The 121,896-nt window shown below is 37.7% G+C and overlaps 1 protein-coding gene across 4 annotated transcripts; it reads left to right on the plus strand.

The window, feature by feature from the left end:
* The first annotated feature begins 33,400 nt into the window (after positions 1 to 33,400).
* Positions 33,401 to 121,205, plus strand: CTTNBP2 (cortactin binding protein 2). 4 transcript variants are annotated; one of them, XM_087766706.1, is made up of 23 exons: positions 33,401 to 33,813; positions 45,771 to 45,878; positions 67,734 to 67,958; positions 75,892 to 77,554; positions 82,993 to 83,196; positions 88,697 to 88,796; positions 92,213 to 92,363; positions 93,500 to 93,754; positions 96,464 to 96,581; positions 99,053 to 99,328; positions 100,187 to 100,282; positions 100,704 to 100,783; positions 101,834 to 101,920; positions 102,004 to 102,103; positions 103,650 to 103,802; positions 104,070 to 104,257; positions 107,205 to 107,383; positions 110,941 to 111,146; positions 111,357 to 111,542; positions 113,363 to 113,423; positions 114,322 to 114,454; positions 116,416 to 116,517; positions 119,603 to 121,205. In XM_087766706.1, the coding sequence occupies exons 1-23, from the start codon at positions 33,745 to 33,747 to the stop codon at positions 119,846 to 119,848; spliced, it is 4,986 nt and encodes a 1,661-aa protein (XP_087622832.1). In that variant the 5' UTR covers positions 33,401 to 33,744; the 3' UTR covers positions 119,849 to 121,205. The 4 variants fall into 4 exon arrangements, with proteins under 4 accessions (XP_087622832.1, XP_087622835.1, XP_087622833.1 ...); XM_087766709.1 differs by lacking the exon at positions 119,603 to 121,205 and adding an exon at positions 117,356 to 119,596; XM_087766708.1 differs by lacking the exon at positions 33,401 to 33,813 and adding an exon at positions 34,655 to 35,217.
* Positions 121,206 to 121,896: the final 691 nt, after the last annotated feature.

Here is a 121,896-nt window from a genome sequence, read left to right on the forward strand (position 1 = left end):
TAAACAAAGCTACGAAATTTTAAATCCTAGCAAAAGTAAGACGAAGAGGGAAAGTGTTTTGGAAGAACCAAGATAACAAACAGAAAACAGTATTACATTTCCAAAACAAGAAACAAGAAGCTCTGGACATTTTCGAAATAGCTAAGCAATAAAGAACATAGCTCATCATTTGCCAGCACCTTTTTGGAGTGCTTTCAAACACTCCTCTTTAACATTGCTCAACCCCTAACATTTACACAAATACAAATGGATAAAAATGTACCACCATGAAACTAGGGGCTGAAATCATGGCTAATCCATGCTACAGCTTTCCAGAGACAAGAGAGACACGGGGCCCTGAGCGAGTGCCTCCAGGTGAAGGAGCATAGGGATTCCTTGTGGCCTCCCTCTTTATGCTGATTCTGTACAGCCCCATTTGCTCCCCAAGAGACTACTGTTCAGGCACCAACCTATGTTCAGGCACTACTGAGGCACCAATGTATGTTACAAGTGATCAGTGGCTACAATATCAACTGTCCAGCATAAAGGAGTGCCAGAGGAGAAAACCTGTATTCAGCAAAGGCACGGATAATCTAGAAGTACAAATTAAGCTATAGAAGCATACGTAGTGTATTTACCTTTGAAAAATGTTTATATAGGTCTCTGAAGACATGAGATGAAGCTTTAAGCAGTAGTGGGCAGACTGGCTGTGTGTGGGCAGCATGTACCCTTCAGTTTTGTCAAAAAGAGGAAGGTGTGGCATTGTCCCTTTTCTGGAGGAGAGAAAGAGGATGACTGAGAAAAGGCACAAAGCATTCAATTAGCAACTGCGTCATCTGCCCACAAGTAATTGAGAACTGGATATATGTATGTTGGTTGCCGCATGATGTTTTTAAAAAGATAAGGCTTTATGTTTAACTTCAAAGACAAAGTTACACTGCCACCTAATCAGTGTATTTCCTGATACTATCCAGCACAATCTCTGTTGAGTATTTCTAGTCGACCAATGCATACCCCTGTGAAAAACACTCATACACTCTAGCCTAATTCAATATACCGGAACAGTGGACTTCTTTCAAACTCTCTAATGCACATTCAGTTAAGAAAATACACAAAATCAGCAGTGACTTGCTACCAACACAGTTCTGTTGCAAAGCAAAATGAGGGGACAAAGCCCCTGCGGACTGATGGGGGGTGTTGGAGGGACACACAGCAGGGAGGAAGTGAGGGAGTCTCACGCTCAGGCTGCTGACTTCCAGATGTCTCAACAGCTGGGCTCTCAAATGGTATGGCTGACCTGAAAGGAAGGTCCGGCACTGGCTGGGACAGGTAGCACTGCTGGAGTTCACTGAAGTATGCTTTCAAAATAAAGACTTCTATTTGTAAGATTTAGACCAATGTTGCAGTGACAAAAGATTAAGGGAAGAAACAAAAGCTCTGAGCTCTGCTGTATGCTACCCTTCTTAATAAGGTGGGTTCTTATGAATTCTTTAACTTGTTTTTGCTGTTCTCTCCCTCTCTCTCCATAAAATGAGGATAAATAATTCAACTATTGTACAGATGCCATGAAGGACTGACAAAAATTGCTATATAAAGGAAGACTACTAATTTCATAAACTGTTGTACAAGGTATGCCAAAGACTTTGGGCTAATCACTGCTCCTATTTTTATGTCATACTTCTGAAGTCTGTAATGTTTCACAAGGGTAACCAAGATCAACATATCTTGCTTCATGCTATGTGAAATGCTCATGCTAGAAAGCTAGCTGTTTATTTCATATATTACAAATATCACAGTGATCCCATGAATACTGCCTTTGACACAAAGGATTTTCCTTAATAAAAGATGATGTGTTCAGTGTGTTAGTTTTGTCACCCAAATTGGTCTCTTGTAAAACATCATGTACCTTCCTAAATGTGCTGAGAAAGTTCGTGCCAGATACTCCATGGCTATTATTCTAGAAAGCAAGTCTCCTTTCTGAAAAGAGCATTTCTTTTTTAGAAGATAAGCAATGGAAGGGTAAAGTTATCCTAAATGTAAAGTAAGGTCAAAGCTGTTCAGAGCCATCAAATAATTTATCCTGGAAAAAGAACACTGGTATGCTGAGCTAATCAAAGAGTTTGGTTGACTGAACATTGGCTAACACACTATAGCACCCTATTGACTTTCCAGAACTTGTCGATTCCTTCAGCATCCCCTGCATTACTGTAACCATGACAGAATGACACGCATCAGGAGCTCTGCTACAGTTCTAACTGCAAACAAGGCAAATATTTCTGAAATGCCGCCCAGTGCCCTTTAAACCTTAGCACTTCCTCAAGCTGACAAAAATATTTCTAAGACTAGTAAACTACTTAGAAAAAAGTCTCTTTTCTTTCCCAAAGAAGCTCTGGAAAGCCATGTGGTCTTGACATGCCTGTGAAACAACATCTGTTGTAAAAAATCCTCTTTTTTTTTTTTTTTTTCTTTCTCTTAATCCTGACAGTTGTGCAGTCTTGGTTATATGTTTGCACAAAAGGGAGCATCTGTAATTTAGGTTATATGCAATCTATACAGATATGTTTTTTCAAAAAGGGAGTGCCTATTATCAGCAATCATTATTGCTATACTCTATCGCTCCCCTGATGGTTTACAATCAAGAATTTCAATCTCAGCTTGTGTTTCACCTTTACTTCCAAAGACCTTCCTTTGCTAGCAGTCCCTGGCTGCCACAAATCTTTGTCCTGTTCTGCTGAATGAAGATCTTGTGGTTTTGCTTCCTTCTCTTCACATGAGCTGCAATCAGTTCAGCCTTTTACATAGCCTCTTCAATTTAATGAAGTAACATCCAGTCAAGTATGGTACAGCTCATGAAGTAATTAAAATTTGTAAGAAAGGGATCATTGTAGTCAATGACAGGAATGGGGAAAGAAATAACTAACCTTATTCAATTAGAGCCAGAAAGAACTCCCTAAAAAGCTCCTGCGCTCTCAGAGAAACCAGATGGCTCAGGACTTACATGGTGTGTATAGCTGTCCTGCTATGCTGAAAACTAGGGAAATTATAGAGCTGCTGGGCCAAATCCTGCACTCATCAGAAATAAATCTACAATAATTCCATTAGCCTTTGTGGATTTATGTCACTGCAAGGGAAATCAGAATCTGACTCTTTGCTTTTCCTGCTTTATGTGATGAATAATGTGCTCGTCATAAATACAGAGTGTCAGGAAAACCCAAGTGTTGCATCACAGGGATTAGCATAGATGTCCTTTAAAGTGGCTGGGCAGCAATTAAGACAAATAGATGTTCCTGATGAATACACACCCTAATGTCTAGCTCCTGCTCTTAACAATTTAGAATGTGGCACTTTTTTCAAACTTGACTTTAATCAGAACAAAAAGAAACCCTGGTCATTTGCCATCCTGCTTTTCTTAAAGGGTTTTTTTGGGCAGTTTTGAAATGACGGCTTAGAGAGTACAGAGAGAAATAAACAATCTAAGATGACATTTTTAATTTCCTTTAGCTAGATTTCAGAATTTTATGGGACTAAATTGTTGTAACCTGAGGATCAAACTTCAGGTGTTTTAAGTTTAAACAAAGGCAAAGACAAAATAAAAAGTGGGACATTATATTGACCCTTGTTCATCCTTGTCACAATTCTGGATACTACGTGATTTTTTTTAAGGTAAAGAAACTAGGTATTTTATATGTGTGAACTCTGGATGCCCTCTGGTACTAAATACAAATTATCTATGTACTGGATGGTCCTTACAGGGGAAGGCCAGGGTTAATCACCTGCAGTTTGGCCATTTGAAGGCTGAACTTTGGTATGAAGATCACTTTGGGTGGTCTCCAAGGAGGGAGCAGCTTGATGCAGCCAAGTTTGGAAGAGGAGCCATGAAAGGATTCAGCAATAGTGGTGGTGGGTGCATCAGGCCTGAGCTCGTATCTGGACTACCTAGGCTCATGGGTCTCCAGTTTCTGCACAATCCTGTCCTGGGAGCAAAGCAGGTCATCCTGAGACTGTATGCGCTGAAAGCAATATTTTGGTTCACAGCCTGAAGCAGGGCACAGACAGTGATATTCAGCGCTCCATCTTGCTGTGCTGTTTCTGGAGCTCTGTGAGCTGTCTCAGGGAGGAGCAGGGAAGTAAGGAGGGATGCACCTACTGCATTTTTTTTTAAATTAAATTAGAACATCACAAAACATGTAAGGGTTGTCGTTACCACCAGATTAGTCTGATCTCTGGCTTTGTGTCTGAATGTGCAGGAGCTATGAATCATTAGAAATCAGTTCATAAGCTGCTGTAACTTCTTGTTTACCTAACAGGCAATTATTCCTATTAATCACTTCTGATAAACACTTTTAGGGCTAATGACATATTTCCATAAATAGTATTCCTAGCAGCCATTATGAGGCCAGCAACTAGTCATGATAATAGGCATCCTAAAATATTGTGGATAATATCTACTATCAGCCAGGCATGGATTTACTGAGCACATGCAGATTTATAGCCCTGTATTAGCACAGCATGATACACCACGTACTCTGTTACACACTGTGGAAGAGGCAGTGACAGACTTGCCATCCATTTTAGAAAACTCAGGAACTGAAAAGGAGATGCACTGCAGGTTGTAACGGTTTACTAAAAGATGAGAGGTTGTGGCATATAGTGTTTTAAAAGCCAGACTTCTGCCATAGCAAAGCTGGGGATGGGAATGTCGCAGCACCTAAAGGAGGAAAAAATGTCTTCAGGTCTCACACTGTGTTGACCTCATGAGAAAGGGGGTAGAGGTTCCCATTCCCTGCCAGGCTAGTCTGCAGGTTCTTGCTGTAGATGACAGGCTCTAAGGGAATTCTTTGGGGTTTCTAATGTAAAGGATATTTCTAAAACCATGTGGCTCATTGCTGTTACAGTCAACCCTTTCTGTTGATGTCAAGTTGGGCACTAGCGTCAAAGGTTCAGATCACCGTTCTATGCTTTTCTGCACTGTAGTATTAAGTGACTAAGTGAGACTGCCTTTATATTCCATATCATGGCTGAAGAAAAATTAGGGTAGTGCTGTTGGTAGCATGCATAAGTTTCCATTTTTTCACAATAAGAGAGCTGGACCTTTCTTTATGAAATAAAAAACGCCTCATATTTTTATGGAATTCAGTAAACATGAGAAAGAAAGCAGTTAGAATCTAGATGGTGCAAAATCCATACCTTGATGAAGTTCAAAAGTGCCATGGACTTCTAGCTTTTACTAAACATATCTGTCTACTTAATGTGTTGATTTATGTTTGAGCTCATCTGCAGCTCCAATGACATAACAGCAAACATGTATTTCAAAGTGCCTGATGTTAATTATTCTAATCCTCTGTCAAAAGACTTTTAAAAATATAACACCTTTACCCAATTGCCAGGAGTTTGTATGGGCATTAGCTGCAGAAAACAGACACAATGACTGGTGTCCCAGCCAGAGACTGCACAGGATTGATATTAGCAGAAATCTCTGTTTATCTGAGACAAAAGTTATGTCTTTGTTTAGCTGAATTTACTTGAAATATTTCCAGACTTGACAGAAATTCAGAATAAGATTGTGAATGAAAAATAGATGTGTTTATGAAGCAAAAACATAACAGAAAGATCTTATTTTCAGATTGATTCTAGCTGTTACCTTATGTATTCAAAATTAGGGCGTTTGCATATCAAAAAGTCCACATGTACTGAATATCTTTTGAGCAGCTATGTTGCCATTTCTGTTGTACTGAATTTCCAAGGGGGAAATCTTCCTTAAGGTGAAGAAACACAGTACAGAGCTGTAAGCGTATGCACAGGAGGATTACAAACCAGATAAACTTATTTTGAACAGGACAAGGATCTCACATTTCACTTACTGCTTTTTTTTTTTCCTTAGCAAGTTATAGAAGTGCATTCTATTTGCTAGATGCATCTTATACAATTCAGAAAACAAACTGTAAAAGAATTGCCTGGATTAAATGTAAGGTCTCAACAAACCTCAACATGCCTTCAAACGTTTCTTTCTTAACTGCTTGGATGTCTCATGCCCATTTATTTAGAGAACTGTCCTTCAGTCACTCTAAGTAATAAGCTGATAGTAAGGTGATCAGCTTGGCTATTGGAGTTACATTCTCAAGCCTTGAAAAACTGATTGCCATTTTGAATCTGTGTATGGAGACCCTGAATTCTCTTCTGCCGCACACTTTTGCAATAAATGGATCTAAAGTGAATTGTGATGATGGCGCTGCAAGCGGGATTCAACTTCTATAGGAACATCTGTCTGAAATGGCAACGTAGGTCAACACATTCATTTCCCTGTGCTAGCAGGTTGCTGAGTCCTGAATGGGCTAAAAAATATCTACTTCCTGCTATAATACTGCCCAAGTTCTTCTTGGGAGCAAACAATATTTACAGGAAAAAAAATAGGTCTATAATGACCTACAGAAAGGAAGCAGGGTAAATAAAAGATATTGCTAATATTGTAGGTTTCAGCATAGCAGGTTTGGTTTTTTTTTACATATTCATGGGGCATCTAGGACAAGGCCTGTGTCCCTCAATGTAGAGGAACGCAACAAAACAAGCAAAAAGAACCCCTAACCATTCTACTCAGATTAGGGGAAAAATTCTTCCTGATCCTAAATCTGGCTACCAGTTTAACTATAAGCTTACTTCGAGTGGCACCAGGAGCAGTGCAGCACTGTGCTTTTACATCCTGTCTAGACATGTGGCCTATTTCCAGTTGGCTGGTCATTAGAGGAGCAGAACAAAAGTCAAACCAAAAAAACTAGGAGCCAGTTTATACATCAAGAGAGAAAAGAATAAAAATAATCCTTCTTGGACAGTGAATGCCCTGAAGCACAGGATTAATACAATATGATATATGTTGTGAGCAAGCAGTGATCCAATTTCCTTTCAAAATTGCTTGGAGACTTGGACCCAAAGATTCATGTCTGTCCAAGGCTGTGTTGGGTACTGGAAGGCATAGCTTTCAAAACAGTTTTCTGCAAGTATAACTTCTCTCTCTGGAAAGAAGAGAAGCTTTTATCCTGCAGAACTAAATACTGATCTAAAGAGACATTTCAAATCTGAAGTCAGCAAAATAAGTACCCTGTGCCCAGAACCTGCTGGTAGCTGGTCATCTGGGAAATGGAGTTGGAGAGCAGAAGTGCAGGCAAAGGAACTGGGAGCAAAGGCTTCACAGCAGTGTTCACAGTGCTCTGTAAAAGCCCTTTACAAAAGGCCCGTGTCCTTCTGTCTCCATATCACATATTAAGATTCATCACTTTGACATGCTATTACTCAGAAGACCAGGACACAAGAAGATGTATGAGTAGGATGGGGCACTTGGCTGGCTTTGTAGGAAGTCTCATTTCATGTTCTAGGCACCACATTTAAATTCTGTGATGAGAGGCATTTTACATCAGCAGAAAGGGATAAAATTGTGGTGGTGGGGATCATAGCAAAATGTGGTCTACATGTATTTGGGGATATGACAGTTTTATTTTATTTCTGTATCATCCTGAGCACTTTTTTCTGATGTGTTTACTTTGCTTTTATGGCTTATTAAGGTATCCTTTCCTATCTGATTACATAGGTGAATCAAATATAGGACCTCTTGAAGATGAATGTATTACCGTCATCTAGGCTAATGTATTTGTGTATGTGTGTTTATCTGTGTATGAGCATTTGTGGGCAGAAAAAAGAAAAAAAGAATGAATTGTTTCTGTTTCTTCTGACTTGGGAAGAAAATATCAATTATTTTTATTGGAGTTAATATTTGTTTCAAAGAATATTGTTTGTGTTGCAGCAGTGCCTACAATTCCAATCGGAGATGAGGGCCCCTACTTGGCATGCACTATACACATCTATAACAAAAAACATGCCCTATCCCAAAACCTTACCATCTGCACAGTTAATGGGAGATAACAGTGGATAAAATAGGCCGGAGCAGAATGAAGAAATGGAGATGCAGTTTAATCAGCGTAATAGGCATCAACCTGAAACGAGCCAAAGACTGATCTTGCAGTGCTTACTCAATGCAAAGGGTTGTGTTATCTTCATACACCCTTGTTTCGCACTGTGTGGAAGGAAATCTCTTCAGAAATGTCATTTCTATTTCTGGATGTCATTTGTTGTCAGTGATGTCAATGACAAAAAGAAGAACTATTACTACTTTAGTATGTATATGTTACAAAGAGAAGAGAAGGGTTTACCCCAATCCATATGATCATTATAATTATTTTTTTAAATGGAGTCTTCCTGTATAAATAGTATTTTATATTTCAAAATATGGTAATGCAAATGGCAGTAGAAAAGCAAAGGAAAGGGGATGTACAGTCAGATTTGCTAGAAAATTAATACATGTTCATTTCCACTAGATAGGACTAGATAGTTGAGGAAAAAAGGTAATTTTCTTTATACATATTTAATACTGTCAACTTGAATGCAGCTTAGATTGGTTATAGCTAAAAGTCTCATTCAGTGCATGAGATGTGTGAGAAATGTTGACTTTATGGTACAGTTTTATTCACTTTCTTTTGATGGCAGATATCGTTGCCTCAAACCAATTTCTAGCAGATGATTTTCACACTACCAAAATCACAATGACTGAGCAGAAGTAGTCCCTTAGGTTGTCTTTTCAGGCAGTTTGGCAGTTGCCAGCCTGTTGGAAGTTGCATAAATGAATATATTTTGTGGTAAAAATTCTTTCTAGACAGGAAAAAATAATTTGCCATAATTCACAAGCTAACATACACCTTTAATTTTGAATGTGTTGCATTCTTGAAAAATTTTAAAAAATTAACTTTTAACTTCTCAAAAAACAGACAACTTTTTTTCAATTTTATAAACCAAAAATAACTTTCTCCAAATATATACCAATAAAAGACAGTTTCCCTGTGCATTTAATACATAGCTAGTGACTCATGAATTATAGCTCTTAAGTACACTCTTGGATAGGCAACATCCCAAAATAGAGAGGCAAGCCACAGAGTGAGAAAATGCCTTCCATCTCCTTCTGGACATCCTTTTCCAAGGGCTTCCTGATAAATGAGAAGAAAAAGGTTTCAGAAAATGTGTTTTTTCCCAGGGGTTAGGGGGTAGAGTTTAATTGAATTAACGATTTCCTGATTTCGCATGCCATAATGAACCGCAGATTTCTCTAGCAGTAGTACCACAGGAGCTGAGGTTGGGTACTTCATGCTCCCCTTGTCCTCTTTAGGCTATTCTGCTGCTCAGCCTGCTTCTCCTGAGGGTCCCCACTCATGGAGTCTCATCAGGAATGGATCTCATGGAAATATACTTGGAGCAATGGTGACAATATAGAAGAATGAACATGCTGTCAAACTCAATATTTCTTTTATTGCATGGAATGTAGGAAAATATAGCTACATACTACAGCTATATAGTACAATAATATATCATCCAGTTCTCAGCTTATATATATGTATGTAGCAAATTCAAAACATCATGTAATCAGTAATTCAATACTTGGAGTGCATAATACCACAGTATGATGCAGGGGCTAATCTAGGTCCAAACGTGGGTGAGGTTTGTCTGAGGACATACACGTGACTGCAGAAAGACACTGCTTTCTGTCTATTTTTTGAAGTTGAAAACAATCCTTTCCAAAATATATAGTTTTGCATATGTATTGAGGAAAAGAAGACATGTGCCATTCATTTGATAAAAAGATGGACTAATTATCAGACAGCCAGATGGCAAAATACAGACTGTAATTCACAGGCGAGCATTCAGCACAGATCAACACCTCCCGTATGGCTCCCACACCCCAACAGCAGTAAAAACACAGAGCTGCAGACATGAAATGCTGCAAGGGTCTTGAGAAACTGTCTAGTCCATCTTCTTGCATTGAGCAAGGAAATTTTAGGTCAGTGCAATACAATTTTATTCCACAGAAAGACTGTATGTGCAAAAGGTTTCAATAATTAAGAATTCCTTCATATGCAGAATGAGCAATGAAACAAAACAAAACAAAACAAAGCAAAACAAAAAAAACAGAGCAAAACCTTGAGAAATTCATTGAAACCCAAACCACAAAAACCTCAGAAGAGAGAATAACCACAACACACATCCTGACTGCTGCAGACACATGTGGCTTTTTAATGTGGTTACAAGTAGAGTGTGCAACGAGAATCTTTTATTGCACATGGGATCATTCACACACATACTGAGCAAACCAAAAAATACATTTCCATAACACGTGCAAAAAACCCAGCATCTGACACGGACTGTAAAATAAGCTTTGCTGTAATGGGCTCGCAGAAAGCAATGTGATGGACAAGTTATGGGAACCTGAACAGAATATGAACAACATTCGCCACAAATCAGTTGCAAGAAAAGGCAACTGATGAATCTGCACAGGCAGGAATGCAGCTGCCATGGGCTGGGTGTATGTGGGGTGATGCAGGTGCTCTTGCCCTGCCACAGCACAGACCATGAGCTGCCCTGGGCACTGGCAGCAAGGAAGGGGTCCCAAACCCTGCCAACACTTGTAAATCTGATCCTCATAGAAATTGATCTGAAACTCCTCTAAAGGACTGTAACTCCTATGCTTGCTCTGGACTCAGACACAAGGGTCTTCCTTGTGTAACTCTTGATTTGCACAGGCACACCTGAGAAACATTGCTGGGGACCAGTTTTGGGTTTGTCTGCCTTCGCACCGCAGTGCTGAGTATACGACACATCACCTTCTGACTGCTGAGGACAAATGGGAGAGGACGGCAGCTTACTGGGCTGTGCGTTTTTTAATTAATTCCATATTTCTGCACTAGGTTCTATAAAACAGAATAGGGTATGGTGGAAGCCTTCTTACGCATTCATAATTGCCAGCAGAGAGTATATTTGGGGTTGTCTGCTCTGTGTTCAGAAAAGAAAATAAGGAGTCAGAATGTATGTACTTAATCTGTGCCATTTCTGAACAAAATTCCAAATTAACATACATGATAATCTGACTTAAAAAACTGCTTTTTCTGTTTCTTACATTTGCTGGTTGTTTTTTTTTTTACTTCCCTGAACAAGAGAAAGCAGGACAGGAATCCTGAGTTTCTTTCCCTTGAAAACGTTACTGGTGAACACTGACCAGAGTCTTTCAAAGAGCGCTGGCCTCTTCAGCAGCTCCCTGAGGATGCCCATCAAGAACGGCACCATTTGCATTCTTAAGGGTTTCGCCCATGCAGCTTTTTGGTGCCCTCCCATGTGAACCGTGGGTGATGAAGTCTGCTCTGAAGTTGCTGAAAGCTTGACATCCATAGGGGATGTGAAGCCAGAATGAGAATGGTGAGCACTGAGACTGCAGACATTGGCTGCCTGGTTCTCCAAGCTGGCTGGTTTTGCCTGTCACCTTCAGACCCAGTGCAGTTACCTGGTCAAATGCCTGCAAAGGGTACACTAGCGGAACATTGCAACTAGATCTTATCCTAGGACAGTTTATGAGGGAAAGGAAAGCTTTTTACCTTTGAAATTTAGCCTTCATGCATTTGCACAATTCCTGTGGCTATCAGGGGGTGTCGAGGGCTTTTCTTCTGGCTGGTACTTTGAAATTTAACTTTCTATATGAACTGGAAATGTAAGAGGCATGTACCTTTTCTTTACATTTACATTTACAAACTGACATGTTTGGAATACTTTGTGACGTAATTATACAATGAAAAAGCAAAGTATATCAATGAACTGAACACATAAAATGTGGGAAATATGTTTGTGCATGCATATATAGCGTGAACAGCAACTTTTAAACTACATTTTCTACAAGAATTACTGAACTGCTGGTAGCAGATTTATTTAAATTAACCTGGCTACATGAGATTTAACATTGGGAAGCACTAAGGATGGAAATGTCATTTTCTCAGCTGATATATAGCTATCTTTCATATTCAGATTCTGCTGGACTGTTAACTGGAAATTTGAATTTCAGGCCCTTGTTTATAGACTAGACTCAGAGGCACCTCCATAACAACACTTTCCCTCCCCATCAGTTCCTTCAGTTGGAGGTGATCTCTGCCTAAGTTCTGCTCTTTCTGCAATACTTCAGATGCACCTGGATGGCCCAGAGAAAGGTTGCAGTAAGTCAAGAACCCAGAGGAATGAAAGTGGCTTTGTTGTATAACGTGAAAACAGTTAGGAAGCCTGTGAAGTGGGTGCTGTGCACTTACTTTCCCTGGAGTTTCATTTTCACAAGATTACAGAACAGTATATTTCAAATGATAGACCAGACAGGCTGTGTTTCAGTGACTGCACAGATTCCCTGCTCAGATGTTCCCAATGGCTCTACTTTCTAAATAGGAAGGATTTTACTGCACCATGAACTGTCACTGCCTACCTCTATACATGCAAAATCTTTTTGAGGATTCATATTTTTTGTCGCAATATTTACATAGTGTTTGACATCTGCAAACTATTTTCATAATCTTAAGAAATGTATTCAGACAACCGTATATTTCTAGGCACTTTCTTCTGCAAGAAGTCCTGTATAAATCAAAGGGTTTTTTTCTTCAGAATGAAGTGCCACACAATGTAGTAACAGCATCAGAACCACGTAGTGCAAATGACCTAAATATTCCAGGATGAGGGTGGTTGTTTCTGGCATTCGATAGTTACCCCAGAAGTCCTTGATTTACATCTGAGGACAACACTACATTTGGAGCACAAATTAAAGATTTTTGCAGTCTTTGTAAATTATTATTGCAGCTATTGCAACTACAGAAGATATATTAAAATACTGAAACAAGAGGCTACTCCTTCTTCTGAGCAAGGTTCTGTCCTTACTGGAACTGTAAGCCAGAAGATGAAGGGTAATATACCCCTTTGCAGCTGACCACTTTGCTGAGAATAAGGTAGAAAATGTATACCATAGCAATGTCTTAATGGCACTCAGGGCCTGGTACTAGTCTCAGACACAGGCATAATTACTGTAAAATCATCTCCTCTGTAGGGGCATAAGCAAGAACTGATTTTGTAAAATCTTTTCTATGTATTTACCCAGGTTTAAACCTGATCCTCACTGTGAAACTATCTTGATAAAGCGAAGGATCCTGAAAGGTTAAGACAAACATGATTTGGAGACAGGATATTTTTTGTCCAGAACACCCATATCCACATGAACTGTCAGCTACAAGGACGTACAGTGTGTGCTACAATCAGAGTCATGACCACAGTGGGGCAAGAGAGGCACCAGATGGTGACAGATGTGAGGGCCACCACCTCGGGGTGCTCTGCAGGTCCAGGGCAGATTCTGGAAGAAGCATCTGGCAGCCGAGAGGAGCACAGAGGGCAGCGAGACCTGCGGGGAGAGAGCTCCAGAGAAAAGAGCATTGGGAGGAATAAAACAAACGTGTCTGGTGTACCAAAATGTCCTGCCCCTGTCTGAATACAATAAACAGCTTTGTGCATGGACCTGCAAGCCCTATGTATAATCAGTGCTTGGTTAGTTTATCTTATTACAATAATTTTATCTGGGGAGAGAGGAAAATCCATGAGCTTTTATTGCATCTGAAATTCACTTGCATGAACAAAACCTCTAGTATTACTTTACACGTGATTTCACTTACCTCTGTTTTATACTATTGTAATTCCAGTTATTTCAGCAGACATTTTACACTGTAACATCTGAGGCCAGAGTGGGTCCCTTACAACAGACTTTAAGTATTGGGATCTTGGAAGGGATCTTTCATCTTGTGGGATGAAAAAAAAAATTTTACTGGGAATAATCAGACCATAGTTTTTGTACACATTTTAAATGTTGTGTATAAGGGGCCATAAACAGCCTCTGTGGAAATGAAAGTTTGAAATTACTATGCTGAACGTTTCAAATATTTGTGAGATTCAGCATTCAGAGATTCATTAGCTGTACAAATCCACTAGCAAAAAGGATTGTTCTCTGCAGATTACCTAGTTTTCCCATTTATGCATACCCCGTGTCACAAAGCATGAATTACATTTAGTCTTTTGTCTAATGTGTAGGTCAGTAATCTATAGTTTTGAGATTTTCCTTTTTAATTTTGCAGTCTACAGTATTTGACATTTGACCAAGATTAGTTTTTGCATAATGCAGTGTGGGTGATGATTTTATCAGAATCTTAATTAAGGGGCTCCAAGATGAAATTTTAACCTCTGTCATGCTCAGCTTGTAGCATTTGTGGACAAACACAGTGTATACTGTGCACCTTTATAAGGGAATTTTTGCATTACCAACACGGTCCCCTGTTAAAACAAAAAGTCTGCCCAGGAAAAGTGAATTGTGTAACTCCACTAGCATCATCTCTCCCTCCCAGTACTGCAGCCTGCTGCTTTTCATTCCACATCCTTAACTGTGTGCTGCAGGGTAGTGGTCATTCCTCTGCTAAGAAATGTCCTCTGTAATGCTCAAATGTTGTTAAAATGTGAGGAACATGTCTAAAACCACTGCAACCAGCTGTAATGAACTGAAGTTCATTACGAACATTTCTCTTACACTACACTCCTCACTGTAGCATGTACATTTATGAGACCCCCCCAGGCACTGCATGACATTGTGAGGACACAGTGACTGAAATAATGAGTAGCCACTGTGCAGTAACATGTCATTTTACAGCAGGGAACCTGTGTATGGTAGGCATGGTGCCACACAAAGATTGATTAGAACCAGATGGTAAAAAATGCATTGCAACTGGCGCCCTGATGAGCTTGCTGGAGTGATTATTAAAATGGTAGACTGGTCCTCCTGCAGCATACACACATTCCCTAAGGCACTTTCTGGTGCGGTCCAAGTTCCAGATGTCGGTATTGGGATGGAAATTGTTGTAGTTGACCACGCTACTATATAAATGTAATTATATGGGTGTCGTACGATATAGTACAGAAGTCACATGCCTACCAAACTCCAATCAAGACAAGTGTTCCTAAGGTCCCTTTTCTGGTCCAGAATTCAGAAAACCTGCATTCAGTTCCTGTCTCTATAATACACTTCTGGGTATACTTACTTGTGGGTAAAGGCCTAATCCAGTTGCTGTCACTGGCAAAATTCCACTGACCTGCACAGAGGGAGATTTTAGTTCTTAATCTTCATGTTCCTCATCTAGCAAATAACGAAGATATTTCATTTCTCCTAGTACATCTGTCTATTGTTTCTTTATTTAGACTATAATCCCTTTGGACAAAGACTCTTGCTAATTTTGGCTCTTTTGTAAAATCAATGTCAGTAATAACCTGTGTCATCCCCAAGTCAAGTAACATCAGCATGTGACAGCCCAAACATCAGTACCGTAGGTTTCTAAAAATCAACTGTGCTCACTAATGGGTAGAAAAATACAGCTAATAATTTGTCAGAGACTTACACGATCGTGCTGTGGCACGCAAGTGGTCCTGTCCTATGGTTAGCCCTCCAGGGCTTTTCCCACACCTTCACAGTCAGCCCTCCTCCGGGTGCCCAGAAAGAATAAAGACGTTTTCCTGCAGTTCTCTGGGAACTTAGAGCAGCTCAGCTGCCCCAAGCATGTAGAACAATTAGATCATTCTCTATAAACCACTCTCACAAAAGTCTGATCATTGCAGCACAGCTGATACTTTGTAAAGTCGCCATTCTCAATTGAGCTAGATTAATGCGGTTAAGAATATTAAACCTACTCTTAGATAAGATCTAGTACAAAGGCCCTCAGTCTCAGCTGAGATCTCTCTGGGTTATAGTGATATAAATAATACTTAAATAATTACTGTGGGAATTAACTGATATTTAGCAATTTCAGTTTTATTACAGCACTTGCCCTTTGAAAGTCGAAGATGAAGTGATAGATTCTATAGGAACATTCGATTCTTGTGGAAACACAACTGTAATTAAAGATAACAGCAAGATCTATTGAGACAAAAATGCAATGAAATCTCATAGAAAGTTTACAATTAAAAAAGAAAAGATCTGCAACATTAGCACATTTTAAAAGCATTTGTTTTGTTTGTTCTACATGTTCAGCAAAAGTTTTAAATATGTAAGTACTGAAAGCATTCTTTTTTTGTCCAGAACTGCTGAATTTTAAATTATATTTGTAGTCCTCCCTTCAGTGAGACAATCCATTCTACTGGTGAGACCATGTATTTCTACAGTCTAGTAATATCTTCTTCCAGTGTGATGGATTTTGTCTTACACTACAGTACAGAGTGAATAATTTTCCATTATAAGTAGGACTGTTTTCTCACTTCAGCAGAAAAAAAGTGCTTAATTTTCATCCCACCAGCATTTAATTCACTTTGGGTCTATTTTTCATTCTAGCTAGTTGTGTAATTCATGCCCATCTGTTTCTCTGCAAGTCAAGTGATCATTTTTATTTTTGAAATGTGTTCTTCTTTTTGTATATTGCAATAAATCTTAGAATAATATTTTGCCGACCAATTGATTATTTCCATTTGTTACAGAAGACATTTAAAAAAGGAGCACTAAAGACTTTCTTTAACATTCATGAGGGCCACACTAAGTGCAAAAATTTTCTTTGGTCATGGCAAAAATGAAAGCAATTATTGTCAGGAGTGCTAGGTTTATGCTATGCATTCACAGTCAAAGGCAAGCTCTAGTTTCTAAATGCAAATGATTTGATATAGTCTCTCAGCTCTAGAAGAATATAGAAGAACAAGGAATGAAAAATCATAGCTAAAATCCACATGGCAGCATTCTGCTCAGATCATGAATAGACAGCGGGAAGCAAAATACACAAAGAAGGAAAAGGAAAACAAAAGGAAAAAGGAGATGCAGTTATTCAGCAGTAAAAATAGTGAAATTATTTTCAGGGGTCACTTATAATGGAAAATTAGATTCTTTAGTTTCAGATGAAAATATGACCGTAACTTGAGATGTTGTAGAACATCTTTATTATCACATATTACACTGTTTTGACTCATCTTGTCCTGGCTGTTGTCCACACCGATGGGAAAAGACTTCTTTCCGGCCTTAGAAGCACTTCCTAGCTTGGGCTCCAGCTGCTGCGAAAGAGTAAGATCTCCTTACTTCATCCCCTTCCCACGTGGGAGAGACCAGAGCAGCTACTAGATACAGATGTTCGCAATAATTTTCTCTGTCCCATATTCAAGGGAAAGAAGGAGAGCACGGTGCGTCAGAGACATACTGCCTCCAAAGGCTGCTCATGGAAGGAGTAGGTTACCCAGCACACTTTGCCCAGAGATACCACTGAAGGCACTGCCTAGTCTTTGGCTTTTTGGCTTCTGTGGCAGTTAGGCTTTCTCTTTTCAAACTTACAGAAAATATCAGCTGCTTTAATGAGACACTTCAAATATTATCACACACTGGTGAATAGCTCTCTTGGCAGCAGGCTACCACTTCACTGTCCTTCCAGAAATACAAAAGATACAGAGGGGGTCTGCTCTCAGCCCTCTCTTTCATTTGGGATTAAGCTATTGGCTCCCTAGATTTGTGTTTTCTACCGCAGGGCTCCTGGAGCATAGGCAAAGAATCATTCCTAAGCAACTCTGAACATACAGTAGACTTAGTTTTATCTGTTTTGAGTCATCCTCACTTCATTTTCTAGCCTATCTTTCCAAGGACATGAAGTTTACAAAATTACACCCTTCTTTTCTTCTTTTAGCTGGCTAGCAGGTAGTTCCCCCCCTCCCCTTCTCCTCATTATTTTTGGTACTCCTTGACCAATTTCAGCCCCATATAGCAGATGGTTAGAGATCTCAAATACAACAAACATCTGCACTGAAATCTAGATGCTGATTAAAGAAGAGAGACCCTACTCGTGCTTTCTCTGAAGTAAAGGCAGAGAGAATTCAATGTGATCTCTTTAGCAGCATCTAGTTGGTCAATCAGCAGGCATGCCCTGGCTGGCCAGTTAGCACGCACATTTTACCAGGCTACACAGCTAAAAGCTGAAAAAACAGCTTGGACTCGTAAGAAGTGTTGGTGAGGGGAGAGCTAGATTAACACCAGCAGACTGGAGGACTACTGCGGTGTGAAGAGAGGGTATGGGGCTTTGGGAGGAGGCTGCATGTACTGCAGGGGAAGCTAGGAGGACAAGAGGTATCATGGCAGCAAGGCAAAGGAACATAAGGGTGACCTGAGTGTATTGTGGTGAGAGTATTTTAAAGGATAAGATGCATAAGAAACCCAGCTTCACCAGGTCACCTGGCTGTGGATTAACTGCTTTGGCATAGTTACCTCAACAGGACTTCAGAGGTGAAAAAGAGTCCGTGGTTTGGAGATCCGGATAGAACCCAGGCAATTGAGTTTGCTGTATGGGCCATCCCGCTGTTAAGAAGGCAGGACCGAGAAAGCCCACTAAACTTCAGGAGCAGCCCCAACCATTCTGATTCAAAGGGATCCCAGAAACCTCAAATAAAACAATCACTTTTTATTTTCCCTGTTCAGACAGGTCAATCTGGGACTAGATTGTGTACCCTTTATGTTGTGTGACTAAATTTTACCTGGCTCATTGCTTTTCCATTTCAATTTCATGGCTTGATTCTGTGCTATCTTAATTTGCGTAACTACATTGCTTCTTAATTTCCATGGATCTGAATTGAGAAGTCAGAACAGCAGAACGGGAAATGACTTCCCTGTTTTGCAGGATCCTCAGCCTTCCCCTGCACCTTATCTGACCAAAATTGAAGTTTTTCAAGAACATCAGAGGTAACAAGACAAAACCTATACGTTCATGCTGGAATAGCCCTGTGATGGGGGCATCCACACAGGATCTGCATCACCACCTGAACGTCCAGAGCAGTTAATTTAGAGGGATTCAGATCCAAGCTTATAACAGTTTATGAATGCTTGATCTTTAATATATAGTGTGTACATATAAACATACAAAATGCACGCATATCTATGGATCACTTATCTGTATGATGTGTAATACAGAAAAATCTGCAAAAACTGTCTTCCCAGCCCTGCCAACAAAAGCAAGCTTTTCAAATTTTCAGATTTTTTATGTATACATATATTACATGCATGTTTGTGTATGTGTATGTGTCTGTACACATATAAATACGGATATGTGCATATACAAAAATGTGAAAACGTTGTTATGCTTGCAAGTGTGATTACGGAACAGCTAAGTCAAAATGAGTGCTTTTGCATACAGCTGCCAGTGCAGTGAGGTTGGACACCTCTTCACCTCAGCCATCGGGGAAGCCACAGGACTGGGATAAGTCTAGCCCCATTCAGTTAAGGTGCTTTATTGTTCATGAACTATTTTATTTTGCCATTGAAGGTAATCTGTCAGGGTAGCTGAATCACAGGATGCGATGACGATTGCCTCTCTGAGCAGGTCCAGTGTCCTAGCAGGCTGTAACAGCCCTTGGTTGGATTCTTCAGCCGAAAGGGAAAGCAGCACAGAACAATTAGAGAGAGTTATATTCCTGCAGAGTTGTACTGATGGGCAGATAAGCTGCTGCATCATACACATGTCCTCTAATAGATTAAATAATTAAGCAATAGGTGGACATCTCTTCCTTAGAGTTTAAGATCATTAAGCAAAATTACTTGGAAGCATTCCTAGACTTGCAATTATTCTTATTAGATTTAATAGTATCACAGGATGATGCGGGCAGTCAGCATCTTTCCTGATGCAGTGCAAGTGATGGGCTACACGCTGTGTAATTTGAAGTCAAGTCATATTACTACTTGTCATTATTTTTTCTCCACATCATTGAAATATTTTGCTCTCAGCACTGTGCAAACATGATATCTTAGTGCTGGGGAGCATTTGTACTATCTGCCTTTCAACAAGTACTCCTTACTTACCAAGAATTCACTTGAAATTAAATAGACCAATAAAGCGGCAAAACAGTTGATCAGAAAAGCGGCCCTTGCACACTTCCTATTCCTTGTTAACGGTCATCAGGCAAATATATAGGTATGACTTTTCTACACAGGAATAAAAAGAAAGCTAATTGTACAGACTACCTATATTAAAGACTACCCTGTCTCCCTTGGAAGACTACTCAGGCTATAATGAAATAATCACACTTTCTCTGCAAAATGACAATATTCTATCCAGTGTCTTAGCAATTTCGTAATATTGTTGTTACATCAAATTAGATGATATAAAGACATTTTTTTCTCTACCAGTACTCACTTCACATTTAGCCAGAACTTGGCTGAGATCCACCGTTATTGCAAGGTGAAGGAAGAGGAGAGCAGTTTAATCTCCTATCGTTTGCTCAAACCTCTATGAAGCTCTGCTGGCCATCTAGAAAACTCCACCACATATGAATGCTACAGGTGCATGTCCCTTTCAAAAGGCCTAACTCTCATTAAATTTGGAACCCAGATGAGCATAGGAGGGGAAGGAAGAATAAGATGAAAGCAGAAGTATGGTTCTATCTCATATACCAGCCTATGTACTAACAAGGCTGTTTGCATAGCAACGGATGATGGTCCCTTCACTGTTTCTGATGCATCTAACCAGGAAAGGGTCTTTGCTGAAGGAGGCTCTTACTTTGTATTTGAATATGTAATTTTACCAGTTATTGAAAGTTGTTATTATTAGAAGGTGGTAAAGATTAGAGTCTCTCAACATACTGGAAGATTTCATTTCAATGGAAATGAATGATGGGTTTCTAGCATTAATTATTAATTTTCTAGCATTCCATTACTTAAGAAGTCAAGGTGCTTACAATGGAAATTTAAGTGGAAAATACCTAGGTATCTCTGAGCAAGTATGGTCCGGCACAGTACCTTTCTTTAGCCTCTCTGAAGCAATGCCTTTGTGTCTGCTAAACCTTCTTATAAAGACATTGTAGTCCACATGCCCTAGGACTCCAAAGCTATGGGTGGCTACCACTGACTACCCAGTTGCTTTCCCTTTCTAAAAGTTTCTTCTGTCAGGACCCTGGTTTACAATTAACCTTCACTTGGCACTTAAAATAAACCAACAAAATACTAGGATGTATTTCTGTTCCTCAGTTTCTTCCTCAGAGTAAGCACTCTCTAAGCTTAGATCAGATTCCTTTTCTGTTTCTAATATATGGCTTCACCGCTAGTCAGTCCATCCACTTCCTTCTATGTTGTCCTGATTAAGCTTCCTCTGAAGCAATCTATTGAAAACCTACCTTGTATATTTGCTAAACCTCTATTTCAGGTGATTTTATGATCAGCCAGATGAAATGATCAGGGTTCTCAGGAAAAAAATCCATTGTTCTCTTCAGATTTGAAAAATCTGTCTTGAGTAGCAACCATTTCTTTCACTCAAGGATATCCCATTGGAATGGATCATCACAGAAGTTCAGAGACCACATCTTCTCATTGCCATACAGGAAATAGGTTTTTTCCCATTACCTCATGTGACAGGGAAGCACAGGAGGCTGAGAAGTTCCATGTTCAAAGTGGAACCTATGGTTTAACACAGATGTACACAGAGGAACCACACAAACTTCTCCAGATGATTGCATGAGGTTTACAATACCTGCTTTGTGGCAGTAGAGCTGGAACAAATATAGAAGGCTAAGTAAGTGACTGCAATTCCAACATGAAAAGTTTTATGTCCTTTGGTTCCACTCGTATGGAGCAACGGGAACCACAAACATTGGTATGGCATTTTAAGTGGCGGGATTCCTTACTGCCTTATCAGTAGGGGCATTGGTAGCTGTTTTGCTTCCCCTCTGTTGCACTCACAGACTTCGTGCCTCTCTTCTTGATTAGCATTTTGAATTTTGCCACAAGATCATTCTGTTTCTATAGTGATCTTGGCACCACTAGTGTAGGCTCATTTCCTATCAGTCACGGTTTACTTACGTCAATGAGCGCATTATTTTCAACTGCGTTTCTCTCATTCCTGCATCATGTAGGTCATTATATTTATATGCGGCCAATGAGACCAACAAGTTTCTAAAATTGCCAGAATATTTAGAACAGTCTGAAAAATGGTACTGTGTTCCTGCCTATTAATGTGCCATTATGTTGGAAAAACAGAGCATAAGTAAACACTAATTTGGAAAATAGGTAGAAAAAATAGACAATTTCAGTACAGTACTCAGAAAAAAAATCTAAAAGATATGGAAGTTAAAAAGTCAGAGCATGATAGTTTTACAGAGACAGAAGTATTGAGTCCTAAAAGCTACACCAGGGGCTTAGCAAGAACAAAGAAAGAAGGCTAAGAAAGTCTTCAGAAAATCTATTATTGTTGTTTCTGCTTAGTTGAGGTTCTGCCTATTATTTACCGTAACATGCATATAGCGCAGGGCAGATCTCATGTTCTGATCTACCTTTTAAGAAGGCAGCTGTAAATCAGATAAATGAGCTTTTCTAATTCTATGTACTGAAAACACTTCACAATTGTCTGCACCAATCTGTCTTTTTAGCCTTCAGTAGCCACTATAATGATTTTTTGTTCTCTTTGATTATGAGTGTGTATGATGAAGGAGGCCTCTGTTTCCAAACAAGGAGGGAATTCAAGACGAATTTGTCACTGAATGGGACAGCTAGTAGATAAAGAGAAAACTTTCCCTAGAAATGATCTGTTGTTCTTCTAGCACAAGTAACACAAAATGTACTGATGTAGCTTAGCTATGACTGAGTAAGAAAACAAGGATGTTGTTCAGACAGTTTATTTAAGTATGTATGATTTTCTCTGATTTTAAATCAGGTTTTCAATAAAAGTATTGGAATTCTAAAAATACTGTACTGGACTTAAGCAAATTGCAGGTTGGGGTCAGGTCTGCAGCTGATGTGCATTGGCATTGTTTTGTTCTTTTGGCTGTTGATTTCGTCCAACAGCCAAGAATCTGGTCTCCAATACATAAGAAATTTCATTACACTTAGCTCTGACAAAGTTCAAGGATACAAAAGAAGGTGAAATTGCTCTACACCTAGAACGACAGCTCGTGTTCAGAGTCTCTAAACTCCATATCCACAAAGTGGGACTGAGGCTTCAGAATCTTAAAAAGCCTTGAAAAAAACCCTGCCACTGCTGCCTCTTTTCCAACTTAACCAACTTCACAAGTGTAAATCCCTAACCCGAGGTGATTCTGCTGTTGGATCCAGGCAACTCCAAAGCTAGCTTCTAGCTTGCTGGGCAATGAGATCCAGGTCTCTTTGTGGATCTGGGCCTGAGAGAAGACATTGCTGAAGACAACTGGATTAAGCATAACAATATCACAGACTGACACTGAAGTGGAATGAGATAAAGGTTTTAGGCAGAGTCTGTAATTAAATATAATACCTGATTCAGGAAAACTTCTGATCAAAGAACCATAAAACAAATCTGAGCTATTTCTAATGAGAAAAATGAAGGAAGTAAAGAAGATACACAATAGTAAATAAATAAATCTTGATGTGAGACCCAGGGTTCACTATGTCGAATGACTAGCCGTGCTGCACAATAATTCAAAGTAATATAGCTACACCCCAAAATGTAAGAAAAATAGAGAACATCAATACACAGTTCATTTCCATTTCTAATTTCATCTAATGTTTTCAAACCAGACAAGTGAGAGAAAAAGACAAAAATGTTGATCAAACAAATATTAGGAAAAGAGGAAGAGTTTTTTTATGAAGATTCATAAGATTGCAGCAGGTGGACAAAAATCAGTATTGAAATAAGGCAGGATGTGAGTCACACTTATTTGTAGGTTGTTGTGCGAGTTCTGTCACATAAACAAATTGTATCGGTCAGGTTCTAGTATAGACACACATCCTGAGCCAGCCTGAAATTTGTGGTTGCCATCATGCAGTACATCCTGGCTCCTCAGAACTAGTCAGTGACAGAACATCCACCTGCTTTGGAAACGCTACCAAAGGAAAGTCTCTGCTAGCTGATAGAAAGATATTCCATATGACAAATGTTTGAGCAATATGATGTTATCAACATATGCATTCACATTCATTACGAAGTTACAGTATGTTAGTTTTCTTTTTCAAGAAGACTAATTTAATTTCCACATTTCTCTGCCTGTAGCATGTCTTTGCGGAACAATCTTTTCATTTTTTTTTAGGTAACTGATTTCCCTAACATACCACTTCATTAAAAAGTGTACGTACTATTGGTAAGATGCTATGCTTGAAAAAAGAGTGTCCAAAATCATGTTCTTCTAGCTTGCACGGAAGACCGTTTGTCACTGTGAATAGCCAAAATAAATTATCTTTGTGCCATTTCTGTGTCCATCAAAATGGTGAATGAAAAGGCTGCTCCTCGTACCTTTCCAGTTGGAAGCAGTGAAAAGAAAAATAGCCAGCGGCCTCAACAACTGGGCAGCCATGTTTTGGAGCTGAGAACTGCTATGGAGACAGCTGTGAAATTTTCATTCCTTCTGCCCCTATTTGATCGAAACTGAATGTCCAGACTCTTCACTGCCTATTGAAAGAAGACAGGTTCAGACTTCTTCTGATTTTATCATTTTGGTTGCCTGATAATTTTGCTCGGTAGCATTCTCTGTGGGCATTTGAACCAGCACAGTATCAGTCTCACTAGTGTTCCAATTTCTGAAGCATCCCGAGGCAAATTATCAGACATCAATATTCATGACAGTTTTCTGCCACATATCCATCTAAAGAGACATGACTCGGGAGACAGAATGAGAGCTTTACCCTCTGTCATGTGCCTCACCTACAGGCAGGACAAACCAAAGTGCTTCCTATTCCCCTTTGCTACATTTCATTCTCCCTCTGCACAAATATTAGTGTATTCAAGATGTGGGAGAAGGCATCCTTGTTTATACAAAGATTTTCAGCCACACAACCTCTTATTAGTGTCTCTTTGAGCCTCTCCAATCCACAGCCTCAACTTCTTTTTTCAACCGGAAAATAATTAGCACTATTTCTCTTGCGGTAATTGATAAAAGTCTGATCATTTATTTCTCTAATTTTCTTATTACTCAGTTCTTGTGCTGAGACAGTAATTTATTTGCTTTGGTGTTGGTTACATTTTGTCACTGTCACTTCAGAGGGGTTTCCAATATGCTGCTGGTTATATTTTCACCTTCGGTAATGACTTGCTTTAGCATGAATTCCATTTTATTTTGCACTAACTGGAGTCTCTTCTTGGCTGCCCCAATTTATTCCAGGGGGTATAACTGGTCTCATACAATGGATAGACATCTCCTTAAAAGTGGAATGTACAATGTATACATCCCGTTATGCTAGTGACGATTAGCTAGATAGGCAATGCTAGAGAAGGAAGAGCAGTTCTCCTTTCTCATAAATATAAGCCAGCGTCATGAATGATATGAAGAAACTTATCTCAAGGACAACACTACCAGACTAAACCTTGCTTCTTTCACAAGATTTAGTTTGTTGAGTTGTTTGTTTCTACTTCTGTGTTGCAACGTGAAGCTGCTATTAAATACTTTATTTTATAGCATTCATATTCTAAGGTTTCCTTTGTTTTGCTCAACTACTGACCTGAACTACTCCAAATAAAGTGCTGGTAAAGATCAGCTTAGGGCTAGGCACTTTAATCAGGGAAACAAATGAAGCAATATTATATTCTAGTTCAGAAATTTTGAACAGCTTACTGTAACCATATTGTTGCTCATATCCCCTTGCTGCAATTACAAAAAAACAGCACAACAAAAAGAAAATATTAGGCTTGGCACAGTCAATCACCTTTGAACAATTTGTTAAATTCTGAATTTTCTGCAGATTAATAATGCTTGTCCATCAGAACGCAAAATGACTTATCCTGTGACGTGTCTAATTGCATATTTTCAGGATCTTCCATGGAAAAGGCCCATGACAATAATTAATACCTAATGCTATAAACACCATTGCTTTGGGCGTTGCCTAGCAACCAGCATCCCGTAGGCTTCCTAAGGGGCCTCAAATAAAGGCAGGAGAAGGAGCCTTTCCTACCACCATGGGTGACAAGCAGCTTTGTTCTAGGCTGCTGCTCTGTTCTGGTTGTTTCTAGAGTGATCTCTGCAAAACAAATCTCCCTTAAGAGGCTGAATGTCTGAAAAGCCTTTTCAAAGGCTACACAGAAGCCAAATGCTGCATGTGCTCATTTTTTTATACTTTCGGGTGCCTTTTATGATCAGAAAAACAACCACTATCCTCTTGTTATTCTCCAATAACAGAGCCTTGTTTCCAAAGGAGGTGTTTCTGTGAGTTCATTTCTACTTCTAATTGGAATAGGTTCCCCTCCGTGACAGGGCTGATTTTTTTACAGTCATCTGGGGTTTTGGACAAACCATATATTAAATTTAAAAGAGGACTTGGGCTGTGAAGTGTTTTTATATAAATACTGTTGTATCTCAGTGGTATATACAGTGCAGAGTAGAACAAACTTCACTGAAATGCAGTCTTTCCCAGCTGTGAAAGCATTCCTTTTTGATAGTGCCATTTTTTTTAAGTACCAGTTCATTTCCAGTGCAATCTCTTTATCTTGGCACAGGGACATCTAAATCTCATTTCACTAAATGTATAAATTTACTCAGATGGTCACTTCAATAACAGCAAGAGGCTGGAAACCAGTATTCCAGGGTTTCCTTTCTCAGTTACAGTTTCTGAACTGTTCTGTGGTCCTTAGCAAGTCACTGAGCTTTCCTTTATCTTTGTTTTTACATTGAAATAACTGCTCAAATATCTGCAGACTCAGAAAGATATTGCAGTGCTTAATTAGTAGCTACGATGTTATTTGATACCCCTTAAGGAAAAGTCACAGTATCAGGACATATTTAATTTTGTCATAAATAATGCAGAATTTATATAGTTTTAAGCTAACACATTCAGCACTATTTGAATGGAAAAGATGCAGCAGAAATTTGGATTTTAAAAAGTAATCATTTTATTGACAGGACTGTGTAATACGTTTACTAGGATCTAGAAGAGGTTAGACTAACTGATTGGCAATCCAGTCCTGTGTTTCTATGAATCATATTTTGTAGTTGTTAAAACAACAAAGATCAAATATTACGTAAATATTCCTCATTCCAAATCCACTGACTTTCCTTTTTTTCTGCCTTTGTCCTGCAGCAAGATTATTCAGTCTTTTGAGCTATTTTGTAAAGTCATTATATTCATACAGATTTCTGGCTGCAGCAGATACTCTGTAGAGCTTTGGTTTTATATTCATGCTCAGTCTTGAAATCTCAGAGGAAATTGTCAAGGCAGAGAAGGCAGGAGAGTCCCCAGCATCCACTGAGAGCTGATGAAACCCGGGAGCCTAAACGCTCTTTTTCGGTTTTGCACCACAGCTAGTTCATACTCCTTTTTTGAATTGCATTCCCACTTAATTCCCAGTAAGGTAGGCAAATGACCCATTGGGGACCAAAGTCCCATACAGTCTAAGTGACAGTGTAAAACATCTCAGTCTTGAGGGACATGCTGAGCAAAATTCTAATGAAAGATAATCTTATGGATATCCAGAATTTCAATGGTACAGCAAAGGCAGAATCCCTAATCCCAAAGATTTCAGTGCAGTTGTGCATTGAAAGATGCTTGTGCTTGACAGGAAAGACTAGACAGGGTTATCTCTCTCCTGCTCATTGCTTTTCCTCTGTCTGCCTCATTTACATGTAAATAACTGAATTTTGCACACATACTGAATGCCACATGAATTATAATTTCACCTTTTTTACCTGTGATCTCACAATGAAAGCCTATCTATCTTACTGAATTTTTTTTCTGATTAAAACTTTCACCAGAACTTGTGTTACCCATAAACTTGAACGACAGACTTACACGAGTTGCCTATCTTTATTTCAGGTCGCTATGAGTCTTGGCAATACGATCACATTAGTTCAGTTTATGGAACACACACACTCTCAGATCTCTTGTCTTTTCACAGAATTATTTTTCACCTTTGAGAATATAAATAAAGTTACATTGCAAAAGCTGAATTGCATCAGTAAGTGCATCACTTTCCTACAGGCAAGGAAATTTCTTCCTTTATTCTAGCAAATGCTTGTTTTCCAGGAGGGAGTTAACTCCTCAGCACAATGATTTCTGTTCTATGTCAGCAGCACAGGAGCTAATTCTCCGGGGCTGTGGTTCTACAGTGTCAGTGGTGGAGCTAACAACCTACTGAAACAGTTTTGTTTCATTAGCAAGGGAATTTCTCCCTAGCGGAGCATTTCAATACAAACAACATTTCATGACCAAGTCCCCATATAGAAGTTCAATCCAAGTGCTAGAGTAGTTACCACCTTACCGAGACTGATCCTTCTTGGCAACGAATTGATTAACCTCCCTTGATATTTTATTTCTATAATTACAGAGTAAAGGTCCTCGTGAAGCTGTTTCATGTGCTGAATGCCCGCATACAGCGCTGCACTTGCACAGTGAGCTCTCAGAGCAATAGTTGAGCTTTGGCAGAGAGGACAGCCTCCACTGTGTGCGCTATCATTTCAATTCCAGCCGAGTTTCTTCTAAGATACAGCGGTCCATTTTGGCAGCAGTACAGCTATTCCCTACAGGGGGGCATTTAGCGATCCAATTTTGTTCATAGGATGTCAGTGGCATAAGAAAATTTCAAAATTAACCTTTTGCATAATGAAGAGGGAGAAATGCCAAAACAGTAGGGATAGCAATCAATGGATTCTTTCTCAAAAAAAAGGAAAAAAAAAGAAAAAAAAAGAAAAAAAAGAAGAGATTCTGCAATAAAGTGATTTAACAATCACTGAAAAAATTAATTTCATGGTGTGGTGATTTGTGGGCTAAGAGTTAAATTCCAAAATGAGGTAGTGTACTTCCCAGCACTGCAGATCACTGCATAACTCCTGCCAGTGAAGGAACAAACTCTTCCACGTCTGGCAGTTGCAGCATGAATTCCCCTGCCTCCTGCCACTACAGCCAATATGATCACAGCAGCATGCATTTCTCCTATGTCCAGAAAAAAATGTGGTTTTTTGCTTGGAAGTGCTGATGCTTGTAAAAGTACATTAGTCATCATGCCTGCTCAGGGAAACTGGTTCTGAGAATTCTTGATTCCTGCACCTTTATTGCTTCAGTTAGCAATCTCTTGTGGATCTACTTCACATTCCTTACTGGTACCCATGAGAAGATGAGTGAAAGAGAGAAATAAGATAGGGATTTTAGCTTTTCTGAATATTTTAATACATTTTTAGTCTGATAATTTTAACTGTCCTGTCCCTTTCTGATATTTAAAAAGCTGTACATTCTTTTTTGCCTTACCAGCAAATGAGCTATCATTTCCTTCCTCATAGGGAAACACATGCAAAACAAACAAATATCCAACTTTTTCAGACATTACGGCATAGACTTGAAATATATCGATACTCTAGTGGAAGCTTATGGATTTCAACTCCAGGGAGATCAGTGTGTGATCTTTTCTTTTTGCATAACACAGACTGCAAGACTTCTCTGAAATAAACATTTCAAATTCATAGGCTGTACCCATTTTTAGTTTCTGGATTCCTTTCTGGGCTCAGATTTCTAAAAGTTAGGCACAGCAAACACTCAAATTTTAGATTCCAGTTGGAGCTAGCTTTCCCTCTTCATGTGCTAAAATGAGGTCTCATTTAGAATCCTCCTGCTCAAGGTTAGCTTTCTGAATTGTCACCTGTAATTTTTAGACATTTCCAGGATGTTACAGTATTGGCAGAATGATGTCATTTAAGGTGAAGCCTCAGTGATAGCAGTTTTCTCTTTCTATGTAAAAGATACTTAAGGATCTTGTCATTTTGTTGTTTAGTATGTGAGGTCTGCAGTAGGCACTATCTAATGCTTCATTTTATGTTTTAAACATTAAAACATGATTCATACCATTCAGATAACCTTTCCTGAGATGTCAGCAATGCTGACACACAGAACACTTTATTTTGATAGTGCTTTCCCTTCTTTTTGTCCACTTGTGCCTTTCTAAGCAGATTATAGCCAGTTTTCAACATTCCAGCCATGTGAATCACATCACTAGCTTATAGTAATATGCAGCACTGTTGAATTTATGCACATAAATGAACAATTCCAACCCCTTTTATTTATTAGCTACGCTCCTTGTGCATAGTCAATTAAAGAGTCTCTTCTGTTGATGCCTGCTGGAGATTCCATTTTGTTCCCAACGCTTTTATTTTTATCTCCTTTTCACCTTTCTTTTTGATGTTAGTTTAGCATCCTCAGAAACAGCCAACATGCCTTCTAGAATATTTATTCTTTTTCTATTGAATTTCACCCAGACCATGGCATGCCACCATCCAGAGAAAGCAACCCCTTCTTCACAAAACCCAAGCTAAAGGTTCAGTTATCAGAGTGCTCTGTACTGCTTATAGGTCTCCAAGACCAAAGTTTCCTGAGGAGGTAATCAGTGCAGTATTTGAATCATGTTGTTTGACTTGGCTTGATGAGTCCTAGATGACGGTGACGGCAGAAATGCCTTAAGTTAGCACTGGGGTGACCTTTGCAAAGATGGCGATGATATAATGATTAATTATTTTTTCTCAGATATCCAATATTCTGTAAAAATTTATCTTGGGACTTCAGCGTCTCCTGATTACTTTAAATTCAGACACAGGCCTATTTTTTAGAAAAGGATGAATAAAATACCATTTTACATTTTTTTGTTTGATGCAAATTGTTAGTAGCAAGGCAGTAAAGCCTCAGTACACTGTATGATTTAGATACATAGCAGTTTGCTTCCCTGCCAAAGTAAAGCCAAGGCATGCATTTTCTATCGCAGCAGTTGTGTGCTAATGGAGGGAATGAGCACCGTTCAGTCCAGCAGCTGCATCCTGTAAGGTGTGGACATTCCAGCACTGCATGCCAGCTCTCTAATCATAGGAAAGAAATACATATAAAGCTCGGTTGTAAGGTCTGCTCCTAGGCTTGGCCTTTCCTTTATGTCACTCAAGCCAAATAAAACTGGAAGAGCAGAAAAAGAGTTAATTGCATTCAGTTTGCCAGCTACGTGCTAGTAGTAAAACAGCGAGCACCTTCCTCTGAGAAAAGCAACTCCTTTGCCTTACTGTAGTGATAAAATTATCTGTAAAAGCACAGGCAATTTCTTCTCCTAGAAAGCCTCTGGCTTAGCCATGCGTTAAAGAGGTGTTTTACCCTGTATAATACAGGCATAGCAATGACAATGCACTATGGGAGCAGTCATGAAGTCATGCTGTCCCTCTCTCTGAACTCATTTATTAGGTGTGTAGATGTTACATTACTGAGGGTTTAAAGCCAGTTCTGAGAGAGGATGTCAGTAGCATAAAAAGAGTAACCAGAGAATAAGTAAGACCTTGTCCAGTGATGCAGTACTAACAGTCAAGGAAAAAACATTTCCTACTTTGAAGATGATCCCAAGTCCAAAGGTGTTCTTCACGCAGCAAAACCTCAAAGACATTTGGGCCCTACCACCAACACTGATGATGCAGCAACGATTGCTATGCAGCGTGAGAATCCATTCCCAGTCGTGACTGGTAATATCTAATATGGATCTTAGTGCTCCCATGCCAACAGTAAGCCTTGTTGCTTTCACTAGGGGAAAAAGTCGAGAAACACAAACATGCAGTATGGGTTCATACAATTACAAAAATCAATAATATTTTCAAAATGTTGTGACAATTCATTTCATGACATAAAGAAGAAATATAGATCATTCCTCCTTCAAAAGCATGTGTGTCATCTTTTTGACCACAACAACAGGTCAAACTGCTTCCAGTGCTTGGATGATGTACTGGATATTGGTTGTCTGGGGGTGGGCTTTTAACTGAAGTGTTGCTGGTCCATCTATCCTATTAATTTTTTGCTGGCTGAGATCTAAGCACACCCATTTCTCTCAGAAATCATTCCAAATTTATCTTCAGATAAGGAATGAGACATCAGTTCTCAAGTCTGAGATGAAAAGCTATGACTAATCTAATATTCCTTATTATTTTGATAAATGTACACTTGATAAAATATCAGCTAAACGAGAGTTTATTATCTCAGCAGAGCAAGAAATAAATGCTGCGGCCTTTGCTACATCATTGCTGTGATGTGGATGGAGTTAAAAAAATAGTACTTACACAGTATGTTGTGTGCATGCTTTGTACCAGCTGAGTTAGAAAGACACATAAGTAATTGTGATGGCCAGCAGATGATTCTAACGCAACAGGGAAGTACTGGCAATGATAATGGTAGACAGGAAACAATAAGAGAAAAGATATTCTCAAACCAGTTTTAAAAACTTCAGTGTTTAAAACCATTTTGGAGAAGAGTAAGTATGACAAAGTCTATAGGAAATGACTTTTCATTTAATTTCTCAATGGCAAAGCACCACATACTCTTCAAAATTTATATAAAAAATGAGTAATATATGGTAGTTTGCTGTCAATAAAGTAAGCAAGCAACAATATATCCTAAAACCAATTAAATGGTATTAGAGTTCTGGGAACTGAGAAAAACAAGTTGTTTTAGGCTCTGTGTCATCAATGGAGTTTCTCAGCTTCGGCGGTGGAAAGGATGGGAGCACTTACTGTAGTTACAAAAAGTGTAAAGCTTGAGTAGGAGGGGAGGTAGATGATTTTTAAGGAAAAACAAACCCTAAACCCAGAAAGCATCTGTTTGACTGGATTCTATGTGCCCTGTAACAGATCCTATACACTGCCTTCTGCTCACTCTGTTCAGGGTACATTTATGTTACAGTTAGAGTTTATTCTGCTAATTGCTCATCGGTTCCCCTTCCGGTAATGTAGAGGGGAAAAAGTTCATGCATGTTTTTACTTACATCCTTAGGTACAGCATGCTTAGAAGATTTGCTGTCTTTGATCAAGGGAAGGCTTTGGCCCATTTCTATCTGGTCGTGGTGCCAAGGGAGTTTGGCATGAGCCTAGACCTGAAGCAGCCCTATGAACGGAGGAGACTGGCAATGCTCAGAGCAGCCTGCTGTTGGTGGAAGTTGTATGTGGCTGCAGAGTAAACAGTGTTGCAAATTCAGCTTATGATGGCTGTAAATTGGTTCCAGAGAAGGGTACATTTGGATTTGGTTTCGGTGTATAGCTCACCAGGCAGGCTCCCATTGCGGTGGGAAAGCAGTGGGGCAAGACCTTGAGGAGCATCCCTGGGAGGCAGTGTGGCACAGAGGGGCGCTCCTGCGGGGGAACGTTTAGCCTGTGTGGTAGCTGGTTCAGGTCTGCAGCCCTAACCTTCTTCTGGAGGAGTTAGGACAGGCTTTGGCTTTGGGAACGGCAGAGGCTGAGAGGCACTGAAGCGTTGGGCCTGGCACGTTGGGCCTGGATGAAGGTCCACCCTCACACAGGCTCTGAAGCCACCCTGCCCTGAAAATAAGCCAGTAAGCAAGGGGTGGTGGCAGAAATGTCCTCCCCCAGCCCCTTCAACGAGGGACGGGGAGGGAGAGGTGACTCCCTCTGTCAGCACCCCCAGAAGGAAAGAGGCAAAGAGATACCCTTCCCTCAAAGGTTTCAGCTGGTTTAAGGACCTCACCGATTAGGTGAGCCCAGCCCACTGTAAAAACCCTTGTTTTCCCACCCCGTCAATAGCTTTTCCTTTCACCCTCCTGCTCCCATGCCACGGGAGAGGGAAGGGAGGAGAGCGGTGCCTGCGTGGGGCCCGGGCAGCGCGGCGGCGGGGGCGCTCCCCTCAGCCACCATTGCGCGCCGGCAGCCCGCGGCGGGGTCCCGCTCCCCCTCCTCCGCCTGGCTCTGGGCCGCCTTATGGCGGACGGGGAGGGGGTGGGTGGGGAAACCTGAGCGCCTGCCGCCGGGAGTCGCTCGCCTCGGCCGGCGAAGGGGGCGGCTCGGCTTCGGCAGCCCCGCCTGCGCGGCGCCGGAGGGGTTAAGCGCCCCCTCTCCCGGTGGGCTCGCTGCCGGCGGGGAGGGGGTTAAGCGGCTGGCGGCGGCGGCTGCCGCCACTCGGCTCCGCGCCGCTCTCCGCGCCGGAGCCGTTACAGCGGGAAGATGGCGACGGAGGGCGCGAGCGGCGAGCCGGGCTCTGGTGGACGGGAGGACTCGGCGGCCACGGCAGCGGTAACCGGCTTGGCGGGAGAGGGGGGTTCGACCCGCTCGGGGCGAGGAGGGCTCCCTGCGGGGATGGGACGAAGCGGCGCTTGGAGACCTGCCTCCCCCGCTCCGTCCCTCCGCCCTCCTTCTCCCCCGGGGCGGGACGGGGCTCGGCTGCGGCGGGTCCCGCAGCTGACCCCCGTCCCGCCCCGGGGGAGAGGAGAGAGGGGCGCGGGGTCTCCCTCCCTGATGGCCTTCCTCTTCCCCTCGACGGGGGCGGCGGGTTCTCTCCCCCATTGTTCCTTTCCCCTGCCCCGGCGCGGGGTGGGCGTGCGGCGCCCGTGAGGGGGCACGGACGGGAGGGCCGGCTCCCCGGTCTCGCCTCTCTCGCACCCACCCCCCTTTTCCCGCCGCTTGCCATGGCTGCGCCCCGTCTCTTCGGGCGGGCTGAGCTGGTGACAGCGGCCGAGGCGGTGGGACCTGTCAGGCCAGGGCGGGGGCAAATGTTGATCTTTAACCCTTTGCCGGGCCCGCAAGGAGCTTGCTTTCTCCCTCCTTCCTTCCTTCCTTCCTTCCTTCCTTCCTTCTCTCCTTCCTTCTCTCCTTCCTTCTCTCCTTCCTTCTCTCCTTCCTTCTCTCCTTCCTTCTCTCCTTCCTTCTCTCCTTCCTTCTCTCCTTCCTTCTCTCCTTCCTTCCTTCTCTCCTTCCTTCCTTCCTTCCTTCCTTCCTTCTCTCCTTCCTTCCTTCCTTCCTCCCTCCCGTGTGGCGTTTTCGGCACCGGGGCAGCGTCCCTTCCCCTCCGCCCCGGGCGCCGGTGAGTGGAGACGTCTCCTCTGGCCGGACCTGCGCCCCAGGGGCGGCATCTGGCTCCCCGCTTAAAATATCCCCAAAAGCCGAGCCGAACCCCCCCTCCCGGCGCGGCTTCTCTGCGGGTGGGTGAGGCGCCCGGGGAGGTGGAGGGACGCGGTGTGGAGCCAGCCGGTTATAACGACGTCGGGCGGAGGCTGCGCTCCCCTCGGCGAGCGGTGGGCTCCTCTCCGCCGCTCACCGGCCCGAGCCCCTGGCCGGGGAGCAGGGGTTCAGCCCCTCCGGCGGCCTGCTGCTTTGGTGGGCCCCCGGCTCCTCCGCCGTGCAGCGGCAGACCCCGCTCCGCCCGCCAGCTCTCCCTCGCCCAGCGCATCCCTGCCCTGCCGTGGTCAACCCAGCCTGGGGAGCGACCGGGGCTCGTCAGCCCGTGTTCATCGCCTGGTTGACTGACAGCCTTCGTGAGAGCGGGGTGGCCAAGTCCAAAATCGGGCCGTAAGTGCTCGGCCTCCTGGGGACGTGCAAAGTTGAGGGCAGTAAAACCGCTGTGGTGCTCGTTTTGCTTGGGATCGTTTCGGAAGGTGATGGCCCCCGAAGGGAGGGGACGCTAGCTTCTGTGAAATTCAGGTTATTGCTGGCTTTTTTTTTTTTATTATTTTGTTTTCTTTCAAACAGGCACTAATTCTTATCAGAAACCCTGTTCCAACCGTGCGTTTAATCTTCCTTGCGTGTTTTAACTTCTGCAGTGTTGTGGAAATTGAGTTTTACTTAAAAAAAGTAAACCTTACACAGTGAATATTTATAACATCACTGTCTTTTAAAACAGTGACGTAACCATGACATAAATGAATACTAAGGTAAGAATTCATAAAAGCAGACTGTTAAATACTTTAAAGCCCTAGATTTGAATAAAAATATTTATACTAAATTCTTTAATATACTCATATTATTACTGCCTCAAGTTTCAGTTTTAAAAACTCAAATGAGTAGCTCGCAATCAAGTAGCGCTCTACTATTGTCCTGTTAGGCAGTGCAGTGTAAGCCACTCACGCAATTTGGTGTTCTTGTGGAAGGTAGGAGCGATAGCTCTGCATTGCTTTTAAAATATTTTTTTTTTTAAACTGAAGAGATGCTAAGAAGTTACTTGTGTGTGTTGCTCCCTAACAAAAGTAATAGCTATACTTAAGCAATACCAAAATATTTTTTTTAATTATTACTTTTATTTTTAATTTGCCTTCAGTCATTAAATATTTAATATTCCTTTTCACCTTTTTTTCCTTGCCAATATAAACATTGTATTGTTGATTTCATTTTATCTGTCGTACAGGAAAGTAAAAAGAACTCCTCTGTGCAATGAAAAGATTTTTAAAAAATATTTATACAATACTCCAAAATTCCTTTTGAAGGGTTAATATGAATAGCTTATTTTCTGTCTTTAAACTCAGGATGCTGAATTATGAATTGGATCATCTTGCTTACTTTTAGGATGACAGTAAGCATCCAGGTGACTATCTTGTAAGTCACGCTAAACTTCAACTCATAACGAAATACTGTTTTCAGTACAGTTTTAGATTTTTTTCCTTTTTTTTTTTTTTAGTTCTCGAAATCCTGATTGCACAAATGGTGCAGTAAAAAACTGTAAGAACAGTATTTGTAATAATAATATGTTAATGTGTAAATTTTTTATGGTGTAAGCAGGAGATGTATAACACAGGATGGGACAGTAGGGTTTCTTCATACGAAATGCTGTTATTGCATCTTGGTACACTATCAGTAACATCACTGGAAAAAAAGACTTCTTTTTCTGCTTTTAGAAGCACTGTAGAAAAGGATTAAAAGTGCTCTCCTCCTTCCATTTTTTACATTCACCAGGGAATTTGACTGAAAAAGCTTAGACTGTTCTGTACTGTGTTACATTTAGGAGCAAAGCCGGTAATCTTGTCATTCTGAGATTCCTTGGATGGAGCAAAGCCCACCACTTCTTTCCCACAAAATATTGGTATTTTTATAGTGGTAAGGATGACAAGGAAAAATGGCAGGGGAGTGGTTCTGGTCCTTTTTCCTACCTGCACAGCTTGATTGCACTGAAGCCAGTGAAATTGTGTTGGTGCAATTTGGACTAGAATTGAGAGAAAACATATGTGTGTATTTTAAAACATCTTTGAATGACTTCCATCTGCATAATGTCTACCAATAATGATTATATAATAGCAAGAAATAATCCAATTTGACAGTCTTTTTGTTGAAACATTGAACATCAGCCTGCTGTGCATAGAGGGCTGGCTTGTCACACGTTACAGCTTCAGTGTAGCTTTAACAAAGCCTGTGAAAAGCCTGTTATATCAAACACGAAGTTTGTTAAAATTATTCAGTAAAATTTCTGGGTTTGTTTTTGCTTGACCAGTAATCAAAAGCATAAACATTATTTTTGTCTGAAAGATAGTACATTCCGCTGTCTGTAAAGCTGTATATATAGAGGATATTGGTAGAGTGGAATCTTGACTCCTCTAAAGTGAGTAGGGATTTTGCTGCTGTCTTCATCGGTCAAAATTCCATTGCGAATGATGTGATCCCAAAAGGATCAGTCTGGGTTGTTGTGGGTCACACAACAGTACAAAAAGGTTGTGCTACAGAAAAAACTGTCAATATTTAAAAAAAATTGATAAATGGAGAGAAATTCCGTGACACGTTGTGGTGATGTTGTGTAGGATTTTATGGTTAGCTTGGTATCTATTGATCTGCAAGAGTGCTTGTAGTAGAACTGCCATTCTGGTCAATATAGTGAAATGCTAAATAATGGTTTGATCAGATCAATTATACAGGCTGATTTAGATCAGCTGGAAAGATTCTTATCTGAAAAATATTGCAAGTAGCAGAAAAAGTAAACATAACCCTTGAAAAGCAAAGGCTATACCTCTTATTAGGGACTACATCCTGGAAAATGGTCACTTGCAAAAGGACTTTGATTAACTACCACTGTCCTCATCTGAATACAAGTTCTCAGTGTAGCGTTATTGTTCAGAGAAGTTATTTTCATCTAGTCAGATGCACCATGCTGTTGTGGTGTTCCAACACGTAGGTGAGATGCAGAGACAGCACAGTTCTGTCTTAGTCCTGCTGCTCCTCTGTGATGAGATATTGGTCTCGATCCATCTTGCAGTGATGTAATTCAAACCTCCTTTCTGCCTCTCCTCCCCCTACCCCAAACTACAGCATTGCCTTTTCTGTGCCTTCTACTCCACAACCTGCAGCACAGCCTCTCTTCCCTTGTTGTGAATGTCCTGGGGGATAAGAGAAGAAAGCCGTTGAATGCAGTCCACTTTGTGAATGTTCCTTGCTCTGCCAAATGTGGACTTGTCACGCTGTCTGTCATTAAAGGTGAAGCACAGAGGGGCAATGCTGTGAGCTGGATGTGTGACAGTGGCATGGAGGTGCAAATCTGTAGGATGCAGTATGTCCTGTTGTTTTCCCAACTGCTTTGACTTCACGTGAGTAAGTGTTGCTTTGGCCTCAGAGGTGATACAGCAAGATAGGAATAGAGATGGAAATTGGGACAGGAAGGAAAGACCTCAGGAAGACAACAGTTTGAGGTTTGCCTCTCCACCCACTCCTACCCAAGAAAGGGATTAGTTGATTTACAATATCTGTGTAATCCCTGAATATGTAAACAGGAAGGTGTCAAGTAGGCTTAGGGAAGAGGTATTGCCTCTACAGTATGTGAATTAAAGCTTTCTTGGGCATTGATTTTTGGTTCTATTGTAGCACAGGGTGAGGTGTAAAATTCTGGAAGACTTAAAGATGGCTTCTGGAAAACTTCTAAAGATTGCTTCAACAATGTGTACCTCTGTCTGGATCTAATCATATACTAATTGCCTTAGAAGTGACTTATCTGAAAGCAACTTTCTGAATAGAAATTACCTGTTAAATTTAAGTAAGTGTTTAAACATGGTTATTGAAGGTTTATGGGGCTAGAGCCATAAAAAAAGACTTAGTTACCTAACCTGCACTGAAATAAAAAGTGACTAAGTACCTTTGTGCCTATTAATAGATTGCAAACATGTTTTAACAGCTATGACAATATCTGGGTATGTGTAAAGGTCAGTGTCTTACTAATTTTGGAGGGGTCGGGGGCTGTTTATTTTGTTTCCAAAATAAATTTCCCAGTTTCGAGGTATATTTATCGTTAATGTTGAAGCTGTTAAAAGTTTTGCAGTTAGCTCAAGCCAAAAAAACCCGCAGCAACTAAACAAAACTTCCCCCATACCTTTTAAAGAAAACCTTTGGAAAAACCCAGAAAGCAAGGGAGCTGTGCTTGGGGAAGAGGAGGGCAGAATAAGCAGGTAACTTCATGTGGTGAACAATCCAATAAAAGTCAGTGAGCTAATGGATGGGCATAATTAAATGCATGTACAGTCCCCTCATGATCCCTCAGATATGACTGTGTGAAATTTTATGTAAGTCCTGAATGTTAACATCAGATGATATTCTCTTCAGCAAGAAACTTGGTCTTAGTTGAGGAGCAAGTTGCACAGCGTTGCTTTTCCTTGAAAGATATTTCTCTGCCTTTATATTTGTTTCTGTTGCCAAGAACATGCCTATAGATCACATCTTACTTCTTAAGTTCATCTTGGATGGGGTGGGAAATGGACATGTATTTTTGCATCAGATAATTTCTGGAGAAGCATGGGGTCACAGACTCTCATCTTCGTTTCAGACTAAAGAACAAGCCTTCCACAGCCAAAGCAATAAATTGTGGTTTTTCCCTGAAGTATTCCTGAATACTGTATGGATATTACAACCACTTACTTTAATACCCTCTCTGTTTGCAGAGTTTTCTTTATTAGAAAAGGCTTAGGATTCATTTGACCACATACCCATGTTTATGTTGAGCTAGGTCCTGAAACTTCCTTTTATAGTTGGTGGAGTGAAGTAAGTGCTTAGAAGGAATAACTTGTTTTAGAAACAGGTTTGTCAGCTTCTCTGTTTTTGAGTGAAGTGACTTAGGCAGCTGACTCTTGGAGGTATGGATGGGGTTCAAGACCCTTAAATTTCGGTGTCTACATGTATGCACAGTGTTTAATCTCCTATTACAGTCAGTGGAAATCTGACCAATACAGTCAGCAGAGCCATGAGTAAATAGTTCTGGTGGCTGGTTAGCTGAATAGCTTTCTTGGCTGTTTTGACTAGGCTGATCAGTTCTCCATTGAAAATAAAGGGACATTAGGTACCTAGCTTACATAGCTCATACCTACCTCTAGGTGCCTTAGTCCTATCTTGAGGGCTTCCTTTAGTGGTCCATATGTGATACTCTGGGGTATCCCAGCTGGCCACCTGCTACCAGTCCAGATGGCATCAATGATTCTCCTAAGTCCTGTATCATATCTACCTGTCCCAGGAAGATATCTCTGATCCCCCGGAGATTTCAAATCGCACTAGATACTTCTGCGTAGACAACTAAATAGGATTAGTCAAAACAGATCTTTATACTTGGTCAGATGACTTGTACCTGGGGGGACATACTTGATGTTGTAAAATGTATGAATCAGGGTTGTGTTTCCCTGGTACAGTTGTTTCATGGGTCTGACAGATGTGAGGCCATCATGATATTAAAGGTTTACTTTGTATAGTCTAATAAGTAATAGCAAACCTTTTTTATTTTTAGAACCTCATCTTGGAAGTCTGCTTTGTGAATCCTCAAGAGGATTCTTGTGTATATTTAATGGAACTCAATATAAAGTATGTAACAAATGTAGATATGTACCTTTCCCTTCCCTTCTGAAAGGACTCTTTTTTTTTTTTTTTTGACAGCTTTTCCCTATGTTTTCCCTATGTGCTTTCCTGTACACCATTTTTATACTTCTCCCCCCCAGTCTTTCCACTTCAGCCCTCAATTATGCCCCACAGATTTCTTTCCCAAGTCCTGAGTTACTACCCAGCTCCATCTTCTAAAAGGGTATGTAGCTGCTTTCTGAGCAGGAAGGAGCTTGTTTTCCATGGTCATTTGTGATTAATCCTCAGCTAACTTGTTTTTTGCCTCTGTTCTGCTTAGGGAAAGTACAAAGCTTTGACTTTTATACTTTACCTATTCAGACCTCTGCTGAAGGCAGCAGAGTGTGCAGCAGCTGCTGTGGTAGCGCAATGAACAGCACTCTTAGCTCCTGAAGTTGCCAGTACTATCAACTGGGCTAGGTCACCAAAACCAAACTATTGGCACTGCCAATCCCTCACAAGGATTTTTTTTTTATTTTTTTTTTTTTGGAGGGAGGGTGGTGGGATAAATTTAACCCTAAAGACTTTTACCATCTCTGCTCTAAATAGCTATGCACGTGGGAAAGAGTCCCTTCTGTTTCCATGCCTCTTGGTGACCTTCCAATTTCATTCTCTTTCTGTCTTTTCCAAAGGTGATGGAGGTGGGAAAATGACTGTCCTAAGTCATCCTTCTCTTGTTCAGAAGAGATGCTTTTGTCTGCTTTTTGGTTCATGGTAGAGATTCTTTTAATCTTTAGCAATGCAGGTTATCATTTTGCCTGTACTCTTTTTGTGATGCATACACAGGTAGTTGAACAAGTTTTAGCTAATTAGCTGTTTGCTCTATTGTCAGTGCACTTGCTGCCAGGCAGCACACACCCCTTACAAAACTGATCTGAAAAATAACATGTGGAGTTTTAGAGACATAGAGGATGGAAGTTGTAGTCTCTTTCAGGTACTTTATTCTTATAAATCAAATAAACCAGACATTTTAAAATCCAAAAGTGGTAGAGAAAAAAATTCTCTTGTGTTTTGGTTGTCTGTGCCAAATGTCACCCTGGGGCAACATATTCATATATCTCTGTTATAAAACCAATATAATGGATGGCTTGGTTACACAGTCGTTAAATTGTTGGTTAAATTGTTACAGCTTGGCACTCTACCAGAGGTATTGTAGCTAAACCCCAGACGACGCATAAGCCATGAGCTACTAATGCAGTCTTTATTTTCTGGAGATCTAAGACTTATTGCTCCACTGGAAGATGTTAGGAAGATTACTTTTCTAGATCTAAACAACAGTTTTCTGTATGATTTAGACAAACAGTGCTCCATCTGAACAAAAACTTCAGGCAAGCTTGCCATGACTGACATGTTGATCCCCAGAAGATGGCAGGGAGTTAGAGGAAGGATAGTTTTATTTCATCATATGCTTTATCTACTCAAATCTTTAAAATATTTTTACAATTATGCTTGAGAATGTATTAAATCTCATACATATTAAACTATATATTTTGGTCCAGTTAGGGTAAGCTACATTACAGCTCCGTAAGTGCTGATTCAGAGATGTGCATGGGGAGAAGGTGTGCTAACTTCTTCAGCAACTGCCATGCACACTCTTACCCTGTGTGAGGGGATTCAAGGTTGCTTATCCATAGTGAACAAATCTAAGATGTCCTTAAAGTACTGGAAAAAAGTGGTCATTCCAGTTTTGGGATTTGTCAGAAAGCCTCAGTGGACATAGAATTATTCATAAACAAGACTTGAAAAATGATGGGCTTTTCTTTCATCCTAAAAAGCTCTTAAATTCTTTATTTCACTTTTTCTGTTTGTGTGCCTCTTCTGGTTGATTTTGGACATCAGTTTTGGGAAATTTTGTTTGTTCTTTTTATGTATGTGAAGAATTGTCTGATAGAGTGTGGGTAATAATAGATTATGTTTTCTGTGCTTAATAAGTCAGAAGGCATCAAACAAAAGTAGCTGACGGCAGACTGACAGCAAAGGTGGTGGTTCTTCATAAAATGTGTAGTTGTGCTGTGGAATGTTGTGGATGTTAAAAGCACACAGAGATTCAAGAAGCAATGGGGCAAATTCACAACAGGTGTGTCAGCCAAGGGCTATTACATGCAAAATCATAATTTCTGGCTCAGAAGGTGCATAAGCTGAAAATTGCTGGAGGCTGGGAGAGTATTTCTGGGAAGTATCATTATGTGCTTGTCCTGCTCTGGTACTGATTTCAAGGCATCCATTATTGGCTGCTGCTGGAGACAGGATGCTCGGCTAAGTGGGTTTTTAGTCTGATATGCTAGAACTGTTCATATATGAAGTGGTTTTGCTAGTTCTTATTTCAAGTTTTTAAAATGAAAAATATAAAAACTAAGTTGCATATCTTGTTGGTATGTCTTTCTATTAACATTTTTTAATGTTTATTTATATCTAACTATAAATTACCAGAGAGCACTTTTAATTGCTTGTTATTACTGTCTTTTCATATGTTCTAGTTCTGGGTGCATGCTTGAGCAAAACTTACTTTAATTGCTTGATCACATGCTTAGTTAAAAAAGCTCATAATTGAATCACGTATGTTGAAGAATGCCTCCGGTTTGTTAAGAATGTAAGAGTGCTTTCATTTATGTCTTGTGGAAGACTGCAGAAAAGAGGTTTCACCTGTGATGTACGATGAGTCTTTTGACAAAGGGCTGCCCTGTGTTATACCTCCTGACAAGCTGAATTTACTGACTTGGAGAAAAGAGTAGGATCACGTTTCTTGCACTGTACTTGTTTGGATACCCCTCTTAACTTTGTCCCTCTCTATCAGAAACCTTGGGTGCCTTTTTTTGTCAGGAGGCAAGCATATTTTAGAAGGGGAAGATAACGTAGTCATTAAACCACTGAATGGAGACTTAAAAGACTTTACTGAATATTGTGTTTTATACTACTTGCTTTCTGTGTTGTTTGGAAAAAAAAATCTCTTCATCAGTTTTCCATCTGAAAAATTGAGACAGTCTTTCTCTATTTTAAAGGAAGTTATATGAATAAATCCATTGCTGTCCTTGAGCTATTAGATATTATGAAGTGGTTCATAGAAGAAGGAAGGTGGATAAGTGTGTCCTGCTATCTGACTGAATTAAACTTAGTAGCTAGAAGTGCTGAGAGTGAAATCTGTTGCAGCCTATAAGGTAAAATCTAGTCTACTGACACTAAATTACATGAGGAACTGTATATGTTTAGTAACTTTTCACTTTATACATGTCCATAGATTGGTGGGCGCTGTATAGAATTGTGAGCCACTGTGAGAGGCTGCTGCAGGGTATGTTAGGAAAAAGCCTTCAGAGAAACCAGTTGCTTTTCTTGATCCATTGGAATGGAGGGTAAGAGGTATCTTTTGGATTAGAGGAATAGCTGACCCAGGCAGCAAAAATAGAGGATAACTATTGTTCAGTCTAGAAATTTTGGTTAGAGTGGATGGCCCTGTCTCTGAAACAGTTATGCTTAATAGAAATCATTGCTCGTCTTGTTGATCCATGTTTTTCACATAAATGAAGAAGTTCAACCCAATGTACATTGAATGCAAATAGCTAAAGTTCTGGCATACAGCTCTCACTAGTCATTTGTGCTCTTCTCTGTGTTTTAACTACAAAGTAAAAATGGAAGACAGAGTAAATCTAATACAGTTATAGCTTTTGGGTAGTTTTGATCTATGGCCTTCTAGCCTGAGGAAATAACAACTGTTTTGCCCTTCTCTTGCCTTGAGAAAGCAGAAATGGTACTTGCTTTAATTTTTATTGGATTTTCCTGCAATGAAGTTAAGCTCCTGGGTAGCCGAACTCTCAGATTTTACGTCCTTCAGGGAGAACAGACAGTATATCCAGATACACAGTTCAGCTAATTTGGCAACTGATTACTTCATACTGAAGATAGCTAAGTGTCTGCATCTCAGGGCTTTGCTAGGAGACACATCTACATCATAGCAAGGACTCTAGTATTTCCCTTGCAGTGAATAGAGTACTGGAAATCAAACTGGTCAGCTGAATCTAGCACATGGAATACATATTGTTTTCTCTCCCTTAAAATAATCCCCTCCTAATTTCACTAAGTGTCTACTTGTGTTAGCATTGTGGATATTGGTGAACAAGAGATTTGTAATAATCATATCTGCTACCTTTGTGATTTTGTAAATATTAATAACATTCCCCGTACCCCGCCTCCAAAATTAAGACTTCCAGCCTTGTAGTCTTTCCTCATGTAGTAGTTACTCCTTCTTTCTTCATCCTGTTAGTTGGGCAATTCTATACCTTTAGATGAGGACTTTATGCAGTACTTGAGATGTGGGTTTACCAGGGTTTTATATAACGGCAAAATGAGGATGTTAACCTTGTAAGTGAGGAATTATGTGCTAACTCCCACATGAGGTAGATGTCCCTGTCACTTCCCTGTCTTTTTTCCAGGTTATTGATAAAGAAGTTTAATAAAGCTGGTCCCAGAGGTGCTCCACTGCTTACCTGTCGCCATCTTGAAAAGCTGTTGTTACCCATAGTGTTTGCTTCCTATCCATGAAGTGTCTTTTCAGCCAATACTGTTGGATGGGAGTTTCTGTAATAATATTTGATATAAAACCTTGTCCAAAACTTCTTGAAAATGCAAATATATTAGTGTCCAGTGGATCCCCTTTACCCATGTGTCTATTGACATTGTTACAGAACTGTAGCAGTTCATGAGGTGGATTTGGTTTTACAGAAACCATACTGATATTCCCAGCATACAGTGTTTGTGCATGTGCTCAGGGATCTTATTCGTCAGTATGAACTTGTTCTCCTGTCTTGCGAGGGGTGGAAGTGAGACTTACGCTGATCTTGGTAACTGTGGAGTGAGAAGATATTGTTGCTATGAACTGTTGTTTGTCAGTGCCTCTTAAACCTGAACTGTACCCTCCAGCCACACAAATGTGACTGCAAATAAAGCATACAGATGTCATGTATTTTCACAAGTTGTGCTTCAGAAATTCACATTCAGCCCAGTATACTGTGATGACTTGGTTGTTGTTTGCAAGTGAGGCACAGGTTACACTGGATTAGGTGCGCTGTGGTTTAGGTTCTTTCACCCTCTCTTGCCTTCATCCCTGATGTGCTATTTCAGGTCTGCTGAATTGTTTCAGTTTCTGTGAGGGTTGCATATGGGAAACTAACAAAGTTAGTTTCTTTACGATTTCACCCTTAGCATTCACAAGACTTTGCAGGATTGATTCCTTGCAACAGTATAGGATTTGAAACAATGTCATGCTTTTAATTTCTTCACTTTAAATAAAAAGGATCAGACGATTTACTATTAATTTCGACATTATATACTACAAATAAAACCATATCAACTTCTGGAAGTTAGATGTTTGAGGAACCCATAATTAGTTAGTGTGTTCATCAGTGTTTTGTTTCTTACAGAAAAGAGAGTTTGATGTGGATAACTTGAGCAAGCCAGAATTGCGAATGCTTTTGAGTATAATGGAAGGAGAACTAGAAGCACGAGACCTTGTAATTGAAGCCTTGCGGGTAAGTTACTGGGTTGTTGTGGTTTGCCTTTTTTTTTCTTTTTTTTAGTTCTCTTTTGCCACTTCCTTTATACTGTGCATAGAATATTATTAGTGGAAGAATAAATTGTGATTTTTAAAGTTTTAGGCTGACTAAATCTCAGTAATCACAAAATATGTTCTTGTTTAATTGTTGCCATTCAGTAATGCTATGTAATTTTGATATAAAATACTAACAAAATTTCAGAGAAGTAAGTGTGAAAACTGCAAAATGACTTCCTCTTCAAATTCTTTTATATTGTAGAGTCTGTTATTTGTGAAAGGAAGGAATAACTTCAAAGGAAAATTCAGTCCATTCGTTATTTGTTCTAATGGTCTATATATTTGTGCATCTAGTCTATTCAATGCATTCATTTTCTGTGAGATGGAAGGAGGAACAAAATTGGACAGTCATGTCCACTTAGGGAGACGTTTTTGTGGTGTTTTTTTTGTTTTGCCTTTTTTTTTAAATAAAAGGTGAAATACAGGATATATACTCTGAACAGCACTCACAAGTACTTGGTTAGATTTTTACTGTGCTGGGCACATGTGAAGGTTGGTTTTCTGCTTCGGAAGGTTGCAGTCTGAAAGGCAACTTAGAAAGTTGACTGGAAATGTACAAACAAAACTGTATTTTAATCAAAAGATGATAAATTTTTATGACTGTAATGACTTTAAAATTGATCTGGAACAGAATAAATTTAACAGAGCTGCCAAACAGACTGTAGGTTTAGTGGGGAAAACAGCCTTACACGGTTTGAAAATATTTATAGCTTCATAGTCGGATAGAGGGAAATTATGCCCTTTAAGGTCTCTCAAAGCAACACCTCATTGTAATAAAATATATCTAACACTAGTTTTTAGTAGTATGTGTAATGATTATCAAGTAGTGTGAGAACATTTTCCACTTGTAATGTCACAGTAACAATTGTAAATGCATTTTTATTCAATTTTAATTTGTTTTGTGATGGCTTCATGTCACTTGATGCAAATGGAGCTTTAAAGTAGCTGTCATTGATGTACCTGCATTAATAACTAAAGACTTTATAGGTATAAACCTCTCTTATAAAATACAATTTTCACTTTGTAATGACAATAATACACTGGAAGCAATATGTTTCTGAAGGATTAGTGCACTTTGAAGTTATTTGGTGTTTGGCCTTCAGGTATATGCATATGTTGAAATATACTGCCTTTTCATCTGGCTGTTTTACATTTCCACATCTCATTTACCTGGACTAGGACTTGTTATTTTCCTTGGCTGCCAGTTAAGGTTTTGTAAAAGGAGAAACAATGTGCACACAACATCCGGAATCTTGTTTTTTTGACTCTCCTAACTTTGGAGGAATGCAAATATAATACTCAGACAATTGTCTCTCATACATACTCATGAACAAGCTTCTATACTACATACCAAATAATGGATGTATTAAAATTGAATTGAAAAGTAGAAAAAAATAAAAAAGAATGCATTACACATTTAATGATAGTAAACATCAAAACATTAAACATTCAGGATAGTGCCGTCCCAGGAGACAAAAAGTCTACATCAGATTTCCATGCACCTGCTGAAATGGGTAGTATGTACACAGTGCTTTTTGATGACTAATATAGATTAATATAAAAAATAGCTCAATTTCATATAAGGTATATGTGTGTTGAAAATTGGTTTTGTTTTTTGTTTTTTTTCTTCTCCTGCATCTCAATTTCAAGTTCCTGTATTTTGTAGCAAAATCCTCTAAACAAAATCCATGTGGAACTCAGATCTTCCAGGCAGCTTGCCTGGTTAGCTGTACGAGTACTGGAAAACTTGGAAGTTATACCTGCTGAAGAACTGTAGCCTGGTATCTTGGAATAGGATACTTGCGGATCTTATGGCTTTTTACTTGGGAAGCCACAAGTCAACAGTATTAGCAGCTGGAGTCTCCGAGCAATGCACAAAATAAGCTACTAGATAGCCAAATATAGGTCTTCTATAAAAGTGAATAACAAGAGAATTCCATTGGAATTGTGTCAAATTTGGTACTTTGATTTGTTTCAACAAATAGGTGTACGTACTTTGTGTATCCTTAAAGCAAGAAGGAAATTATTTTCATGTAAGGGAAAAGACTTCTTTTGGTGGTATTTCAAAAGCTGATCAAGCTCTGTTTCAAAATTAGGAAAGTTTGTGAGTGTGTTTGGGGAGTTGTTTGTGGTTTTGTTTGGGTTTTGGGTTTGTTTTTTTTTTATCCTACTAGTACTTCAGGGCTGTTTCAAAGCCTAATTTCCCTGATAGGTCAAAGCCTTATAATTTCCAGCCCTATATTAAATAATATGTGTGTTGCCTTTTCTTCTTAAGTCATCTTTCTGTCAGTGTTCAGTCACTGTGTTATATACATTTATTAAGCAGCTTTATATGTTCTTGGTCTTTTTGTAAGACTATAGGATTGGATCTTTTAATCTTCTCTTAGAAAGTAACTGTTCATTCTTGTGGTTGTCATCTCAGATTTTTCTCTATAATCACTTAAGTTTAACTACATCATTCCTAAACATGCGTGCCCTTATCTGTACTCATTTTGCAGGGTTTCACTGAGCGTTTGTAAAATTTGTGCAATAAATAGTACTTATGTATTTATTGGAAATACCTCTCCTGGAAAGTTCTGGCATTACAGTGAATCAGTCTTGACTAATCACAAAAGAACTGATAATACTGAATATAGTTAAAGACTGACTCACATGGTACTACTCTTAATCTGCACCTAGCATGAAGTTTCTCATTTTAACAAGACCTGTTTGATGCATCTGTTAGTCTGTCCTTTTCCAATTGTATAAATTCTTACACTGATCTCTCTTGTTTCCCACTTCACTAATTTCGTGTGAAGCCACATCATGTGCTTTACTGAAGATCTGAGACAGATCTGATTGTTTTTTCTCTGTCTATAAAGCCAGTTATGTAAAAAAACCCACATCTACCTTCAGCATCCATAGGCAGGATTTCTTTTCACGCTGACTCTTACAGGAGCATAGTTCTCACAGTGCCAAATGTTTTTTCTCTTGGTATGTGTGTCATATCATCACAATCCATACCTTATCCACAGTATTCCCTTGTGGAATGGAACAGAGATTTCTGACAGAGAGTTCAGGGGTAAGAACCAGGGAGCAGGAACAGTATTTTTGGATAAGATACGGAGTTGGAACTTGTGCCTTACAGGTTTTGTTTTTTTTTGTTTTGTTTTGTTTTTTTGTATGTCATGTTTATAGTGTATGTATATGTATATGGAGTTCTCACTTAAATCACTTTTAAAATCTTGTTTTCAATTAATTCTTTTCACTTCTTTTAGAAATTTGCTTGTCAGGATTACAGTTTAATGCTTCTTGATATATTGTAAAAGTGTAATTTTTCCTGTGTGGGTTCTGATGGATTAAGCAGAAAACACTTATGATGTCTTTGTTTTTGTGGATTGAGCCTCAGTCCTATATATGGAGCAAACTCTACTACTTAATAGCTCATAGAAACTTAAATAATAATCTTCTGAATGTGTTGTGATTTTGTGGCTTCTGGGTTTTTTTTTGTTCTCTTATTTAAAGAATAGCTGTAAAACTATGCATAGTTTGAGGTGTCAGTGAAAGAAATTAAACTCCAAAACGATATGCTGTATCAGTTAGTACTGCTGTAATATTGCTTTTCCGACAAAGAGACAGTGCCCTTAGATTTCAGACTTGTATTGTCTTCAGATGCTTCTCTTCCAGCTGTTCATTTACAAGGTATTCATTGTATCATAAAATGAATTTGTATTATATGACTTTCAGTTTAATTCCTCTTGGTGCTAGTAGCCATCAGAGAAGAAGGCTACTAACTCCTCATTTAGCGCTTTTATGATGTTGCATAACTTTTTCTCCTTATTTAAAGCTTAGTTTCAAAATGGCGCAGTCCAATGAGAATAAGGAAGAAAGGCTTCAGAGTTTGTTACTCTGCTTTGAAAAGATTGAACTAGGGAATTTTAACTCTGTCCACTGGGTATTGTTCCAGTGCAGAGTGTCCATTCTGTCTATTCTGTGTAAATAAAAAAAAAATAAAAATTAAAATTGAGAAAGGCCAGTAGTTTGGGATTATGGGAAGAAATCTTGTTCAATTAACTAGTCATCCCGGGGGGCGGGGGTGAAGGGGGGAAGATAAGTTTAGTTAGTAAAGTTAGTAGTGTTGATGTAATAGATTTTTATTAAGGCACTTGAATTCGTGCCACATGATAAAATAGAGAGAACCAAACCCGACGTGTCACATATAACAATTAACTCTTTATTGCATCTTTGTGCATAATGTATTGTAGAGTTTCCATTGTATTTTATATAAAGTTTTGATACCTTGAAGTGTGCTTTTGAAACAAGAACAAAACTTCAAATCCAAACTGCATTCATAAGAAATATGCAGATGACATCTGTATACTTCCACATTTTCACAATATGTTGTTGCTCCTTTATAATATGCACAACTGCAGATACATAAGGACACATAGCATTCCTGTTTCTAAAAAAGGGCTGTTGCTTCCTGCTTCAGCAATTGAAACTTTTATCTAACTGGGTCAATGTCTTCTACTGTTGCTGTAAAAGCGTTTTGGTGCTTTGATATAAACAGAGAAAACTGAGGGTTTTTTTGCCCTTAGCATGTATAAATTTGTTATAGTATACTCTAATTTGTACAATACAGAACTTGCAGTATTTCACTGAATTAATCTCTATCTGAACACTTTATTTTTGGGGGAACATTGTCTGTCTGGAATTTGGGAGTCATAGAAATTCAGGTTTGAAAAAGTTACAGTAATTATCAACTAGAGCAATTTAAGTTGCTGGACAAGTTCAGCCCTGTAAGGACCAACAGCCTTGGAAGAGCAGACCTTTGTCATGCTTAGGGTCAAATTTTCAGATTTATTCTCCAAGTGAACAGTTAATTTGCTGTGGAGAGCAGCATCAGGATTCACCTCAAAGGAGGTGATCTTTGTGTAAATCTTTCTCATTAGCACTCTGATTTTGTATAACTACTACACCAAATGACTTAAGACAGTTCTTTTTAAAACTGTAATTTCTTTATTTTAGTAGCTTCATGATCAGGGTTGCACTGCAATTAAAATTAAATTCAGATTAACATTTAAATCATTAAAGTTATTTTGTTAATGAGAAATAACATGCTGTTTAATTGCTATTGGGAATGCATATAGTTAAAAAAGGAGGGAGACTTAACTATAGCTGCTGCCTCCGTCTGTCTCAATTGTCCAAATAAACTGTCTGCCTGTAATAAGGGGATAATATATTCCTAATGTGGATGTAATGTGGCCACATAATCAAAGCACAGGTCTGGCCTCCCACAAGTGTGATCTCAAATAGAGCATTCATTTGTTGTTTTTTTTTTTTTTTCCCTCCAGCCATAAAGTGGTTGCTGTATCTGCCTGCTTTCTAGAGGATTTTTTAAAGTGCATTGACCCTTATATGATGAATTGAAGTGCCAGTGTTAGCTGTCAAGCATGGAATTACAAATACTAAATGCTGCTTTTAGTGGTGATTCTCTCATAAAGTTAAATCATTACTAGGTTATTTTTCTTCTAAAATTTTAAAGCCTGGTTTAGTTGGGATTTTTGTTTATTTTTTAATGATTTTATTTGCCTGTGTAAATTTCATTAGGTGGTGAATGGTAAAATGAAAATTTATATTATACTTGCTTCTATGGTATGCATTAATTAATGTGAACAAAAAAAATGCAAATTCTTATCATACTAATCCTTTAATATACCACACTGCATAGATTTAGAACAACTTCTTTGGATTGTTGGGAAAAATCACCAATGAAATAAAAAAATGGCTAAAAGAATTGCCAGTACTAACAATGGATATATTTTCATTTAATTAAAATTGACTACAATATCAATGACATAGCTGTGGAGCAATGTCTTTTCTCTGAGCTTAAGTGAGCTCCAAATCAACAAATTCTGTGTATGTGATGGGTCAGGAGGACAGTATGAGAATGGCAAGGTGAATTTGCTTCTAGGTGTTTCTTTAGTGTTGTAAAGCCCTACTGTGTTTAATTTTTACCGCAACTTCCTAAGGCAGGAAAGCTTATCTTCTATGTATGTGTTTGTACCAATGTCTGTTGAATCTTTTAGCCAGTTTCTGCAAAATCTGACAAAATGCTAAGCATTTCAGAAATCAGTAGTGTCATAAAACCAAGCAGCTGGGTAAGAAAAGTCATACTGTTGTTAGGGCCTTAGTTGAAGGATTTGCAGTGTCTGTTACTGACCACTGTATATGGACTGTAGAATACAGTTAGGGAAAATCAGACTTCGTTAATTTAGCTGCTCGGAGATTTTAAGTTAGACTATCTAAGTTTATAAAAAGATGAGAAGAAAAAGATCTCTGCGGGAGTTAGTTCTGCCTGAATTGTAAGTACAGTCTGTCTCCCTGAATCTAAGCATTTTGACAGGCCTGCAGGCTAATCAATAGACCTGGAAATGAATCATACTTTCTGTATTATGTCTGAGTAGAAAATCCATATAAGAATTTCTGACTTCCCCTAGCAAGGCGTGCGAGTTCTTAAAGAGCAGTGGTTGAATTTTGTAATGAAGGTGTGGATATTAATGTAATGAAATAGGTAGGTCAAAAGACAGAAATGAATGCATCGTGTAATAATACCTCATAACCACATTTAAGTTTAATAACCCATATTAATTATATTATTAGTTATTATTAATTAGCTTTACCTTAAAAAGCTTCCAGTCTAAAAAGGCAAGATTTTGAAATAAGGATAAACAGCTTATAGAAAGTATAGTGATTACTGTGTAGATTACACAGTGTTTCTTTAAAATAGATAATGCATAGTATGTTGAATGCCAGTTTTCAGGTTCCAACTCTCCTGTTAATCATTTTAGAACTACTAGGATATCAGTATTCAATTCCATGAGAAATTAAGTAGTTTAAAGCAAGTCTTTAAAAAAAAAAACTTTTAATACTTTCTAGGAGGATCATTTGTTTTGAAATTATCAGATTGTTTCAGAAATTTCTTAAATAACTAGTTGCAATGAAAAGACACTCCATTTCCAAGGCTATAATGGTATAATCCAACATTACTTCAAAACTGCTCCGTTTTTTCTAAAAGTATATATAGTCAAATTGAACGTTATTTTGCGAAGTATTGCATTTTAGAACAGCAACAAAAACGTTTCTTTATACTAACATTCTCTTAGAAAATTCTGGTGATGTGGGTAGCTTATAACATGTTGGGGTTCATTATGATAAAGGCCGTTTTTTACATATCTATATAATGTGTGTGTGAATGAACTACTTGAGTGAACCTACCTTAGCATTCAGACCAAGAGCGCACTTTTGAAGAAACTCTCCCCATTTCCCCTACCTAACTTTGCTCTGATTTGCCTCACAGACCACTCTCAGACTGTGTAAACTGAACTGAGAGCAGCGCTAGTGCTAAGTAACACCTCCTTCCAAATGGCAGGACCATAAGCACATTCCCAGTACCAACTGTGTTGCTCTACAAACTTGTTTCTGTTTTGCTGCGCTACCTGCTAATGTTGACATAGTCACTGTATACCTATAAATGGTCTTTTTCCAGGGTTGTTTGTATAAATATAGTAGGAAATATGAGTTGATTTGGTCTAGATTAAAAAAAAAAAATAACCTTATATCCCCACGTTCCCTTTCTAAAACCAGAAATTCCCCAATGCTTTCTACCATTATGATCATTCTTGAATTTAAGACAGATGGACCTTGCTTGTGAAATTGCCAGATAGGTCATTGTAAAATGCTCTTCTGGAGTCTCTTTCCTCCCAAAGGGCAGAATGCATTTTCTGCCCAAGCTAGTTTGATTTCTAGTCCTGAGCTGTGCATTGTGGAAGGCTATTATTAGTAAACTTGTCTTTCAATTTTAGCCAACAATGATTAAGCACTGAACAATATAGTTTTATTTTAATCTCACGGAAAACATGAACTATTTTCATGATAACTGTCATGTGTACATATTTCTGTACCACTTTTGCAATTCTTTAAGTGTATGTGAAGATCAAAAAATATTTAAAAAACAAAACAACACCTGAGTGTATCATAGCTTGTCATGACAGTATACTACGTAACAACGTTAGGTTTTCGGTGGGTAACCAAGAACGATACTGGAATAACTATGCAAATATGGAGCCTTTCATGCCTGGCTCTGCATTTTCAGTAATGATTTATCTGTTCCTTGGAAAAAAAAAATCAGGTAAATATTAATTAAAATATTTGGAAGGAGAGCTGTAGATGCTCGCAGGCTATAGTTGCCTAATTTGACCTCTCTGCTTCCCAGTGAGTTCTGTCTAGCAAAAGAGCTTCCTTCACTTGGCCAAGGCAGACTTTTGCCTACTGCAGGTTGAGATTTTAGTTAAGAAAATTTGATTTATCTGTTAGAATTTTCATGTCCTTTTTATGTTATTAATTGTCTTCTGCATCTTGTGATGGGGTGATACTTGGTTTTGCAAGTACTCTGTAAGTTACACATTAAAATAGAATTATTACCAACACCATAATTGTCAATTGTGTATGGATAAAGTTTTTATCCTGAGCTACTGCACAAAGTCAACAAGAATTGTACTATAAGAGTTAGTGCTCCTAGAATGAACTTTGGGGTTAGAGGGGAAGAAACCTAGGAGCTATCAGGAAAAAGGGAATGAATCCATATAGTTTAGTTGTTCTCAAATTGAGTAATAGGTAGAAAAATTACATGTATATTAAGTGTAATCTGTCAAAGGAAGCTACACCACCTATAAATTATGAAGATACTTACCTGCAGTAATTGTGCTAAGTTGTTGTGAATTTAAAATGCAATCTGAACTTCTCCTATACATATGAATCCCATGGCTCTCTTGTGCCAAAGAATGGAGCTAAGAGCACACAGAAGGCAGCTTTAGAGGTTTCTGGCAGCCTGTAAGACTGCCTGTTTTGTAGCAGGTGTCTTTGCAAAGTGGTGATTAGGTAGAAGGAAGATTAGAAGATGCTAAACTGTATGTAACAGAAGGTTATTGTTGTAGACAGTATGATGGCAGTTGTTGGCCTTGGTGGCAGAAGTGAACCATGAAATAGAAGTCAGGTAATGCCTTGTTTGCATTGTTATTTTTGCAAGTTGCAGTTTCTTTGCGAAAATTTAATTTTTACTAAATTTTTGGGAGGTAATGATCTGCAGTTTGTGTCCTTGCTCATCTGACCACTGCTTTTGATTTATTGACTTTAATTATGGTTGCACATGCATTTTCTCTGCTCTTAAGTATAGTTTGTCTTTACCTGTCCAATGATTCTGGTTATGATTAAAGATTTTACTTTCTTAATATTAGTTTATTGTAATTTTCTGACCATGGCTGTCAAAAAGTATTATTTCACTATGGCAAGCTATTTAAAATTGATTGCAAGGAAACTATGAAATATGAATAAACCTCAGACAGGTTAGTAGAAGAAATGATTTTTTCAATGCTTAGTTTGGAATCATTTCTTTATCTGTGGTTTATTTAAATTTTTAAAGTAATGCAGCATGCACTTTGGTCACCTAATTGAAAAAGTGGTGTTAGACACAACCTTAAAGAATGTTCAAATTTTGATGCCATCCCCCCCCCCCCATCTTGATCATGGTTTATGTATTGGTGGGGTTTTTTTAAGTTTATATTATGTCAGCTAAATTTATTTTTATAAAATTACTTGGCATGTTTTGATACACTGCTTTATTGCCAAACAATTAAAAAAACTAGCACTATTCCAGTAAGTATCTGTGTGGACCTCCATTTTTGAGAATTGCATGACTGATTACAATGTAAGAGAACAGCTTTTGTTGCATGACAACAAAATGACCAAGCCTGTTTAAGACAGCAAAACCCTAACACTGTACTTTAGGAAATGTTGTGAAATTAAAGGACAGTCTTATACCTTATCCTTGATACTGCCAGAGTCCATCTTGTAATAATTTGGAAATACTGTTTATAGTATTGGTGGGTTGGCTTTATATATAGTATCTTATTTAAAAGATCATTTCAGATGACTATGAAAGTATTTACTTTTCTTATATTCAGTGGATTTTTGTAGTAATAGTTCTGTAAGCATGGATAACTAACAATAAATACTTTTCTTTGCATGATGAAAGGTATCAAGTGACCTGTATCTGGATTTTCCTTCAATTAACACCTTTATTTCTTGCACTTCATTATGAATGGAACCAAGTCTCACCTTTTCCAATAGATGTTGGGGAGGTAGCAGCAGCAGTGCCTGGACTGATTAGCTTTGTTGATCTGAGGTATCCTGGTATTTTTGACACATATAAAGGCCTCTTCTAGAAGCTACTGACAAAATAAGTTTTCAGTAGTGTTACATCACTTCTTGTGGTAGTTATTTGCTATTTGCCAAAGGGAGATATTAAGCACTGAGCAAAGCAAAACTTTTGGTAAACCATATTAAAACAGTCCTGTATATGTGTTGTTTTACTAAGCTTAAGCTTCACTACTCAGGTAAATACTCTTATTCCAGGCTCTCCTAAAATTGGAGACTACAAGTATGAAACTATGAGACTAGTTTTCTAGTATGAAAACTCTATGGTCTTGCATTGCAAACATCCTTTTCACTTTGTCCTTTCCAGCAGTGACTGTTAAACTGCTAATAGTCTCTTTTTGTTTTTCACATGAGATCTGAATATCTTTATTGTTGCCAGGCATGTAACTACTAATTTAGCTGAAAGTATTCTTATTTGGATAATTACTTTACCTTTCCCACTTGATTCCTCCTACTCTTATTTGATCTTTCTGTGTAATCCAGCATACGGTAGTGAGTAGAGATACACACACTATTTGTAAAAATAATAATAAAAAGTTCCAACATCATGTTGATGTAACTGTTTCTTGATTTCTTTGATCTTTATGAATAATACAGCTGTGACTTCATTGTTAGAGTGACTTATTTAAAATGTTTTATCTGTTTGCCATCATTACTCACATTGCTGACAATGAGAAATGTAACTGGGTCATCCTACCTGTATTGTTATGTTAACTGAAGTTTTCCATTTTCAGTTAAGGGAACATACAGAGGATATAATAAACAGTACAGTTAATTTTGATGGTAACGCTAAAGTGAAACTGAATAACACTTCTTTCTTTTGTGTGTCTCTTCATGTTACTGTTGCTGAAGAAAAAATGTATAAGGTTTGTTCTTGGTTCTTCCAAATAAATTATGATGGTAATTTTTAAAAAATAATTATGAATAAGAGAAGAGATTTGATTGGGGTCCTTTTCAAATTCAACACTTGTGAAAATACTCACATAGCAGCAATTACTTTTGTTATGCTAGGGTGTATGTGTTCCCATGCTTTTCTCCATCCCACTCTGTTTTGATACTGTTCTGACTGGTGGATAGGTCTTTCCACCTGCAGTTCGCCCAGAGAGAGGCATCTGTCTTAGAAGCTCTGGCAGTGTACTAGAAATACTTAGCCCTAAGTCTCTTATAAAAGCCAGCATTCGATTTGTACGAATAGATGGAAAATTTGAGAAAACAGAGCACCAGTTTGTGATTGTAGTGAGTTCTCTCTGAAATAACAGAGTAAAATTTCAGGTAGATATTGTGGAAAAACAAGCTGTTATATGACAATTTTAAAATTGGTAACTTTTAAGGAATGGTGTCTGTAAAGAGAGTACTAGCTGGAAAATTGCTTTAAAGTTTTAATAAAGGGCATAAAATCCAAAATAGACAATGTGGATGAGTATTCTGATTACTTTAAAATGTTCTATTCTAGAAATCAAATGTAGTTAAGTCCATTCAGCTTCATCACTAGGGGTAGCAGCAAGAATAAAATTATTCTTGGAGGTAATACAATTACAATTTACCATCCAGTGAATACTGGAAATCACTTGAAAACATTGAATTCTCTCATTATGCTTCAAATAAATCTATGTTGTTAATAGAATAGACTAGGCTATTTCAGTTGGAAGGGACCTACAACAATCACCTAGTCCAACTGCCTGACCAGTTCAGGGCTGACCAAGCTAAAACATGTTATTAAGGGCACTGTCCGAATGCCTCTTAAACACTGACAGGCTTGGAGCATCAACCACCTCCCTAGGAAGCCTGCTCCAGCGTTTGACCAACCTCTCGGTAAAGAAATGCTTCCTAATGTCCAGTCTAAACCTCCCCTGGCACAGCTTTGAACCATTCCCACACCTCCTGTCGCTGGATACCAGGGAGAAGAGCTCAGCACCTCCCTCTCCCCTTCCCCTCCTCAGGAAGCTGTAGAGAGCCATGAGGTCGCCCCTCAGCCTCCTTTTCTCCAAAGTAGACAAACCCAAAGTCCTCAGCCGCTCCTCACAGGACATGCCTTCCAGCCCTTTCACCAGCTTTGTTGCCCTCCTCTGGATGCGTTCCAGGGCCTTCACATCCTCCTTAAATTGTGGGGCCCAGAACTGCACACAGTACTCAAGGTGAGGCTGCACTAATGCTGAATACAGTGGATAATCACCTCCTTTGACGGTCTGGTTATACGGTGTTTGATGCACCCCAGGATGGGGTTTGCCCTCTTGGCTGCCGGGGCACACTGCTGACTCCTGTTGAGCCTGCTGTCGACCGGCACCGCCAGATCCCTTTCTGCAGGGCTGCTCTCCAGCCACTCCTCTCCCAATTTGTACTTGTGCCCAGCATTACTCTGTCCTAGGTGCAGAATCCAGCATTTGGACTTGTTAATTTTCATCCCATTAATCATTGCCCAATGCTCCAATCTATCTAGATCCCTCTGCAAGGCCTCTTCTTCCCCAAGAGAGTCAACAGCACCTCCCAATCTGTTCTCATCAGCAAACGTGCTAATGGTGCATTCAGCTCTTGCATCCAGATCGTTGATGAATGCATTGAACAGAACCAGCCCTAGAATTGAACCCTGAGGAAGGCCACTGATGACCGGCTGCCAGCCAGATGTAGCCCCATTCGCTACAACCCTTTGAGCTTTGCCCTTCAGCCAGTTTTTCACCCAGTGCACCGTGAACCTGCTTATCCCACAGTTGGACAACTTGTCCAGTAGGATGCTATGAGGGACAGTATCAAAAGCCTTAGTAAAATCCAGAAAAACTGGAGGCATCACCGCCTTCCCTTTATCCACGAGGCGGGTGGCCTTATCATAGAAGGATATCAAATTAGTTAAACAGGACTTTCTCTTTGTGAACCCATGTTGACTGTGCCTGATGATTGCATCGTAAACTTGTAATTTGCATACCTTTCCATTAAAATAATTGAAGTTTGGTGATCATGTAATTGCCATGCAGTAATATGGGATGATATTTTAACTGAGGTTTTGAGAGCTTGAAAATTTAAATGCTGTAAATGAAAAAGAAAAACAGATTGATTTAGTTAAAGTTTTTCTGTTATGTCTTTGGTATGTTTTGTCTCTGAGCTGAAGAAGCTTTTTAACTGCTGCTAAGCATGAAGGTTAAAGTGCTGTTTTTTGGTTAGAGGTGAAGTCAGATTTCCTTCAGTACTTCACAAGAATGGCTGACAGATTTCCATGCAAAGAATTATGAGTTGATTTGCATGAATTTGAACTATAAATTTGAACATGCAAAAAAGTCTAGATGACAAATGGTTATTTAAAGTAACTAGAAAGCTTAAGTCTCTTCTATCCATTGAGACTCATTATCAGTATGAAAATCTGTATTATTTTCAGAAATAAATGTCTGGGTGGTTAGATAATCAGAGCATTGAACAGTGATACTTCCTTACAAAATATTGCCCTATAATTTTCAAATGTTTACGCATCAGACAACAAAGCTGTCATAAAATATTTCTAATGTCATCTTTATATGGAACATCTGGATGGCTCTTCTCAATTAAAAACATATGTTGTTTCACAACTCAGGCTTTTTCTCCTTCCTCATTTAGAAACTTAGTCCAAGGCCTGAGTTTCACCTTTTACATCTGTAAGAAGCGAAGAATATTTTATATTGACTGTATTGGTTTTTCTTGTTGGTACTGATCTGTTAGTAACAGATCTTAGCTTTCTAATATGGCCTCTTCATTTTTAAATCTGCAATCTCAAAATAGTGGATTTTCATTACTCTAAGGGAGAAAATTAGTAATGACGAATTGGAAGCATATCTCAGTCTGTGTTGTCTGTACCTCTTTTTTTCATGGAGGTTTTTGTCAGGTACCAGGGAGAAAGAGAAGGAGGTTGTGCTACTTAGCAATATTGGGGTAAGATTAAACTGGTGCTATTAGGTGATATTCTCTTTTTATGGAGTCAGACCCCTAAGGAAATTCAGGCTGGATCATTAACTTGGTTGTATAATTCTTCTTCAGTGCTTTCAGTTATATTGTAAGTCGGGATTATTTAAGTATTAATTAAATGTTTGTTCTCTTATACACCGAGAGATTTGAATTAATTGTTAGGCATGTTGTACTTTTGTTAAGTCTGCTTTTTAGTGCTGAGAAGAGGAAATTGTACAGCTTTTTGCAGACCACTTTAGTATTTGGCTACTTGGCATGAAATAGAGAAAATCTGTTTTGCTCTTGTTTTCATCAACTGCTAGGTAAGATCTGACCTTTTATGCCTTACAATGATGGGTTTGTGTATCTTCTTAAATGGAGGTTACTGAGGATAGCCTTGTAAAACAACATACAGTCTTATATTCAGGGCTTTCTTTTTGCCTTGAAAAATGCTTTTTAAAAGTTTGGATTTAAAGCTATGCGATTCTGAGAGAAAGGGACACTTGGCAAATTACAAATTTTTGGAGAAGTTCTACGGGTTGTTGTGAATGAGAGAATAATGCAACTTTTTGTTGTTACTCATATTTTAATGGTTTATGCTTGGGATAACTTTTCTAGAAAAACTGATTATATCTCCACTCTCATGCAGCATACTTCACTGTAACGACTTTCATTGATATATTTACATGGCTTATGACTGTTATAAGACACTGCTCCAAGATAGATTTGAATACTTTTTAGGAGTATGTGTGCCTTACATTAAAAATTATGAAACTAGTGTAGTTTCTTTTATTAGCACCTCTACCAAAAGATTTGAATTCTTTCATGATCCTGATCAGTCATCTGTAAAGAGCATTTTTTTATAGTATGAAACAATTATATAGGTCTATCAGAACATAATCAACCTTTGTGTTGATTTTGTTTAACTTGCTGATTGCATCCTCCTATTTCTCAATTCTTTCTACTGTTTTCACTCTTTTTGAACTAGCAGCCTGTTATGATCATCAGTCTTTTTCAGAGAATTTCCATTTTTTTCATCCTTAACGTGTACACACAAGTTTTTGTCTGATGATACTTGACACTTAACATGCAAACAGACAGTTTGAATATGTTGGTCAAATATTTTTTCATATAATATCAAGTTATTAAAATCTAACTCACTTGTAGACTTTGCATAGGTATGCACTGTCACAACTGTCACAGTACTGAAGAAAGGAATTTAGGCTGTAGTTAAGATTGTAAGGAGAAATTGGGCATCACACGTTCATCGACAGGAATCATGCTGCAGGATACCACTTCTTCAGCAGTCATTGATGTTTACATTTCTATTTTTAGTTTGTTCTGTAAAACTTTAGATGGAAGTAACATCTCATGATACTTTGAAAACATTCATTTATATCTGCATTAAAAAAAAAAAACCAACCAAAAAAAGCCAACAAAGCCCCCAAACCATATTGTGTAACAAAATTGCTAGCATTCTTTAAAGAGTCATTCTTAATTAATCATAGTAAGAGATCATATCCCCCACCCCAGTATTTTGCAGGTATCTCTGAAAGTACTGCTTTTATTATGAGTATATATTCATCGATAATTCTCTTTTGCTTAAATAAATAGCTCCAGCAAATCATTTCAAGACAGTGTATAATGCCACTGAATAAGATTTATAAATATGTTCTCTTTCAGCCACCTTCCTCTTAATAGACTAAAAAATCTATTACTGTTTCAGTTTTATTTAGAATGAAGGGCTCACCCTTGTCTTTAACATAACACATAAAACAAGCTTTTACTGCCTCCTCTTCTGTGCTGGTTAATTTTAGAAAACTTTTTACCACTCCCTAATACATATGTCAAGAGAAAATATTAGTATGAACCTATCAACATCTGTTGGAACAATTTTAGTATATGTGGAAAAGGAAATTAATCAGAGGAACAAACGCTCTTGAAAGGAAGGAAATTTTGTTTAAGGGTTCTGGGGCAGCTTTAATTCAGTTCCATTGTTCCACAGCAGTGTAGGACACGCAGTCCTATTTTTGATGTTTATCATCAGTTGCTGCATGGAAGACTTGGACTCTCTGAACTCTTAACTTGGCAGGTAAACGAAGAGGAAACTCTGAGATACATTGGGGGAAAAATGCGGTATTAACCTTAAAAATACTGTTGCTTATATGTTCTGTTACTGATTATGTAAGATGATTATGAAAACTCATTTTGGCAAATGTGTGCAACTAATATCAACGTAGATTATTACCAAAAGAAAACTAACAATATAACTTATATTATGTTATTAATTTTTTGGTTTTTGTTACTGAGCTTATCTCTTACTTATATATTAATTGGTCCTATTTGTTTTTCCTTGCTTTTTTGTGCTTTTAGCTTTAAGTCCACAGTAAGATGGATATTATTTGAAGGCCTCCCTGCCCCCTTATGTTCTTGTTTCAATAACAAGGGGGGAAAATTCTAATTAGATTTCATAATTCTCAGTTGGGTCACTGAAAATAGATTTCTTTTTTTCTTCTTCTGAAGTGGTACATAAGAAACAAGTGACTGCAGGCCAGTTCTTATACTGGATTTGCAGCTTTTCCCGTAGCCCATCATGCAGATTCCTCCACTCCTTTTGTTCCTCTCCCTGCACACCCCACTGCCAATCTTCATCTGCCGGTAGATAAATGGGGTGAGTGACTGCAAAGGGTCAGCTTGAGAGATGGAAGTTTCCAGGAGGGAGCTGGCAGATAGATGCATAGACGTGACTTGAATAGTGTGAAAAAAAGTTGGTGTAGGGGTGCACAAGGTGTCTTGCTGTATGTGGTAGGAGACAGGATCCCCGAGGGAGTCATAAAAGAAGCAGTTTATCTTACAGCCTGATCCTCCATATTCTTGTTGGCTGCAGACCTAGGAGAGAAAAGTTGAGAGTAAACCTTCCCCTTGTGTCGTACAGCTGCGTAATCCCTAGGATTGTTCAGTACTGATTTTTTATTTTTGAAAATATTACAGACTAAGAGTTCTGTTTTCTATGTCATAGAAAGTATTTTCATGATCCAAAGCAAGACATAAGACTTGTTCCACCAATAGGTACTTGGTTGGTTTTCCTTCCTCTGAGAGCTCATTTCTGTCATTTGTTACTTGAGAAGATGGCTAGCACCTACAAGATAAAAAAAAAAAAACCAAACAAAAAAACAGTCCTAGAAGAAATCACTAATCATAGAGTAACTTAGGTTGGAAGGCACCTCAAGAGATCGTTCAGTCCAGTCTTCTGCTTATAGCAGGACTAACGTCAAACATGGATCGGGTTGCTGATGGCCTTATCCAATCTAGGTTTGGAAATCTCCCAATGACAGATATTATGTTTTCCCTGGGCAACATGTTCCAGTGCTTATCTGCTCTCTGAGAAGAATTTGTGTCCAACTCAAATTTCCCTCATTAGATCATGGGATGATTGCTACTTGTCCTGTCAGTGTGCAGACCTCTAGCAAGTTTCTCCCTGGTTGTCTCTGTTTCACACCTAAAAGTCCTATTTTTACTTAGCTCGTCCTTGAAGAGAAGCCATGTTGTACCTTTTGATCATCTTTCACTCCTCTCTGAAGATGTTTTCCAGTTCTACTGTATTTTTTTTAGTATAAACATGTAGTCCATCCTTGATCTAACGTGCTATAGACCAGCCTGTCCATAAAGAAACTTCAGGTTTTCATTCTTTTTAAGTAGTAATTGCACTCTTATTTTAGTCTCCTTGTTTAATGTTTCAGATCCTGTGTAAGGATTTAAAAGCTCTGTATAAATGTGATGTTCTTATTGGACTGAATTAAAAAGCTGTTGTAAATAAGTTTAAGCTTTTACTCTATTGCAGAAGTAAATTTCATGAATTAGCTATTTAAAGGGTTTTTTTTCTTTGTTTTTAGATATTTTCTCTTGATTTGTGTGGGCTTACTGTCAGTTTTCATTAGCAGTTACCCGTTGGAGGATTTAGCCTAAATCTTAAGTCATAATTTTGTGTGCTACTGGCACAGGCTGCAAAAAGTATCATTTCCCATGGACATCTTTTTATACCTTTAAATACTTTCAATCTCAGTTCTTCCATTAAAAGGCTAGTTGCTGTGCAAATTGGTATGTGCAGAAAAATCAAGCTGATGATGTATAAATTCATACAGCATTTTTCACAATGCAGAAGGCCTGATTGCCTCCTATAGTGGGTGCATATTCTGTCTGGTTTTGAAAATTTTCAGTTTGAAAATGAATTCAGTTAATTATTCACAAATCAACATTTAAAATGTTGTTTTCGGTATATATTGCTGTGCAACTGCAGTTAATATATGAAACACTGCTAATGCTGTTTTATTTAGCACAGCCACCAAATTATGCAGAGACTATTCCAAAGCATTAATTATCTGTATGACATTAGACTGTACATTCCCCAGATAATGAGTGCCATAAAAAACAGATATCTTGATATTGCTACTAGTTCTTATGACTTGAAATTCAGTGCTGAAAGATGATGTAAGAGAGAAAATTTTCTGATTCTAGTATTTCTATTTCTCTCATCTGATGTGCTTTAGTGAAGTGCAGAGGGACAGAAGTATTATTTAGCGGCTGGAGGAATCATGTTAAAAAACCCAAGCCTAGCTTGTCTTTCTGCCACTTTGTGCCTCAGTTTTAGGGAAATACTCATTGTTTCCTTTCTACCAAGCTTCTGCTTTATCTTTTATTCTGGTGTCTTCGTTTGAAAACATGCATCCTCATCCCATCATTTTATTTTATATTTGTAGTACTTGTATAGGAACATGGAAACATTTGTTCTAATATTTTGCATGTAGCTCCCTTTTGAGTTGGAAGCATCCTGAGATGACTTTGCTGTTTATGGTTTGAGAGTCGCCAGTCTGTTTTACCCTGTGCTTGAGGGTATACAGTTACGGCTTCAGCCCTACAGGGTCTGTCATCCCAAACCATGCGCTGTTCAAGACCTATTGGTTTTTTCACTGTCTTTAGCTTTCAGATTTTCCTGTAGCCACTTTAATTCTTAATGTCAGCAGATTCTTTTGATTTTCATTCAGGTGGAGCTCATCCCTTCTATATAGTTTCATCTTTTCCTTAGTTAATGAATCCCAACACCCAGTCCCGTTACTATTTTGGCAGGTGCACACTGAGCCTTTGCCTTGCTTGCTCTATTATTTGCTATGCATGTTAGAGCACATTTCAAACAATACATTCATATTGCATACATACAGTATGTGCCAAGTGGACAGCCTAGTCATAGGTCATAGAAAAAACTGGAAAATACACATTATTTCACTGGTTGTCTACCTGTGTTTCCTTAAAGGCATGAATGGTTGCCTTTGCCCCTGAGATCAGTTAATCTACTTGGCTGCTCTTTTTGCTGTTGGTCTCTGGATTTAAGGATGGAGGCTCTGGTGGTCTTTTTTTTTTATTATTTACAGCTGAGCTGCTACATCAGTGTTTTTTCCTTTACTTTGGTGGCTTGCTTCCTTTAGATCAACTAAGTGGCTTTTACACTGCTGTTAATTTATATATGGATTGTGCCTCCATCTCCATTTAGATTCTTAACCTACTTGGGTTTGTCATCTTGCTTATCACTTTAATCCATTTAGGGTCAGGTTTTTGGTTTTGTTTCCTTTACAAGAACGTTGAATTCCTAAGCCGCATACTGTCCTGTGACTTCAGTATATAGAACCAGGAGCTACAAATATAGCTTCTCCCCACCTGACTTTGTAATATTACCTTTGGAACTGGCTATATTATTTTATTTTATTTTAAAATCTAAGTTAAAAATAAAAGGATTAAAATATTAGACTAATTAGGGGTTATTTGCAAGGCAATTTATAAAAAATAACTAGGTTCTATCACCTTATTTTTGCCTCTTCAACCAATCACTACCTGACTTTGTAAGCCTAGCTAGACTTTAAGTCTGAATGAACTCTGTAAGCTTTTTCTGAAGTTATGCCCCAAAGGCCTGTTTTTTAAATAAATATTTTCAAGTTCTATTTATACTGTCAAATTGAAAAATAAACTAAAAGTATTTCAAGCATCAGAATATGTAGGCACGCTTATTTCTGTTGCGGTCAAATTCTCTTTTACTTTTTAATTTCCCACAACATTTCAATTTTGTAGACAATATATAGGAAAAAGTTGGGCATTCACTAAGGCATGTTATTTGTAGTTAGTCTCTGGAGAGTTTTTTTAACATAGTTCTTATGTTCTTTGGTTTCTCATGCCCTGAAATGTGTTTTACCTTTCACGGCCTTTTCATATGTTACAATTTTAACTTCAAGCTTTCAAATGATCTACTAACCCGTTTGGTAACCATTAGGTCTGTTCCTCCTCTTTTGTATCTCAGAATTGGCTTATTTTTGCTCTTTTTTGCTTATTCTTCAAAACTGAATTTGAACCAAATCACAGATAAATGTTTTATCTATTTTTGGAGGGATTTGTCTTTCTGATGGTGTTTCTCTGCACTGTGGGGTTTTTTTCTGATTTTTTGAGACATACTTCTTTAAAGAGCTGCTCTGGTGACTGTTTTAATTTTTAGGGTAACAAGCCTTCACTTTCTTCCAAAATTTGTGCTATAATGGTTTGGCTGTCTTCCTTCTGCTTTCTGTTATATGTGCAAGCACAAAACCACCACAACAAGATTTTAGAAATCATTGGATTTTTCTGGTGGGTTTTTTTTGGTGGCTTTTTTTTTGTTTGGTTTTGGTTTGGTTGGTTGGGGGGGGCTTTTTCGTTTGGTTTTCTTCTGCTCCTGCCCCCCCAAATTAGATGGGTCTTAAGCCTGAGATTTTGGAACAATATTTTCTATGAAGACTGTTAGAAGTCAGTACTTATCTCTGGCCTTCCTGTGTACTGTGTATTAAATGTATAAAAATACCTTCTCTGAAACTGATCTTGTTTTCATGTTGGGCTGAAGAACCAAACATTTGTCAAGCAAAACTACCTCTGATCTTTATTGTGTAATATTTTTTGTTATGACAATAAAGTGTTGTACCGTAGTCTGGAAATATAATTATGTTTTAAAATAATGGTATGGAGAAACATATGATCATGAAGTTCTTCCTGAACAGAGATATGAAAAGTGCCTTAATTTCAGAAAAGCCTTGGTGGTATTTTTGCTCTCTGCTTGTCTGCTATTACTTATGAAAATGTATGTGTAAACATATCGTCCATTTTTTTATTTGAAAAATACTTATTTTGCTACTGCAGTAAACACACAAAGCATGTTTTCATATCTTTTACTGGCATCATTTTAATACGCAGAAATAGAAAACTTTATTTTAGAATAGTTTTTCTTCCCTTTCCTTTCTGTGTATCAGCCAATTTACAAGATGTTATTTTTATGATACTTCTGAAACTGCTCCAAATTGATATTTCTGTATTGAATTGAGAAGGTGAAGGGTTTTTTTTATGTAGTGAATTGTATTGACTATAATGAAATCTGTGTGCAATGTATCTGACTATTTCTTTTAGAGATTGTAAACGAATACCTAAAGAAAATATTTTAAAAACATTAATAAGTTACATAACTTTCGCTGTGGTTTAGTTCTCTTCTGTGTGTGGATGTACTCCAAAGAATGCATTTAGTTTTATTTCTTTGTCTGTTTGGTTTTTTTGTTAGGCTCGGCGCAAAGACGTTTTTATCCAGGAGCGATATGGAAGATTTAATCTAAGTGACCCATTTCTGGCTCTTCAGAGAGACTTTGAGGCAGGTGCTGGTGATAAAGAAAAGAAGCCAATATGCATGAACCCTCTGTCCATTTTAGAAGCTGTTATGGCTCACTGCAGGAAAATGCAAGAAAGAATGTCAGCTCAGTTGGCTGCTGCTGAAAACAGACAAAAGAAGGTATCCTGCTACCAACTTTTTTTTCCTTTCCCTCTTCTCATTTGTTCTTTCATGCCACTTTTTAAATTTGTATCTTTGTGTAACTTGGTTATCATTACAAGTGTTAAAATGTTATCACTTAATTGTCATATACAGTGAGGTGCTGATTTTCTGATGATATTTTGTGTGCACACCTCATTCGTTCCATGAATTTAGCTCTACTTATGGAACGAATGAAATATAACTGGTACAAGTCAATGCAGTATGTAAGTGGATAGCTCAGAGTGAGCTGAGAAAGCATCATCACAATATATTTTTAAACCAACACCACTGAAGCCTAGAGGAGCTACTGTTATTTTTGTTCTAACCTAAATAGCATAAAATAAATAATTTATTTGCATTTTATATTAGGTGTCTCTGTTTCATAAATCAGTAAAAATAAATTACAATTCTAAAATATACTTTTTTGCATATTTAGAACATTTGCTGTAAAAAGAAAATTATTTCGGAACAAGTATGTTGCACAAAAAGTCTCATATTGAAGATGAAACAATGTCATTTTGAAAGTGAATCATTGGTTGGTTTCACATATTTCACAAGTGTGTAAGCCATACGTTCCTAAAGCATAGCTAAATATGAATATGTTGGGGAGGGGTTTCTAAGAGAAAGAGGGGAACAGTAATATAATAGACTAATCTAAACCAGGTATTTTTGAATAATTAGAAAAGAAACGCTTGCTACACATTGAATCATCTTCGCTGGGTATAAGATGGATAGAATGTCTTCAGCAGCTGTGAAATAGCTTTTTGGTGACAGTTTTATATTGATGTTTAAAAAAAGAAAACAGACAATGCTAAGACAATTGACATAAAACTGATTTTAGTAGTAATTGCTCTTTGGGAAATAATATGCACGCAAAAGTACTAGAAGTATGCTGGAAATACATGCTTAAATTAAATTAGCAAACCTTTTCTTGTTATCTTAGCTCTGCTGTTTAGTTTAGTTTAAGCAACCCCATTCTGTTAAGACTTCAGAAAAACACATACCGCATTCAAAAAAATGAATAATACTAGACTGTATGTATGATATGTAAGTCAAAACAGTGTAATGAGCTATGTAGTGAACTGTTACTTGTACTTGCCTAGCACTTCTTTTTGAGGACTCTTAAATGTTAATTTTGTTTTTGAAATGCTTTGTAAGTAAGATGAGATATTGGGGAAGGGATTGTCTCAGCATCGAAAAGAGCGAGTAAGCTTCCTTATTCTGACTGCGGAATGATATTGGGAGAGACCCTGGCACATCTGCCTGGCCAATTGGATCAGTTTCTTGTTTCAGTGCATGGCCATAAGTCTCTTCTTGTACCTAAATTCTTCATCTATCTCTGGCTTTTAGTATATGGACAGATACATGCATGTAAGATGGCTTACATATTTACTGAGGGAGCTGGCAGAGGAGCTTGCCAAGCCACTCTCCATCATTTATCAGCAGTCCTGGTCAACCGGGGAGGTCCCAGATGACTGGAAGTTAGCAAATGTGACACCCCTCTACAAGAAGGATCGGAGGAGGATCTGGGGAACTACAGGCCTGTCAACCTGACCTCAGTGCCAGGGAAGGTCATGGAGCAGATCATCTTGAATGCCATTACGTGGCACGTGTGGGACAACTTGGGAATCAGGCCCAGCCAGCACGGGATCATGAAAGGGAGGTCCTGCTTCACCAACCTGGTCTTCTTCTATGACAAGGTGACCCGCTTAGTGGATGAGGGGAAGGCTGTGGATGTTGTCTACTTGGACTTTAGTAAGGGTTTTGACACTGTCTCCCACAGCATTCTCCTGGAGAAGCTGGCTGCTCACGGCTTGGATAAGTGCACTCTCTGCTGGGTTAAAAACTGGCTGGATGGCCAAGCCCAGAGAATGGTGGTGAATGGAGTCAAATCCAGTTGGCAGCCAGTCACAAGCGGTGTCCCCCAGGGCTCAGTACTGGGGCTGGTCCTGTTCAACATCTTCATTGATGATCTGGATGAGGGGATTGAGTGCACCCTCAGTAAGTTTGCAGATGACACCAAGTTGGGTGGAAGTGTCGATCTGCTGGAGGGTAGGAAGGCCCTGCAGGGAGACCTGGACAGGCTGGATTGTTGGGCCAGGGCCAACTGTATGAGATTCAATAAGGCCAAGTGCCGGGTCCTGCACTTTGGTCACAACAATCCCATGCAACGCTACAGGCTGGGGGAGGAGTGGCTGGAGAGTTACCTGGCTGAAAAGGACCTGGGGGTGTTGGTTGACAGCCGCCTGAACATGAGCCAGCAGTGTGCTCAGGTGGCCAAGAGGGCCAATGGCATCCTGGCCTGTATCAAGAATAGTGTGGCCAGCAGGACCAGGGAGGTGATAGTGCCCCTGTACTCAGCATTGGTGAGGCCGCGCCTCGAGTACTGTGTTCAGTTTTGGGCCCCTCACTACAAGAAGGACATCGAGGTGCTGGAGTGTGTCCAAAGAAGGGCAACGAAGCTGGTGAAGGGTCTAGAGAACAAGTCTTACGAGGAGTGGCTGAGGGAGCTGGGGTTGTTTAGTCTGGAGAATAGGAGGCTGAGGGGAGACCTTATTGCTCTCTACAACTACCTGAAAGGAGGTTGTAGCGAGGTGGGGGTTGGTCTCTTCTCCCTAGTGACAAGCGACAGGATGAGAGGAAACGGCCTCAAGCTGCGCCAGGGGAAGTTTAGTTTGGATATTAGGAAAAACTTCTTCACCAAAAGGGTGGTCAAGCATTGGAACAGGCTGCCCAGGGAAGTGGTTGAGTCCCCATCCCTAGAGGTATTTAAAAGAAGGGTAGATGTGGTGCTTAGGGACATGGTTTAGTGGTGGACTTGGCAGTGCTGGGTAAACGGTTGGACTCGATGATCTTAAGGGTCTTTTCCAACCTTAACCATTCTATGATTCTATGATTCTATATTGAGAATATCTCTCAAAGTCAGGGTATTGATATGTAAATTCCATTTTTGTCCTTTTTTTTGGCCCAGGTTTTTTACCAAAGTCCATATGTCTAAGTCTGCATGTACAGGAAAGGATGCTCTTGTCTTTTGTTTCCTAGAAGAATACATGAGGTTTTTTCCTTTAAATCTTAATTTTAAGTAGTTTGATCTTAATTTATTTTGCAGTTTGATTCTTACCTTGAGAAGTACCTGAACCTCTAGTACACTCAATTCTGAAGTCTGTAACTTTCAAGCTAAACTTTAAAGCACTACACTTGAAAAAACATGCCTTGCTTTGAAAGTGTGTCATTACCATTCTACTGTTTTTACTCCTTGTAACAAATAGGAAATGTAAATAACACAGGATTTGAAAACAAACTGCATGGTGTTGAGCAGCTATGTGCATGACTCTACAGAACTTGTGTCTTCCTCTTTTAAAACCAATTAGAAATGCTATTTGGACAGGGCACTCTTAAACTTCTTGGGTTTGTGGCAAGAGATGGCATCTCTCTCAACCATCTCCATTCATTCAGAAACCATTCATTCAGTGTTTTACCTTCCCTTAGTTACCCATTTTTCTATCTGTTCTCCATCTCTTGAATCCCTCCATGGAAGAGGGTAATGAAGGTATTTTGAGGAATTTCTAGAAATATTTGAGAAAGTAGGGTGACCCAGTGTAAGAAAAGAAAGAAAGTTAAGCCTAGACAAATGTGACCTAAATACAGAGCCAGCTGCACCTCCTCCCCCCAAGAGTGGTTCCTCCTTCTCTAAATGTGTGAGTCCTCTGTCTTCATGTTTGGTATTGCCTTGCTGTCTCACTCGTACACTAAGTAGTGAGGTCTGTGTGCAGCTGTGTTTATTTTCTCTGGATATTACTGAACTTTAAACAGGCTCAGACTGAACCCTTGTTACTGGTGACTTACTGTCTGTGATTACAGTGACCTTAAAATTATTCTTGGAATAAGATTTTTATTTGGTCATAAAAAGCGAGTCATAACAATGTGCCAGAATGTAGAAAAATGAAAGAGGTGCACAAATGCCTGTCAGTCATAGGCTTACCATATACCAAACACCTTATCCCCAGATGTCATCTGCTTTGTGTTAAGTCTCCATCCTATTCCATCTCTTTGAATGGTTTTCCTGGAGCTGCTATCAAAATTAATTCCGAGGTTTTCTGGGAACTCAAAACCAGATAATCAAAATGACGGTTCTTGATTTGTCAAGTGTTTGCAAAGAAGTTAGCTTTGGGATGCATGCTCAAAGAAAGACAGACACATTGGTTGGAAGAGGCCTGTCGATGTCACTTAGTCTAACTTTGTCCTTAAAGCAGATTACCACCAGCAGCACACCAGGTCATTTGTGAATTTGTCTAGCTGAGTCCTGAAAACCCCTCGGAATGGCAATACTGCAGCCATTCTGCATTACTATCCTTGTGAAGAACTTTTTTCCAAGACTGAGCCTCTTTTAAAGGGCAATTTTTCATGTTAACCTTTTGTTATGGGGCCCCACCTGCCACTACCAAGAAGAATTTGACTCTGTCATCATTGTAAGAGCCTTTCAAAAGGAGCGGTATGTTGCTATTAGATCGTCCCTCAGCCTTTTTTTCACTAGACTAAGCAAGCCAAACTCCCTCTGCCTTTTCTCACAAGGCATGGACTGTGTCTCTCACCTTTGAAGGGCCTTTGCTGGTTTGTTCTTTGTGGGACACTATTATTTTTCTCAGTATCCTTTTTTACCGCTTTTCAAATCCTTCTTGGACACGTTTCCAGATGTTTACATTACTGATATGATTTAGTGTATGCATATAGTACACTTCGCAAAAATCAGGTTGTAGTTAGTTCATAAACTCATAAATAATTACAGCTAGTTCCAAATCTGTCATCTAAAGGAAAAAAATCGGTGTAAATATTCAGAGGTTTTTCCTGTTCAAGATGATGCAGCCAAAACAAGGGCGAGGGGAAGAGAGAGACATAGGAGACAACGTAAAATGAGAAACTAATGCTGTTCTTGTCAATTTAAAATCAAGTAGAGGACTTACATATATAAGAGATTCTTTATTTATATGCAATGTTTACAAATAAGATACTATAATAGTATGGTAAGATGATTTCATCCCAGTCATATGTTAAAATCTGCTTGTAATTATTTGAAAGTAATATATTTTCACAAGTTAATTTATAGAACCAGCCCCTTGTCTGAAAGCAAAATGGAGGAATAATAAAGTATAGAAAATCTTGATAAAAACATTTTTGCTATAATCTTATTGCATTTCCAAGCTTTAAAACTTGTATACATTTCTCATTATTTCTGTATCTGTTTTAATGAAAAAGAGACTGTTGGATGCTCCACTTGCTTTGAAATGCTTGTGAAGCATCCAATGCTGTCGGATGCTTTGAAAAAAACAATTAAATGCTTGAGAAAAAAATACTGATTTTTCTGCATGTGAAGAACTCTGAATGGGACCATTCCTAAATGCAGTGTCATCATCATAGCTTGTTAATTTAATTTGCAGCTGTACTGTCATTAACATAACTGAAGAGGTGTTGTTGCTGATATTGTTTGCTTAGCAATGACCGATAATGCCATACCTTATTTTTATGTATTTAATACTGTTTTTAAGAAAGGGTGGACTTCGTTTTGTGAAATGCATTGTACAGAGTGTATTGGTTAACCTGGGTTGAAGCTCTAAAACCCCAGTGGAGCCCCTCTACTGCTAAAAACATTTTGAGGTATTTGAAGCCAAGATGACGTTTATAATGTAGGTATAATTTCCTATAGTGATTTCTTCCTTTTAGTTCACTGTTTCTTATGATAATGGCATGATTTCAGGAAGAAATTTTACTATTACTATAATATACATCATGTCAATATTGCCATCACTTCTTCATGCTTTTTCCTATTCTTCTGAAGAAAATGGAAGAGAAATCTACAGTCAGGTAACGTGATTAGAAATGTTGTGGGACTGAGACACATGTTCATCTATAAGTGTAAATTAATTCAGGATTTATTGTTTGTTCTCTCTATGTCATTTCACTTACTTTCCTTTTTAAGCATTTTCTTGTGTTTGAATTCTACTTACCGTGTGGGAAAAAATTATCCTGGGGACAATGAGCTATAGCAGGTGGGATTTATTTCTGTTACAACTGCAGACTCTCTCCCTTTTGTACTCATCTCTTGATGGCATGAGTTTCAACTCTACTCTGTGGTATAACTGGAGAGTAACAAGCTGTTATTTAAAAATGGTATTTATATTAGCTTTTGTTTAAATGCAGTTTAGTTTAAAATGAATTGTAGACACATGTACAGTGATGTGGAAAAAGCTTCCAGAGCTAAGAAATTTCATCTCCTATTGGAGAGGACAGGGAACAGTGTACTGTAGCAACAGGCTTCTGAAAACCTATTATATTGCAATGCCTGGGTTTTTTTTTTGCCCATGCGTCTGTTTGTTTGTTTTCATCTAGCAATCAAGACAATCTTTTGAGCATTGACTGAGAGAGGACATATTCCATAGCTATTACCGGTCCCCTAGGCCATCTTGTTTCCCACATTACAGTTTACAGTAAATATATTCATGACACTGTATTGTCTTAAACTCTGAAATTAGTATCATTTTACCATGACACTGTAATCTGAATCTATAATCTATGATTCTTCTTTCATCTATTGAAGTGAAACATTTATTCCAAGTAAGATTTTAAATGTACTGCTATTTGCCACAGCTTTTCTTAGATTATTTTTTGAGCATTATGAAATGTTCTCCTCTTGTAGAAGCATGAAACAGTTTCCTGTTGCAGTCAAAATTAACCATTCATGTTTGTGAGCACTTGATTTTTTTTTTTTCCATAAGTACATGAAAGTATTTTTCCAGAAAAAATGCCTGCTTAGAAAATGCACTTTAGTGGTACAGTTCTGAATTGTTATTTCTGTATCAATCTGTACATAAATATGAAGCAGAACTGGCAAGGCTAAACCAATAAAAACAGTACAGGAGAAGGAATGCTCAGCAGTTTCTTGGGGTTTTGTTTGTGTGTTTGTTTTTTATCAGTCATTCAGATAAGCCATATAGGAAGCTACTGCATCAGTATGCGAAGGGAGGAGCAAGAAGAAAGAAATCAATTTTCCTTTTGTTGTTTGACTTATGTAAAAGTTTGCTTGGGAAAATATGAAGCAATTTGGTTTGCATTATTACTTGTAGGTATTTTATAAAATGGTGCATTAACATATTTTTCCAGTGCTTTTCTAGAACAGGGTCTTTGAATAAAAGCATAATCAGCTGGCAAGATGAATTAGAGGCGATGACTATATGAATGAGGGGAAAAATTATTCTTATCCATTATCTGCACATAGTAGGGAGTTTTTTGATTTCTAGCTTATAACATAGTTTATACATCACCAATGGCAGTGAGACGTTCCGCTATTAGTAAGTACAGGAAGATATTTGTGCCTGTGCCAAAAAGTTGGTCTCAGAATTTATAAATGTTAAAACAACATGTAAGACACCTATTATGGATGTGATGGACTGTGTATTTCAACCCTAATCTCCTTCCGTCTGAGGAAGACCTAAAACCCCAACTTTTTATTTCTGGGCTCAAAGGTTTTTTGCAAAGCTCATCTCTTGTTTGTGTCTGGTTCCTTTACTGAGCAGAGGACTTTCTGTGATATCTTATGTCTAATTTCTGGAGAATGGGTAGCTCCTCACTCAGGAATCACAAGCATTTAATCACTTTGGGGAGTCTCTGTGTTGTCAATGGAGGAAAGTAGATGGGTTTACTTAGTTTCTCAATTGCTTTTCAGAGATGCCTGTCTCTTTCTTTTGCTTGTATAGGATTATAGGCACTTGTGTTAGATATCACAAATCACTTTCCTGGGGCGGACAGGTTCCATGTGGGCATACTCTTGAAGGTTAAAATATCAATGTCAGGTAAATACTAGGTTATGTTGAAGGTCTACATCTTGTAAATGAGAATTTTTCTCCATGCTTTCTTACAGTTGGAAATGGAAAAATCTCAGTTACAGAATCTTGAGCTGGAGCACAAAAAGCTATCCGCTCGTCTTGAAGAAGAACGTGGAAAGAATAAGCATGTAGTATTGATGCTAGTGAAAGAGTGTAAGCAGTTGTCTGGCCGAATTGTAGAGGAAGCCCAGAAACTGGAAGAAGTGATGTCAAAATTTGAAGAGGAAAAGAAAAAGGCTACTGAATTGGAGGAGTCTCTTGCAGCTGAGAAACAAAGGAGTACACAAATGGAAGCTCAAATGGAAAAGCAGCTGTCTGAGTTTGACACAGAGAGAGAGCAGTTGCGTGCCAAACTTCATAAAGAGGAAGCGCACACCAGTGACCTCAGAGAAGAGAGAGATAAAATGATCAAAATGATCGAGCAATTAAAAAAGGAGAATGAAAGTAAAGCTAATCTTTCTCTTAAAAATAAAGATAAAAATAAAGATAGGAGTCTTGTTTCTGTTTCTGTTGAAACAGAAGAGCCAAGCTCAAGAACTGTTGCCTGCCAAACAGATACCACAGTGATGGACAGTAGCACAGAAAATGTTAAGAAGTTGCCTTTGACTGTATCTGTAAAGCCTTCTACAGTGAACCCACTAGTGTCTGGCAATACAAAAATGAATGTGTGCACCAATGCAGCATTTGTGAAGCCTGTCATTGATAGGCAATCTTCATCTAGTGAACTTGTCTCTCCTGCAACTCCTGTTCTTACACAGAATCAAAACAGAATTGAGGAAAATGGACCAAGTACAGGCTCATCACCTGATTTACCAAGTAGCACTTCCCCATTTTCAAATAGTACTTCCCTTTGCACCCCTGCAGCACCAACTGCCGCAGCTCAGAATTCCTCACTCACTTCGTCTATGCACAGTTTGCATTCACCCTCTGCCAACACTACTGGGCATCCAGGCCTAAATCCACGAATCCAAGCAGCTAGATTTAGATTTCAAGCGAATGCGAATGATCAAGACCAAAATGGAAACACAACCCAAAGCCCTCCCTCAAGGGACGTATCCCCTACTAGTCGTGACAACCTAGTTGCCAAACAGGTAGCTCGGAATACCGTTACCCAAGTCCTTTCGAGATTTACAAGCCCTCAGAGCAGCACTCCGTCGCGGCCAGGGACGTCACATTCAATGGAAGTTGGCACTTACCCCCCAGTCGGTAGAATGAGTTTAAAGACTCCCAGTGTATCAAGAATTGACAGAGGAAATCCTCCACCTATTCCTCCTAAAAAACCAGGGCTTTCACAAACTCCTTCTCCACCACACCCACAGCTTAAAGTTTTAATGGATAGTAGTCGATCCCCAAATACAAGTGCAAAAACTGACAGCAAAACCGTGACCTCACCTCTTTCAAGTTCACCACAAGGAATCAGGGTAATAAATGAAGAAATTATTTCTAAGTCCTCACCTCAGCTGCCACCAAAACCTGCTATAGATTTATCTGTGGCACCTGCAGGCTGTGCCATACCAGCCATAGCCTCATCTCAGGTGGGTGCCTGGCCTTCCCACTTCCCTGGACTGAACCAACCTGCATGTTCAGAAAATTCCTTTGTCATTCCCACCACCATTGCCTGTAGCTCCTCCATAAACCCTGTTAGTGCTTCATCCTGTAGACCATGTGATTCAGACAGCCTCCTGGTAACAGCATCAGGTAAAGGGATTGATATGCTACAAACTGTCTCCCTCTAAAATAATGTTTTGGTTTTCCTATATGTCTCTTGTTTGCTTTATTTATCTTTTTATACCTTTCTCTTTTTTACTTTCTAAAAGCTGAAATTTTCATTTATATTTTTTCCACATTCCAGGGGTATGGAAATTCTTTTGCTGATTTAGTAATGTTATAAATTAGTTTGCTTCCTCAAGGAGGTGTCCAAATTGAAGGCTTTTTTTTAAACATAAAGGGGACTAATGTTTAAAGTAAATGGGCTGCAGATTAGCATATATTAAAGAAACTCCTTTTTTTGTTTGTTTTTTAGGGGTGGATTTTTTTGGTGAATGCTATTATTTTGGACTTCAAAATGCTTTCTCAGTCTGAAATAATGTTTTGAAAATGACCTCTGTTGGTTATCTTCCATAGAATATGTATTTCAGTGCTTTATGAATCTTTTAGAAAATAGGGCATAGCTGGGGCTACTGTATTCTCGTATGGCATTAGATGGTTGCACATTAAGGTATACAATTGCCTGGATAACAGTGCAGTTTCAAATATATTACTTCATACCTATAGAATATGTTTCATTTTAATTTCCATTTTTCTATAGTTCTTCTGGTTTTATTTGTAGGCTTTGTTAATACTTGTGTGTGGCATCTCACAGGTTTACTGCAACAGATATCAGCAAAGGTTTGCTGTTGGAGAGTTAAAATCTAAGTGTTATGTTGACAGTCTAAGTCTGGAGTCAATGTGTGTATCTGCTATTCATTTTGCACTGTGGTGGGGACTTATTTGAGTGCCTAACGTGCTGCCAACTTCAGGGTATCTTCTTGATGGCAGTTAAATGAACAAAGGCGGCCCTGATCTACCTTTAGGGTAACTGTAGGTCTCTTACAAATCTTTTTGTCAGCATATTTCCCTGCTGAGATCAATAGCACGAGAACATTAGGTAGAAGCCCCTCTTTAGCCTGACTTGCACTGCAGTGAGGAGGACACACAGTTATGGAACACTTTAGACCTTCATCAGCAGTGAAGAATGTTTGAATGGTCTCAAACTTTCAACAGTTATTCTCAGTTCAGTTACGGTACTTTGGTCCCTCATAACTTTAGTCCCTGTATCATCATCTGTAGGGGATAAAACCCCTGCACGGCTGGTCTGATAAGGCAGTTGAACTCACTCGGCCAGTCTTGGGAAAGCTGTTCCAAAAGCAGCGTGTGGCAAACTTGTATCTGTATATATAGGAGATTCCAGGGTTCACATTATTAAGGGTTTTTTATTCCCATTCCGCTTCATTGAAGACTTTCTGCATGTTTCTGGAGTAACCTAGTCATGTTTGTAACATTTGGCTGTAGCACCATACTGTCAGAATCCTCTCTCCTTTCTGAACAGTGCCACAAAAGTACGAGCTCAGAAATCTTATCTTCCATTTGTCTACTACTTCTCAGAGTTAACAACTATGGGATTTGATGGATGACTCTTAGTTTGCTGTTTTTCATATGGATATCCTGAATTTTCATCTTAAATTCTTATTCCTAGCTGAGTCTGATTGCCATGTCAGATAGATCATTAGTCTCCCAGTATTCCAGATGTTCTCCAAACCTCATTTGCCTTCAGGTGCTATTAGGCTCCATAATGGAATTAAAAATTCATTAAAACAAGAAATCTAAGATTTTATTAACATACAACAAATTATTGGCAAAATCAGCTTCAAAGTGAATAATTTTTATAGGCAAGAGGCTGTCCTCCACAAATCATATCAACATAAATTAGGCTATATATTTCAGTTAGTCTTACATTAACTGGATTATTAACTGGATTAACTGGTAATCATTTATACCATTTTTGATTATTCTTTAAAAAAAATAAATCGTCTATGTTAAAAATGAAATTGCCACCACTTGACTTTACCAAATTTAATAACACTGTTTTCATTAAGATAATGTGGTCAGTAATGCCTGAATTCATGTCACTTATTCACTTTCTTTTTTCAGTTTCTTTTTTAAGTATGACTTTTCTTGAGGTGAACAACATCTAACAAACTACAAATACTATTGAAACCTCCTTCCCATATCTGCATTTTCATGCCCTCTAGGCACAGATTCAGTTAGTTTTATTAATGTTCTGGTTGATTTTATTCTGTTTTATTTACTTTTTTCAGAAAATGTTTAGAATTTCAATTTTACTTTCAGTTACAGCAGGGCATGGTGAAATCTTATTCACATTTTATTGTATAGTAAGTAGTGAGGCTCAATCAGGATTTGTTAATATTTTTAAACAACAGTGCAAAACAAATTTATCATATTAAAAAGACATTGAAAGAATCCTCCATTTTTATATTTTTTTGTTTGTCAATAAATTCATGTTTTTTTCTTCTTACTGTGGGGTCAGAAGAATTGATAATAGCCTAATCACTAAAATGTTCTATTTATTAATTTTAAAACAGCTTCCCAGTTAGCTCAGATTGCTTTAAGGACATATCAACAGCCTGATTTTCAGTAAGGGAGTGTCGTGTCTTGGTTCTAGAAACAACAACTATTAAGAGCAAACTTAAAATCACAGCACCAATTGTTTCAGTTACACATTCTGCTAAATTAATGTGTCGATACCTTCCTTTAGACATGGGGCATTGTACCGCATGTTGCTCTTTTCATCCCTGGTAGGAAAAGACACCAGCTTTTGTCATTAATGTTGAACAGACTGCGCACAGAGAAATTACAATGAACATTTATGGCCTGATTCAAAATCTGCGACAGTGTTTTCATTAACTTCAGCAGCCTTTGAACTGGTGCCAAAATGCTTCTGCTCTGTTTGGATTTCTACATTTCAATGGCTGTAAGACTTCAAAATGGAAATGAATGTAGGCAGCTGGATTTTCATACCCCTGGGATTTCTGCTTTCACTTTCTTCTTGGTTTTGCGCTTTTTATGTCACTCTTCAATGAAGTATGGTTTTTATTTTGCTCATTTCTGTAATGATTGATTTATTCTGTCAATACAATTGGCTTCGAAGATAAAAGTGGGGGGGTGAGGGACTGATCTGGGCTCTGAAATTAACCATCTCACATTCTGAAGCTGATGCCAGAAGCTGTTTTTGTCTGTCCCTCTGCCCTTCATCACTGCATGCCCTACAAGCTTTCACAGATGCTTCACATTTCCTAACTTTTTGCGTCTGTAATGGTGTACCTTAATTATTGGTATTTTCTAATGTTGGTGTATTTTGTTGGATGAATTCAGCTTTACTGTATTGCTTTACATTGATAATAGAAGCTAAAGTTATGCTTATGTTATTACCTGTTTTTTATATCTTTTTCAGTAGAAGGTTTTCATCTAATGATAACCTAGTATAATGAATTTCAGAACTGAATTGTAACAACATATTTTTCATTTCAAGGAGTTGAAATGAAAGTTAAGATAGCACATATGGCACCCAAAAAAAAATCCTTTTATTTTGACATTTCTGTTAATGATGCTTTAAAAAAAAAAAACAACAAAAAAAACAACAAAAGACTTGCACTATTTTCAATAAGGAAGGGAACCCAGAAATACTATCCATATCACAAAATTGCTTGGCAAAGTGAACTTCATGCTTGAAGCTTAGTGTCAGGCTCCCCAGATTCCCCCAAATAATTCCAATATAAATTGGACAAAGAATGTTAGCATCTGGAGTGCCACCCAGGCAACGTCCACTATCAGTTAACTACCATGGCAAGACAGTAAAAACTACAAAAGTAACATATTAAAAACATTGATGTATATAGCAACAGCTGCAGCACCATTAGTTTCAAAGAAAAACAAAAGGTTGGAAAAATAAAAACACTTTTAAAATGGAAAGGAAGAACAAAAGTTATTCTTCAGACCTTTGGGGATTTTGTAAGAGTTAATTGTTCTCAAGTATTGGAAGTGGGAATACATATATTTTTTTACCATTTAAAGGATGCAGTTTACTTTGTGTATTGCCTTTTTTTTTTTTAACAAACTTCAGAAAACCCTCAAAATCCTCTGATTAAAAATGCTGAAGAAACAAATATTAGTAAGAGTATTAATAGTCAGAAGGTAGCTTCAGAATGAATGAATGAAGATGGATGGAGTTAACTTTACAGTTTATTGTCAGTTTAAAGTTGGATTTATAAGGTAACTTCATAGCTGTAGTGATGACTTCTTACAGTCAACATCAAATATTTAACTTATTTAAGCTGAATAATAAGTTAACATTGTGAAAATACTGCAAATATGTTTCCTTGACATACTAAACCAGTAAACTTAATTTGAAATGACAAATTTAGCTTACTTCAGAAACAAATATGAAAATACTCCAAGCATTTATTTTTTGTTGTTTTGAACTGGGATCAAACTACATGTTCTTTATTGGGGCTGCTCAGATGATGGATTCTTGTGTAAGTCTGGACCTTAATTAAAATTTGCCCAGCTCTTGCAATATAATATTAGCCTCGTAATAGTTTGTGTGGCCACAGAACACAAAGTTATTTATTCAAGGAGAAATATAATGTGGATTTTCTAAAGGTAATAGTGAAAATAAGAAAAAAAAAATCTTTCTCCTGTTTTCTCTTGCAGTCCTTGATCAAGGAAGAATGCACAAAATTTTCTATGCCTTATGCAGCAAACTTCATATTCTTAACAAACTCCCTACTAAAGCTGATAAGTAATGAACAGAACATTTAACCAAGATAACTCCTAAGCTTTCAAAGCTTTGAATTGAATATTATTTTTAATGGGGTGACTTGAAAACTTTCACTTGTAAATTTTATACAACCTGTTATTCATTCACACTGGAGCATTTTATAATATATTGTTTAAGTATTGCTGAGTAAAAAGAACATTACTTTAAGGTACAGTTCAATAATAAATATATTTATTTCTGTATTATTTGTGTAAATGATTTCTACATTTTTTTGCAAACTTATTGAAAGACACTTAAAGTTATTAAGGGCTCTCTGTGTGATTTGTCTGTATAACTGCAGGTGAGATATAAATACCAAAGTTTTCACTAAGACTGTAAAGGAGGATGAAATTTCATATGAAAATAAGTATTTTATTTTGGAAACCTTTCTTTAGATACTTTAAAAAACCTTCCCAGCATATTAGCAATTAAATTAAAACTTGTATAAAACTTTCGGTAGTTTCTGAATTTTAACAGTATAATTGTTTTTGAGACATCCAGCTGCTACTACAGTTCATTACAAGTTTCACATTAACCTTTTGTAATGAAATCCTGTTCATTTGCATTAACAACTGTCACCCCTGTACACAGTTTTTATTCTTCAGAATACCTTCTGATGTAGAGACAAAGCATCATCACAAAACTTGTGCTAAACTAACAAATCCTGTCATTTTGAATATCCTTTTTAATTTTTAAAAGAACACAGAAAATGCAGAGCTTTATGTGTCTTCCATCTAACGTCTGTTGCTTTAACTCACAGGCTGGTCTTCCTCCCTAACCCCTTTGTTAACAAGTGGTGGTCCTGTCCCCCTGGGTGGCAGGCCCACCCTTCTTCACCAAGCTGCTGCCCAGGGAAATGTCACTTTATTATCAATGCTGCTTAATGAAGAAGGACTGGACATTAATTACTCTTGTGAAGATGGCTATTCTGCCTTGTATTCTGCTGCTATGAATGGACATACAGGTAAGTGATTCTAAGTTTTCTTACAACATTCAAGTGAAACAGTGAAAGCTTATTTCATAAGTTTTAAATATTAAATTAAGTCAAATGCATGTTTTTTACAAATGTGAAATTGAAACTGAGATATATAGATGATATGACAAAAGTCATAGTATAGCGTGTATATAAGCAACACTTCCGGAGGCAGAATTTTGGAACACAGAAAGCATTCATGCTTGTGGTAACATTCTGCAGGAACATCCATTCTAATTCTCCACTCCCTTCCTATAAAAAGCCACCAGATATCATCACCCCATGTTCTGTGACAAACTAAAGATCTTTTGTAGCAAAGGCAACTTGAAAGAAAGAACTTTCTCCTACAGGGAGTAAGCAGGAAAGAATAGGTCATCACTAGTGTTTTGATCTTCTGCAGCAGTGGTGAAAATGATGGAAGATAGTTTCAGAGTAGTGTGTTGCTTGGGAAATAAAATGAACTGTCTTTATTTTTGAACTAGATGAAATAGGCTTAGTTTGTTCTCTAGGCTCTACTGAGATAGTTAATATTTTTCTTTTTCTTTTCCCCACTATCCCAACCCTCAGTCTCAAGGAGGTAGCATCTCTGAACCTTTCAACTGTCAGTCTTCATATTTTATGAATATATTTATAAAATGAGGCAAATATGTTAGCAGTGGATACAAATTTCGTGGGATACAAACTCTAAGCAATAATTTTCAGACTGTTAACATAAGGCTCTCAAACTGCAGCTTTCTTTAAAATTCCAGTATATGTTACTGTAGTTTTTTCTACTTATGTAAAAATCCTCTAGATTTTTATATTGCAAATATTATCATTATGTTGTTTTGGACACTAAAGATGAAATCCACCAATACCAATGACAAAAATTCCATTAATTTTTAGTAAAGTCAAGATTTTATTTCACAGTAAGAGGTTGAACATAGTGCCTTTCAAACTACTGCTTTCAAGAGTACTTTGTGGTTTTATTTAACAATGTATTTGTTAGTGACACAATTGGAAAACTCCGATCCAGTGTTCAAAATAGCATTTAGAGAGACTATTTCATTATTTTTCTTGAGTATTTTAAAAAATCAAAGTAAATTTAGGATCCAAAACCCATAGCTAAGCAGATAGCGTACACTTTTCTGACATGTTCAGGGTTAATTTTGCTACCAGCCATAGGGATAGAAGGAATTTTCCCTTTGTTCAGAATGGTATATTTTGCCTTTGCTTGCTAGGTGCTATGGTTTACTTTGTAGGAACATCTGGGCCTTTTCATCTGACAGATTCTTTGCTGTTGCCAAGACCCTTAAAATATTGGAAAAGTCCTTTATTTTCTTTTCTTCCTTTGGCACTTACCTTTTTTTTTTTTTTTTTTTTCCCAACTTTTAATCTTCAGTATTAAGAGTCCAATTTTATTATATTGTGTGGTTTTATTTTTCTTCCCTCACTGAATGAATGTCCTGTAGATTCTTCTAGGCTTATATCCATTTATCGTTGCCGGTGTTTGTGGAAGACTGTAATTGACCCAATTCTTCTTTACTCATCTTGTATTCCTAAAATGTTTTGAAGCAAATGCCCTGACTCTCAGTTACAGTTACTAAGCAGCTCTTACTGACAGCAGAGACAATTTGGTTTCTTGTTTTATTGTCAAAATTTCAAGTAAGAGAGGCACTTGACAGAAGTACGAAAACACAATAATAAAAACAAACACATGCATATGCATCCTGTAATTGTTTAGTATTTTTACTTTATAAGATAAAAAATATATTACAAAGGTTTTAGTGTTGCACTTCTATTTATAGTTGACAGAATGTGAAAAACACTTCGTTGTACAAATCTGTGCATTTTAGCGACTAAATGGATTGTATGAATTCTGAATGAGAGAATCACACAACAGCAGTATTGATGTCTCCTTAATACATTATATGAAAATTGAGAGTAGTAGATTTATAATATTTTTGGAGAAAGGTTTTGGTGCTTAACTTCAACCTATAATCCTTTCTTTGTTACTTGCCATTTGTTCCCAAGTGCATGGATAAATGCAGCTCTTCAAAGTGGAGACTTTTAAAAACAAATTTATGTAAAAATATATAGGCTTAAGAAAGAGAGTACAGGAATAAATCTCTTAATTTAAGAAGTCCTTTTTAATAGCTTTTTTTAACTAACCAGGTGGAAAGAAATGACACTGATGTAATTTTAAGAAGGATAAAATAATTTATTGTACAAATTTTTTCATTGCGTTGAGTAGGATTGTCAATGGTAAGTTACTGTCTTTTGGCTGTTTTTTCTTCCTTAGAATCACAGAATCATTTAGGTTGGAAAAGACCCTTAAGATCATCGAGTCCAACTGTAAGACTTAACACATAAGCTTACCCTAGTGGGTGATCACACCACGATTTAATTTATTTGAGAATACTTTCAACCTGGAGTTAGTAACTAAATAGATTCAGAGATTTCCAGGACCCTTTGTTTCTTCTAAGTCAACTAACCAGATTTTCCGATTTCTCCTGGGAAACAGTTGGCCAGAAGAAAAGAGGAGCTCTAGACTTGTTAAGAGCCAGCAGAGTGAGTACCTCCCTTCAGAAACAAACACCATGTTGCAAAGATTCTGGGAAGAGTGGAAAGTGAATGATCTCCACACATTTTCAGTGAAGAAATACAGTATTTGAGATGTAGATAACTAGAGAAAGGTAGAACACATTGTAACTAGCATGGTGGCAGCAGCTGTTATGTGCTGTCAGCCCAGTCTGTAGAGAACTGAATCACACCAGAAAAGAGAGCATTCAAATATTCCTTCCTAATCTATCCTATTTGCAAAATGTGTAGCCTTCCTGTTCATAAACAGTTGCCTTTTGAGAGCTGCAGCTGAAGGTTTTTCCAGCACACGAAGCTCATAGCAGCTGCTTTGTTTCCTGCACACACTGTCTCCAATTCTGTAGGTCTGAAAGAGAGAACTTCACCCTAAAAATATACACTAAATACTTTCTTTGTATTTGAATGGACATGAGGAAACTGTTGATTTTATTATTTAACCACTAGGTTGGGGTAGCTGAACAGATTGTTTTGTCAGGATGTCTTGGTTTGATCCATTAACAAAGCAGGAGCCGCTTCAATCTATTATGCACTTGATAACATGTACAGTAGTTCACTCAGCTAATATATCTGCATATCTGTATTGTGTTGCCAATCCTGACTGTTCTCTGCCACACGTGAGGTGGCTGAGAAAGAAAGAATGAAGTAACAAGAATTCCTGAAACTGAGAGATGTGAAGAGAATAATAATAGTATCCTTTGGACTCAGCTATGTGCTAATCATATGCATTTATGGTATAATCGATTCTCTTCTATCCTGAGTATTTGGAGGCTGTGGCACCCTGATTGATAGGAAAATCTGGAATGATGTGGGAAGTAGAAAGGAGTGAGGTGCAGAGACATACAGCTACATGGAGTCAGCTCTGCCGAGCCACTGGATGTATCTGCATGGTGTTTGCCAGCACTCTGGAAGAACTAACTACCCAACTGTGGTGGAGAGCAGTAAAGTCTCCAGGTGTTTGTGCTAATAAGCTTCCATGTTTTGCTTTTGCTTTGACCAAAACCTTTAACTGAGTGATGACAACATCAGCGTCTGTCTTGTGCCTGCCCTTCCACCCAGTCCCCTCCAATGCTGATTACTTCTGTGGCAGATAGCAGTGAACTGGAGTTAATGAGCCTGGATTGACCCAAATTACCCTTCTGCAAATCCCAATTAAAAGTCCATCCAGAAGACCCAGGCTTCTTGGAGATTTTTGCTATTTTGCTAGATATGCCACCAGAACAGGTCATGTAGACCTTACTAGCTCACATGGTATGCCTTACGAAACTAGCTGTATTTCCTCATGCCTTGCACCTATCCCTGAGAATAAACAGCTCTTTTCAGTCGTCTTCATCAGAAACAGTATTTTCACACAGATAAGCTACCACCTGAATGATCTGTCAATCAATAATTGTGAGTTAACCATACCTTTCTAGAAAGCTGGACTTGTTCTGTGCGTTCTTCATGACTTTTGCATGGCTAACGTATGCTTTACAAAGACACCAAAGAGTGTTCTAGCCAGATACTTGAAACTGCTAGAAGAAAATTTTTTCAACATCCTTCATAAACTTTAGAAGTATTTTGGGATGTCAAGCAGGAATCTGTATTTTCAAGTTAATTATTTAATATAAGTCTGGGACTGACAATGGAAAGAGGAAAAAAAAATATTGTTGTTAGCAGAGTATTTTTTCTGTTACAATGTGATTGAAAATATAGTTTGATTTTTATTGGTATTATCTTACAAGTGGAAATACTAGGAAGGTTAGTTAACTGAGAGCTTCTTTCTGACTTAAAAAAATTATTACAGATGAAGTCCTGGTAGCTTATCCTGACAACCAACTTTAAAAAAAAAAGTTATTTCATATCAGATTACTTATTTAAGAATTTAAGAGTCTTAATTTACAACATAATAGTTTGCAGTGTTTTAAAATGTTATTTCTTCATGTTAAATTATTTATTCAGTCAATTCCACAACAGCTGTATTAATATTTGAAAGAATTGTAACAGGAGTAAATACGTTCAGGAATGTTTTAGATTAGTCAGATTTCTAAGTAATTCTAAATATATGTTTCTGATATCTAGAGATAAACTTCACTAGCAAAGCTTGGCTCCGAGATCTTACCCAGTGCTGGAACAGAGTGCATTAAGCTTGCTCAGAAATCAGGTCAGGAGTTTATAATTGGTGCTCTAGCTGAGCTTATTTTCAAAGTAGTAGTTTCAACTACAAAAGACTTGTTTTATTTTGGTCTAGAACCAATTTCAAGAATATAGAGCAGATTAAGTATTTTCTTCAAACATAATTGCATCAAATGATATTCCAATTTGTGGATGAAAAGCAGTCTAATTACTATGTAATTAATTATCTTAATTTAGCTGTAGGATGGTGGAAGCAGGCTGGTACTATTTCTAGCACGTCATTTTGGAAATACATGAATGGGAATGGGTTTGGGAGGTTCGAGGTTGTCAGCTTATCTTATTTGTCATTGCAATCCCGCGTCAGTGTCTGGAAACAAGACTGGCCAGCCTGTTGTTTGAGTTACGTGTAGCTTGTGAGCATCTTTCCTGGGGCTGTCATATTTGGGATGTGTCACATGACTGCCAGTGGGACTGTGCTGCCTTTGGGGGCTGCTGGATAATTCAAATTCCCCACTTTGGAGGTACCTAAATTAGCTAACACTGTGGGAGTTGCCAGCAGTGGGCACAATTTTGGATCCCAGTAGAACCCAACCCAGGCCCTTTTTGCAGTAGAGTGGTGGTGCCCCAGGGAGCCATTCCACCTCTCTCCTGCAAACTACTTCCTGAGCATCTGCTTTGGTTCGCTAAGGTGTATGGTGTATAGTCAAAAAGCCTGGCTGCTGTTGACCCTTGAGCAGGTTTTAACTTCTGGTAACTTCTGTTTTTGTTGCATCAGTCTATGTTTTTGCTCGATTTATAGATTGTGTGAGATTGCTGCTGACTGCAGAAGCACAAGTTGATGCTGCTGATAAATATGGCTTTACACCCTTGTGTTCAGCAGTTGCTCAGGGACATGTCAAGTAAGTGAAATCTTAAGATTTTGCCTGTCAGCTATTACTCAATTTTATATTCTCTTTACATTATAATATATACTTTTCTCATTACATTACTGTTGCATTCTTAGGTATAAATGCATTTAACTATCATTTGTTGAAAGCATCTACTGAAACTCATATTCATATGCCATTCTGGTTTTAATATTTTCCATTTGTTTTGTTTCCAATTGCAGCTCTTAAGGTTGTTGAACGTGTAATCTTAGTAACCACAATATGATACTGGTCTACATGTGCGTCATACCTTTGAATTTCTTAATTTTCCTTGAGTTATCAGCCATAATACAGGTTTAACAGAAGAAGGAGGAAAGGAATTGTTTTTGCACTGAGTTTTTGAATCATAGCGAACTATGAATATCATGTTCAGGGACAAAAGAGCATTTATCTGAGTATTCTCCTAAGACATACACAATCAAATACTTTAAACAACAAAACAGTTTTTTTAAGGTTTAAGGTTTTTTGTATCAGTAACTTTGAAAAACAGAAAACAATGTATGAGTCAAAGAATATTTCTAAGAACATTCTTCAAATGTAGTTACAATAATTTCCTTTTACTTTTTGAAGCTCCTAATTTTATAAAGATTAGTGGTTTATGACAGCATGATTGGAAAATTCTGTCGTCTTTTTATACTGAGAACCAGTACGCAACAATTCATCCAGATGATTGGTGTTTTCCTCCCTTTTCCTCCCTTCTTCAGAGGAGCTGAAGACTGATGTTGTGTTTCCACTCTGCAGCTTTACTGTGTATCATAGAATCATAGGAAATAGAACTGCAAGTTGGAAGCAACTACTGGATAATCTCTTCCAGAGCATCCTTATCCAGATAAAGCTATTTTACAAACGCAAAAAGTCTTAAACAGCATGACTAGGAATTCTTTATTACAGACTTTACCTTTGGTTTATGTATCTTTGGGTTTGCTTATCTTTCAGTTTTTGATTCTTTTAATGTTGCATTTTATTATTTTTAAGAATTTGACTCTTGATATAGTAACATATAGGGGTCAGAGTCTGAGTGTTATTGCACTGTGATAGGCCCTGACCCCCCGATGAGGAAGAGTGGGATCCCTGTCCTTCTTATGGTCTATGATTCTTCCACGAGTATATAAGGATCATTAGAGATCCTTGACACTTCTTAGTGGACTTCAAGCTTATTGACTAATGGGCATCTTTTACTAGAAGTCTTAATCCAGAGGTGGCAGATTCTCACTGGGTGTTTTGAGCACAGAAATACATATCTAGTTAAATGTTTGTGTCTTACATAAATCTGTAAAAATTACATGTGACTTGACAAGACAAACCAAAAATACACTCTTCGTATTCTCTCACCAAAATAGATATCTTAGACTTTGTTTAAATAGGAAGTTATTTATTTCTCTGACTTACCCTCGCAACACTTTGCTATATATCGTCTGCTGTTTTATGATATTGCAGACGTTATATTCTTTCTCCTTTAGAGTTACTTATGTAGTATGATATCCCTAAACACTTTTCTCACTTGCACTTTTTTTAGATACTAAACATGACCTGAATTGTAAAAGTGACCATGGAATAATAACGGGGCCAGCCAAAAATATCAGAGAGATTATGAATGCTTCAGGCTGTTTGAGTTATTGATCACTTCCAACTTCTGGCTCAGAAAAATTCTGTAATAGGCAGAATTTGGGGCAATAGTATAATCTGTCCCCTTTCAAGTGTTATGTTTCATAGTTTGTGTTACTTGTATGACGGCACTAAGAGTCTGGGGTTAATGACAGCACTAAACTACTATCAATTACACAGCACTCATCTGTGACAGATTTGCTAGCCAGTCCCCTGTGACATGTCAGTCAACCTTATTCCTGAACTGGCACAATACTCTTGTTCCAGCCCCAGTTATGGAGTCAGAAAGAAATTATAGTTGTTTAGGGCTGTTCAGTAATATCACCAATTCAGAAAATGCTTTTAGGAGAAACTTTCAAAATCATTTCCCATGTGGTCCAGGCCAGGCTGACCTTACCTGATCTTGAGGTGGAAAGTCAGTGTAGCATTTCCAGAATCATTGAATACAATGCAAAATAACAAACCAGGTATTTTTAACATAGCAGATTTATAACTCAATATGCAGTTTGTTTATGGAGGTGTCCTGTTATGAGCCCATCTTAAGATGACTTTTGTGGCTGTATGGTTAGGATACACATTCAACATTTGATAAGATAGAGCACTATTTTTATCTGTATTTTTTCTGTTTGAGCATTTTCAGAAAGTGAAGTAATTCATATGAATGTTACCTGTTTTACTCTTTTCTAAAATTGGTCATTTTATCTTGAACTTGATTGATTTTCTGACTAAATAAGAGCTCACTAAAAGGAGAAATTTTTTTTTTATAATACTTGTGGTTTTTTATCTGTTATTTGTTATATGCTTATATTCTTATATATATCTTACATTGCTTTAAATATTTTGTCATCCTGTTGCTATAGTATGGTCTGCTAACCAGCAGTTATATGGTATTGCATTAGTTGCTTCAAGGCTTTATTGTTGATATCTTTCTATTTTTATGGACTAATAAATATTGAGCCAGAGAGATGGGGAGTTATCTTTGTTTAAAGCCCTTTTTTGAACTGCAGAGGGAATAGACTGGAATTAAGATCTTTCTAAAGTCTTGAGAGTTGCGGAAAGGCTGGGTTTGGGAAGGCGAAGAGAGCCAACCCTGGCAAAAGAATTGGGAAGAAAACTGGACCTACTGCAACAGGGTTGTGAGGAAGTACAGGATCTTGGATCCAAATGCCTGGTCCCTAGTGAGTCACTCTTCAGTCCTCCACCTAATCTTCTATGCTCCCTAATCCAGTAGCTGCTACCAACACACCCCAAGCCATCCTTCTGTAGTAGCCTTCTTTCAGGGATCTGAATGGTAGTAGGGCCACAGCTGTTTTGCTGTCCCAACCAGTTTGCTTCCCTAAGCCAGTGTCCCTTTTGCTGGTGTCTAAAGCTAGTCCTAGTCCTTTCTTTTTTTTTTTTTTTTTTTTCATTTTAAAACTATTTTTAATATCAGTAGTCAGCAAAGAAATGTTACTTTTTTGCTCAGCTGAAGGTTTTTCTTAAGCAGCTGTCATCAAGTTTTTATTAGCCTTGTGAAATTCAGTGTTTTATATTCATGGTTTTTAAATGCTTCTACAGTTGTTTAAGATTTATTGGTTTAAAGTAACCTGATTTTCTGTCTCTCTATCTATGTGAATGTATAAAATTATACCTTATAGCTGTGTGTATGTGATGGATAAAATCACAGGCAGATCTCTGTCTATAAAATCAATACTTTGTAAAAAAAAATACTTAAATGTTCTAAGTTATAAAGTGTTTTTGGATGTCAAATACAAGATAATTTTACTACCTTTTTTTTTCTGTAGGTGTGCAGAATTACTAATTATGTATCAGGCTGATATTAACCATGCTGCTGAAAGAGGACAGACACCTTTGTACCTGGCCTGTAAAAATGGAAATAACGATTGTATTAAGCTATTGTTGGAAGGTGGAGCAGATCGAACAGTAAAAACCAGTGTAAGTTAACACAGTTTGTAAAGTTAAAGTACCTTGTATAGTACTGAATAACTGCAAACAGCTAGGGAATATTTACATTAAAATATTTATTTAAAGTTTTTTTTAAAGCTGGAATAAGCCATGTAATTTGAAATTAGTATTTTGTTCTTTTCATCATACTTTCTGCGGGTTTTTTTAAGCTGTATATTGTCTCTAAAATCTCCTAAACTGTGCGACTTCTGTATTATTTTACATATTTCAGATTCTGCCTGCAGTTTGCTGCAGATTTTTCTTCAGCAAAACCGAACTCTTCTGTTTTGACTTATTTTTAATGCGGAGAAGTGGAGATAGGGGTTATGCTTCCACCTTTTATGTTAGGGTGCTTTATTGTTGTCCTTGAGGGGGACCCCACCCCCGAATGTGCCAGCCAGTATTGTAAAGTCTCATATACCACAAATGGGAGAATATGGCAAAAAAAATGTATATGCAGGAGAAAGGGAAGAGGACTGTCGCAAAATCAGCATCTAGGTATTGCCCTTTTCAGGTGCTTTCCTGAAGTTTTTGTTAAGACTTTGACGTAAACATGACAATAAATGTGGGATGTGGGATGTAGGCTGTCCAGAAACAACAGCACGAAGAGTATTAGCTTCACAGTACATTCTGCTCCCGTGTTACACCGAATTTTTTTGATTCATTTATTTTGGATTTGGAAAGTAAATATATTTGACTTGAAATGAGAGAAAGTTATGATGTCAAAACCATGAAAATATCTGACTAATAAATTGATTAATGCAACATGAAACAAATTATTGATTGTTAGAATCGTGTTAGTTTGATATACGATAAGGAAACAGTCTATTAACCGCAGGTAAGTCCTGTATCACTTAGACTCTTCTAGAAAAGTTTTGAAGTTTCTGTCTGTTGGACTGTCCTTGGAGAAAGCTGTTAAATTTTCTTTCTGCTACATTTTATTCCTTTTCTACCACCCCAAACATATACAAGCAACTCTGTTTTCCCAAAGGATTATGATGTTACTCTTGCTTACCTTTTTAATTTCCAAACAGAGCCTTCCATTCAGATTCATTGCTGATATAAGTTCTGCAACCATTTTTCTATGTGTTTGGTGGGAATGTGCTTTTCGCTTTTGTTTTTTTTAGGATGGCTGGTCACCAATTCATGCAGCAGTGGATTCTGGTAATGTTGACAGTCTCAAGCTCCTTATGTACTATGGAGAGCCAAACAATGGGAACTCTTTGACTGCTGCGGAGTCTAATTTAGACTACTTTGATTTGGAGAAGAGAGAAGACAACTATAGCAGTAGAGTAAAGCCTGTTATTTCTGCAGATCTCATCAACCATGCCGACAAAGAGGGTTGGACTGCTGCCCACATAGCAGCATCAAAAGGCTTTAAGGTCAGTCTATGGGAACAAGTTACAGTAACCTGATAGAATTTAGGCAAGATAAATCCTTCTTTTTTATCTTTGAAGAACTAAAACTTAGATATTAAATCTAAGTTTGTAATGTAGTTTATTGTCACACTTGATTTAACAGAGACAGAGAGAGAATTCCAGTGGATAATTTACCCGGGGAGCTAGGTGTCAAATGGAGTGAATTGTCGTATTTACATGCCTGTTTCTTTTGGGACAACAACAAAAATAGAAAACATGATTACTTGAGATTCAGATTTTCAAAGTTAAAGTGAGGTGAATCTTACCCTAAATGCCAATTCATTGGGTGTCATGTACTTAATGTAGGTATTAGATGGACATAGTTTCCAGTTACAGTTAGGGATGATTTAACTAGGAACAATTTTTCCTGTGGGAGGAAGAGGAGGACAAGAAATCTGAGAATCAGATTTGTGCAGTAACTCATTGTTTAATTTGGTATTTCGGGCAGCCTTTTTAGTGGGCAATGAATAAGTTTTCGGGGGGTTTGGGTAACTGATGACATGGAGAATGACCTTACAGGTCTTACTGATGATAAACAGGAAGATTTCTGGAAATTGAATATTACTTGAAAGATTTGACATCAGAAGCTTTACACTTCTAACACTGACTGTTTAAAGGATTTTTTTTTTTTATGACAGCTGTCAGTCAGATCTTACTGTGAAACTTTTACCCAGGGAGAAAATAGAGGATACTAAACACAGAAGAGAGTAAATTTTAGGAAAATATAGTCCAAGACTTCGAAAATCAGCTTGTGATTACATGCGTAATTCAGTATCTATCATTATGTTCGCTTTTTTCCTGATAAATTTACTATGATAAATTCAAAGTAGGCACAGATTTAAGATTCAGTTTATTAAATTATGGTTTTTTTAGGGACCAGCCACTGCTTACTCAGCATTTTGCATTACAAACAGAGTCAATGTTCCATTATCAGTGTTTGTTAGGCAGGTACAGACTCTTATTTCAGGTTCCACTCATCTCAATTTAGATGGAGTTTAAGGTATTTGTTATAGTCTGCAAATACTTAAATAGTGTGCAATATGTTGCTTCTTTGTGCAATAATATAATCCTCAGGACCTTTGAACTATATACTAAAAGAGGCTTTGGCTAGGTGTTTTCTCTGAAGGCTCTGACACTGGAAGTCTTCACATATACCTTTCATGCATAACTCGTGGTTTTGAGTTTCTGAGCACATTCCAAGTCAACTGTTTAATAAGATCTTCATTGAAGGCTGAGGGTATTCTCTTAGGTGATGAAGGCATCATATAGCTGTCAGTCAGATTCCTGGTTTTGACGTTGCCAAGACTTTATATAATTGTATTTGATTAAATGCATTTATTGACTCAAGAGATGTTTGGGATATTAAGAACCTAAAGAAAGCTTAACAGTCATCTTGAAGTACTGTTAACACTTGGACTTCATTCTCTAATCCCTTATCTGCACTGCATGTCATTCATGACACTACATGATAGTCGCTGGCATCTGCACCCTTTTCTTTTGAGGTTGGTAGGTGCCATTTTTACAGATTAATTATGCTAGGGCATCTTAGCTGCTATTTCATAGGCAACAGAGCCAACAAAACTTCTCATTTTGCTAAGGAAATAAGCCTCATTTCTTTGTTCTCTCCCACTTTCTTCCCTCTTTACTTGCCACCTTCAGCCTCACGGTTCAGTCCTCTGCCTTCTGCTGCCTTTGCCATTCATTGCACGCATTTGAGAGACAGTTAACGTACTAACCTGGCAAGAAAATATGCTTTTTTTTTCTCGTTCATTTTCTTCTGGCGAAGTTAGTGAGCTAATTGATTTCTTAAAAGTTCTTACAAGTGCTGGAACCACAATCTGGTAAAATTTCGTCTCACGGAGAAATATAGCTTGAATGACTGTTAAAGTTTATGAAAGACAAAAGTCTTTCTGTTAGAACAGCTACAAAACAGGTAACAGTTGCCAAACCTGCAACAAGCAGGTTTTTTTTTAATTTTAAAAGGACATCATGTTGTTGGCATCCACAGAATATTTGTGCTCTGGCTTTAATAGAAATGCATTTTTATTTCACTGCATTGTTACTATGCTTACAGAAATTCAGGTTTACCTGCCAAAGAAGAGGCTTGCAAGGTGATTTTAAAATGATTGGTTTTGTTTTGCTGTGTCCCGCTCACATGGCGTGAGGCATGATGGAAATTCCTACTCGGTGAACTGCAAAGTGAAAACTGGTTTTATGGATTGCCATCTGAATAGATTCATTAATTAGTCTGTATTAAGTGTTAGAATTGCTTTTTTAGTGTCGCTTGAATATTGAGGCCAAGATATTCAGAACAGGATGCATGGCTGGGCTTCTATTTCCTTATGTGAATACCTAAACTAGTGACCAATGTTAAGAATTTCTCGATTCAACTGATCAGCACTTGATGCTTGGAGACTGTAGCAGCCTGGCTGCAAATGTTCTGCCTTTTCAAAATCTTGATTTGAGACTTTCAAGTCTGCTATAAAATATTTTTACTCCTGGTTTTGAACTCTGTGAGGAACACCATTTGGACGCTGGTATATAGGAACTCCATAGCTGACTCTCTTTGGAAATGCATGTGTAAGAATTTCAGTTAGGAGTTTAACTGCATATTGGTAGAACTCTTTAATGCAGCAAATGGACTAGTAAATAATACAGTTCTTACCTTTGCAGAACTGTCTAGAAATCCTTTGTAGCCATGGTGGACTAGAGGCTGAGAGAAAAGATAAGTGTAATCGAACATTGCATGATGTTGCTACTGATGATTGCAAACATCTCCTAGAAAACTTAAGTAAGTAAACACTATCAGCACTATATAAAAATGTTTTAGTAAAGAGCTTGTGGGACAAAAATGAGAAATGGTAAAAGGGTAGTTGTCACTTTTGTGGCACCACAAAATTAAGTTTTCTTAACCTAGCAAGTTTCTGTTCTCCAAATTTTGCAAAAGCATATGATAAAATTCGGTTGAAGGTTATTAAATGACTTATGTCTTTGTTTTTAAGCCATTTGAAAAGATGGTATATATTATACATGTGCAAACATCCATATTTTCTTAAAATTTCTGAATTTAATATTAGTAATTACTTTTTCCAAAGCTATTATCCTCTTCTTATCTTTTCTTCAAATTCTTGCAGGAAAATCACTTAGTGGTGGATAGCTGTCAAATTTCCTCAGGCTATGACAATCATCTAGTCATATCTGAATCTCTTTTTAGAGCATAGTTTAATTTGTCACTTTTTTCTTGTTATGGGGATTGTTTGTTTTATTCTTCAAAAAAAGTCTTAGAGACAAGATCAAACAACTTCTTTTTTCCAACATCACTAACTTCTGTCAGAAGATTGTTCTTCTGTTGGAACCTGTTGTCTTCTTCCTTCTCTGTAAGTTTTCTCAAAATTCAGTAGAGCAGGCTGACCTGTGTATTTCTTGAGTTAGAACTTAGTCCATCCACTTACAAGTTCTGTGTTTTCTATTTCTCTGTATAATCAGAACTATTGTCTTTGTAGATTTGTATGCTCTGAATTTATTCACTTTTTTGTGTTTGTGTTGTGGGATGTAGGGCTGTGGGTAGTCAGGTTCACTGATTATCAACAAATTCGGGAAGCTTTCTGTGTGCTGCTTCTGATTTTCCTCTTCAGCTATTACAGTATCTAGGTTCTTACCATTTTACTGTAGGTGCAGAGGGGAACACAACTCACTTTCTATTACAAACTCCTCTGTGGTCTGCTTCCTTATCAGACTGAAGCCAATTTCTGATGACTGAATCTGTAGCCTGTTAAATTGATACCTGTATTATTTTCATCAGTCCTAGTACCCTGTTTCTCTGGTCAAGCTTATCATGAATCCAGCTGCTTTTATCAGGTTAGAACCTTTGTATTCCATTTCTCTTCTCTTTCATTTGTTAAGCCTGTAGTTAACATGAGTGCAATCATAATTACATTTTTTGCCTCCACAATATCTGATCTGTGGAAGCTTGGAAACACCACTCTCATCTGGGTATATGCCTCAACAAGCCAAGACTGCATTTTGGGTAAGCTGTGTATGTACCATCCTCTACCTTCCTCACAGTCCAGTAAGGTTTCCGCTGCAAGGAATTACATGCATGTAGGACAGGAGAATGTGCTTCGACAGATCTGAAAGACTGGGGGCCAGGATTGCCAGCTATGCTGTAGAGGACGCATGCACTGAAATTTAGGCATACACTGTACCTCTGTCCTAGGGGCCTGTTTCCTTGTAGAGAACCCTCTGTATTTCTTACAGTCTTTGCTGATTTCCCTGAGGTCCAGCCATCAGCAGGGCAAGCCTTTGATACATTTCTCACAATCCCACATCTGAAGGATGCCTTTGAGTAATCTTTTCCCTATGGTAGGCTAGTGGGTTTAAATCAGAGCTTTTCTGACATCAGAAAAGCTTCATTGGTTTGTATCAGCTGAAGATTTGGCTTCTGAATGCAAAAGCAAAACTAAGATCATGTTGGAAGATTTCATAGCAAGCTAATATCTTTTTTTTTGTGGTGCACTTATTTTTAATTTCAGGGATAATTTCTGAAAGGTATTGTTTTGGCATTAAAGTGAGAAGATAGTTTCATTTTCACTTTTAGTCATCTAAATGATCCATATAGACTGCTGCTGCTTCTGTTGAGTTGTATTCCATTTTTCAAAGAGCAAGATTTAAAATAACATCATTAAATGAATTTTGTTTCTAGAATGTGCATGTAAATTTCCTGCTTTCTTTTTTTTAATATTTTGTCAACTTATTCTATAGCAAATCAAATATACACTTCCAAGTGAATTTTCTGTCTTAGCTCTCAGCTTTTTATTTAAAGATATTTGGCTCAGCTAACTGTTTTTTCCACTTGTGCACTAGTGCCAGAAAATTCCATTCTGCATCGATAATAAAAATGTGCACAACCACAATAAACTGAAACATTAAGACACTATCTACCATCTGTCATAATTTATAAGAAATTAGTCTGTAAAGAGGAAATAAAAGATTAAGTAAGTTTTCTCTTGCTTCCTGTTATTTAAGCATAATATACTGGTTTTTTGTAATGTGGAAAAAGATAGATACCTTGATATTTGCTTTTCATCACTGCTCTGATTTTGTGGTGGTGTTCTGTGCTGCTCTTTAACAGTTGCTTTTCTGTAGCAGGAGTTATTTTGTAGCTTTCCTTTGCAATACTAGATGTTATTGGTCTTTAATAATAAGATTTTTTTAATTGAGTTTTACAGTTTTTCTCATTTTTGGTTTTCTGTTTTTCAACAGATGCTGTTAATGTACCTGTAAGGATTTCAGTCAGTGGCATTGAACCAGCCCATTGTGGTACAGAGGAATTTGATACAGAAAACACAATATGCGCTTTAAATATCCGCAAACAGACATCATGGGATGATTTTTCAAAAGCAGTGAGTCAGGCAGTGACAAACCATTTCCAAGCAATCGCTTCTGATGGATGGAGGAGCCTAGAAGACCTGTCATTTAATAGTGCTGCAGAATCCAACATTGGCCTCAGTGCAAGCAGTATATTATCTGTCAAACTAGGTACCAATATGGGTGTAATAAGAAAAGGAAAAATTGGGGGGTTTCTTGAATTTGTGAAATCTTGTGAGTAAGATAAAATATCTTTAGATTTCTGGATCTTTTAAAGCTTAGACTAAGAAAGACCAATACTAGCTATGAAACTTTGAACAGTGCTGGCATGAAAGCATTCTTTACTTTTAGCTATGTGTATCGTACAATTCATTAAGCACTTTAATATCATCTCAGGGACCATGCAGCCCTATGTTAATTAGTCCTTTACTCAATTTTGTACTCCAGAGAAGAGATCTGTATTACAGGTGAAACAAAAAAATTCAAAGCAAAGCCCATGCTACGTCTTTACAGTACATCCAGAATGTACAGTAAATCCAGACTGTAAATCATCAGCATAGGTAGAACAGAACTATTCCTGTTTTATGTAACTTTACTTATCAAGGTAAAACAGAAAAATCTTTAAAATGGTGAGAAATTGGCCAAAATGTGGTGGTAGTAGTAACAGTTGCATAGGATTCTGAAAATTCACGTGCTTCATCTTAAATACCCTTCCCCCCTTTACCTGCCCGCCACCCCAAAAAAACCCTATTCACATTAGACTGGGCAAATTATCTTATTTTACTTTATTTTACATGTAAAGATGTAAAGACAGGCTAGCTATTAAATTTGTGTCTCAGTTGGCAGAAGACATTAGTATCCTCAGTCATGTATCAAATAATAATGTGATTTAGTACATGGGACTGGTTGGTTTGTCAAATTTGTCAGTGTATGGACACAATCTTTGTAAGCAAGTGAATACGTTTGAGCATAGGACACTTCATATAGATACAAGGAATATCTCTCTCTCTTATTTTTTCTTTTTAACAGGAAACATTTCATGGTCAAAAGGTCAGATTTTTTCCCAGCCACCATGGGACTTTTTGAAGAACAACAGAGCTGAGCATATCACAGTGGTTTTGTTTGGTAATTTTCAATTTATAATTTTCGGTTTTGAATGTTAAGACACTCCATATGAAATACATAATTTGAGAATCATTTGCTACTGGTTTTGTTCTTCAGTGTTGCTTGATCCTCAGAAATATCATATCCAATTAATTGCTTAACTAGATTTGAAAGGGTCTACAACATTTAGAAAATATGCTGGCACATAAAAGCCTTACTGCCTTTTTCAGTTACATAGTAGTATCCATTTTACTTATGTCATGGATACCTGTGCATCTATGCTGCTAGGTAAATGGCTTTCATTTCTTCACCGTTTTAATTTGCATAGCCTGTAATTTTAGGAGATTGCTGTAGAATATTGCATGAAAAGCATATGTATCCATCATACATGCTTATAAACATGAGAGATTTGGAAAAGTTATTTGTGTATCTTTTTTTAAAGGACCTCAAGAAGGCTGCCTAAATAGTGTGACTTACGCTTCTATGATCCATCTTCAGACACTTCAGAATTACCTCCGCCTGGTAAGTACTAAGCTAGCTTCTCTGTGCATGCTATTTATACGTGAAAATACTTCTGTAATAGTGTTGACTAAAAAAACTGATCTTCTACTCCGTGAAAGAATGTCAGGATTTCTAAAAAATGAAATGGGATGAAAGCTGTTACTTTATTTTAAAGTTCTCCCTAAATCTTACCCCAATAACTTCAGTCACGTGAGGGCTTTAATTTTCTTCTTCAAATAGCTGCCATCTGATTAAGTGAACTGCTTAAGAAAATATATTCAAAGCTCTGTGATATCTTATTTCTTTCCAAAGTTATTTCATTCCACTTTTTGAGGGGAAAGTACATTAGAATAACATTCATGTAAGCAATTATTTGAGACTTGAATTTTATTATTAGCTTTTATATATATATATATATTTCCAGTAACCGTTACAATTTCTTTAATACCTCAAAGTGTAAGGATAATTGGATAATATGAGTTAACTTTCATAGATCATTTGTTTTAACATTGCTAATCAAATTAGAATTAGTTTAAAATTTGCATAATTTCTGCTTGGATGGTATTTTATGTTGTTAGAAGAACAGTTACATGCCATAGGTTTCTGCTGTATTCAACAATATTGCACAATGGTATGAGGGTATTCCTTTACTGACTTTTTAGAGATAAAGTAACTTTACAGTTAAGATAGATGAAATCATTTTTATTCTACTGTATTTATAACATGATCCCATTCGACTGGAAATAAAGTCCTTAGTCTAAGTCCTTAAGTTAGCAGTGACTTAAACTACTCTGATGATTTTAACATCATTCTGGTTTATCTATTTTAACTCAAAATCAAGGAAATATTTGTGACTCCTAAACTCCTCCTCCCTACATGAAGTTTTCAAGTTTTAATGATTGTTATAATTGCAAAATACCTTTTCATGTAGTTTTATAAATTAGGATTTAAATTTATCAATATATTTCCAAGATGTTGCGTGCAAATATTGCCTATTTTGAAACTAATATAGTAAGGATTATAAACTCCAATAGGGCAAACTTTCAAGAATAATTTATTGTCTGTCTGTAGGTTGAGCAATACCATAATGTCATTTTCCATGGTCCAGAAGGAAGTTTGCAAGACTATATAGCATATCAGATAGCGGCCTGCATGAAGGTATTAACACAAACATGTAAAGTAAATTAGTTCATAAATTAGAGTTTGCACTATTTCACCAAATCTATAAATTTTCAACACAGCAAAAGCAAGTGGCTGCAGGATCCACATGTGAAATTGTTAAAGTTGAAGTGGATGCTGGTTTCTCCAAGGAGCAGCTTGCAGAACTGTTCATCAATAGTGGTAAGGTTATTTCAGCAGGACTGATTTTGGTAATTTGCAGGAAAATTTTTAATGGTACAAAGTAAAGAAATACATTAAAACATTTTGCATAGTGGGTGACATGTTTTAACAGAACCCATAGTTTTCCAGGTGCGTGGGGAAAAATGTTGAAACTTCCTGGTGTAACTTCAGTCTATGTCAGTTTTTTCTCCCAGGAAATCTTGATCACAGTTTGGAGGATAGCTTGTGCCAGTGATTATTCCCACATGTCATTTTGAGTGCCATCACATTGCTGGGAGAGAAGAGACCATTTAGTCAGAAGTCAGCTAGGCTTTGGTGTTTGGCCTGGAGGCGAGAAAATCAGTCATCGTCTGGTTTGTTTACTAGCCACTGGCTCTTAGAAAAGCTTCTTCTCTTGGATGCTTTACTCTGTGTCAGCAACACACTCTTCTTAATAGTCTGTGCTTGCATTTCAACACTGTGCTGCTAGTTGAGTCTCTCATTTTTCTGCCTGCTTCTTGCCCCATTGTTCTGCCACATCTCCTCTCCTAGGAGAGCACTCTCCTCCTCTCTCTAAATGGTTCCATCAGACCCAGAGGAGGTACCTGTCCTCCCTGCTATCCAGCTATATCCTCTTAGTAAAACAGGGCAGTAATATTCAGGAAACTACAAATAAATAGCAGTCATCAGCTACAGTCAGTTGCTGTAAGTTTCGCCCTATTACTCATCATTTTCCTTAATGACCATCTTTAGTACTGCCTTCAAGAAGTTCTGAAACAATGCAAGGCACAATATACTCAAGTGTTTTGTTTAATATTTGTGTTATAGAAGCATTCACCTGGGATTTAGTGTTACAGGAACACTTGCAAAGGCTGTATCTTTTTTAGGCAATAATGTTAAAATCAGGAAAAATAAAGGAAAATATCTGAAATGTGAAAAAAAGAGATGGATATAGATATAGATACAGATACAGATATAGATATAGAGAGATATATATAAAATTTTAATGCCTGTTAGGTTCAGGTGCTACTGTTTGTGCCTCAAGCTAGCTCTGGTTATTTGGGGGATTCTTAAGATATTGAAGGAAGTTTTGAAGAGAGAACAGTAGCAAACAAAGAGGCTATCTCATAGAATGATTAAGTTTCTTATAAACATGGAATATTCTGAATCCTTTTATCACTACACAGTATAAAGAGTACATGGTAAAAGTTTAAGATGTGTTACAGCAAATGAAAGAAATGTTTTCAGAGGTATTTGCTATCTTTTCCGTAGTATTTATTTTCAGTGTGCTGAAATCCTTCCTGTCTATGAAGATCCCATTATAGCCACTTCAGGAATTTATTTTAATAATAGCTTTCAATTTTTTTTTGTTACTGTACAGTATAATATTCTTTCCATTGTTTGATTTTATGCTTCCAGTTTTGAACATATTATACAGTCTGTTTGCTTCTGTGAACAAGTTAAAAGGCAAAAAAAATCCTTTGTTGCATTAGTAGCAGTAAAAGCTGTATACATAAATAAAAGTCAATTTTCATAAGTAGACATTAATGGGATTTTTATATTTCAGCTTGTCTGGTCCCAGTTAAACAGCCTCCTATAAGCAAGACAACCATTGTGATTTTAGAAAATCTGGAGAGAGCTTCTTTATCTGAATTACTAGGAGATTTTTTGGCACCTCTTGAGAATCGGAGTTCAGAAAATCCTTGCACTATTCAAAGAGGTATCTAAAGAATTTGGGATGGCAAAATGTTTTTACTGCAGTACAGTTGTATTATAATACATGACAAACGGAACAGGAGAAAAATGTAATTCATTCAGTTTTTATATTTTATTGCAAACAGTTGTTCTTAACCGAATACAGCATGTTTTAAGGCTAATTTATGGTGGTTTTTTTTTCTTTCTAATTATGTCACTGCTTCTTGCTTTTATATGAAATCATGTCAAAGCTTTGAGTATTTCAGTAAAATGTTTTGTGGTTCATTTTTAGCAAATGGAGTTTCTGGTGCCTTTTACTTTCATGAGAACTGCTTTTTACTGGGGACAATTGCAAAGTGTCATCTTCATGGCTCTGATCTGCTGGTTCAGCAGCATTTCCGTTGGGTTCAACTTAGGTGGGATGGGGAACCAATGCATGGCTTGCTTCAAAGGTTTTTAAGAAGAAAAGTTATAAACAAGGTAAGAACTTGCATCGGCTTCAGCAACTTTGTTCATCACCAGGTCTGTGAAATACGTACGATGGTAATGTCAAAAGCTGAGCAGATAACTAAGTTGTTTCAGGAAAAAAGCATTCATTTCTGGGAAGATACAGGCTGTGTATCTGTAAATGTTGTGCTTGGCCTCATTTAGGAAGGTGTGTGGCCGTGGCTGATTAGCATAAACACACAGGTTGGCTGCAAATAATGATACTGTGAATACTTGCTTATCCACTGTGTGTAAACATCCTTCAGTAATTTTTTCATCTTCTGTGTGAGCATGACAGTAAGAATCTGTTCAGCAAATGTAAAATCCCTTTCTCAGTAATTTATTCTATATATCTAAAATAAGATAGTTATATGTCATAGATTCATAGAATCATAGAATGCTTTGGGATGGAAATGTGTGTATTGTCTAAGTTTTAAGCAGCAAAAAGAGTTTTCATGATTTTCAAATCAAAGAGGAAAGAGGGGTGAAAATATATCAGTAGGGAAGTTGTTTTGAGCCAATAGGCCTGCTGAATCTGGAACAACAGTCCAAAAGAGAATAAAGATGTAAGTCTGTTTTAACATTAATAAATAAATGGAGGATGGGAAACGAAAAGAAAGATATGGGCAAAAGCAGAATTGTGGAATTTTGAAAGTTATTTGGAAGAAAACCATTCCAGTGTGATAGCAGCTATTGCAGACAGTCAGGCAGTGTTAGACATTGGGAGGGGGAGTTTAATTGAAACAGCTGCAAAGGAAAATAACCTTGGCAGCAGAATTTTGAACAGGCTTGAAAAGGGAGATTGTTCTAGGAACAGAAAAAACTGTCAGTAGTAAAGAGTCCTGGTCTGGGACAACAGAGCTACTGTCGGTTCTGCGTGTTCAGCTGTATGTATCTTGGTTATCTTTGGGGATGTCATCTCCTGTACTCTGTGCCACAGTTCTCATCTATAAAAGCTTACTGATTCAAAGAGATCCTAAAGAGCAAATGTGTGGTAACCGAACGTTTCAGTTATGATAATGAAGAAATTTAGGAACATTCCTAGGTATTCTTTAATAGCAAGAACAGGAATACAGAATATAAAAAAGAATCATGTGAAACGTATCAATGAAACTCTTAATAGATTACTTTTCTTAGATTACTTTTTCCAGGTGCATAGTTATTTATATGTACCTTTTTCTGCATTTCCTTTTTTCCCCATGTGCTTTAAATCTTTGAGTCCCTACAGACATAGTAATCTGGAACAATTATGAGTGGTTGTCTGGTTGAGGGTATGAATGTTGTCCAGAATCCTTGCAAAGGATGGGGAGGGTAGCAATTGTCTGTAGGCAAGTAGATAGGTTGGTTGAAGCTGGTATCTTGCAGATACGCTACAGTGCTGGAATGAGGTATAGGCCAGAGGACAGTGCAATAAAAGTACATAGCAGAATTCTCCTCCATCCTCTTGAGGAGAAAGATTGTATTCTCAGGCCTACACTGGAGAATATCTACTGATCTAAGCTCCTTTATAAAAGGACAGAAACACTTTAATCGTAGATCATTCAGGATCAGAAAAGACTGTCTTCAGCTGAGCACAAGGCCAAGAAATACAGCAATGCAGACAATTCCAGAAGCAGTGGTATTCTGACTTGTTCACAGACAAAGGCTGGATCAAACTTACTCTGCCAAAGTGCTTTGGCTACCAGAAATTGCAGCATCATGTAACAGATGTCATTTTCAGGCTCTTTTGTTTAGGTTGAAAAGCAATCCTCAGTCTCATAGGTTAGGGTTTAACAATGTAATAGGTTCCTACCTCTGACTGAAGTTGAACAGAATTTGGGTAGTAATCTCATTGAGTTTATTTTCTCTAAAGCATATATGCAGATGGTGGCTATTTGAAGAAAAAAAGACATGTGTCTTCCTGTATCTTCCCTAATTAGATAATGAATAAAAATGCCCAGTGTGCTAGTACTTTTTTTTTTAATACATACATGTGCCATATGCAAACTCAAATGCCAGTTGGTGTGGGGCTTAAAATAGTGGATTCCAAAGTTAAAAATAGAAGAAAGATTAATGTGTTATAAAAATCTAAGGGAAAGTAAAAGCACATTTATTGTTTGAACAATAGACTATTTCAAAGGTCCTTGCTCTGTATTCTGATACCTTGTTTGTGCCTTACTATTCATGTTTTCAGATGAAAAGCTCTTTTCCCCTTATTTTGGACTATTAGGTATATGGGAACAGTTTAAATGTTTTTTGACTCTGTTAAGAAGCTCTGGTTTCAGTGCTGGCAAATGCTATCCCTAGTGCATCTTTTAGTGCTTCCTTTAATTCAAACTGTTCCAGATGATAATCCTAGGATTAGGATGATGAAGACTGTAATTTGGAGTCAGATGAAATAGAAGTTTCTTCTGGCACCAAATAATTTGCCTTTAACAAGGCATAATAAAAAATGTAAGTCTTAGAGGAAGGCATCTTTTCTTCATTGCTACTAAATCTGAAATCAACACAGAAATCCACTGAGAACATGCTTGGATCAGATATTACTGTTCAGTGTGATTGTATGTTCTTTTATATGCCTTATTTATATCATTGCGTCGGATGTGGTACGTATCTCTTGTAATCCTAATCTTAAACACTGTAGAAAAAGCACTACTGCCAAATTTGTGTCTCAGTTTCCCACAAGAAAGTAAAGGCATGTCAACTTATTGATAAGGAGATATCTTTTAAAATGTAATTGGGGAAATAAGTTTTATTACAACAAGACTTCAATATACTCCATAAAAAAGGTTGACCAGTTTTTGACTGTTCTTGATTTTTGTAATAGCAACATACCAGGAAAACAAAACAAAACAAAACAAAACAAAACAAAACAAAACAAAAACCAAGCCTTTGGGGGGTTTCAACAAAAGTGTTTGCAGCAGAGGTCTTATGTCATGTCAAACATCTTTTCTCTCTGCAGTTCAGAGGCAAAGTACCTCCTCCGTGTGATCCTGTGTGCAAGATCATAGACTGGATTCTTGCTGTTTGGCACCAGCTGAACTCTTGTTTATCACGTCTAGGAGTGCCTGAAGCACTTATGGGGCCAAAACATTTCTTCTCTTGTCCCGTGGTGCCAGGGCATGGCCAAGCGACGGTGAAGTAAGATTTCTATTTCCTGTTTGACACTGTTCAGTGCCAACGAGATACATATTACAAACATAGCAGTTACGTTTCTCCCCAAACCCATCTGACTCAGCAACCTTGAAAGTATGTTAGTGGAAGTTAAAGTTTTAAACTTTTGTTTGATATTTAATTACTATTCTGAGTGATTCTGAAGGACACGAGTGGGAACTGGGTGCCTAACACTGCTTGCAAGTCAGTCCTGTTGTGATCCTTCAGTTATTTTCTGACACAGAGGTTGCAAAATATTACTTGAACTGGAATGGCTAATACTGCTCAACTCTTGAAAGGTTTGGTTCTTCATTTCAAGACAGCACTGTAAAGAAAGCTGTTCTTTAGTGAACAGACCAAAATAAGATTCAAGAATTCTGAGCTTGAAAATTTGGTAAAGTCTCCTTTTGAAGTTTTGGAGAATGATTTCTCACTCTTTTCAATATCTGGTATAATTTTTAAACATACATACAATTTCACAGATGTATTAGCTTAGTAAATAAGGCAGATATATACTTTTTAGCTATACACATGGTTAGATGTCCAGTAACATAAAAGAAGAATGATGAAAATTTTGTTTTTTCTTGCCTACAATTGCATGAACATCTGCTTACATTCCAGCTTCTCTGCAAACACTAGCAAGTGATACAAGAAATAGTTACAGAATTCTAAAATATATTAATTTCATGCTAAGATGTAGCTTGGCAATATTAGAAAGGTAATGAGCCCCTAATTAAGTTTCAAACTTATTCAGAATTCAAATAACAACGTTGGTTTCTGGAGATGTGACATTACTTTTCTTGCTCTGCTTCATAGCATTCTCCTGAATTGCCACTTCTGTTCCCTCTCTGACTTTTCTCTCTTGTACTAGTTTCTGCTGACCCTTCTTCCAGGGTCCTTTGCTTAGCATGTGCAGTGGCTTTCTCATCTTTTGTTCTGTCTGCAGATCTTGATACATTTTGCTTGTCCATTTTCCTTTTTTTTCTAAAAGGACAGATTATCTAATATCCAGAGTAATTATCAAAGTCTAAATGTGGATGTAGTGTTGACTTGAAATTTTATAGGTGCTGTGAAATAAAAAGAGAATAATGTATACCGTGCATCTGTCTCCTGTCTCACTCTTGAATCATGCCCTCTGAAATGTCTTAATCATTTATTTATTGCAATGGCATTAGTAAAGGGCAGAAAAACTATTCTTTAGATACTTTAATTATACATTTCTGAGTTTGGATTTCTCCTAAGTGTAACTTTGACGGGATTCACAATGCTTCATTTTGAGCACAACCACCAAATGTCTTTTACAGTAGCAATATGCCATCTAACTCCTCATTTTAATGTAGTTTTTGTCCACTAATAAACAATTAAAAAGCACAGTGAGCACTTACTGGATGCTTTTAGTTTAGCAGCATGATGGCTAACAGTGTGGTCATATAACTAGCACTAAATAGGTTTAATTAGCAGCTCACTGGTTGCTCTTATTTCAATCTAATTAACCACTCCTGTCCTCGTGCCCCTCCTCTCCACTGTGCTATTCTGCTGCTTTTTGCATTTGTTAAAGCTTCACTGAGTCAGTTCAATTCATGAAGACAGTAGGCAGCTATCTACAAACTGGGGTTGTCTGGGCTAAGCGTTAGCACAAGGCAAGTGGCAGCAGCAGGCAGCTGGGAAGGGAGAGAGAAGGCGTGTGAGGAAATTGTTTCCCGCTGTGTGCTGTTTCATGTAGCTTCACGTGTTTTGGAGAGTGGAGTGAATAAATGAAAATTTTAGCTATGTTTTTTTCTTGGTTATGATCTGGGGAATAAAGATGATGTTCCAACAGTAAAGAGTTGCTTTACAGCTCTTTTTCAGGGGTGGGGGGGAGTGCTATACCTTTCCAAAGTATCAGATATAGCAAAGAACTGGGGACTTGATCAAGACGAGCACAAATGAAAAGCAAATGTAGGACTGAATTTAAACACCAGGTTGGAATTTTATTAAGAGAGGATGGCATTGTACAGCCCGTTGATTGTTAAGTGTTTGATTAGAATGGGCTTATTTAATTTTATCTTTGCAGTGTTCATTTCTGACCATTTATACTAGCAATATTGCAAAATGTCAAAAGCTTACATAGGTAGAAATCAAGAGGCAGAATTCTTTATTACTAAAATGAAAGCAATTGTTTATTTTGGCAGCTTAACTCAGCGAGCAGAAGCAGACTGTGTCTATATGGAATGGTATCTACAACACCATGCTAAGGAAGCTTCAAGGAACATTTCCAATATGCATTTTACATCTTCTTTTAATAACTGTACTAATTATTTTTCTAAGTAATCGAGCTTATACCAGCACTTTGTAGCATGGTTATATATCATAAAAACTCAATCTTATGCTTCGTAACTAACCAAAAATACATCTATCAAATGATTCATGGATTCTAACTTTAAAAAAAAAAAAAAAGTCTGCATTTTCTTTTTAACCAAGCAAAAAAATCATCATAATCTTTGGGTAATAAGATGGCTTCTGTGTATCAGCATCTCCAACAAAATGGTTCATTTAAGTCAAACAAACATTTTAGCCTTCACTTTTTCCTGAATGGATTTCTGGAAAGCTGAAACACAACATTATAGCCTATCATTTCCTGTAGACCTTTGATATAAACCCTCTGATTCTGAATGTTACCATCTTCCTCCTATAAGAAGGTATAAGGAAAAAAAAAAAAAGAGTTGGATTTGATCTAAAAAAGATTGTCTCAATGTCATATAGATGCGAGCTGAGCGTTAAGCCTGAAAGTCCTAGCCTTTTTCCCTTGAGAACTATAAGCTGTAACAAATAGCATTTATTTATTTCCTAATACAAATTTTTCACTTCTGTGCTAAAACAACATAATATTTCTCTCTTAGAAAAGCAAAAGTCCCACAAGAACCATGTCCCTTTGAATAAAATTTTTGTCATCAGACCCAGTCCTTAAACCAGACAATCTGGAATATCCACATCATCCTGGAAACACAGTTCACCATAGATCAAATAAACAAAAGGAGAGTGAGAGCAAGGCAGCTGTACAAATAGAAAGGTCTTGTAAGCTGGACAAGTTTGGAAATGGAAGAATACTGGAAAGGGTGCAATCATAACTGAATACCTCCTTTTTCCCACCCTGGCAGAAAATAGGCTATGAATGAACACTTGCAAGCATGAAAACTTCTCCATGCACTGACAAAGGTGAAAGGGGATTTTTTTGTGTATACATGAACACATATCTTTCTGGGACATTCTTTCTTTAAGCCTTAAAATGAAAAGGACGTTTTATAGTCCTTATCTGAAGGAGGAAAAGCATCAGATGATAAACGATTTGCCAAAGCAACCTGAAGAAAGTTAGGTCAAATAATTTAATATAAAACAAACAAATAAACCCTACCTTAAAATCAGTTCCTCTCTGAAATGGGGTACAATAGGAAGTCCAAAATATATGTGCTTCCTGAAAAAGAACAATCTGATATGTTACCCGAAGTATAAAATCTTGAGGTTTGATAATTGTCTCTGAAATTAAGGGACTCTCTGTGTGCCTACAGGTGGATGTCCAAGTTATGGAATGCTGTGATAGCTCCCAGAGTTCAAGAAGCAATACTCTCCAGAGCCTCTGTGAAAAGACCATCTGTACCAGGACAAACAATAGCCAAAAAAAATCCTAGCCAAGGTCAACAGGCTGTTGTTAAAGCTGCTCTCAGTATCTTGCTAAATAAAGCTGTTTTGCATGGCTGTCCGCTACCCAGAACAGGTAACAGTGAACAGCCTGAAAGGCTTGCTGTACATTGCCAAAGTGGGGCTTTTAACTGTTTGATTCCTTTTTTCAAACTTTCACAAAACATAACTGTAGTTATGATGGGAGGTGAGTGGGTAAAACATTTATAGCCACTAAACTAAGTAGTTGTACAAGGTAGTCAAATTGCAACTGTCAGTTCTTAACATTGTTCTACTTTTGTTTCAGAACTAGATAATTACATAGCAGACTTTAAGGGAGGAAATTTTCCTTTATCTGTGGTTTCGAGCTACAAAAATTGTAGTAAGAAAAGAAGTGAGAATGCTTCTTGGAGAAAAGTGAGCACAAGTCCTCGCAAAAAGTCAGGCCACTTATCCTCCCAGTCATGGAATAAGCAGGAGACAAATACTGAAGGTAAAGCTTTCTATTTTAAATTCTGAAAGAAGTTGTGGGGGTTTAAGTCACTATGATGTGAATCTAACTTTTCTTCTACATCACGAATTAAAAATTCTCAATTAAATGACACTCATGTTTATGTTTACCAGTAAAAAATTGTTTACTTTTTTCCCCACCAATTTATTTCTTTGTGACTGTGAGGTATCCTAATTATAATTTTTGTTTGTTTGTTTGTTCTAATGCTCTTCCTGTTGTCTGATAATGAGGTAGGCTTTGGCTCAAGTGGTGGAAGACTGAGCAGTGGTTCTACCTCATATTGCATGGAATGGTGCTCTATCATTCTCTTCCTCAATGCCAGATGAGAGAAAGCTTCATTACTTGATTGGTACTCCTTAGTTCTGCACCTAATTTACAGTAGACCTACTTTTGTTGTTTTTTTTTTTTTTTCACGTACTTTATAGCTTCACTACAATAATTTCTGTTATCTGAATCCAAGCAAAAATAAATGAATACATGCATCCTCAGATCGTGCATCCCTTGTTCAGTCTTATTAGATAAACTGAGTAGAATAATCTAGGAGGCCTGTAGTTGAAGGAAGAGATCTTTGGCTTTAAATTGAAGATTTTTGTTTGATTTTCACTTTAATTGCAAAAAATAAATGTAAAAAATCTGGTGTAGTCACAAACACCATAAAGTTTTCAAGAAGTTTCCACACCATTCTCAGTATGCTGCTCGATAAAGAAGGCTTTATATGACTGGGTCTATGCATGTGTATAAATGTGAAAGTTATTTTAGTAGCTGACACTTTTGAAATGTCTTTTCACCTCAAGATCATAAGCCATCTAACAAGCAGTTTACTACACAAGGATAACATCTGGATATGTGCAGAAGCAACATATCATTCTTCTAAAAGTACACATCTATCTAGAAGGAAAACTTAGGAACACCATAACCAAATACAATATCAAACAGGAAAACTTCTAGAGGACAGAATTAAATTGCTTATTTTTGCTTTCAGAAAATGAAGGTAACTCCTTCAGAGAGAAGAGTTAGGAAGGGATTTAGAGTGAAAGAGGCTTACCCACACATACACTTTAGAAACACTAAGATTCTAGCCTCAATTACCTCACATATAAAACACTGAAATACTTGATGTCTTGTACTTTGTAATGTTAAATTGAGCTATTCATTTCCTCAGCTCTTGTTCAGAAAGAAGTCTGCTTTTGCTGACCTGCAACTCTAATGTCCTGATTTTGCTTGCTAGTTCTTGAATTGTGAACTTACCTAATCCCACTAAGAGGATTTAAGAAATCAAATGAACATAACCTGGAGTAGGATGGTTGATACTGTATCTTGTACCTGAGAATGTTCTTGGAGTTCAGTTAATGTCTGTGAATATAAGTAAAAAACAGAATGGTGAATTTAATTTTAGTAGCCTTCCATTTCTGACTATCAGAATCAAATGTTGTTCCTGATTCCAAGTAAGGGTAAGTTGTTTGATTTTACTTAAATGAAGCAAACGTAAATCTTTTCCTGCTGACAAGTGATTTCTCTTTGAGAGAACTAGTAAGGGTGGTTCAAGTGCCTCGCACAGAAACCGCATGTTCTGTCTTCCACAAAGGCTTGGGCAACTCATGCCTCATTTGCCATTTTAGGAGTTCCACGTGGCCCTAATGCTACTCTGAGCAGTTTCAAGGGATGTATTCTGATCTTTAACACACTCTATTGATATAATTAGCCAGTGAACAGGAACATATTTTCCCTGTTTATGAGATTTTAGAATGAAGAAATCAACGCACATGATATCACACTAATAAGTCAATCTCTCTTTTGTGCAGGTATAAAATCTAAGACTATGTTGCAACCAAACTGTAAGAAAAGAGCTTCTCTCACCGCAAAGTAAGTTTTAATTTCTGGTATTTGTAACACTTAGTAAACAATAAAGATGATAAAATTGTGTTGTAAACCGGCACATTACGATGAATAGATAGAAGAGTTTGTATTTGGTAATGTTTTGGTTCTACATCTGAAGAAAGGAATCCTTTTTCATTTCTGAGACAAAATAAAATCTATGTACTTCGATATAATTTTAGAATCCATTTCTGTAATTCAAACCTTGCAGCACTACATGTCTTTTTATGTAACAGAGTAGTTTATGGCTTAAGAATATTATGTAACACTTACTCTGCCATGAAAAGCCAACCATATGCTTTTTTCACCTGGCATTATATTTTAAAAACTTCTCTGTCTCTTTTAGCTTACTGAATGGCAATTCAAAATGGTATAGTACATGCACTTTAGTCTAAATGATACAGCCTTTCTCTAAGAAAGCGTATGAATTAGCCAGAGGGAACTGCATTTGAGACTGTACTTCAATTTGAAAGCTTGGTTCTACCATATTCACAGGCTGAGAGAGCATAGAATGCTTATGCTTCCAGTGTGCCAGGGTTTTTTTAAGAGTTTGGAATTAAGTCCAAAAAGAAGAGTGGAATAAAATTGATGGCTCTGTCTTAAAAAGAGGAGAATCTTTGGAGACAGTGGGCAGAAGAACCCTGTGTTAGAATTTCAGAATGGAGAGAATAATTTGAATAGAAAGAAGATCTGTTATGATATAACAACTATTGACAACTATTGCTGCCACTTAATTAGATGTTATTTTCTTTCTGTTTGTGGTAGTAGAGGTCATTTGGAAAGAAATTACTATTTTCCAGGTGTGTATAATATTTATTTTTAAATTCTGTATCATAGCTTAATTTTAATTGCTGTCTCAGTTTGGTGTTGTTTTTTTTTTAACCAGATCTTCAGAGAAGGATCAATTGAGAACCTTAAATCTGGAGCAAAGGCTGTCTCTTGGTTCGGATGATGAAGTAGATCTTGTGCAGGAACTTCAAAGTATGTGTTCCAGCAAATCTGAGCCTGATATAAGCAAGGTAAACACAAGATTTTTAAATAATTTATGTCATTACCAGATGCAGTTTTTTGCTACGTGTTTAAAATAAATTTTTAATTTACAAGCACAGCTTGAACTGAAGAAAATTATTAAATTATTTGGGAATAAGCCAAAGTCAACTAATAAATTATACATTTGAGGGTAACTGTTCTGGTTTAATAGACATTATTTTAAATTATACCTTCACTATTTTTTCTTGTAGAGGTTTTTGCAGTGGAGGCTGAAATTTATAAGTTCATAAATGCTAGAGACAATAGCCTTCTCTGCATTATTGTTCCCCATGTTGGCTTTCATGCTATCATTGCTTCCACTGGGAAACTGTTTTGTAGTCTTAAAGACATGGAAAGTTTTTCCTAATATGCATTGCACATTCGTTTTTTTTAATGTAATCCCATTAGCCATCGCAGAACCGGCTCAAAGCTCCTCTGCTGTGTAGGCAAAATTCAGTTTTGCTGCCCCAAGCAAGAAAGAATGGATTGGCCTAATTCTTTTTCTTTAACAGTGGCAGAAGAGGGTGAAGGAGCCTTGCCAGACTCATAGGTTTGGGGCTAAGTTCTATGGAATGGGTTTGGGTGGTTATGGGAGGCCTGTTGGAGCAGAGGGTAGGGCCGTGGATCTCTCTAATTTTTCATTCTACATCAAAAGCATCCAGCTCTCCCTGTAGCTGTAGCTGTTTATTCTTTTCCTTCTTTCCTCCTAGCACAGCTGAAGTAGATGGCTGCGACAGCAGGCTGTGTTCACCCCGGAGCAGCTGATCCATATCTTTTGAAACACAGATAGAGTCAGTCTTAGACTATTGTCCACTTAGGCTGTGCATTACATCCTCTAGGATCTCCCTGAACAGCAGTTCCATTAGTTTTGCTTTTTTAATTATTCTGTTTAGTCTCAGAAGTCAACCAAGTTTTATTAAAAAAAGAAATACTGTGTTTGGGAAGATTTTTCAACCTATTTAATGAAACGCTTTATTATGGTGTTTTGGTTTGTTGTTTTGGTTTGTTTTGTTTTTTAAAAAGTACTTACAGTACTTGCATGAGTCACATGCACCAAGCTGGCAAGCTAATCACAGGTCAGTCAGCAGGGATTTACCATATCTATCCTTGAAAGAATAGGATGTGCTTAAAGAAATGGTAACCAACTTAAAATTGTGTTTAATAACATGTAAAATGTAATTGCTCGTTGTTGACAATTCAAGGAAATACGGGTTAGATAAGGAAGGAGATAGATGTCACTGTCTTTTGTTCAGTTTCCTCACCACGGGTGGAACCATCAATGGCTGGAATTTCTGTTGTTAATTCCCTAGCTGCCTAGTAGAGCCTTACTTCTGTAAGGGTGCTGTTGCCTGTTTTCTTTGTGTGATGTAATTTCAGGCTGCCATCAAAATAAGTACTTCTACTCTAATTTGCCCTTTAACTCGAATATGTTCCTGCTGCCTCTGTTATGTTGGGATTGAGTACTTTTGCAGTTGCACAGTTGAATCGGATCAGCTTTCCCCAGGGTAAAATACCTAGTTTTCAGTGAGGATAGAAGGCTGATCAGACTCTATTTGCTATTGCATGGTCACAAGGGCATGGAAAACAGTAGGGAAGAAACATGGCAGGAGGAAGAGAAAAGGATCATTTCTTTCTGTGATGTTCCTAGGGCTGGATAAAATTTAATGGGAAACTGCCCGTACGCTCTGCTGAATAGTATTGCTCTGGAAATGTATGTTTAATCTTCCTCTGATAATAGTCGATGTGAAATCTCTCTCTTTATCTCCCATCTCCTACAAATACACTCAAGAGTAAAGGAAAGATATTTTAATCATTCTTTGCGTATTTATGCATTGCATTGCACAGAAACTATATGAAAATAAAATCAAGACTCCACAATTTGGCAAATTCAAACATAATCTCTCCAGTGAATAATTAAAAAAAAAAATCACCATTTTCTTACCTTTTTTAGATTGCAGATTCTAAGGATGAGCTATTGATGTTCAATAACACTCAGAACAGTCCTGTATTTTCAGCAAGTGGTACTAACCCAAGTAAAACAACAGCACAAAAGGTAGGTGAAATGAGTTTTGTAGTAGGGTAGGGAAGGTGTCTTGAGTTGCTCCAAAATCTGAATTCCTGACTGGAACCAAAGAATTAGTGTTCCAGTGCCCTGTTTATTACAAGAATAAACTGTCATGATTCTTAGGAAACTTGCTAGACATACCATGCCAAGTTTCTTCCATGTGTCTTAATGGAAACTAAAGATTTATTAAACAATGGATGTATTTACTTCAGTTTTTATGTTTATATAAAGCCATCTCCCTAGGCCAAGTAGTGTTAACATTACTTTGACATTGTAAGTTATTTGCATCACAGTTTGAGAGAAATAAAAGCCCCCGGTTCATTTTTTCCCCCAATTAATATTCAGTAAGTTTGCAAAAGCACAAACTTTTAAATTCTTGATGTAAAATTGCTGGCTCATGGTTGATTTTTGTACTGCATTTCTTTTTTTTGTGATTACCCAAATATATATGTTTTCAAACCACTGTTTTCCTAAGTGTTATTATCTAAGTAGAATTGAGCTGCTCTGGTGTCAAAGCTCTCAGGGGTAGAAATTTTGAGGAAACATGATGTTACCAGAGTTTGTGAAGAATAGCATTTTCTTTTTTTTTAAGAAGGGATTCGGTTTCTTTTTTCTACCTAGCTGTTTGTTGTAATATGCCATTGTCTTGCCATATTATTTATGAGAAATCAAAAGAAACCCTATGTTATAAGTTTGGTGATTCTGGGAAAAGACAGTCTAAATGTAAACAAACTTTACTAACTTCAGAACAGTTTCAGAGTGGGAAGATAAGCTGAATACTACTGAAAGATATAATAAGTCCGCTATCTTTTCTTCTTCTTTTCAGAAATTGTTTGTGGGTCCTAACTTCCCTACTCAATATGAAGATAAAATTATATCCTGCTTACTTTTCATTCTTTGGATAATAAAGTAAAAATTATGCTTTCTCTATTGTTGCATTTTTTTGCCCTTTTCTTTCTTGCTCTTTGTGTTTTTTGAACAAGAGAGCTTCAGAGCACACGGCTCAATTAACCTTAGCCAGGGCAGAATCTGTTGTCTGTGTTCCCTCACTAGGCCTTCTATGTTCTCTCAATAAGGGTCCTCTAGAGTCCAATCCAGACGCTTTTATCTGACTACAGTAAATTGTTTTCTAGAGACATTCTGTCTGTTTTCTGCAGGTACAATGAAGGAGCCCTGAAAATAGCTTAACTTGCACGCCTAAGCATTAAAAAAGCTAAGCTGGATGAGACGACTTGCCACCCTTGCCATCATATTTTTTCATATCCAAATATTCAAAATGTTAGAATATTTTCTGTAATTTTACTTAAAATCCAGAGAACAGTCTCTGCTGAACAGAAACAATTTTAACATTGCAGATTCACATTTAGATATACTGCTTTTGAATATTTCTCTACATATATTAATTTCAGAGATTCTGAATCAGAGCTTCACATAGCAGTGATGCCTGGATAATTTGGTAAGTCAGCTGACTTACCCGTTCTTACTCTAAATTTTCCCTAGTGAATTTTTTTCCTTTTCAAATTCCTTCTAATAATGTAAGGCATAACTATATTGACTTTGGAGGTAGACAACCTTAGCTACCTTTGAGTTTTTTGAAGAACTTAGTCAAAAGATTTCATACAGAATAAAAAAAAATTGATTTCCCATATCTTCATGGGGAAATGTTGGCCAAAATGAAGGAAACACAACCCAACCTTTTGCTAGAGGGGAAAAAGGTCTAACTGAATGACAAGCTTTTGCTTCTAGATTGAATCATTACTATAACAAATTTATCAAAAATCCAGAAGAGCACAGTCTCAGTTCGGAAGCGGAAGTCAAACTTTTAGAGGCAATTGTAACGGCGACAAACTTGCGCAGTTGCAATAACTGGTGTCTGAAAAAGAGTTTGAGATTAGAAAAGCATCCTTTTCTGAACGTAAATAGAATTCTGTAGGTAACAAAAGCAGTGCTGCATGAGCAGAGATCTTATAAACAGTAATGAGACTAATTACTTAAAAGGGCAACATACCCATGATTAATTTTTGTTTTAATTGGCTGAAAGAAAAAGTGCTTTCAAGTATGCGAAGGAGAAAGAGAAAACTGATAAGAGATGCAAAATCTTTGATGCAGGATACAAACAAATTGATGGAATCAAGGCTTAATAAGGAATAGACAGTGATGAATAGTCTGTTTTCATGCCACCAACCGTTACGTGAAGAGCAGTAGATGATGGTGAAAATGAACTTTTTAATATTGCTTCCCAGAGCGGGATCTGGATTCAACTCATGCTAACAGTTAAGGTCCTAATTCTCCTTTCCTGGCAGCGGAAAGACAGGCATCTCTCATGAAAGATGTATGTTAGTGACCATCATAAAACGGCTTAACTAACCTCTTTCCGCTTGGCTATAAAGGAACAAAAAATGACAACATACCTTCCTTTGGCACTTCAGGTATCTAAATTCGGAGAGGGTGAATATTGTCCAGTTTTTAAGAATGTAGCTTCTTAGCACAAATAATTTGAGATGCTAAAATCTTATTTATAAGAAAACAATCTACAAGATTATGGATTAAAATGTAACTAGCGTTTCAACTTCCGTTCTTGAAGTATTAGTTTTGTCATGGTTATTTTGTTATTCTTTGTAGCCTTGATGGTAGGAAATAGTAAATCTCTTTAGTCAAGCTGTAAAGTTGAATTTTCTGGTCATAACTACCTAAATTTCCATTTTTTCCCTTTTAGCTGTGGCTGCAGCTGTCATTTTCCCACAGTAATGAAAGAAAGAACGTGTATTTTTTTGCTTGGGTACTTCTGAAATTGAGACCTCTGGGAACTAAATTTAAGTTTTTTTGCAATGGCAATACAAAAACCCTACTTGCCTTATTTTGGTATTCTAAGATGTTGACGATATTTCCTTTCAGTCAAAGAAGCAAGAAAGAGCCATTGTTTGTTCACCAAGTAGTAAGAAGCTGTCATATTCAACTGCAAAAGATTGTAAATAACAAGGGTTCCATGGGGCTGGTAGGGTTGGTTGGTTGTTTTTCAGGTCAAGCGGCAATAATCATTTATGCAGAAAATGCTTTTCTTTTTTATTCGCAGGATGGAATGCGTCCTCTCAGCAGCAGTCGAACTGTGGAAAGCAGCAACAGTAAATCAAAGACAGAGTTGGGTGTTTCAAGAGTTAAATCTTTTCTTCCTGTTCCTAGAAGTAAAGTCACCCAGCCTTCTCAGAATACTAAAAAAAGCAGCAGCAGTAATACAAGGCAAATAGAGGCAGATAATAACACAAAAAGAGAGATTTGGAATTTGCACAAAAAAGAACAAATAGAAAAATCTAATAAATAAACCTGCCTACCATACCATTTTCTGTGTTCATATAATCTCTATTGCGAAGAACCAAGTACTCAAATATGTAAATATTTTTTTTAAATAAACTGTTTCCCTGTAATGTAAAGTTTGTACAGGACCACAGTTTTATTTCTATGTAAATGAGCTGGAAATTATATTGATTTAAACTTCAGAAATGGGCAGTTTTGCCACCTTCATAGATTTTTTTTTTTCTTCTTTTATTAGGAAAATTACTCATTTAAATGATAATATTCAGGGGTATTACCACAGGATTCTCTTTGTGTATATACTGTACATAAATATATTCTATTAAGTTCATGTGTTAAACTGCATTCAGATGAGTTGCACAATATGTACAGCAATGGCTCAAAGCTATTGTACCTGCATTTTAAAGACATGTTTTTATCTTCACTTAATGAAAAATTAATGGAATGTGGCAATAACTAAAATGATTGGAAATGCAGACCAATTACTTTCAGCTACAAGCCATATTAAATACTTTGATTTCCCCATCATCTGCCTGCTGAATTGTGATTTTGTTTCTCCCGAGCTTCTCTTCATCCAAAATGTCATGAATTTCCGTTATAACTTTTATCTTTTAAAAAAGGAAAGAGATTGAGAAATTAAAATGCAATAAAAGTTATTTTTCTCAGACTCTTATTCTTTGATAGAATTGAAGAAAATGTGATCATTTATTAACTTAGTTTTTCTTGTATACTGTAAAAACTTTTATATGCTTCATTAGTGTTTTAAAAGTATCCAAGAAATAATAGTGTTTTACAGAAACAGATTTTACCGAAAAGGAATTTGAGCACAAGCTTAACTACAGTATTATCAGAGATAATGTAGTAGCGATAACATGAGTTACTATGTAATTATCAATTTCTATCGTGGATTTAAGATGTAATTGCTGTGAAATGCTACTTGAGTTGCAGTTAAAATTAAGTCTTTTACATTCCCCCCCCACACACACACTGCAGAGGTAGATCGTGTTCCCACGAGGGAACGAGAGTTCCTACAAAGGGAATATTTCCCCGGTCTCTCCTTACGGTAGCTACAGTTACACGCGTGTGAACTGTAACAACGGGGAAACGCTCGCTGTCCCGCTGCCTCGTCTGGTAGGCAAAGTGCAGACTTTTCTTGAGATCAGCCTTGGAGGCCTTCTGGTGGGCTGTCGGGAGACGGCTGCGAGAGCTGTGGACAGCAACGGGGTCAGGCCTGTCATTTCCACAGCAGCGTTTTTTCTCAAATTAAGCCTGGAAGAGGAAAGGATTACCTAACTGTTTCCTAACGCTTCACCTTTGTATGTAAAACAGTCATCCCAAACTCATGTCAATAAAATTTTTGTACTGCATATTGTCTCTTAGTTTGTATGTGTGTGTCATCTCTATCGATACAGCTTATTTCTGTAATCATTTCCCGCACAATATATTTAGAAAGTACCATGTATTTCAGTAATCGCTGGTTTATTAAAACTTCAATTTCTTGTGTGATAGTAACATATAGCTGAATACTGATGATTTCTCTCGAGGTGAATTTTTTTTTTTTTGGCAGTAATTTTGGTGCTGAAAAATGGGGTGCTACTTTTGCAGCCGGCTCTTAGCAGAATGAGTCAGGTGCGAAGCGCTGTAGGGGAGAGCAACGGGGCTCAGCAGCCGGGGCCCCTGATGTGCTGCAGCGGCGCGAGCGGCGGTGGGCTAGCTCGGGTGAGAAGCTCAGGCGCGGGTTTCATGGTCAGGAGGAACACAAAATGGAAAACGTTTTTTGTAGCGATCACATGAGTTGCAACATCAGGATCTGTAATAACAATAAATTTTTTTTTTTTTTTTAAAGAGCTGTAAGAAAAGAAGAAAAATCCTGACGTGCTTCTAAGCTAGGTTTGTTCTACATTGAAAAATACACCTTGGAAATGTCAGCCCTCCTTTAAGATCAAGCACTAGCAGCGTGCTCCTGTGTGGGAAGATCTTAGGCACAGTGTCCTAAAGCGTGTTTTGAGATCTATTTTAAGACTGTGTATTGTCTGTGAGAATCAAAAGTCTTCTGTG

This window comes from Nipponia nippon, unplaced genomic scaffold (assembly GCF_047370975.1).
Source record: "Nipponia nippon isolate SJK-2023a ecotype South Korea unplaced genomic scaffold, ASM4737097v1 scaffold_3, whole genome shotgun sequence".
In the NCBI taxonomy this organism is placed as follows: domain Eukaryota; kingdom Metazoa; phylum Chordata; class Aves; order Pelecaniformes; family Threskiornithidae; genus Nipponia; species Nipponia nippon.

Coding starts and splice junctions, on each gene's coding strand:
- CTTNBP2 (XM_087766706.1), top strand. CDS start 33,745: ATGGCGACGGAGGGCGCGAGCGGCGAGCCGGGCTCTGGTGGACGGGAG. Junction 33,814..45,770: donor ACTCGGCGGCCACGGCAGCG/GTAACCGGCTTG, acceptor TGTTTCTTACAG/AAAAGAGAGTTTGATGTGGA. Junction 116,518..119,602: donor GTAAAACAACAGCACAAAAG/GTAGGTGAAATG, acceptor TTTTATTCGCAG/GATGGAATGCGTCCTCTCAG.